The sequence below is a fragment of the Panicum virgatum genome, chromosome 1K (assembly GCF_016808335.1).
Source record: "Panicum virgatum strain AP13 chromosome 1K, P.virgatum_v5, whole genome shotgun sequence".
Taxonomy (NCBI): Eukaryota; Viridiplantae; Streptophyta; class Magnoliopsida; order Poales; family Poaceae; genus Panicum; species Panicum virgatum.
In genome coordinates, this window is record NC_053136.1 from 10464703 (window position 1) to 10604694 (window position 139992).

The 139992-nt window shown below is 45.4% G+C and overlaps 13 protein-coding genes, 1 long non-coding RNA gene and 1 pseudogene across 19 annotated transcripts; 7 read left to right on the forward strand and 8 right to left on the reverse strand.

The window, feature by feature from the left end:
- Positions 1 to 664: 664 nt before the first annotated feature.
- LOC120691664 lies at positions 665 to 19968 on the reverse strand. Its single transcript, XR_005682355.1, has 4 exons — positions 19553 to 19968; positions 18716 to 18923; positions 17656 to 17823; positions 665 to 1200 (listed from the first exon to the last, which is right to left on the reverse strand). It is a non-coding gene; the product is annotated as an uncharacterized LOC120691664 (long non-coding RNA).
- LOC120691595 lies at positions 11903 to 13705 on the reverse strand. Its single transcript, XM_039974742.1, has one exon. The coding sequence runs from the start codon at positions 12590 to 12592 to the stop codon at positions 12131 to 12133; it is 462 nt and encodes a 153-aa protein (XP_039830676.1). The 5' UTR covers positions 12593 to 13705; the 3' UTR covers positions 11903 to 12130.
- Positions 19969 to 22208: 2240 nt separating the features above from the next.
- Positions 22209 to 23084, forward strand: LOC120651276 (zinc finger BED domain-containing protein RICESLEEPER 3-like). The gene is made up of 3 exons (XM_039928736.1): positions 22209 to 22668; positions 22754 to 22932; positions 23028 to 23084. The coding sequence occupies exons 1-3, from the start codon at positions 22308 to 22310 to the stop codon at positions 23046 to 23048; spliced, it is 561 nt and encodes a 186-aa protein (XP_039784670.1). The 5' UTR covers positions 22209 to 22307; the 3' UTR covers positions 23049 to 23084.
- Positions 23085 to 35200: 12116 nt separating this feature from the next.
- Positions 35201 to 42774, forward strand: LOC120691712 (plasma membrane ATPase 2-like). 4 transcript variants are annotated; one of them, XR_005682384.1, is made up of 12 exons: positions 35339 to 36004; positions 39610 to 39669; positions 39756 to 39813; positions 39890 to 40028; positions 40182 to 40286; positions 40412 to 40556; positions 40774 to 40938; positions 41020 to 41075; positions 41166 to 41275; positions 41470 to 41662; positions 41744 to 42042; positions 42364 to 42774. XR_005682384.1 is itself a non-coding variant. In XM_039974913.1 (9 exons), exons 1-5 carry the CDS (start codon positions 35579 to 35581, stop codon positions 41067 to 41069), a joined length of 891 nt encoding a protein of 296 aa, XP_039830847.1. In that variant the 5' UTR covers positions 35201 to 35578; the 3' UTR covers positions 41070 to 41075; positions 41166 to 41275; positions 41470 to 41662; positions 41744 to 42042; positions 42364 to 42774. The 4 variants fall into 4 exon arrangements, 1 of the variants encoding a protein (XP_039830847.1); XR_005682392.1 differs by having other exon boundaries at positions 35340 to 36004; positions 39636 to 39669; XR_005682380.1 differs by lacking the exon at positions 35339 to 36004 and having other exon boundaries at positions 39384 to 39669.
- Positions 42775 to 64505: 21731 nt separating this feature from the next.
- Positions 64506 to 65612, reverse strand: LOC120651278. Its single transcript, XM_039928740.1, has 2 exons — positions 64932 to 65612; positions 64506 to 64785 (listed from the first exon to the last, which is right to left on the reverse strand). The coding sequence occupies exons 1-2, from the start codon at positions 65354 to 65356 to the stop codon at positions 64728 to 64730; spliced, it is 483 nt and encodes a 160-aa protein (XP_039784674.1). The 5' UTR covers positions 65357 to 65612; the 3' UTR covers positions 64506 to 64727.
- Positions 65613 to 67783: 2171 nt separating this feature from the next.
- Positions 67784 to 68472, reverse strand: LOC120692068. The gene has a single exon (XM_039975315.1). The coding sequence runs from the start codon at positions 68368 to 68370 to the stop codon at positions 67918 to 67920; it is 453 nt and encodes a 150-aa protein (XP_039831249.1). The 5' UTR covers positions 68371 to 68472; the 3' UTR covers positions 67784 to 67917.
- A 1418-nt stretch (positions 68473 to 69890) lies between these two features.
- Positions 69891 to 75875, forward strand: LOC120691892 (protein CLP1 homolog). Its single transcript, XM_039975124.1, has 10 exons — positions 69891 to 70203; positions 70345 to 70413; positions 70515 to 70616; positions 72946 to 73187; positions 73301 to 73439; positions 73537 to 73593; positions 74403 to 74537; positions 74794 to 75029; positions 75526 to 75570; positions 75640 to 75875. Exons 1-10 carry the CDS (start codon positions 70003 to 70005, stop codon positions 75725 to 75727), a joined length of 1314 nt encoding a protein of 437 aa, XP_039831058.1. The 5' UTR covers positions 69891 to 70002; the 3' UTR covers positions 75728 to 75875.
- Positions 75876 to 76161: 286 nt separating this feature from the next.
- LOC120691980 (serine/threonine-protein phosphatase PP2A-1 catalytic subunit-like) lies at positions 76162 to 80935 on the reverse strand. The gene is made up of 6 exons (XM_039975220.1): positions 80461 to 80935; positions 79629 to 79743; positions 78963 to 79071; positions 78794 to 78871; positions 77160 to 77351; positions 76162 to 76748 (listed from the first exon to the last, which is right to left on the reverse strand). The coding sequence occupies exons 1-6, from the start codon at positions 80711 to 80713 to the stop codon at positions 76575 to 76577; spliced, it is 921 nt and encodes a 306-aa protein (XP_039831154.1). The 5' UTR covers positions 80714 to 80935; the 3' UTR covers positions 76162 to 76574.
- A 2319-nt stretch (positions 80936 to 83254) lies between these two features.
- LOC120692150 (25S rRNA (cytosine-C(5))-methyltransferase NSUN5-like) lies at positions 83255 to 88664 on the forward strand. Its single transcript, XM_039975423.1, has 13 exons — positions 83255 to 83556; positions 84117 to 84175; positions 84352 to 84402; positions 84674 to 84806; positions 85407 to 85492; positions 85651 to 85749; positions 85842 to 85895; positions 86435 to 86579; positions 87085 to 87146; positions 87280 to 87367; positions 87720 to 87803; positions 87895 to 88056; positions 88136 to 88664. The coding sequence occupies exons 1-13, from the start codon at positions 83289 to 83291 to the stop codon at positions 88393 to 88395; spliced, it is 1551 nt and encodes a 516-aa protein (XP_039831357.1). The 5' UTR covers positions 83255 to 83288; the 3' UTR covers positions 88396 to 88664.
- On the reverse strand, positions 88561 to 89435 carry LOC120692226 (19.0 kDa class II heat shock protein-like). The gene has a single exon (XM_039975510.1). It carries the CDS (start codon positions 89333 to 89335, stop codon positions 88772 to 88774), a length of 564 nt encoding a protein of 187 aa, XP_039831444.1. The 5' UTR covers positions 89336 to 89435; the 3' UTR covers positions 88561 to 88771.
- Positions 89436 to 92377: 2942 nt separating this feature from the next.
- On the forward strand, positions 92378 to 96567 carry LOC120652468. Its single transcript, XM_039930313.1, has 4 exons — positions 92378 to 92887; positions 92961 to 93032; positions 93179 to 93334; positions 96225 to 96567. The coding sequence occupies exons 1-4, from the start codon at positions 92378 to 92380 to the stop codon at positions 96480 to 96482; spliced, it is 996 nt and encodes a 331-aa protein (XP_039786247.1). The 3' UTR covers positions 96483 to 96567.
- LOC120692313 lies at positions 94975 to 96192 on the reverse strand (annotated as a pseudogene).
- Positions 96568 to 104506: 7939 nt separating the features above from the next.
- On the forward strand, positions 104507 to 114367 carry LOC120692396 (aminopeptidase M1-A). 2 transcript variants are annotated; one of them, XM_039975706.1, is made up of 20 exons: positions 104507 to 104776; positions 106383 to 106723; positions 107920 to 108065; positions 108158 to 108260; positions 108679 to 108865; positions 108956 to 109049; positions 109837 to 109990; positions 110314 to 110418; positions 110500 to 110616; positions 111039 to 111152; positions 111973 to 112155; positions 112288 to 112567; positions 112647 to 112768; positions 112854 to 112951; positions 113028 to 113205; positions 113291 to 113405; positions 113485 to 113552; positions 113709 to 113786; positions 113881 to 113955; positions 114044 to 114367. In XM_039975706.1, exons 1-20 carry the CDS (start codon positions 104569 to 104571, stop codon positions 114221 to 114223), a joined length of 2946 nt encoding a protein of 981 aa, XP_039831640.1. In that variant the 5' UTR covers positions 104507 to 104568; the 3' UTR covers positions 114224 to 114367. The 2 variants fall into 2 exon arrangements, with proteins under 2 accessions (XP_039831640.1, XP_039831709.1); XM_039975775.1 differs by lacking the exon at positions 106383 to 106723 and having other exon boundaries at positions 104726 to 104776.
- Positions 114368 to 116814: 2447 nt separating this feature from the next.
- On the reverse strand, positions 116815 to 121474 carry LOC120692595 (U-box domain-containing protein 52-like). 2 transcript variants are annotated; one of them, XM_039976053.1, is made up of 8 exons: positions 120994 to 121474; positions 120318 to 120397; positions 119942 to 120063; positions 119668 to 119847; positions 119133 to 119451; positions 118880 to 118978; positions 118350 to 118778; positions 116815 to 118008 (listed from the first exon to the last, which is right to left on the reverse strand). In XM_039976053.1, the coding sequence occupies exons 1-8, from the start codon at positions 121169 to 121171 to the stop codon at positions 117244 to 117246; spliced, it is 2172 nt and encodes a 723-aa protein (XP_039831987.1). In that variant the 5' UTR covers positions 121172 to 121474; the 3' UTR covers positions 116815 to 117243. The 2 variants fall into 2 exon arrangements, with proteins under 2 accessions (XP_039831987.1, XP_039831928.1); XM_039975994.1 differs by having other exon boundaries at positions 118880 to 118981.
- Positions 121475 to 123403: 1929 nt separating this feature from the next.
- Positions 123404 to 134384, forward strand: LOC120692517 (U-box domain-containing protein 34-like). The gene is made up of 8 exons (XM_039975875.1): positions 123404 to 123581; positions 123692 to 124037; positions 131569 to 131690; positions 131795 to 132084; positions 132185 to 132286; positions 132408 to 132836; positions 132963 to 133721; positions 133833 to 134384. Exons 1-8 carry the CDS (start codon positions 123404 to 123406, stop codon positions 134058 to 134060), a joined length of 2454 nt encoding a protein of 817 aa, XP_039831809.1. The 3' UTR covers positions 134061 to 134384.
- The last annotated feature ends 5608 nt before the right edge of the window (positions 134385 to 139992 follow it).

A 139992-nucleotide genomic window follows, 5' to 3' on the forward strand; every position in this document is an offset into this window, starting at 1 on the left:
TACTCTACTAAATGGTCCAGGCTCCTAAAATCTTCTAGGTTCGCCATTGTCTGTAACGATTGGATCATCACAGCATGGACCTAATTCTTTTTACTTATTAGAAATTGAAGTGTGGAAACCCTCTGAGACACCAGAAGTGGTAATAAACACCTAAAAATATCTCCCAAATTCTTTGGAAATGGGAACAGCATGCATGTAAGAATTTTGGCTGCACGCCCCTCCACCCGTTGTTTCCTTGCTACTTCTTGATTACAAATTATAACTTATTTAACTTTTTTAACTCTAAGTTTGACCAGTCGTCTTATTTAAAAATTTATGCAAAATATTATTCTTTTTGTTATGGCTTGTTTTATTATTAGTGAACTCTTGACTATGTTTGTTTGCCGGTGAATAAGAGTTCTTAAAAAATGACTTAAATCTAACTATATTTGCATAACTTTTTTGAATAATATAAATGATCAAATTTGAGATAAAAAAATCAAATGAATTATAATGTGGAATGGAGGGAGTAGTAATAATGAATGTAACTCTCATGCGTTTGTTGATTGATTACAAAGTGGGGGAAGAAACTAACTGAAGCCGTATCTGGTCAAATTGCAGAAATAAAATGATGTCAACATGTGGAAGATATATAGGATGATCACACCAAAAACAGTCGATGGTATTATATATAAGGTAATAATGATAGGATCGCTGAAGAAACACGTGAAGGAAATCAGTATTTGTGCAATTGTATGTGCTTACAGCACTTATTACATAAGGAACTGCCTACTACATGCAACTATATAATCTCACAGTTCGCTCATACTCGTACAGTTTTTATTATATATTATTAAAAATACAACCAAACACGACATGATGCAGGATAAATACAAAGCGTATGTGGATATGTACTACCTTCCAGCAACAAGCCTTTTTACTCCATTTCTCATTTTATATACGAACAGTATCATGCATTTTGTTTATTTGCGTGTGGCTTCTTAAATAGTTATTTAGCATATAGCATCTGTCGTGCAGTGGTTTATCAAAGAAATATAGCATAAATGAAAAGAAAATAGTGATTTGATTGTGCACTAGGGGTCTTTGCTTAGGTTTCATTTTATTATGCCGCCCTTACCGATAACATAAGTTACACGATGCAACAAATTACAAGCGTGCAAATGGCGCACACGGAGCTGAGGCACGCCGCGACACATCACCCTGCAAAAGGCAACAATGTAATGTTATCTCCCTAGTGTATATATAAATGTTAACTGCGTTAACAACATGTGTATCGGGCTCAGGAAGCGAAACAAATTAAATTCAATAAGGCAGCGGTCCAAAGAGGGCGGGTCTAAGATTTGAGGTTTGGGTATTCAAAATTTGCAAAGGATGAATTTTTTTTGGTAGTCTAATAAAGTATATATTCATAGCACATAATCAGGTTGGTCTCTATCTTAATGTATTCCAAGTGGTTTTTATTAGAAACAAATGAGTTGTTTTCTTAAAACAAAGATGTTATCCTACAGAACATCTATAAGGAACAAAGCTATATGAGTTCGAGTATTGGTCATAGTCTATGAAAAGTGGGCGATCTCTAGAAATTCATGGTCTGAAGTATAACTTATAAGCTCCAAACAGCGGGGATGCTTAAAACAGCCTAGTATCAGCAAGGGGTTTGGGTCAAGCTTTGCACGAAACTGCCAATTTAAGGCATAGTGCATTGGTCATTTGTTAATGAGTGTAACCTTTGCCTCACGTGGATGTTCAACTTAACAGTCTCCGTCGTAACGCTGATATATCAAAACATATATCGTTGCTTGTATATCAAAATAGCAGTAGAACAGAGATCATTTCTTGTGCAGCTTGAAATTCTTGGTGGGGATTGCTGGAATATTTGGGCTATGACCATTTATTCAATAATAGAGGATTAAAGTTCTGTCACACCCTGAAATTTTTGGATTTCAGGATGTGATTAAAATTAAAAACAAAACAACAATTTTCCCATAATTCTAAAATTTTTCCAACATTTATTTTTCATTACAGGGAATTTAGTGTAAAATAAAATATATGTTGGTTGTTTTCCAAATTAAATAAGGTTGTTCTTTTGTGTTGCATTCATGCCACCTTTGCATTATTTTATTGCTTGTTGTTCAATCTAAATTTAAATTTGTATGAGTTTGAATTTAAAATGGAATGTGTTTGAATCCTTTTCTTTACCTCCTTCCTCTTTTCAGCCCAGCCGGCCCATCTCTCCTTTCTCCCTCTCCCTTTTTCTTTTCCTTTCCCTGCAGCCCAAAACCTTCTCGCCGGCCCGTTCTTTTCCTCTCCTGGCCCAACCCGGCGGCCCGTTTTCTGTCTCTGCAGCCCAAATCGGCGCCACCCCTTCCCCCTCTCCTCTCTCTGCCGTGCGGGGCCCGCCCGTCGGGGGCTTCTCCTTCCTCCCGTCCAAGCGGGACTCCAACTCAAGGAGTCCGACCCGAACACGCGCCGCCGCCCCGCGGCTTGGCCCGCACGCCAAGGCACCGCCTTCCGCCTCTATTTAAGCGCCGCGACCCCTCTTAGCCCTCGAACTCGCAGCCGCCACCTCGCAAACCCCAGCCCTAAATCGCCGCCGCCATTAGAGCTCCGTTCGAGCTCGGGTCGATGCAGACCTGCCGCTCCGTCGTCGCTCCTCGAAGACCGCGCCTCCCCGGAGCTTTGCGTGGTGGTGAGCTTGTTCGCCAGTCCTTTTCCCCTCTTCCTTCCCCTCTGCGCCGTGCGTTCATGCCCACCGTCGCCGGTGCCCCGCTGCTCGCCGTGGCGCGCCCCGTCCCGGCCCTGCGTGACTGTGCCGACGTCGCCATCGCGTTCGCCACGGTCCCCTCGTCCTTCCAGACCCAAACCCGGTCCGAATCCCAGCCCGGATGGCCGAGACCGGCCAACGCCGGCAAGTCGCCGCCGTCCCAACTCGTCGCCGGCGCCTTGCGCCGCCGGCTGCCGCCCCAAATCTCCCCGCCCGTCCGATCCTGATCCAATGGATCAGATTAGATCCAAACCCTTTAAATCTAGAGCCGTCAGATCTAAAACCAACGGTTCAGATTGGTTTTGACCAAAGTCAAAAGCTAGGGTACCGGTCAACCCGAGGTAGTTTTGCAGAAGAGCCCTTAGGTTTTCTAGTAATCAACCCGCGGTCCACGTTAGTTCAAAAATAATTATGTACAAGCACTTTTCTTTTCAGTTTAGCCCCTGCCTTTTTGTAAAATAGAACCCGACGTCCTTGAGCTGGAGTTTTGCACGCTAACCCCCAAGTTTAGGGTTTAATTATGTTTAGGTCCCTGGTTTCTTCAGATCTAGCCCCTGAAAGCTCTGTTTCTTCACAAATAAGCCTTTGGAACTCTGTTTTAGTCATAACTTCTCTGTTTTAGCCCTGTTTTCATTGATTCTTGCGCTCACGTGATCCATGTGACGTGTGCAATAGCTTTATCACCTTGTTATCCATTGTGAGCACACTTTATTGTGCCTTGCAAATCCTTTTTTGCGAGCCTTTCACATCTATAGTTAATTGCGATTAGATCCTTGACTCACCATTTATCCCATAGAATCATCGTTTTAGCTCCATTTTCTGCATTTCTTGCGCCCTCGTAACCGTAGCAGTGAGCTCTATCCTTTAGTACACTCTTTTAAAGCTTTTTTTTGTTTTGGTGTATTGTTCTTAGATGTATCTTTTTGTTTGCTTTGTATATTTGCCCGATGATTGCTCCGAGTAGAAGGATCGCTGTTCAAAGTTTGAAGATCAAGTTTTCCAAGTGAGCAAGAGCAGTAAGAGTAGCTTTTCGTTGGAGAAAGGCAAGTGACCCTAACCATCCTTCTATCTATGCTTATTATGAGAGTATTATGATTTAATTGGAACATAGAGAACCGCCCAAGAAAACAGTACAACCACAATACTACATGGCTCTAGTCTTGGCTGATTAATTAGAGACTCTAGCTTGTGACAATCTTACCGAAAGGGCAAGAGGGGATGCATCGATGGGGTATAGCTCAGTCCTCTTGGGGCAATTGGTATTGTTTAATGGTCCTTTGGCAAGGTACCATCTCATTAGGACAGTGTTATGACCACTTTGACTTGAAACCTTAGCAGATTGTTATAGGTTAGGGAATCATTGTAAAGGCCTCGTAGCGTCCCTATGCAATCACACCTCGGAAGTGTGGTATTGTGCCTAATCAGCACATATGCGTGGTTGGGTTCAAAGTTCTTCGAAACTTTTACGCGAATTGTGGAGAAAGTGTACAACCTCTGCAGAGTGTAAAACTGATATATCAGCCGTGCTCATGGTCATGAGCGGTTTGGACCCTCACATGATTAATTTAACTTAAAGATGGATTTAAATCATTTTCTGGTTATTTCTTGTGGCCTTGCTGAGTACCAACCATAAGTGTACTCACCCTTGCTTACTGCTACTCAGAAGGAAAGGAATATGAAGTCTGTTGAAGATGTTGCTGAGTTCTAGGCGTATGCAACCCCCAGTCGATTTCCTGTGAAGTTTGAAGCCCTCGTTTCCAGGATAAGCTGTATAACTCTGATAGTCTTTTATTTGTTTTAGTTCTCTTTTTCGTGATACTATTACTGATTATTCACTTATAATGTCTCTATATATATGAAACTTGATCCTATCATACATATAGTTATGCATTCGGTTTTCCTCTTAAAATCGGGTGTGACAAGTTCAGAAATGAATGTTAGGGAATTTAAAAGTGATCGAGTCGAGTCGAGACGTGATGTGATATATGTAATGTGCGCTGCAGTCAAATGTGATGTGCTGCGTGGAGTAGACAACTTTTACACCAAAGAGTAATAGCCGGGCTATTAGTGGTGTTTTTATGGCTGGTGCTTTAAGGGGTTTAAATGGCATGGAGGTTACTAGTAACCTATATGTTTCGATGGCCATTGCTCACCTTGAAAACCGTCCAACTGCGTCCCCTCTCGCTGGCTCACTCATCTATATAAGAGACACCTCACCTCTCCTCACAACACACCTCTCAAACTCTCAAAGGCATTCTTGCTTAGGAAGCCTCTCTCTTCTCCCTCACTGTTCATCTGCTCTCGCTACCTTAGCATTCCCAACGCAAACTGCTAGGCGCACAGAGTTTGCGTGAACAGGCCTCCGAACCTTGCTGCTTTGAGATCCTGCTCGGGATAGACAGGCGATAAGGTTTTTAGGGAGTGTATGTACATCTATGTGACTGCTCTCTGTGAACAACTACTTCCTGGTGACCTTCATCCTCAAGCCGTACAACTACCTCCTAGTAGTCCTCCTCCTCATATGTACGACTACTTCAATGTGGATGTAGTTGTGTTCCCCAAGTGAATATGAAGATCGTCCTGACTACTTCCTGACGGCCATCTGCACTACATCAACCTAGTTCGGCTACATCGAACAGCTCGGACCGACACAATGTCTAGTCTTGGGAACGACGCACCCAGTGCCCCCATCACCGGTCCCACCTCGGGTACTATTTATACCTTCAATACTATCTAAATCTTCCATGGTTTATCTTTCTGTTCATGTTATTTAATGGGATTAACATGAACACAAGCACATATCATGTTGTCACAAGATCACTACTTTTGTCATGATATTAATTATCAGAATTAAAATGTATTGTAAAATACCTATACCTAGTTTTCTAACAGTTATGACATTGTCAAATACTCCAATTTTTGTTTGCGCTTGAGTGAACATGAACATGCACACGCTTATTTACTTGTATATAGGCTATACATGTAAGCCATAATTATGTGTAGTATCCTAAGAAGTGAATAAGGATATTGCTGATGGTCCTTAAGCATCAATTTCAATCGATAACCTCTTCATCAATCAATGCTAAATAACCACTAAACTTAGAGATAGAGATTTAACTCTAACTATTTCCATAAGTTTTAGTCAATTATGATATGCAGACACCCATGAGCAAATACTGAGCAAAAACACACAGAACGTAGAAGACTGAAGACATGCACAGAAGATCACATAATGTGTCACATATAGATATAGAAGAGCTAACCTGGCAGAGCAACTCGACCTAACTCAGCATGAATCACAGAGGATCAGGACAAGGGCCCACCTGCTAGCCACCCAGAGGAAGGCGGTACCAGGGAGAGGAAGGCGGTACCGGGGAGGCACTACTTGGGGTCGGCCAAACCTGGACAGGCTTTGGCACCGCCCAACTTTGGCGGGAAGCTCTCGTGCACTCTCCCGATGGCGGTTATCAATGTTTCCATGTGAAGACCCTCTAGGAACCACCCTCCAACACCTACATTAGGAGAACCCCTCTAACAACACACCAACATGCACAACCAAGGTACAAGAGAAGAGAGGACTCCACACTAGAGCTATCTTGGTAGCATAGGATAGGTAGTGAGTGAAGATGTAGTCTCAAGGAGTGCTAGATTTGTCAGCAACCTGCTTCAGCTTGTACCTCATCAAATACTTGAGTAAGTATCCAAGTTTGTCTATGGTGTCGAGTTCTCTAATAAGGTTATATGCTTTCGTTATTAGTTGCTTGTGGGTTCATCATGTGCTCTCATAGCGTATATTCTAGTAGAGGGCTTTTGATAAAGGTAGATAACCCTACCTGACGCTAGAGTAGTAATCGATAGTGTAGATGTGGTGTCTGGGCTATAGGTTACCTTTATTTGCCTCGTTCCCACGAACTGAGAGGTAGGTGGCAGGTTGTGATAGACATGTTTGTCCTTCGTAATCCTTCACGTTCAGGTTCAGTGTAGAGCTAAATGCCGGAGTCGCCTGGTTGACCAGGTGTGAGATGGTACCCGAAGCAAGCACTTAGTAACCAAGCTTGGCCTATCCTAGAATCTCTATCCATAGACAGCCTGGCCTATCCTAGAATCTCTATCCATAGACAGCCTCACTACCTAGGAAAGTTGACTTTTGTCTTCTTGGGAGGAAGTCTACATACCACCCCCACCCAACTATTGGGATCGGAGCACTTCACTTAACCAGCTCTAGTGGTTTTTCTTAGTGGTTTTGCCACACTAGACGTTGACATGGCCCCCTGACATGTGGGACTAGCTTGTGAGTGGGACATAGGGCCTTCCTCTGTGAATCTCCCATCCGCCGGACCCGCTCCACCTCCACAGGGCCGCCAACAACGGACCCGCTCCCTACCTTCGCCGCGTACTAGCGACTTGGGCACAAGCAACGTGGACGCCGGCAATCGCTGGCCGGGGACGGCGGCGGGAATGGGCAGCAGAAGAGCCATTACCGTAGCCACCACTTCCATTGCCACCACTAGCCGTCATTGATTCGTCACCTCCGGTGAGCCTCTCCTCAATTCCTCGTGCCCATAGCTCCTCCTCCCTCTATTCAACTCGTTTGGGCCCTAACCCCTCCTTTCTTGTGCCGCGCAGGCCCCTGGCGACGCGTCCACCCGCCACTGTTGCCGTCAGTTAAAACAACCTCTCTGTCGCTGCTCCACACCTGTCATAGCCACAGGTGAGCTCGCCACCTTGCCGCCACTAGCGGTTCTCGCCCCACCCCGGGCTGGGGCTGACGGTGACGGAGTACGAGCAATTGCGGTCAACAGTGGAATCGCACCTCCGCTACACCCGGGGGGGCAATGCTCCTTCCTACTAGCGCAGCGCATCCACGCACAGCTCAGCCCACCGCTGACTTGCTGACGCTGGTCAAGCGCGAGACCTCCATCGCTGCCAGGGGGCAGATCGAACGACTGTGATTCGCCCCTGGATTGGGTAGAGAGGCGGCGGCGCTACATCGTCACCCGCCCATTGGTGGCAGCTCAGGGGAGGTGGAGCGGGTCCATTGTCGGCGGCGCCAGGGAGGTGGAGCTTGTCCGGCGGACGAGAGAAGAATAGTGTAGAGGATAAAAGTAACCGATGTCATTAGGACACCCGCTGAGGCCTTAACCGCTGGGTTAAGAATGGGACCGATGGCTAAATGATGACTTGGCAGTCGTGGATGGCCCGACCCCCGCGGGGGCTCTTCCTCGCATGACCCCCGCGGCGTCCACCTCGTTCGACCCCTACGAAGGAGGTCCACCTCGCCCGACCCCCGTGGGGGTTCCGCCTCGCCCGACCCCGCGGGAAATATCCCGACGCCACATGGTAACAACAAAACCCCCAGAAAGGGGGGACATGACTGATCTGGGGACGTCAATGCACATAGCCCCGGAAGACAAGGACATGACCGCCCCACGCCTCCGTACGAGTCAAAGAAGCACAGTGACATGTGCCATGACAGATGCAACAGGCCGCCCATGCCCTACAGCAGAAGATGTCAGCAGGGCAGCACGAATCCCTCGTGTCTGACTACCACAATCACCACAGCGCCATGGATGGGGGTGGACATCCCCCGGTCGCCATCAATCAGCTAGGCGGGACCCGCCGTACTCCTCAAATAATTGACGGGGGGTCGGGAGGCGCCCGACCCCCACGCCCAACTACTTCTTCTCCTTGTTGTAAAGCCAAGCCTTCCTTGAACTATAAAAGGAACAGGGCACGCCCCACGCAAGGGGACTTCGATCCACGACCAAACCGAACCAGAGACTTGGAAGCCCCGTTCCCTCTCTCGTCCGTTTGTAACCCCTACTACAAGCATTTGAGTGCAAGAGCGCAAGAGCTCGAACTGAACGTAGGGACGTTCTGCCCGAACCAGTATAAATCTTTGTGTCTAATCCTTGCACAACCATCCAAGCCCGTGACGCGCACACAAATTTACTAGCCGGTGATTCGGAACACCGACAGTTAGCGCACCAGGTAGGTGATCTTGTGCGTCACACGACTCCACCAGGTTTCGGATGGCCAACAATGACGCAACCTGGGCCCTCAAAACGCTTGTGCGTTTCGGGAGCCTGGATGTCATCATCACCATCGACGGGCGACTAGAGCGGATCCAGACCCCCCCCCCCCCACGCAATTCGGCGGCGCCAGCACCGTCGTCAACACGCTGCAGGGCCTGCACCTCCGCCGTCGGGAGCAAGGCGTCCCCGCAGCTCCCCTGCGCTGTAGCTTCGACAGCGTACGCCTAGAGAGACAGCTTCAGGCTTTTCGGGGTCCTCATACAACCCAGGACGATCTTCGCTGCACCATCTACTCGCTGGCCAACGTGGGTGCGCAGCTAGTGGGAGGCAACCCAATCTCGCCGAGCGTCATGGCAGGTTACGCCACGACGGCGTTCCCGCTTGGCATGGGGAATGCGGCATGACACGTGCACCAAAATATGGTGCAACATGCCACTGCGCATCCCGGCGACGACGAACTCGTCGGAATGGTGGAGCTCGTCTCCGAGTCGGACGACGACCCCTCGCGACGGATTCCTCACTGGAGTCCGATTCAGATTCTAGCAGCGGGAGTCACCATCCATCGCACGAGTGTTTCATGGCGGAAACCCCTGGGGGCTATCTGACCTTGGGGTCCGTTCTCCTCGAGCTTGGGGGCTGGCCCACCTCAGGGTCCGCTCGTCTTGGCCTCGGGAGCTGATTCCTGATCAGCTATGTCCGACCTCGCCGAGCACTATGCCGTCACGAAGGTGCTCCGACCCGGCACGTACAAGCTTCACACCATCGATGGCAAGATCGTCACCAATGCCTGGAACATCAAGAAGCTAAGTTGTTTCTACCCTTAGTCTTTCCAAGTCTCGAATGCGCTTGTAATGGCTAATAACGATTTCGATTAAAAATGCAAAATGCTTCCTGATCGCTCCACTATTCGCTCTTTGGTGGCCCTCGATCCAGCGACGGCTCGGGGTCGAGCCTCACCCGGGGGCTGCTTAGAGCGCGCAACTCGAAAAAATCTCTTTTGTATCCGACCCTTTTTCTCGTGTTGGGGTCGTAAAGCGACGATTATGGGAGGAACAATTCTGAGTAAAGCTAGTCGACTGCAAAAGACATACGCCACCGCAGCTATGGCGCCTTTTGCTCACTTGCGTGATCAGAGCTCTTTTCGTCTGTAATCTGAGCTCTACGACCCCGGTGCTTGGAAGGGTCGGATCTCGTAGTACGCATGCTCAAGGCAAAGGCTTTTCTTTATACGTACGACTCCCCTGCGCTACGATGTGCAAATTTTCTCTGAGTATCACAAACCCGATTCACCTATCGAGATAATCTAATTAATCTTTCGACGGGAGGATATTCTTTATCCTTCGTTTTTTGCAGCTGAGGCATGCACGAAGACAGAACCAGGACTCGCGACCCCAACCACGACAGCTTGCAAGGGAACACGCGGCGCTGCGAAACGACGAAATTACACCCAGGTAAGAAAATGGGCCCAACGGCGGCCCAAATGGCCTCGACAGGTTCGAAAGCTGACCCGCCGATGGGTTCGACAGCTGCCCTGGGACAACATTGAGCGAGGGGGGGAAGGGTGCGCCCGCCAGCAGCTTTACCAAGGCGCCCGAGCGCCAAGGACATCCCGATCCACGTTCGAGTCTCGGCGATGATCCGGATCATGGTTTACCACAGACGGTAGGCAGCGAGCCCTCGAATCTAGTCGAACGGACCCAGAAACTATATGAACTGGCCGTTGGGTATCTGGAGTCGGCCATTAGTTGGTCCATCGGAACCCTACGGATGGGAACTGGGCTCTACTCGAACCGAGAATTGGCTCGCCCGCTAGCAGCTCACCGAGCTCCACATATTCAGCTAGCGAGGCAAATTGTGGCATGGCTCAGCCCCTCCTTTTTGCGGAGAAATGTGCGAGGGGTGCGATTAAAAGTCGAAACGGCATACTAATCAGACCGCTGCAACGAGTAGAGACTCAGGGGCCGGCATCGCAAAAAGACCGATCACGCAGCCGCATGCCAGACGGTCGGGCTCTGCGGAAGGGACGGGCTTAAACAGAGCCTGCGTAGCCTCATCGCCAAGGGGCACGACGTGTCACAAGGGAAATGAAGAAAACCCCCGAACGGAGCATCGCGACACAACAAGGCGCACGCTAAACCTTATGAGCGAATCTCTGATTCACACAGAGGCTGGGGGCTACACCCACTGGGACCTGAGAGAGAAACAAAATTATGTTTATGCCCTTCCACCTCATGAAAACTTACATCAGAAATTCTGAGACAGAAACAAAATTATTTTTATGCCCTTTCACCTCTTCTGATACGGAGGGATGCGCCGCGGATACGAGGAGCGCGCATATATACACGCGCGGAGGCTCTTTTTCCGAACTTGGCATAAATGGCAATTTGGGATGGAGAACTGTTGGAGAAGGTTTTTTTTGTTTTTGTCAAAAAAAAAATAAGAATGGCAACCTGGGATGGAGAACTCTTGGAGATGCTCTAAGAAATATCAACACATGCTTCTTTTGAATGGAAATATAAGTTGCTAGGCTTAGAGCATTAACTCAGTCTTAACTAGCAATCTCTAGTGAAATATAATATTTAAAAAAACAGCTACATGGTATGAAATTATCTTTTCAGTGGTAATTGTACTAGAATCAATCTCATGTTATCAATTTTTATAGGTAAGTTGTTGATGGTCAAAGGTCAAAAGGTTTGATGAGCAGAAATCATGAAAAGACTTGGATTTCCGATCAAATTAAGTATCATACGTGAGTTTCAAGGTTACTTTACCATCATTATAAGTTAATAATTATATTAGATTATCAAGCACATCATCACAGTTTTAAAACCACGTATTTCTAGTTTTATAGTGAATAGAAGATATGAGATTCAAAGACACAAACATTACTAGGCGATGTTCGGAAGGGATTCACCTAAAACAACTTTTCTAGTGAAACCAAAACCACTAGCGATGCTAAAAAAATGATTTCATCGAACTTTTAGTTCATTTCAGTTTGAGCTTACAAAATAGCTTTACGCTGCATACCTCGATTTGCGCAGAATAGGTGAAGTCGAAGCTCGGAAAAAGCTCTAGTACTAAAGTCAAGATGCTACTGACGATCGAGCCAGAAGAAACAAACTGAATTGATATTCAACTTTTGACCATCAGTACACGGCTGGTGACACGAATTTTGTTTGTGGTAGCAGCCTCATCACGTGTGAGGCAGAAAAACAGAGACCACTGATCGATCATACATGGAACACGCTGCAGCACACTGATGCATGGAAGGAACGGAGGACGGCAACAAGACAGCTGAATCGTCGGGCTCGGACGTACAGACGTACCTTAGTCAGTTCTTTTCATTGTACAAGAAGAAGGCGACGAAGCCTCCAGCAACAGTGGCAAAGGCCATCAGCCAGACCCCCACGGCAACCGGCGGTGGCATTACGGCCGCAACTTTGTACGAGAAGGCCATGGTCAGCATCGTCGTCAAAACCCAGATAGCTATTTTGAGCCACCATCTGGTCGATGAGCCGGCAGGTGCACGCTCGTACGTCCTGAGGCAGGCGAAGAGCAGCACAAGATCGCCATAGGAGAAGCAGACGAAGAGGATCGCCGTCGCGTCGCCCAGGGATCGATAGATGGCCATACCCGAGTTGAAGGTGAGGAACAGGAACCCCAGGAGCGTCAGCCAGGGGAAGCTGATCCCTCCTCCCGCATTGTCCACCTGGAGGCCATTGCGGCGGTTCGCCTCGCGATCCTCGGCGTCCTCGAGCAGCCTGGGAAATCCAGCTTGGGTTGCACCGGCCATCGCGATCTTGGAACGGGAAGGTAGACTTAAGCCGGCGTTGCTGGCTTTCACTGGAAAAACTAAAACTGGAGCTGCGCCTGAAGCAATGCAGCGGGCTTGTCCTGCTTCTGGACCTCGCTGGTTTATAGCCAGCTTTCTTATAAGCTGCAGCACGCAGCCGGAGCTGCCGAGTTCCGAGCTCTCTGCATGCAGCTTCCGCGAAGCTTGCAGGCGATCACAGCGATGCTGCGTGGTGGACCTAATAAAACGAAAACGAAGCTTCCGCGAAATTTCCCCGTTCCACGAGTCATCACCTTCGTGTTGGTGTCCGTGCTTTTCAAGGGCCCGCGTTGTCTTGTCGCTGTCGCTATCGCTATCGTTGCTTACAAAGTCGCAAAACGCGGTAAAGAAAACTCCCCGCGTGGAAGCCAAGCGATGCTGCCCGCCTTGCGTGGGGCCGGCAGAGGAGGTCCAAGTCGATTCGGTGGTGCTTCTTCCACTACTGCCTGTGTGGCTGTGTTGCAACTCATACAGCGGCGACAGGTTGATCACAAATAAGAGCTTCTTTGCTAATTCACTTGTAGCAGCATAGAATAGCTTCGCCCGCGGAGGTTATCGTGAACAATCATCATTCAGCTCCTCATCATCGTGAACAATCATCACAAATAAGAGCTTCTTTGCTAATTCACTTGTAGCAGCATAGAATAGCTTCGCCCGCGGAGGTTATCGTGAACAATCATCATTCAGCTGTGTGATAGACTTCCCCGCAGAGAACAGAGGTGGATTATTCAATAGTCTTGTGTGTGGGTCGCAGGATGACACAAAATGCATCCAAATTCACCTTAGATGGCGGAACCGACGACCATGCGCTCACGTCGCAAACACCACTAGTCGAGTCTGCTAATCCAGGCTTTCAGACAGACACTACTGTCAAGAGTGGAGACCAGAACGTCCAGTGGTACCGTCCAGTTCAAAAGCATGACGAGAAGCACGTCAGGAGATGTGGGTCCGCGACAGCGCATAACCCCAACTAGTAACCGAAGACCACTGAAACAACTGATTCTGGGAGAACCAGCGGTAATCATCCCGAATTCCAGAATAGTGGTTCAGTGCTCTTCTTGTCGACCGTCTGCAGTGCTAGAACCAAAGAGTTGGTGACCATTGACCCCGCAGTTCCATCCAACATGGAAATATTCCGCAATGTTGAAAGTCCAAATTGAGCCTTAAAGCAAGCACATACATATGGCAACACCCGAATGTATGAAAACTTACTTCCAAGAGCCATTTGTCATGCTTGGCCTCCTCTTGTTCTGGCCCACACACCCTCCGTCACAAATAACTAGTACCAATTTGGAGGTACCCAGTCAAAGGTTATAAACTTCAGCACTAAATAACTTTTAATGTATTATATTTAGTTAGGAAACATGAAACTCGCCTGACAGATTGTCTTGGACAATGCTTACAAAATCTCATAAATTTGTTGGACTTCATAAACATACTGTAATAGAAAAATATTAGTCAAAGACAAATATTGAAGACTATTTCATGCTCAAAATGTCAACTATGTTAGGAAGTAAAGAACGATCAATAGCATTGGAGAGCTTCAATATAAACACATGATGTGTCAGAAATTCAACGTAATAAGAATGACACCAGAATGCACTTCGCAATAAGGAAATTGCAACACTACAATCAATCAAGTGCCTTGTCCTAAAAAAGTATTAACTTTTAAGATTATTAAAGATATCATATTATTAGGGTTTCTACCCAACTAATATGTCCTTTGGGGTTTTCAATTTTCATACTGAAACTGCAGACCCTACAAATTTCCTTGTTGCCTTACATCCAAACACAAATGAATCAAGTACCAGCGATTGATTTCTTAAGTTGATTAGGTCTATGTGAAAGGAACATGGCCCCATTTAGGCCATTGTTTGTGATTTTGGTGATTGAGTAACAACATAATTAATGGGACAAATGAATTTGTGAAATTACACTTGTAGAAGTTATTAGGTCCCATGGATACAATTCAACACGTCTAATTCATCGTCAAGACGCAATGTCCAATCTATCGTCGAGACGCCATGTCCAATCCACCATCAAGATGTCAAGTCTAATCCGTCGCAGAGATGTCAAAGCATAGTAAAAATCCAGAGATAGAATATATTTCAAGCATCCAAATGATCCCCGCGACAAATTGGACGAAGCAGTGCAGAATTAGCTGCACCGGTTTAACCGACGCCATACCATCAGTGCATCCGATGGTTGCCGGATACACCGACGCCCCATGCATCGGTGCAATTGGATGTGCTTACTGAGCCAAGTGAGGAATACTCAGTAGCACCGGTTTAATCGACGGTCCACTCAGAGGCATCGGTGCAATCGATGTACTATTATCCAGAGACGATGTCAAGCGTGCAGCAGCCAAGCCTTCAACACCAGAAAAACTGATGCCCATCGGAGCAATGCATCGGTCCAATGACGTCAGCAAGGTGCAATGGCTACAAGATCCTATATCACCGGAAGAACCGACGCCCTAGCATCGGTTTAACCGATGGTCCCAGAAAGTTGCTGCAGCCGTGTCAGAGAAGCCAACGGCTACTTCAGAGTGCAGTGTGACCGGAAGAACCGATGCCCCTGCACCGGAAGTTCCGATGCCTACGCAAAAAAGTGTCCAACGGCTCTAAACGGCTAGTTCAAGTTGGAGGCCTATATATATATGTGTTCCCTCGGCCATATGAAGCTTGTTGGAGTCCCAAGACATCACACACACATCGAATAATACCTCCAAGCCATCCAAGAGCATAGAAATCAAATCCTTAGTCCTTAGCACAAGCTTTGTGAGTATTAGTATTAGGTTAGCTCTTGAGTGAGTGATCAAGCAATGTTTAGATCCTTGTGCTGTGGTTCTAGAGTGAACCAACATTGTATCTTGGTGCGCCGACCATCCTTGGAGCTTTGGTAGCTCGCCGACAGGTCAACGACCCTCCGGCTTGGTGTGGAGCGGCGTCGACAACTTTGTGCGGGGGACGGAGACCCCTCCTTCGTGGGCAATCTCCCTTAGTGAAGATCGGGATCAAGGTTACCGTGATTGTGTTCACGGGAGAAACTTAATTGCCAGGAAGCGATACTCTTCGTGAGTGCTTCAACAACGTAGACGTAGGAGCGCCTTTGTGGCAATTCGAACCACAGGATAAATCCTCGTGTCGAGAGTTCGCTTCCTCTCATCCCTCTCTTTAAGCTTCGCATTTCATATTGCAACTTGTGTGCATTTACTTTTTTAGTGTAGTATCTTGCTAGGATTGGCTATAGGTTGCAAAACTCTTTTGGGATGAGGGTTTCACACTAAGGTGAACCGTAGTTGCACATCTAGATAGTTTGATTTAGTTTAAGTTTTTGTACAAACTAATTGGAGCCATAGGTTAAGGTTTTAAAGTGCCTAATTAACTCCCTCCCCCTCTTAGGCTAGAGCACCCGATCGCTTTCACTATGTAGTTAGCCATCAAGCTACCCTCGTCCTAACTGGGCCTTGTGTATTAATTAGAGATGCGCTAGGGAAACCTCAACCAGCAACAAAAGCAAGTTGTGCTAACAGAAACACAAAGTCCCACCAGATTCAGAAGTTCTTTTCTCACCTAAAACAGCATAGACAAGTATGTGCAAATTTCCCAATGACAGTCAAGGGTCAGGAATAATGCAAGGCTATGCCAATTCTGTCACCAACATTTTAACTAAATTTTGGCAGGAAACTGAAATACAGTGTCAGCGAAAAAAACAAAACCCTACCAAAATTTTAGCAACAAGTCAAACACTTAGCTACCAAATTTTGGTAAAACAAAACAAGGTTAGAAAGAAATGCCTAAACTTTATGGAGGACAGCGCAGGTTATTCTAGCAAATGGATACTTATGATGCAATAAATTGCTCTTTATGCCATGGCTCAATACATACTGCACTTAAGTTGTTGAAGTAGTTCCACCATTGTACTTATGCTGTATAGTAGTACTATTACCTTATTTGTTTTTAGTAGGAATATTAAGATTTGTTAAAGTCTTTCCATCAATTTCTCTTAGAATATATCGAACAGTTGCTACAAAAGTTCAAAACCAATATCACATTAAAAGTTATTTGAAAATGTATCTGTTCATATAGCTTCCATATACACTAAGCAAGCATATAGTTTCTAACTGTTAGTCACAATTTGTGAAGGTTGACTATTTAAAATCCTACTACGCATACTTACAACTGACAGCGAAGGGAGTATAGTTTAACTATTGATGGACAACAGCTTTTTAAAAATGGAACTTTTTAGTGAATAAAGAAACACCAGTGTACTTTCTAGATTCATTTTTTTCTCTTCAAAGTTCAAAGAGACACAAATTTTTCTTAAAACATACCGAATAAATAGCTTCTTCACTTTGTAAACTCAAAAACAGATGTAAAAATTGATATGTTATTGTCTCCATAACTGTAAGCATTAATGAAATGATGGAGAAAGATGTGCTAAGTTGAGTTTCTTATTTCACCTTCTCGGAAGGTTTGCAAGATATATGAAATGAGGGTTGCTACTTGTAACCAAATGCTACTGTGGACAAGCAATTTTGTTGTTTGTGGCTATTGTCGAGGCCTCTAGGGCCTCAATAGTGGCACTCAACAGGAATGGAGCCATTCCATCCTACCCCGCTCTCCAACCAAATGCTACCTAGGTTCCTCACCTCGTCTCGCCAGAGCCAGTGAGTAATGATGGTGAAGAGCATCGGTAGAGACAGAGGGGATAAAAGATTGAACCTTAATTGCCTTTATTCTTCAAATTTCGCCTCCCATATACAGGGATGGCTGGCCGTTCAACAAATAAACTAATAAATCCTTAACAAACCAAACTCTGATCCTAACAAATTAAGCATCAGTCCTTATCACCTAATAAGGTGCTGCTGCAGCAAGCAAGAGATTACTATTTGGAGGGAGGAGTAGAGCAGGATGGATAGATCACAACCCACAAGATAAGCTTTTAGATAGATGAAGTTGGAGCATTACGAGCATATAGAAATGATAGAGGATATTGAATAGAATATGTGTTTAGCATACCTACAAAGAGGTTGTTTGCTTTGAATTCAGCTTTCTCCCATCCTTTGGTAAAATATTTTTTCAGTGAGAGATCCCAGATTAAAGCTTTAATCTGCATAATCTTCCTTCTGGAATTGATAAACTTTGTTTCCACATACGCTGCAAGCTTCCATCACTTGCCTAGCATTCCTGTAAAATCCATGAGTTCGCTCTATCAGCTGCAAGTTCAAGAATATTTTTGGACTTCTCTGGAATACAAATTCATCAGTTGCCTAACTGTCCTGCCAATTCCAATTGTCACTTAACCTCTGCTATCCCCGGTACTAATCATCAGTTGCCTAAGATTCCCGCAAAATCACATGACAGAAAATAAAGTCATGTTTGCACAACTAAAAACAGGAAATGTCTTTCTTAAGAAAGTAACTTATGTAGACTCCTGCATTTCAAAAGTTAACTTATCATGACAATTTTGCATCAGACTTACTACATTGTTTTATAGCACCAGACTTGTACTACTAATAATTTTAAATGGAGACCACACAAAGATGTGTACCATAACTCCTCAAATCAAATTATAAATGGAAATGAGATTTTTTTTTCGAGCATGCACCTTAGAGCAGAATATCAATATATGTAACTAGATGGAATACTCAGCATGTAGTTACAAAAAATAGCTTAAGCACAGTTCCAGGTTGTTAATTAAACATAAAATGCCCCTGTATGGCTGTATGCATACTAACAAACATAGTGAAATAAAAATATATAAATATATTCCAGTGATTTGCAAGTACAGGCAACCAAACATATTTCATACAACACCCAGTAAAGATCAAACAAAAAATATTCGGTGTATTTGTTGCATGCTGTCAGTGTCCAAAATTCTAGAGTATCGATGCATTTGTGCAATCAGGTGGCGACATCAGAGTAAGGATTTGGACCAACACTAAAAAATCTTCATATTCTTAGAAGGGAATGTGCAGCTAAAAACTGGTTGTCCAAGAATTGTTTATGATTTTTTTTCTTTTGCTAAGGGAAAGGAACAATTAGAAGTTAAGTTGGCTTCTCGCAAGAAAGGGGTTACCTAACATTACTCAACAGTCAACCCTTATCGAGGATGCACGAGTTGGAATTCAGACTTCTACATGAAGTCATTAGGTACTGTCGAAGTACTGGTGCTTTGCTCCAAAACTTCAAATGTACGATCCAAGGACTGTCAACTTTCAGGCATCTGTGTACTAGAATATCATTATCTTCCTTGAAAATTGGTCCAGTAGGTGAGATCCAACCTTCTGCAGAAGATGGGTGAAAGTGGATCACCAAACACTCATGTACATAAATATCGGCCTTCTGAAAATAATGAAACAGAGAGTCCAGACTCTGATATGTTCTGAGGTCTGAACGTATGGAACGAGAGGGAAAAAGAGACGTGATCATAGCAGTGATGATATGAAGCCTGAACATTCTTCTTTCTATTGTATAAAAGGCCATCAAAGATGTGGCGCTCGGAATACTAATAAAGAGGCACGGCGCAGGTTTTGAGCGGCACGCCGTCAGCGCCTGCAGCCGCTGGTAGCTGTGAACCTGGGAGCAGGGTGGACGGCAAACTAGGCGAGAACTGAGAAGGGCGAAAGGATGGGTGGCGAGAGCACCTGATGATTCTGAGTTAACCGCCTACACCATGAATCATGGCGATTCTGAGTTAATCCATTTCAGATCATGGATCAGCCCAAAAGGTTAGGACTGGATCAAACCCCGTTTTCTCCCTCGGGATCCCTAAACAAGTCTGGATCTGGAGCTGAATGCTCTCTCTTGGCTTGGTTTACCCAGTGATTCGATAATCTATCAACATAATCCTCTTACTACTTTTAGAAGGAGAAAAGGGGGTGGATCTCGATAGGTTGGATAGACCTGCCTGTACCTCCGTGGGGCGGATCGGAACCGCGCCGCGCGCACGGTAGAAATCGCTGGACGCAGCGAGCACAAAGTGCATGCGGAATCCCCTGCAGGTCGGTGCCCCCGAGGGCAACGCCACCGGCGCGCCGCCCCGCCGGCATCTCTGCGGCGGCGGAGGCGCTGCTTCCGCTGACCTTCCTCCATTCATTCATGTCCTTTCCCGAGAAAAGGCGGGCACGCGCCTTATGCCTACGGGCTACGGGTACAGGAGATGTGTTTGTGTTGGCCAAATTGGGCTCGGTCACCGGATACGGTTACCCGGCCGCGGACGCAGGAAGCTTCGACGAAGCTGACGCGACGCGGTGGAGGCAGGTTCCTGGAAGGTGCGGCGAGGAAGCTTCGCCGTGGGATGGTGAAGCGACGACGGGGAGCGCGCGGGGGGCAGACCGTTTTGGACTTTTGGTCGGCGAGGCCGGTGGCGCTGGGGCGGGGCGGTTACTCCGTCCGTTATCCATCCATCCCCGCGACCGCCTCGTCGAGTCGTCGTCAGCGCACGCGCACGGGTGCATGAGGAGACGCCACCGGTCAGAGGATCCTTTAAGCCATGAGCAATTCTACCAATGGGGCTGATTGGATTGCAATCATAACTCGTCGCGCCGTGATACGGCGGCTAGTGGCGAATCTATCTCATACATATGTAGAGAGAGCTCATCATCTCTTTCTTTTTCTTTCCCTTTTTTTCTTATCCCCCTTCTCTTTATTCTTTCAACCCAAAAATGGAAAGAGAGTTTAGGGCAGTTCCAATCCAAACTCTACCATGAAGTCTAAGTCTCATATTTATTGTGTTTTGCTGATGTTGCAGTATATTTATGGAAGAGAGAGGGAGAGAAATCAAGACTCCAAGTCTTATTTAGACTCTAAGTATTCACGCAAATCAAAAATGAATGTGAGAGAGACAAGTGGGCCATATAAACGAAAGTAACATATTTTGTATTGGGAAGTATAGTTTCTTGTGATGGAGTCTTTGAGGCTTACTCTATGAGTGGAGTCTGCATTGGGACTGCCCTTAGGAGGATATCCATTAATCTTAGGAAAGTAGCCCCCCTGCCCCCTCTTTCGATCCAGATCGAGGCCGTCACTGAGTTGTTTGCTTACCCGCCGAGCGCGCATATCACCTCTCCCGGTCCTTTCCTTCTCCGCCGCGACACCCTATCCATCTTGCCCACCTCCGTAGTCAGGAATTGGGATTTTCAAGGCAAAAAAATGGCTGCTTTATTGCGATTTTTGCTGCAATAATGTTAGAAGGTTCGATGTGGAATGAGCCAAATGTGTGAGAGTTGGTGAGATGTTAGATGATGCACAGGCTTGTGGGGCTGGCTGCACATCGGGGCTAGGCAAAAAAAACCCGAGAACCGATACCGAAAGAACCGGAACCGAGGAAGTTCGGTTCCTGTTCAGTTTCATGATCTAAGGAACCGAAGTTTCTCGGGATATTCGGTACTTGGGCTCGGTTCTCCCGAATAACCGAAATTCAGCCCATTAGGCCCAATGTAAGTTCGGCCCAACTAAAAACCCTAATATCATCCGTTCCCCCCAGTTCCCAACCCTAACATCACGCACGCGACTCATCCCAGCTCCCAGCTCCTCCTAGGCGCAGCGCAGGCGGCCAGGCGTACACCCCCGACGGCGGCGCCCCACCTGACCTCCCCCCCCCAACCCGGCAACCCCCGTCCGGCGTCCGCGGTCGGCCACGGGCCACCCACCGCGACGGGCCGGACCGAGACCCTGCGCTGCGCCTGGGAGGCTGCGAATCACCAGATCGGCGCGCAGTGCCCCGGCGACTCCGCAGACCCGCACGCCGCCGCACGGGAGGACAGATCGGCGCTCCGCAGGTGCGTCTCCTTTCACGAAACAGGGAAGCCACCAGATGTAGCGCCGGAGGCCGTCCCGGGCGCGGTGGATGTCGGGGTCGCCGTAGTACCGGTAGGTGGTGATGCAGTTGTTGCAGTCCTGCGCGACGAGCCGGACCTGGTTCGTCCAGGCGCGGACCTGCTCGTCGTGCTCGCCGCTGGGAGGCGCCGTCCTGCCTGATGAACTGCACGTTGCCCCGGACACCGCTCAGCAGCAGCGTCTCGTCGCGGATGAGGCCCAGCAGCGTTGTCACGGCGCCGGATGTGAGCTCCGCCAATGCTACCCGGCCGGCGGCCCTTGCTCACCAACTTTCTCGCTCGTCTACCTAGCTAGCTTGGGCAGTTCTGGCAGAGGCTAGCAAGAGTGCCAATTAGTCTTGTTAGCCTGCCCGCTTGTATACAAATGATGATTAGTCTTGGCATCTTTTTTTTTATTTTTTGAGGGATGTCTGCCTAGCGAAACCATGGCCAAAGTTCATCGACGGGTGCTGACACTGGTCGCTGTTTTTGGGTAGTAATTTTGGGTACTTTGTTAAGTGGTCGTGGGGTGGAGAAACCTTTACCAGTTTACTTCATTAACTTCCGTTTGTTCCTTCTCCAGCAGACTCTGTGCCTGTAATACCGCCGGTCGGCAACCCACCGCGACGCCAAGGCCGCAAGACCGCCAGCGCCCGCCCCAGTGCCCCGGCGAGGCCAGCTCCTGCTTGAAGTCCACAACGGCTTCAAGTGAAGTGTTTGCATGAACTTTTTGAAGAATATAGGAACAATAATTCTTCTTCAAGTAAAGTGCAGTCCCAACCAAGTGATTCGCCCCCATCTAAGCAAGGTGGAGAGAGTGCTAGAAAGTTGAGGACTAGAATTGCTAAGAAGATGAAGCTAGCTAGTGGAACAGCAGGGACATGCAGCAGGGGCAGCAGGACTGAACTTGATAGATACTTGGCTGAAGAATGTGAAGAAGATACAAAAAAGTTTGATATTCTTGCTTGGTGGAAGGGACAGTCTACTAGATTTCCCATATTGTCCACAATGGCTCGTGATGTGCTCGCCATACCAATTTCCACAGTTGCTAGTGAATCTGCCTTTAGCACATCTGGGAGGATTCTAGATGATTTTAGGACTTCACTAACTCCATTTATGGTTGAAGCTCTTGTTTGCACTCAAGATTGGCTTAGAAGAGCAACTCCTATCAATATTGAAGAAAATACAGAAGAGTTGGCCAAACTAGAAGAAGGTAGCTCTATTTTACCATTTGTTTTCTGTTTTCAATTTTCAACAATTATTTAATGTATCCTTTGTTTGTTGTTTTCTATTTGTAGAAATTATTCAAGAATTCAAGGACAAGGCCATTGTTGATGCACATGCTGCGCCGTCACAAATCCAAGGCAGCAAAAAAAAAAGATGGTTACATCCACCAACATCAGCTCACAGCCAAGCAAAAGCTCACAGCCAAGCAAAAACTACAAGAACAAGAGCTTATCTAAAGATAAATGACCATGTGAGTTAAATAAATGTATATCATTTCTTCGATTCATATACTCATCATCAATTCTATTTTTTCTTACTTGTTTCAGTTTGCAAATAATATTTCAGCTTGTGATTGTGAAGGACTGAACTACTGAAGTCTGAAGGTGCTGGTGCTTGGTGCTTCCTGTTGTCTGTTGGTCTTGGTGCTGACTGCTGAGCTACTGAGTTGGAGACTTGAATTCTATGTAATGCTTGATTGCTTGCTACTGAGTTGGTCATTTGAATTTGAGACAATAAAAACATCTATGTGTTGTACTGTAATGCTTGCTGCTACTATAATGCTACCGTTGCTTTTGCTTGTTTGAATTGATGTAATGCTGCTACTATAATGCTACTTTTGATTGTTTGAATTGATGTTTGGATTGGTGCTAAAATTAGAGGAGTTGCTGTCAAAATTTGCTATTGAATGAGCTGTTTTTATGCATCTTGAAACTTCGGTTCCTTCGGTAAGTACCGGAACCGAACCGAACTACCCGAAACCGAAGTTATTCGGTTCCTGCCTCTAAAAAGAACCGATCGGTACCTATTATCTAGGAACCGAAGTTCTGTAGAAACCGAGGAACCGAACCGATCGTTCGGTTCCTCCCGAATGCCCAGCCCGAGCGGCACACCGTGTCCCGCGGCGCCGCCATGCCAGGGGGGCGCCATCCACCGGCCCTTCTCATTTTTCTTGGCTCCATCATCCATATGCGCTGGTCATGTCAGAGAGAGTAAGAAATCATTGTGCTCCTCAACATTCACCATGGCCTTATCTGCATCCCTCTGAAAGCGATGAACACATTCAACATGGCTTTGCGGAATAAGAAGAGCTCCATAGCAGGCCCTTGCTGTTCTCCTACGGGCATTGCATACGTTCTGTTGGTCTGTTGGTCGAAATTCTTCCATGCAAATAGTTAATCATTCAGTATTTTATTTTTTCTGGGCTTTATTGGAGATTACTTGACCGATTGGTGGTGTACAATAAGAGTACCTTTTGTTCAGACTAATGAAGTGAAAGCTTTTCACTTGCTGATTGTTCTTGTGATAGGCTGATGGCTATTAGCAACTAAGTATTCCAGTTAGATTATATTTATCGAAATCCAGCAGCAAATGTTGGATATAGTAAATTCAGTACCAGAGAGTTGCTGAATAGAGATCCAGTAGGAAACTCATTTTTTACTGATTCAGTATGTGATTTTAATCCTGCAGATTTACAGCAGTATAACCTAAGGATTAGTGAAATAATAGTGGTTAGACATATAGCAGCGAGTGCATATGGACACCAATTACAACAAATGTCCAGACCATTTTGGCGTTACTGCTTTCTCAGCCAATATAGCTAATCTGAGTTATAGTATAGATGACTGTAGACTTGTAGTATATTTGCTATCAAATGCATATAGTTATGGGATATCAGCCTTTATCTCGGGGCAATATACTCTTAAGCTGGCATTTCAAACATCAGATATCTGCTTCTTTGCAATCTGTCTTCCATCAAACGAAGTTGAGAAGAAGTTAGTGATGAATTCCCTTTTCTTTTCTGAAGTTTAAGTTATGACTTTCAGCGAGAAGGTATATTATTGTAACCTAATAACCTAATAGAGCTTTTTTTTTTCAGGATTGATGCAGTTGAGTTTTCGATTTGGGAAGGAGGAGGCATCACATACCAAGGTGAGGCAGCATCTCTGCTTTCTTGTTTGATTTCTATTGAAATCTGAAAGCCGATCCTTCACATCAGTTTCAGTGCCTTTTAATCCTAGAGAATGTAATAGTGTTTCACATGTTGTAGCAGCGTTTGGATGTAAGTGTCCTCACGGTACCAATCTGGCTTGGTAGGCTACGCCAGTTGCCATTTAGGACCTTGTGATTAGTGATATCACTTAGTCTCTTGTTTAAGGGAGTGGAAGTTCCTTTAGAAAAAAGTATAATTAAAAGGTTTGGAGATTATTTTGGCAAACACTAGAATTGCTATTTATTAGAAGATTTGGATATTATGCTGGAATCGCAAACTTGACTGAGCTGTCCTATTTGGTTTTGCATATGAATTGTAAAATTTTGTATTATTTTGTTGTATTATGATCTCTTTGTACTCAACTTTTCTAATTCTCTAATCTAACTTTTTTTTTGACAGGGCGACTTGCTGGTCTGCAACCATTGCTTGAGTAGGGACAAAAAAACATCTACATTGTCTATTATTGTTATGCTAATCTAATAACGTTAGACCAAGTATTATCAATAAATAGAAAATTTAGAATCAGTAAATGTTGGTGTGCATATTTACATAAATATAAAATTATTATTTTATTATAAAGTTTTATTAAGGATTATTTCAAACACATGTGTGTCGCATGTGCATTTTACTAGTATTATTAAAGATCGTGCCAATTTGACCACGTCTTACCTCACGGAGTAGTACTTCATTCAACCACGATATATCATCCTATTAGGGATGTAAATGGTACGGATATTTTCCGACCATATTCGAATTCGATTCGGTTTGGAAGGATTTTTATCCGTCCGTATCCGATTCCGGATATTCAATATTCATAACCGATTCGTATCCGGATACTAAAAAGTTACATTTTTATGATGTCGATATCCATTACAATCTTATCGGTAAAAACTAACACTATCCATATCTGACTCCGTATTCAAATAAAAATATGAAAACAAATATAATATCAGTAATATCCATTCAATCCATGTACATCCCTGCATCCTATTACCCGCGCCGGCACCTTCCGTCGCTGTTGGAGGAGGATGAAGGAAATGCTAGAGCAAGAGTACAATATTTTTTCCCCTCTTTATTCTATCGAGCTCATGTGCCAAAGTATACTGCTGCTACGGGTTCGAGCATCTCCAACAGAGTAGGTAAATTGAGTTGGTTCTGTAAAAATAGAAAAACCAAGCTTAAATTCAAATCCAACAGTCTCTTCAAACTTGTCAGCTCTGTATCTGGGTAGCAATCCAGCCCTCTTTATTATCTTTCTTCGGCGAAGCAGCTCGGTTCGGCATCGTCCCATTCGTCCCCTCCGCCCCGTCAGTCCCCGTGGCCCCCTCCCGCCAGCGCGCCGTCCCTTCTGCCGCGCTCCCGCCGGTGCACCGCCCCTTTCGCCGCACCGCCCCTCCTGCCATGTCACGCGCTCCCGCCGGCGTGCTGCCCCCTCCTACCATGCCACGCGGCTCCCGCTAGCGTGCCGTGGAGCCCGTGCGGTTGTCACGCCCCCTCCCGCCGGCGTGCCCCCCCCCCCCCCCTCGCCGCCCCCGCCGCCAGTGCTGCTCTTGCTGACTGAGGAAGAAGATGATCGTGATTTGGGGCTCAGTGGTGGATTAAACTCGGGAAGAGCTCAAATGGATTTGTGGTGATCTTATGATTGGGTGTATGTGAGGAATCGAGCAGAGGACAAACAACTGCGACGAATTTCAGTGGCAAAGGGAACTCGGCTCGGAGGGGATGAACTCGTGAACAGACGTCGGCAAAGGCAATATGGCAATCTGACGACAATTTGGATAGTCTGTTGGATTACCTAACCATTTAGCTAGCTTTTTATATTTTACCTAGTATTTTACCTTATCATTTAGCTAGAACTTTTAGCTAATCTTTTGGAGATGCCCTTACAGGTAAGGCTCCTGACAGTACAACGGATAACGAGGAACCAGCAACAACAGATTTGGTAGAGGTGGGCATATGAACTACTCCCTCCATCCAAAAAAATGCAACTTTTGTTTTCCTAAAAATCAAACAATTTTGAATCTAACTAAATTTACATAAAAAAATTATTAACATTTCTATCTCCACATAGATTTAGTATGAAAATATATTACATGACTAATCTAACGATATTTATTTTATAACATAAATATTAATATTTTTATAAATTTGGTCAAATTTGAAACTCATTGAATTTTTGGAAAGCTATAATTGCATTCTTTTGTAGACGGAAGGAGTATGATTGAAAATGGAATTGAATTATCCAAGGATCCAACAGAATTACCTTAAACTGAGACAATTGATTATATATTCGGTCTTCAGCTCTTACTAGCTGAAATAATATCTGTTTATTCAATTCGAGATCTTGGATAACCGATATACCAAAAATAATATAGAGATATATATAAAAAATAAACAGTGACCAGCCGAGTTTAGCCCAACAGCCATCTCTAACCTTAAAGCATCTCCAAGAGTGTCCAATAAGTCCCTCTAATAATCAGTTTTGGGCAAAAAACTGAAAAACAAAGGTCCAATAGTGCCCAATATTTGTTCCCAATTTTCTCGTGTGGTCAATAATAGAGCTATTCTGATTCAAATTTGACTTTCTTGCACTCCCAATCCCTCGTGAGAAAAATAAAAAGACCGCGTGGAGGGGTGAGGGGGTGCCGTGCCCTTTTTCGCGAGAAAATAAAGTGTTGGCTTGGCTTAACGTTACATTTTTTTGGTTTGGCAAATATTTAAGGCATGCACTGTTGGAGATGTGGGTATTTTCTATGCCCGAAATGCTTTTAGCAAGATCTCAATACAGATTTATTGGAATTAAAAAATTAGACATTCTTGAAGATGCTCTTACGTGTATAACCAGTCTTCAATTCCTATCTGGCTCCCTCCCAATCCTCTACTCCTATTCGTAACCGCACCTCTCACAGCCCCTCTACCTCAAGCGGTCGGGGTAGGCGATTGCGCGACACCAAGCACCCACGCATGTGGACGGCGGCCACGATGACATTGCGGTGGTGGAGCATAGGCGCCGGCAACAACGAGATGGCGACAGGGTAGGCACGCAGGCTTGCGCGCAGGTGATGGAGCGCGTTAGCCTTCAAGCACTGGAACGCCGACGAATTTTGTGATGATATGTGTCGATTTGTGCCCCCACAATTATTTGGGTTGATATGTGGTTCTTATATCTTTGAATCATGTATAAAGGTTTGACATGGTTCTTCGATTTTCCATATCTCGGTGCTTCAGATTCTACTTCTTTGATCTTGTGATTGGTCAGGTCGGTCATGACAAAAAATGAAACTGAAGTTGTCGGTCTTGAAAATTTTTGTTGACTGATCAGTCTCAATTTCGAATAAACTGAAATTTTAAAAAGACCGAAGAACCGATCGGTTCAGTTTGGTCTAACCGAATGTCCGGCCATAGGTCTTGGTACATCAACAACGAGATTTTTTTTTCCTCTCCTTTCATCAACGATTTGATCGCTGCCAAACGGTTCCTGGAGTCAGATTGCTCTGCGCTTCTGCAGTCATCTAGTACCTTGTGGAGAGGCTAAGAAGGGCTCGTTTGGATCCAAGAGGTTAAAAATAGGTCTAGAGAATCTTACTATTTAGCAGTATTTAATAAAATTTATATATAAAACTACTTGCAAATTAAACTTTTCGACTATTTCGTAATACGAATCTAACGAGATATATTAATTAATTCATGATTAGAGGATGATAACCGTAGCATTGTTGTAACAAATTATGAATTAGTTAAGTTCATTAGATTCGTCTCGCAAAATAGACTAGGAGTTATGGAATAAATTTTATCAGTAGTTTAAGAGTCAATCCTCGTGTCCCCAAGAGCTACGCCCCCGGCTGACGCCAACCGCTGCGTCGTGACGATGCTGCTGCTCGTTCGCGCGGGTTCACCAATGCTTTCCAAGGGCCGAGACCAACTCCCAGTCAGCGGTTGCTCTGTCACGTGGTCTCAATTTCCTTAAGTCTTGTTTAGATCTAAAATTTTTTGGCCAAAAATATCATATCAAATATTTGAACACATGTATGAAGCATTAAATGTAGATAAAAAAAATCAATTGCACAGTTTGTATATAAATTGCGAGATGAATTTTTTGAACCTAATTGCGTCGTGATTTGACAATATGGTGCTACAGTAAATATTTACTATTGATGGATTAATTAGGTTTAATAAATTCGTCTTGCAGTTTACAGACGAGATCTGTAATTTGTTTTGTTATTAGTCTATATTTAATACTTTAAATGTATGTTTGTGTACTTTAAACATTTTACACCAAATGAAATAAAACTACTCTGTCCTGAGTCCTGACAAAGTGTTCTTGTGACAAACTTGGTAGGAGCCCGTTCTTCAGCTCAGATAGTGGTAACCCCACATACACTGTCACAAGGCCCATCTTCTAGATAAGAAATTCGGCCCAACAGTTAAATCTCCTTTTGGGGGTCTTCTTTTTTTCATGCGGAATTTCCCTAATATTGAGCACGTTAATGGATCTATTTTCTCATTTGGTTAGGTGTGCAGGTGCCCGTCAATGCAAACTCCACGGATCCCATGTTTGATACTCAACAGAAAGTATTTGCATGCTGATGTAACCCATACAGGATACAAGACCTCAAAAAGTTCCAAGAAAATACCTTGCCTTTGGGTCCAGGGGCCATTGCGGATAAGTCCTTGGCAGGAATTTGTTTCAAAAGCATTTAAAAATTCTCTAGCCCTTGGGTAGGGACAAACAAATGTACAGAGGACTCACAGGCCATGAGAGAAATATTTAGATTAAACTTCCGACAAAAATCTGGGAAGATAAGTCAGTTCAGCTGTGTTGGGATCTAGAGCTCGATCTCCAAACAGAGAGGGCGAAAATAAGCTTCGGACAAAGCGAGGAACTCAAGGGAACAAGTTGCACAATCGTGATTGCACTATCATTCTTCAAGTGTCCGACCCCGTACAATATTGGGTGAAAGGGGGTATTTATATCCCCGACTTTATTACTACATTCCAAGAATGCCACTCCAATTCCTCCGGAGGTCAATAGATTACAACAGGGGTATTCAGTAATTTTACAAGGTAAGACAGTCCGACGTGGACACTCCTACCCGGATCACATGTTTCATGACACTCGGTGATGACCTTTGCTGGGCTTTGCGGGCCTTCGCCTTCGTCGTTCATCACCTCCGCGTCGCCCACCGCGTCCCGAAGGTTCTGGACGTCACCATCTAGACCTTCGGTGATGACCTTCGCTAGGCTTCGCGGAGCTTCGCCTTCGTCGTTCATCAACTCCACGTTGCTGCCTGCTCCGAAGGTTCTAGACGTCACCTTCGGGCATCGGGCATCGACGAGTTCCGTGGGCCTCCGACATCTGGGATTGATCATCATCCCTGCTTTTTCACAAAATGAATGGGGAGAAATGACCCTTAATGGTTAGTGAGTGTCACGACCTTCGGCGGACCTTCGGGTCTCGCCACCTTCGCGAGGGGGCGATCCCCAACAAGCTGTTCAACCGATAATGTTGTAATGATGCTGCTTGCTTCATGTAAAGTAAAACCAAAAAACCTTTTTCCAATTGTGGCATTGTACAAGATGGATGCGCCACGCCCACAGGGTTTAAGAGCAGGTACATTGCTACATGTCAGCAGTTTCATAGGTCGTCTCATGTAATGCCACGTAGGATTTTTGATGATGTAGAGGTGAGAGAAAGAGGTGGTTGCCTCGCGAAACAACTACCTCATAGGCTAAAATTTAGGAGCACGAGACTACTTTCAATCATTGTACGAGTTGTAAAAATTGTCTAGTAGGTCGACTTAAAGATTACGTGTCGCTGCATGAGACCGCCTTTAAGACGACACCAATGTACTTGCCCTATGTTAACATGAGATCCTATGCCACTAGACAAGTATTTAGATATAGGAATATAAAGTAGTAGCATATAGAAATGTAAGAGGATATTGAATAGATGTACATGTTAAGCATGCCTGTAAGACGTTTTTCGTGGAATTCAGTTTCCTCGCTTTCTTGAGTAGTGAGTACAAGCTTTTCGCGAAAGACCCCTACGATCCACAAAAATACAAAATCTTCCTTCTGGAATGATAAAAACTCCGCTTCCACGTTCCACCATAGGGTGCAAACTTCCATCAGTTGCCTTTTATCAACTGCAAGTTCCAGAATAGTTTTGGACATCTCTGGAGCAAATTCACCATTTGCCTAAGATAGTAAGGCCGTGTTTAGTTGTTTACGTGTAAAAATTTTGCAAAGGAATCTTGCTAATTTGAAGTATTAAATGAAGTTTATTTACAATTTTTTTGCACAGATGGGTTGTAAATCGCGAGACGAATCTAATAATGCTAATTAATCCATGATTAATCCATAATTAGTGGATGATTACTGTAGCATCACTGTTGCAAATCATGGATTAAGTAGGCTCATTAGATTGGTCTCGCGATTTACAGCCAATCCATATAAAAAATTTTGTAAATAGACTTCATTTAGTACTCCATCTATGTGTCAAAACATTCGATGTGACGTTTTTTTTATTTACGGGTTTACAGATAAAAGATCTAAACAGGCCTAAGATTCCTGCCAAATCCATGTCCAACATCAGCTGCAAGCTGCAGAATATTTATGGCGGAACCAATCAATAGTTGTCTAACGTTCCTGACAAATTACGACTTACTAGGGTTTTTTTTCGGGTGACTTACTGGGTTAGAATTGCTGCCAAAGGAAGACAGAATATATTTGGGGCAATTGTGTTCTTACTCTTGTTTTGAATTTTAATTGTGATTTTAACCTCACTTTCTTTCACTTTACATTTTTACCCCTACTGTTTGAAAACAAAGCATCATTTTACCCCTACTCCGTGAATAGCACATAACAGTGTTAAAGAAGACAATTTTACCCTTTCGAATATACTCGTATTTTTTAGAACTTTGTGAATATACCCTTATTTGCTATTATATTTCAGCAGCATTTCATTAAAAATATGAACAAAAATTTGACAGAATTTGAATAGCATCATGACACACAAAAATAAGTCAGACCAATTGTAACTAAATTAGTGCAATTGAAGTAACAAGATTCAAACTCATCTGATACAAATCTGAGCAATTGAAACTAAATTAATACAATTGTCTAAATCTCAGGGTTAATTCATCCCCAATTAGTCAATACGCAATTAGAGATCGAAATTTGGTAACTGGGCACACACTCCACGGCTCTGGAATCCGGCTCCACGGCGATGAGAGTGTCTGGTCGTTGTTTGCTTGCCTCTGGAATCCACGCCCCTGCCTCCACGAGCCACGGTCTCTACACGCGCGGCTGCCTCCACGCGCGCGCCCCTGTCTCCGCACGACCCCTGCCTCCACACGTCCACGCGCCCCTGCAGCAGCCGCCGCGACGCACGGCCCTTGCGCGCGAGCACTGGACGCAGCCGCCGCACGGCCCTGGCGCGTACGCGCTGGCCACAGCCGCCGCGCCGGGCACACGCTGCCCGGCCCTGGCGCGCACAGCCACGCGCCGCCTAAAGATGGCAACGGTTACATACCCGACGGTTATTGACCACCCATATCTGTATCTGTTAGAATTAAGTTTTACCTGTCGGGTTACCCGTACCCGTACACTGGTAGGAAAATGATTCCGTATCCGTACCCAGCGGGTAATTTATACCCGACGGATAACCCGTACCCAAAAACATACCCGAGAATTACATATAAATATCACATATTCATATGAAAAATAATTCATTTCAAACTAAAATTAGAGTGAGTGTGGAGTAGGATTTCAAGTAGAGTCCAACAATATATATACTAGGAGGGATTAATTGGATTTGAGCAAAATTCATGGGCCATATGGGTTTTTGTGTGGGTATGTCTTACCCGCGGGTAGGCGGGTATGGGTAGTATACATCCGCACCCGTACCTGCCATACCCGACGGGTATAAGATTTTGCCCAATAATACACCCACGGGTAGAAAACTCATTCCATACCCATCTTCTTATCGGGTAAACCCGTTGGGTACTCGAGTTTCGGGCGCCCATTGCCATCTTGAGCACCGCCGCAGCTGGTGACCGCCCCTGCTCGGGCTACCTAGGTTAGCACGGGATGGGGAAAGAACGTCGGGGAGAGAAGCAAGGGAACACGGCTGAAGAGATAAGAGGATAAGGAGTATTTTTTTCTTTTCACTATATACACAGGTTTTTTTCTTTTTAAATTATTTTAAATTCTTTATGTAGCTAACGGAGTCAATTCTAGAGTAAACGGAGGCTTACCAGTGAAATAGTAGGAGTAAAAATGTAAAGTGAAAAACAGTGAGTGTAAAATCACATTTAAAGTTCAGAACAAGGGCAAAAACACAATAATCCCAATACATTTTTTAGATAAAGAAAATTCTGGTCTTGAACATTAATATATGAATGTCTACAACTAAATATTACAAGAGTTTTTAGACTCTAAATCTAATAAACAAAGAAAGAAATTAAGGAGACTAAGTTTTGATCCTTCTCTCGTTAACGTTCCATCCTTATAAAATCTTTACGCAATACTAAACCATCACAGCAATTATCTTTTTAGAAACTCGATGTATAACTATGTCAAATGGAAGGATCTCCAAGATGACGCTCTAAGAAGAAAACAACATCAAAGACGCGGTCACCGCCTCATCCAACAAGCCAAAATTAGATTTTCTCCTAGAGATCCATCAAAATTTCTGTAGATAGGGCATCAGCAATGCCTTCAAGAAGAAAATCGGCGCAAAAGTGTCATCATTGCTAGCCGGCGTGAAGCCGGACTGAGGCTGTGTTTAGATGGTGAAAAAATTTGGCTTTGGTAATGTAGCACATTTCGTTGTTATTTGACAATTAATATTTAATTATGAATTAATTATTGTTATTAGATTCATCTCGTATGAAATAGTTATGTCGTGTAATTAGTTTTTTTCAACTGTATTTAATGCTCCGTACATGTGTTCGAACATTTGATACGATGAGTACCGTCCAAACTGGCTCTAACTTTTCTCCTTGCGCTCTGTGAAGCCACCTCCGTACGTCTGCACCCACTGGGAGCAACATTCGGCGTCCGGCCAGTCTCCCAGGACAACTCTCCACTAGTAGGCTGTAGATGCCATCCCGTCACCGTGTCGCCCCGGCCGTGGTCGAGCCACTCCCGAATGGAATTTTTTATATATTTACCATTATAATGAATATCACTAGCTCGTTTAGTATTTTTAAAATAGCTCCTACATATTTAGCACTTCTATAGCTACAGCTCCTACATTTTTACCACTTTGGCTGATGTGGTACGCCACTGAGACATGACACGTTGGCGCACAGTCAGCAGGGCCACGCGAAATGTCTTTTCTACCGCTGACCAGCTCCTCTCTTCTCTCTCCGACAGATGGGTCCCAAAGATCCTCTCACTATCAGGTGAGGTCCATTTGTCAGTTTCATCTCCTACCTCCGGTTCCTGCCCCCTTCCCTGCACCGGCGGGCGTCAGGTTGATTGGAGGGGCTACCACACCACACCGCAGCGCGCTCGCCGTCCGCCGCTCGCCTTGCCTCTCCTGCTCCACGACGCCCCGTCCCGACACGACGCGGCGCCGCCCGCCAGCGGCGGGCGTGCATTGCAGCCGGCTCAGCGCGTCGCTCCGCGATTGCGCTGCCGCTGGGGCTGGCCGGAGCCGAGCGCCAGGCACCGTTCCCCCTTCCTCTTCCTAATCGTGCCGCGCGCATGGTTAGTTGGCTGATGCTAGTAGGAGAATTCGGTGGGTGGTGCTCCTCCCGAGCCCCCAAAAGCCAAATTACATTCCCCTATGGAATCGGCATGATGGCATAAAGCTCCCAGCTTTTCCTCCCCATGCCTCTTTTTTACCTCCTGTGCCGAGGCGGAGGCCCTGGTAGGCGCGGGCGGCGGCGGCCGGGCCCGCGGCGGAGTCGAGGAAGAGACCCTGGTAGGCACGGTGCAAGGAAGGGGGCAGGAATCGGAGGTAGACCCCACCTGGTAGTGAGAGGATCTGTGGGACCCAGCTATTGGAGAGAGAAGAGAGGAGCTAGTCAGGGGTAGAAAAGACATTTCGCGTGGCCCTGCTGACTGTGCGCTAATGTGTCATGCCTCTGTGGTGTGCCACGTCAGCCAAAATTGTAAAAATGTAGGGCTACAGCTACATGAGTGCTAAATATGTAGGAGCCATTATAAAAGTGTTAAAGAGCGAGTGACATCCGTTATCTAATACATATAATCCACCAAAAAAACTTTGTTAAGTACACCCAACACCCTGCTTACTACAGTCATTGTTTCTCCTCAACTCTCCTAAGTACACCCACAATAGTACACCCAAAACTAACAAATCATTCAAATGAACAGTCCAGATTAGTTCAAAGATATATTTTCTCTTACTCACCCAGATCCAACGGTCCTGGATGCCTGGATCAAACCTCCTCAGTCATCCCTCCCCTCCCGCGAGACCCACAGACCGACTCCTCGCCTCCCCGCGTCGAATCGAATCAAAATTGAAAAAAAAAACACCACAGAGGAGAACCCAGTCGGACCGGCCGCGGCTCACGCGAACTCGGCCCCGCCCCGCGGTGGCGCGACCAGACGCCCGCGGCCAGCAGCGGCTCTCGCGGACTCGGCCCGGCGGCGGCCCTCGCGGACTCGGCTCGGCGGCGGCGCCAGCGGACGCCGACAGCCCCGCAAGGCGCCAGCGGAGACCCGCCCTGCGCCGGGGGCCGGAGTGCCGCGCGCCTCCCCTCCAGCGGCCTGCGGGCTCGGACGCCGCCGCCGGGAGGCGCCACCTGTGGGCTCGGCCGCCGCCTCCGGGACGCCTGCCGCCTGCGGGCTCCGGATCCTCCCTCTCCCTCGCCGGATCTGCAGCTCCCTTGGCCGGATCTGCTTCAGCGTAGCGTTCCTTCGCCTGGGCGACATGGACGCACTGGCCGGCCACGCCGCAGGCCGGCGTTGCCTCTGTGCCGCGCTCGTGCTCGCGCACGTGGAGGCGCTGGCCGGTGACGCGGCAGGCCGGCCTTGCCTCTGTGCTGCGCTCGCGCGCGGAGGCCCTGGACGACCGGCCGTGGCCACGGTGGCCGGCGCCTGCCCGGGGGGCGCCTCTCTGCTGCTAGATTACTTCCCCTCTTCCGGTTGCTCCAGCTTGCTTCTCTCACTTTCCCGCTTCTTTTTTCTCCATTCTATTTCAGATCCGGGATGGCGTAAAGGGACGAGCGTTCTGGCGGCGGTTGGTCCGGCGAGGGAGCTCTGCGGCAAGCCACACGGAGTGGCGGCCCCGACATGCTCACACATGCGTGGACAGAAGAATCTGACCACAAATTGCTGCAGAAACACAACGCTCATGGTAAAATATAGAAATCCCTGTATCTTTTGTGTGTGCCGATGAAGGCTCTGATTCTGCTGAGTAACCAGGCATGGAAGTTTTTTTCACATATATGGAACTTGCACTATTGAAGCACATTCTAACTGGTTACATATAAAATGCTAAAATATTTTGCGCTTCCTATTGAATTATAGATAGATTTTTCTAGTTATATGTAAACAAATATACAACAACAACATAGTCTTTTTTTCCCAAGCAAATTGCGGTAGGCTAAAGATGAAACCCGAAAGAAATAAGTTCAAGGTTCAGGCACATTGATAGCTAGTCTCCAAGCGCTCCTATCCAAAGCTATCTCTTTAGAGATATTCCAATCCTTGGTCTCTCTTAACCGACTCATCCCACGTCAGTTTAGGTCTACCTCTACCCCTCTTTACATTATCGACCCGCTCAAGAACCCCATTACGCACCGGCGCCTCAGGAGGCCTTCGTTGGACATGTCCAAACCATCTCAGCCGATGCTGGGTAAGTTTCTCCTCAATTGGTGCCACCCCGACCTTATCCCGAATAACTTCGTTCCGGACTCTATCCCTCCTTGTGTGCCAGCAAAACCACCGCAACATCCGCATCTCTGCTACACTCAGTTGCTGGACATGTCGCCTTTTTGTAGTCCAACATTCAGCACCATATAACATCGTCGGACGAATTGCTGTCATATAGAATTTGTCTTTTAGCTTTTGTGGCACCCTCTTGTCACAAAGGATGCCAGAAGCTTGCCGCCATTTCAACCAGCCAGCTAAAATTCTATGCCTAACATCTTCATCAATGTCGTCATCTTTTTATAGCACCGATCCTAAATACCGAAAAGTATACTTCTGGACCATCACTTGCCCATCTAGACTAACGTCTCCCCCCTCATGCTTAGTCGCGCTGAAATCGCACATCATGTATTCGGTCTTGGTCCTACTAAGTCTGAACCTTTTCGCCTCTAACGTGCGCCTCCACAACTCTAACTTCCTATTAACCCCTGCTCTACTCTCGTCAACTAGCACCACATCATCAGCAAAGAGCATACACCAAAGGATCTCACCTTGTAGATCCCTTGTGACCTCATCCATCACTAAATCAAATAAATAAGGGCTCAATGCTGACCCCTGGTGTAGGCCTATGTTAATAGAAAAGTCAGTAGTGTTGCCATCACATGTCCGGACAAACGTCGTTGCATCCTTATACATATCCTTAATGAGGGTAATGTACTTAGTTGGGACTTTGTGTTTCTCCAAGGCCCACCACATGACATTTCTCGGTACTTTGTCATATGCCTTCTTAAGGTCAATGAAGATCATGTGCAAGTCCTTCTTCTGCTCCCTATATCTCTCCATCAATTGTCGTATTAAGAAAATCGCCTCCATGGTTGACCTTCCAGGCATGAACCCAAATTGGTTTTGGGTCACACTTGTCACTCTTCTTAGGCGATGCTCGATAACCCTCTCCCAAAGCTTCATCGTATGGCTCATCAGCCTAATCCCACGGTAGTTAGTACAACTTTGAACATCGCCCTTGTTTTTTAAGATATGTACTAATATACTTCTCCTTCATTCTTCCGCCATCTTGTTTGACCGAAAAATGAGATTAAAAAGTTTAGTTAACCATACTATTGCTCTATCTCCTAGGCATCTCCACACCTCAATGGGGATACCATCAGGGCCCATCGCTTTACCTCCCTTCAGCCTCTTCAAAGCCTCTCCGATCTCTAGCTCCTGAATTCTCCTCACAAAACGTCTGTTGATATTGTCAAAAGAGTCATCTAACTCAAGGGTAGGGCCCTCACTCTCCTCATTAAACAACTTGTCGAAATACTCTCTCCATCTATTCATGATGTGCTCATCCTTCACTAGCAGTCGATCTGTCCCATCCTTAATGTATTTGATTTGGTTGATGTCCCTTGTCTTCTGCTCGCGGATCCTAGCCATCCTATAAATGTCATTCTCCCCTTCTTTCGTGCCTAGCCGCTGATACAGGTCATCATACGCCTTACCCTTTGCTACACTCAGCTCGCTTTGCAACCCTCTTCGCTAATTTATAGCCCTCGATGTTGGCTGCACTCTTTTCAAGGTGGAGGCGCTTGAAACACTCCTCCTTCTCCTTAATAGCCCTTTGCACCTCGTCATTCCACCACCAGGTGTCTTTTCCCTTCCTGTTTGCCTCCCCTACTCACGCCAAACAACTCTGAGGCCACCTTTCGAACACATGTTGCCATCATTAGCCACATATTGTCTGCATCTTCTCCTTCTTCCCAAGGACCCTCACCTAGCATCCTCTCCTTAAACGTTTGCGCTGCTTCCCCTCTAAGCTTCCACCACTTCATTCTCGCAAACTTGGCACGTTTGTCCCGGTGGACACGTACCCGAAAATGAAAGTCCGCTACCGCAAGCTTATGTTGAGGGACAACATACTCCCTAGGTATCACCTTACTATCTAAGCAATCCCGTCTATACTCCCTCCTAGCAAGGATAAAGTCGATCTGGCTCGAGTGTTGTCCACTACGAAAGGTCACAAGATGGGATTCTCTCTTCCTAAAAAGGGTATTCGCTATCAACAAATCGTAGGCCAATGCGAAGTTCAAAACATCCTCCCCCTCTTGACTCCTGCTACCATTCCCAGAACCCCCGTGCACTCGCTCGAACCCTACATTAGTCGCACCCACATGGACGTTGAGATCTCCTCCAATGAGGAGTTTCTCGTTGATAGGCACGGTACCGACCATACTATCCAAATCTTTCCAGAACTGCTTCTTGGTGCTCTCACTAAGATCTACCTGAGGGGCATAGGCACTGATCACATTCACAACCGAAACTCCAACTACCAACCGGACCAGGATAATCCGATTGCCTCGCCTTCTAACCTCTACGACTCCATCCTTAAGGCTCCTATCGATCAAGATACCGACACCATTCCTATCTGATGTTGCCCCCGTGTACCAAAGCTTGAAGCCAGTATCCTCAACCTCCTTCGCCTTCTGGCCCTTACATTTAGTCTCCTGAACGCATAGAATATTTACACGCCTCCTAATTGCTGCATCAACTAGCTCTCGCAACTTACCCGTTAGGGACCCTACGTTCCAGCTACCTATACGAATCCTAGTTGGCTCGGCTAGCTTCCTTACCCTTCGCACCCGTCGAGGGAAGTGCGAAGACCCTTGCTCATTTTTCACTACACCCGGGCGTAGATGTAGCGCGCCATTCAGGTGACGACCCGACCCTTGCTCACTTATCATCGTACCCAGGTCACGATACGACGCGCCCTTGGGGGGATGGCGACCCGGCCCTTGCCCATTTATCACCACACCCGGGTTCCGATGTAGCGCGTCGCTAAGAGGGTTACGCCCCAACGAGTTTTTTGTGGGTTTCAAATCCATTAGAGTGGCTATTTTTTATGCTGGTTTGCCAAAAGCTAACGCAACCCTCATCCTTTACCCGGGCTTGGGACCGGCTATGCTGAGACGACTCAGGAGAGAGTCTTCCAGTCAGTATATGCGGAGTTATATGTAAACAAATATATTTTTCTTATTTTCTGTTTAATTTATATAATCTACTAATCGAGCTTCATCCGGCAACGATCCCGGCGAGGCGCGGACTTCCCATCCGTGCTGCAGGTGCGGGCCCAGTCACCGCTTGAGCCGTGCACAGGTGAGGATCTCTTCGATCTTAGGGTTAGGGTTTGGGAGATTTGGTGCGGTCCCAGTTGCCGCTTGAGCCGTGGATGTTCTTTGCAGTGATAAAACTGGAACATTGACCCTGAACAAGCTTACTGTGGACAAGAACCTTGTTAAAGTAAGACAAGAACAACCATTTACATTATCTTAGCTATCTCTTGTGTGGTTTAAATAACTTTAAGTTTGTAATCCAGGTTTTTGAAAGAGGCATTGCTCAGGATCAAGTGATTCTTCACACGTGCTGGTATCCAAGAAGTTCACTTCCTGCCATTCAATCCTACTGACAAAAGAACAGCATTGACATACATCGACAGTGATGGCAAAATGTTCCGTGTTAGTAAGGGTGCACCTGAACAGGCACCACATGAATCAAGCATTAATTAATTATGCCTTGATATCTCAGCATTTCTTTATGAAAGAATTTCATTCAGATCTATATATCATTGCATACAACATCATGCTATATACTCAATGAATGAATTGCAGATAATCCATCTGGCTCACAATAAGTCAGAGATAGAGAGGAGGGTTCATGCTGTGATTGCTAAATTTGCAGAGCGTGGACTTAAATCACTTGCTGTCGCACATCAGGTGAGAATACAATGCAGCTTATATCTTGGCTTGCTATCCACTTTGCATATCTTGGATGTAGATTATAGATTTACCAGTTTTATAAATATGTTGTCTTAGTGGTGAGCTGTTCTGTTCTTACGTAGGAAGTACCTGAGGGGAGGAAAGAAAGTCCTGGTGGCCCATGGCACTTCGTTGGTCTCATGCCACTTTTTGACCCTCCAAGACATGACAGCGCTAAAACAATTCGAAGGGCACCCAACCTTGGAGTTAATGTCAAGATGATCACAGGTATACAACCAGCTGAACAGTATCAAAGAAATCGTTCACTTTCTATTTATACAACTTCATATTTCTGAGTGAATGTGCTTTTGATGTAATCCTACTCATCAACAGAACATATTTTGATAGAAGTACATTATAGCCTGGTGGGGGCTTCATCACACTGACATGACTGTTCTAGGTTTCTCTTGATCTCCAATTTTTTTATTTGTTTTCTAATTTTCAGGTGTTCAGCTGGCAGTTGGAAAGGAAACAGGTCGTCGCCTTGGAATGGGTACAAATATGTATCCTTCTTCTGCTTTGTTAGGACAGAACAAGGATGAGTCTATTGCTGCTTTACCAGTTGATGATCTCATCGAGAAAGCTGATGGTTTTGCTGGTGTATTCCCTGGTACGGTGTTTAAGGAATAAATTGTTGGGAGGAGGCATAAATATTTGATTCTGGATTAATTGAGTAACTGTTTATCTCCAGAACACAAGTATGAGATTGTGAAACGTCTGCAAGCATGGAAGCAATTCTAAATGATGGTACTTTCCTCCCTATCTGTGTTTGAAAGAAATTGAAGTAGAAACGAGGAAAAGTTCTAATGCTGTTTGACCATTTGGTGTGATGAATAGGTACCATAATGACTATATCAAAGGATCGTGTAAAACCATCCCCACTACCTGACAGCTGCTGGAAGCTCGCTGAAATTTTCACTACTGGAGTTTTCCTTGGTGGATATCAGGTAACGATGACTGTTATCTTCTTTTGGGCTGCATACAAGACAGACTTTTCCCCATTAAGGATTTTGGTAATGAGTTAACTGCATTTGGATTTCTGTGAATCTATCATTTTTCTAAAACATTAGGATTGGCTAGAGAACTTCTATACTTTTCAGGGCCTTTACTTATTTTTTCTTACTTCTATTAAATATTTCAGAGAATATTTCATGTTGAAAGCCTTGAGAAGACTGCTCAAGATGATTTCCAGAAGCTTGCCTCTGCTGTTTACCTGCAAGTCAGCACCATAAGCCAAGCTATCATCTTCGTGACGAGGTCCTGGAGCTGGTCATTTCTCATTTGTTGAGCGACCAGGGTTTCTACTGGTCTTTGCGTTCTTGGTTGTGCAGCTGGTGAGCTCTTACTCCCTTTCCTTTTGAAGTACATCGGGAGTTATAAGTTGCATCGAGCTAAAATCTCACGCTTGATTGCAGATTGCTACGCTGATTGCTGCGTACGCCGACTGGGCATTCACTTCAATCAAAGGCATTGGGTGGGGCTGGGCTGGAATTGTGTGGCTTTACAACATCATCTTCTACTTTCAATTGCAAAGAACAAAAGATGCAGGAAGGTGACATCTGCACTTTCAATGTTGTCGAAGCCAAGCTTTGGCATGTTGTTATCACACAACAACAACAACAACAACAACAACATAGCCTTTTTTCCCAAGCAAGTTGGGGTAGGCCATGTTGTTATCACACGCTGTGAGGAAAAGATAGATCAGTTATGCATTGTGAGTTAAATACTTTAGCAGTTGTACCTTTTTCCCCATAAGGTATCAGCATTAACTTATACTGTAAAGCAACATGAAAGCACTAAAACCAAGAAGGATATGCTATAAAAAGTCCATATACTGAACTGATTACTTTGAAATAGTGTCAGTTCTTATATAACTATTTTTCATGTACACACAGTTCAATAATATGTTATAAAAAATCACATTGGCTGGAATTTAGATATAGCATTCCTTATCTATCCAATGTGATATGTAGATCATCGATGATCATATTCAGAAATAAATTGTCTGACCAATGTGATTGTGATTTTTTTTCAGTCTTTACCACTGTCCTGTAAGGCACTTGGACTCCGAGAACCTTGCACAATCACACTCAAGACTCCAACTAGCAGCACCGCAGAGAAGAGGGAAGAGGCGGCACCACAGTCGACGTTGCCTTGTGGGGCAACAGCACCCAGGAAGCTTTGTACTGGGTGCCGCACTGTGGGGCTGTTACAACAGCAATTTCATATTCAGTTCCGATCAAGGGATCAATACTTCTTCCAAGCAACTCAGTTCCTGAATTATGAGCACTGCTGGACTCTGGTGTGCTATTGTAGTGTCTTCTATTCTCTTAATATTTAGAATGTGCCTCGGCAACTTATGGCAGTGCTACTTCTTTGATTTTATATTTCTTATAGGAGTAAGTTGTCACTCCATGTTTATATTAAGTCATTGCAGAAGTTACAATGTTGCTGTACACAACTGAAGGGGGTAACTGATGTTATTAACTTCTTTTCAGGTTGCAAAGACGAGAGAGAAGTTGCTGAATTACATGCTGTTCCTTAGAGTCACTCCAACACTACCGAATACTTTCATCAATTTTGCTGTTCCTGATCGGGCTTTTGGAACCTATGTTTGTTTTGTAATATGCAATTTATACGTGGTGTTAGCACGGTCACCTTACTAGTAATGGTAAATATGTAAAAAAAAAACCGAATGGGGGCCAGCAGGTCACGCGGCAACCCCAGTAGGGATGAGAGGAGATACGGCAGGGGCCTAGCGACTAGCGAGCGCCCGCCCGCGGTGCGGCGAGACTTGCGGTGCCGCCACACACCCCTGACGCCGACAACCAGCAGCATGAGAAGAGGGGGAGTGCGGGCGCTCCACCAGTGAGCCCCCGGCCGAAGATGCCCCTCTGCTGCCATCCTCGCGATCACACAGGCTCGACGGCCCGCTCAGCCGGCGGCGAGCGCGAGCGGAGGTAGGATTGGGCCGTCACCCACGAGATCTCGATCTAGAACTAGAAGAAGGGACCCGCTCAGATCTGATTGATTCAGCCCCGAGATGGCGATTTGGCCCCGCCGTCGTCCTCACTGCCGCACGGACTTCTGGCAGGCAGCTCCGACGGCGGCGAGACGGGATGGAGCCATGGAGGGGAGGAAGGGGTGGCGGCGCTCAGAGGTCACGCAAAACGTCAGCCTTCTCACAAACCGTGAAGACAGAATATATAGGTCATGTTTCACAATTAAAAATAGGACTTCTTTCTTGAGAAAGTAACTCGTGCAGCACTCTTATGGGGTCGAGGTTAATTTCTCTTGACAAAAATAATTGCATCAGAATGTGCTACTACCTTCACTACCAAATTAGCCGGAACTCGTGTGTTTGTTCTGTAAAGATTCTTTACCCCTTTCTTTCTTTTTATATAAAAAATGGCAGGCAAGGGAAAGAGTGGATAAAGCAAACACCTCGGCATAATTGGGGAGAGTGTGAAGTGAATTGGTCATCTTTTTTCCATCAGTTTAATTTTTTGGGTTGAATTGGTCGATGCATGCAACGCAATAGTGCCAAATGAATATCTTTCTTTATAATCCAAATTCATCCTTCTAATTATAACAAATAAGATTTTCCTACTCCCGGACAATATGTAGCCTAACCATGAATACTACAGTGTGTTAAGAGAAAACACTTGAAATCTACTCGTTTTAGCATGAAGTTAATCTCCTGGTCACAATATTGATGTGTTCGCGCATAAAAATAGATTATGGCCGTAGGACCTAGTATCGTGAAGATAAATGTATTAGCATAACGTTCCCAGACATAAGTTCTCACTGTTGCAAGGCCAGAATCCCACACACAAAAGGTCTCTGCAGAACTGAGTATGCAGGAACCAATTTACAGAGCTTGAAATTATACAATCTAGGATCTAGCCAATGATTGGCATACAACTGAAGCAAAGAAACTACATGCATACTGCCTTCTCCTACATCATACAAGCAGATGATTTCTTTGCAATACATGGATAAGGATAGGAAGAACCACGTTACAGGCAAGCAAACGCATTTCTGAGGAAGACACGAAACATCAAGCTATCATGAATTTTTCTAACCTTCCCTCCAGGTGTTCGAGCTCTCATCATCTGACAGCTTGTTGGAATGTCTCATGGGCCGGACCCAGGGCCCGGTGACCCGACCCTGGGCACCGGCCGGGCTCCATCGCCAAACCTGCAAGAGTCTATCCGTTGTATGACATTTTGTCCATTTGAAAAAAAAGTATTACATTTTGTCTTTCTTTAACTATTAATTTGCCAATAAGACGAAAGAAGTTAACATCTTCCCATAAGTCTTTGTCGTTGTAGCCTTGCATCCAGATTAACTGTAGCAGCAAAGTTTCGTGGAAGGGTACGTGGTATTTATTTTATAAACTCTGTAATTTTACCAGATTTTCAAATCCTTTTGCTAGTCAAGAAATTACCAAACGCAATGATGTGACGTTCGGTTAAGAAGTTTGTTTAAGCGGGGACGCTAGTGGGCGATCGTTCGCCGGGAGGACGTTGCAGTGAACGGTACTACTCCTCTTTCTCCTTCTTTCTTCTGTTTATCTTCGTCCTCCCACTTCTTCTTCCGACAACCACCTCGCCGGAGCTCGCCCCCGCCGCCCTGCCCGTCTCCGGCGGCTCACGCCACCGGATCCGCCGCTGCCGTCTCGACCTCCCCCACCCTAACTCGTCGCCGGAGCTCACCCCCGCCGCCGGCGCTGAGACGCCGGATCCGCCGCCGCCGTCTCGACCTCTCCCACCCTAACTCGTCGCCGGAGCTCGCCCCCGCCGCCGGTGCTGCCCTACCCGTCTCCGGCGGCTCACGCCGCCCGATCCGCCGCCATCGTCCTGACCTCCCCCACCCTAACTCGTCGCCGGAGCTCACCCCCGCCGCCGGCACTGCCCTACCCGTCTCCGGCGGCTCACGCTGCCAGATCCGCCGCCATCGTCCTGACCTCCCCCACCCTAACTCGTCGCCCGAGCTCGCCCCCGCAGCCGGCGCTACCCTACCCGTCTCTGGCGGCTCACGCCGCCGCCGTCTCGACCTCCCCCACCCTAACTCGCAGCCGGATCCTCGTCGCTGCCGCTCGCCCCCGCCCCGACCCTGCCCAGCCGCCGTCCCCCACCGCCCGGCCGGCGGCGCCCCCGCCGCCGCGCCTCGCCGTCACCGCGCCCGCCACCTCCGCCGGTCCGGCCTGCCACCCCGGCCTCCCTCTATAGCCGGGGAACTCCGGCGAACCCCAACAACCCCAAAACAATAAGGCCGCCGGCCTCCCACCGCCGCCCACGGCCGGTGGCGGCCTCGCCGCCGACCGCCCCGCCCACCTCCCGCCCGGGTCGCTTCATCCGCTCTCCACTTCGCCTGTGGCTCGAGGTTGAAGACGATGGTCGGAGGTTGAAGATGACGGCCGATGGCCAGAGGTTGAAGACGATGGCCCGTTCGCTGCTATCGTTAGCAGCGCACGAGCGCCCAATAAGAAATCTGCTGTTTAAGGCTCCATATATCATCCTTTTTCTTTTTTTGGGAAAATACCATATTTTATTCCATACTCGCTTGGGCTCTAAATATATGTTTAAAATAGCCATGCTCAAACTGTCACAATTCTACAAATATTAGTTCAAGTTGCCGACAACTTAGGTGCACCTTTTACCTCTTTTTTTCGCTTGCATATAAAAACAATATTTATACATGCCAGTTCATGGAAAAGCATACATACCAAATTCATGTTAGAAGTTTCCTAATGCCTTAATATTAAGCATGCCCAATTTAATATTTATATTTTCTCAATAATCACGGTGTTGACAGCCAAATTTGGCATTGCACCTAGGCCGACCGGTCTGACCGGTCCGAGTCTGTAATCCGAGTAGATTTAGATTTTGAGATAAGATTCCTTTTGTAAATCAACTCGTGAAGGGGTACGTCTTCCCCGGCTTATATATATGAAGGCTAAGGCCGATTGAGGTTAATCTCAATCGATTCACACAATTACCTTTACCTTTTATCATCAAACCCTAACTTTTCCAACCCCATCTTCTGTTCTTCGCTCATCTCTACGACGTTCGATGACGTTCTGAGTGGTCTGCCGACCTCATAGCAACCCTAGCTCCATTGGCTCCGATGGGTCCCTCCCGAGCTCTTGGTTCTAGGTTTTTTGCCGTCTCCCTGGAGCACCGGTCTGACCGGTCCGCACAACCGGTCTGACCGGTTTGCACAGAGAGGCTGCTGGTGTTGATCGTTTTGACGATCTTGCTGCGCGTTCTAGCGTGTTCGAGTGTGTGACCAGATTTTGCGTCAACACACTTTTTGGCGACTCCGATGGGGAATGATTAATCTGGTTATTCAAAACCGATCTAATCTACCATAGAAAAGATGGGCGTCATCACCGACCTCGACGAAGGCAACATCTCCGCATCTATCGAGGAACTCAGCGAGGAGGAACGCCAAGAGTACTTGGTGGTCAGGGAGCACTTCAAAGCATAATTCTTGAAGGGATTCAAGAAAGATGAAAAAGGCCAGGTCACGAGGATTCAAGACTTCGTGATACCCTCCTTCACGCTTAAAAACAAGCAAGTTGAGGTAATAAGCGATGTAAGCACTTCATCTTCCAACTTGCTTAGTCAATTGTCATCTGTTGTGGAGCAAAAGATTGTTACCCACAAATGATTTGCTTAGTAACACAAGGGGTCAATTAGATATCTTGAAAAAAAAGGCAAATTTGTAGATGGTAATTATTCTTTTCAAACTGCTAAACCTAGTTTATCAGCTGTGCCAGCATCTGCTCAGCAACCACTATATGGCATGCCGATGAACTATTTTGCGGGGCAAACGCCACCTCCTTCATCGGTCCACATAGGACCAGTTAGACTGATCCAGGTGACCGGTCAGATCAGTCAGATGACTGACCCGACCGGTGCTTTGGTGGTTAGTCTGCCGATCGAGTCAATTCCTTGTTCGGCAGCTCCTAGCCGAACAAATGGGTTGACAAATTTTGTCCCGCCTTTGCCTTCACATGAATCTGGTTTTCTTCACGAACCGATTTCTGATAATGTATATGAAAATCCTTTGAGGCGTGTACCAATGAGTTTGGTTCAGACGATGGCACAAATTGATCCTATAGAACATCGTCTTGCTTGTGCAGCACAAGCGTCTACGAGTGGTAGATGTGAGGCCGATTTTGCTAAGATAAAAGAAGATATGGTTTTGTCAGATTTGACATCGGTTAAACAAGGCCGAGATGAGTCTGTTTTGGATTATTTCCAGAGATTTAAAGTTATAAAAAACCGATGCTTTAATTTGACAATTTCTGAAAAAGATTTGGCGAATTTAGCTTATAGTGGTTTGCATTCTTACTTAAAAGAAAAACTTAAAGGCTTTGAGTTTCTCACAGTTAATCATTTGCAAATGAGAGCAGTTGGTTTAGAATTTAAGTTTAAGAATGCAAAAGATATTTTCGAGACACATCAGTCCATACATGTTGATTGTAAATCTGATTCAGACGATGAGAAAAAGTAAGTCGCTGAATTCATATGGCCATCAGAAGCTAAGCCATACTCATGTTCATCGCTTAAGCCGATTTCGAAGAATCAGCAAGAACAAGTTCGTTTTACATTTGATGTTTCTAAGTGTGATCGCATATTTGATGAATTACTTAAAAATGGAAACATCAAGTGTTCTCATGCCATACCGCCGCTAGAGGAGCTAAATCAGCATGCATATTGCAAGTGGTATAATACTTTTTCTCATGCAACTAATGATTGCAATATTTTTTGTCGAAAGATCCAATCGGCCGTTAATGAAGGACGATTGGCAATGCATGGGATGCAAGTTGACAAGGCAACCTTCCTTGCTCATACCATTGACCTGGATAATGTCAAGGTGCTTATTCGGCCAGAACAAACCGAAGGAGCTAAAGGAAAAAATATTACCATTGCTGAGCCAAGGCCGAAGAATGTCAATGACAAGATTCTGGCCAGAGAAGTAACATTGGAGAATACTCCTGATGGTAAGGAGTCATTAAAAATTACTATCAAAGCTTCAAGACCCGGGGGCAAGTAAGTTCCTCACAAGATATGAGTCGGCCTACCACTAAGGTACGACCGGTCAGACCAGTCCATTCAACCGGTCAAACCGGTCCGGCACGGAGCCGACCCAAGATGTTTAAGTCCAAACACCGGAAGTGGGTAGTTGGAAGATTAAAGAATCAAAATTGCAGGAAAAAGTTGCAAAGTAGAAGCTTATCTTTGATCAGCTGCTGAATAAGTACACAAAGGCCGTTCCAAAAGATCGGCCACTAAAAAAAGAACAAGTTCACCTCTGCGTCAAGGCAAGCGTTCTTCTCTCAGGGGAGAATCCAACAAGCGTAGGGGTGACAACATTACACTGTTCCCTCCTTAGAAGGTGTATGCTACTACTTGGTGGGCGTCATCGGCATCGGGTTTTTCTTATCTTGCATGGGAGCATGAAGGAATTTGGATGTATTGTTATCCGATGCTATACTCACCATCTCACCGTAGGGAGGAGGATCCCAGAAGACCTGTGTTCGACAGGTTGACACGACCAGTGCACGACCGATTGGGACTCCACCAATCAGGTCAGAGGCGGGAGCCTGCACGGGTTAGATCGGTCCTTGCTGACCGGTCAGACCGGTCTCATCAGAGGCCGGACAAGGCTCTTTTCCCAAGACAGGAGTACCGTGTCAATCAAAAGAAAGAAGTGCAGTCTACTGTTAATCCAGAGAAGGCTAAAGCCGATGCTGTTGTTCAGATCGGTAATATTGAAGTGATTGTTGACAACGTGGGCAAAAAACCAATGGTGTTTGGTAAATCAGTTAACTCTCCTGTTCAAAGGCCCATCATGGCTAATGATCACAAGGCTAGCAGCAGTAAGGCCAGCAGCAGTAGTTCAATGTCGAAGTACTTTCAACCAAGGTGGTGTCCTCAAGGGTTGACTCGTACTCAAAAGAGGAAGCTGCAACGCTTACGCTCTCAAGAAAAGAAGGAGCAGCAGATCGGGAAACTGAGGAACAAACATTCAACCAGTACAGACCCATGGTCCCTCAGGATAAGGTATGGAGGGTCAAAGCAGTTGACCAGCCAGCACAACCGGTCAAACCGCCTCAGGCGACTGGTCTGACCGGTGCAGCTGACCGGTCTGACCGTCCAGAGCAACCGGTCAGACCGGTTGAGACTGCAATAGAGCAGAAAGCCGAATTGGCGAGGCCTGTTTCGGTTCCTTGCGATAGAGAAACACCGCTGGCATTCTCAGTATAAAGCGTTGAGGACCTAGTGGGTCATGAGGTTGTAACAAAAACGCGGCAATATGAAGCTCAACGACATTTAAGTGCTGGGGGGGGGGGCAAAATATTGGTAGGTTATAATTTACCTCATGAGATTTTTATTCAGTAGATCAGTTTGCAAAGGGTGTTCAAGGCTTTGACTATGTTTTGTTTCGAGATCTTGAGCTGGTCGGAAGATTTAACATTAGCAAAATTAAAAGCCGAATTATAAGTTTTTAATTCAGGCTAGAAAATTGGCAAACTGTTAGTAATGAGGTATGTTGAGGCTTCTACTTGCAAGGAAGATTTGCAAAAAGTTTCTAGGCAAGGTGAATTTCTTGAAAAAATTTATATCTAACTTATTTGGAAAGATTGATGCTTTTACACCTATTCTTCGGTTAAAGAATGAAGCCGAATTTACTTGGGGGCAAAACAGTAATAAGCATTTGAAAAGATCAAGTAATATTTGTCTTCATCTCCGGTACTCAAGGCGTCTAGCAGAGAGTTTCCTTTCAGGCTTTATGTGGAGGCAGAAGACAAGGTCATTGGGGCTGTTTTGGCTCAAGAAATCGAAGGCAAGGAGTATATCATCACTCATGTAAGCAGACAACTTATTGATGCACAGACAAGGTATATTTTTATTGAGAAGTTATGTTTGTCTCTATATTATACATGTACCACATTGAGATGTTATCTACTATCTAATACTTGCATAGTAGTATGATAAATCGATGTAATCAAATATATGTTGCACAAAGCCGATTTGAGTGGTACGATTGGCAAGTGAGATTATGCTTTGTTTGAATATGATTTGGCTTGTTGTAACGTCCTGCCTCCCCGAGGCTGGGCCCGCTTACATCTGGCAGCTTTTTAGGACATAGACTACCATCACAGACCAACACCAGTCTTTTGAAATTGCTCCAGGCCAAGCACACTTAATCTTAGAGTTCTTTCGAGACCGGCTTCCGGAAAAGAAGTTGCAACTTATTGGTATGAGTATTCTATCAATCCTATTAAGCCCTGTGCCGAAATGTCACATACTCACCCCCTTAAGAGACCGACGTCCTCGTCGGTCAATCCCAAGACAGGAACATCCACTCTTGGCCACGTCCGTGCGTCCAGTGCTAATGGCGCATATGCCACGTCCGTGCGTCCAGTGCCAACGGCGCATCCCAGATGCCAGTGCACTGACCCGACACGCGCCTGTAAAACCGTGAGAGTCGGCTCTGATACCATTCTGTAACGTCCCGCCTCTCCGAGGCTGAGCCCACTTACATCTGGCAGCTTTTTAGGACATAGACTACCAACACCAGTCTTTTCTGCACATTTTGTCCTCACTCGTGTGCACTCGGAAAGGATATTCCGGGTCGGTCACCCATCTCGAAATTGCTCTAGGCCAAGCATGCTTAACCTTAGAGTTCTTTCGAGACCGACTTTCGGAAAAGAAGTTGCAACTTGTTGATATGAGTATTCTATCAATCCAATTAAGTCCTGAGATGGGATTTCACACTTATGAACCTTTAAAATCTATAAAAGATCAAATTGTAGCGGACTTTATTGTTGAGCATCGGATTAATGATGAGCATGATACAGAAGTCGGTTATATTATTTGCACACCATGAAAGCTATATTTTGATGAATCGGTTTGCGATGATGGAAGAGGAATTGGTGCTGTTTTTGTTTCTCTAAGTGGTACTGTTTTGTGAGTTCTCAAACCGATTAGAAGAATATTGCACAAATAACCAAGTTAAGTGTGAAGCCCTTCTATTTCGCTTCTCGTTGTGCAGCAAGTATCTAAAGTATGCCAATGTTATAATATTTCACTAAATGCATATCATGATAAGTGCCTCAATATTATTTTTTCTTTTGATGAATTTGTTATAAAACATTTACCAAGAGAGGAAAATGGACGGGCTAACGCTCTGGCTCAACAAGCATCTGATTATAAAGTTGAAAAGAAAATTTTCAATATTAGGTTCTGGACGAACCGGTCCGACCGGTCGAATCAACCGGTCTGACCGGTCTGGCAGAAAGCGCTGCTTCGGCTGTAAGAGAAGCTGAAGATCAAGATTGGAGGGCTTCTAGAATCTCCTATCTCAAAGATCCTAGTAGTGGTGCAGAAAGGAATATTCGGCGTGCAGCATTCAAATATATCTTAATTGATGATGAGCTTTATCGCCGAACCGCCGAAGATTTACTTCTCAAGTGTTTGGACTCGGATTGGCCAGAATCGCTATGGGTAAAGTTCATGAAGTCATTTGTGATACTCATCAATCGGCTCCTAAAATAAAGTGGTTGCATAGGAGGGCTGGTTTTTATTGGCCTTCAATGATTTCGGATTGCTTTAGATATTATAAAGGGTGTGAAAAATGTCAGCGGTTTGGTGATTTGCAATTGGTACCAGTTGCATTAATGCATCCTATTATTAAACCATGGCCGTTCCGAGGTTGGGGGTTGGATATCATTGGGCAAATTAATCCTCCATCTTCAAAAGAGCATTGCTTTGTGTTGGTTGCTACTGATTATTACACTAAGTGGTTCTAAGCGGTTTCTTTGAAGAATATGACACATAGAGAGGTGATTGAGTTCATTACAGAGCATATTATTCATAGATTCGGTACTCCTCAAACTTTAACGACAGATCAATGTTCTTCATTTATTTCAAAGGAGGTGCGTGCATTTACCGAATTAGACAAGATAAAGTTGCTCAATTCATCTCCATATTATGCTCAGGCCAATGGTCAGGTCGAATCAAGTAACAAAGTTTTGATCAAACTTATCAAGAAGATAGAGGAAAATCCTAAGAGATGGCATGAAGTATTATCCAAAGTATTGTGGGCTCATCGTATATCTCGTCATAGTGCTACTAAAGTTACTCCCTTTGAGCTTGTGTATGGTCAAGATGCCGTTTTGCCCGTTGAGGTGAATCTGGACGTTTATAGATTAGCTAAACAAAATGATCTTTCAGCTGTTGATTATTATGATTTGATGATGGACAATATCGATGAGGTGACCGACAAGCGGTTGAAGGCTTTGGGGGAGATTGAGAAGGACAAACTTCGGGTTGCTAGAGCTTACAACAAGAAGGTGAAAGATAAATTTTTTCAAGTTGGAGATCTGGTTTGGAAAACAATATTACCTCTTGAGATGAAAAGTAATAAATTTGGTAAATGATCGCCAAGTTGGGAGGGTCAGTATAAGATTGTTAAAGTTATCTTCGAAAATTCTTATATGATGGAGACGCTGCAAGGAGATCGTCTACCCCGGGCTATTAATGGAAGGTACTTGAAGAAATATTACCCCAGCGTATAGCAAGATGCATGAAGATAAGATGGCTGATTTATGAGATCGCTATATAGCAAGATGCATGAAGATAAGATGGCCGATTTATGAGATCGCCTTTAGCAGTATTTTTAGGCCCATGTATTGCATAGTATTATTCTGTTATTTGCTTTTTAGCTTGTAAACCCACTGAAAAGCAGGGGAGCATATGTTGACATCCAAATTTAGCATTGCACCTAGGCTGACCGGTCTGACCAGACTTGTTTGAGTCTGTAATCCGAGTAGATTTAGATTTAGAGATAAATAAAGATTCCTTTTGTAAATAAACTCATGAATGGGTACGTCTTCCCCGGCCTATATATATGAAGGCTAAGGCCAATTTAGGTTAATTCCAATCGATTCACACGATTACTTTTACCTTTTATCATCCAAATCTTAACTTTTTCAACCCCATCTTCTGTTCTTCGCTCGTCTCTACGACGTTCGATGACGTTCTGAGTGGCCTGCCGATCTCATAGCAACCCTATAGCTCAACTCCGTTAATTAACTCCGACGAGATCCCTCCCGAGCTCTTGGTTCTAGTTTTTTCGTCGTCTTTCTGGAGCACCGGTCTGACCGGTCCACACAATCGGTCTGACCGGCCTGCTCAGAGAGGCTGCTGGTATTGATCGTTTTGACGATCTTGCTGCACGTTCTAGCGTGTTTAAGTGTGTGATCAGATTTTACGTCAACACACGGTGGGAAACGGGGTCATTCTACTATTCCTGTTGCACAAGAACGCGCAATGCATTTACATCTAAGCTTGAACGGAGTGTTAGGGCAGCCGCAACGGGACCTATAAGCTCTCTACAAAACTTTCAAGGAAAGAGAAATGAGGACAGAGAATCGAGAGTCTCGCGGCACGAAGCGGAACGGACCCCACATGGATGTCAACGAGGCGAGGCGCATGGAGCCTTGGAGGCGAGTTCGGGAGCGCAGGGAAATGAGTGGTTGCAAGGATAAGGAGTCATTAAAAAATAGCTGACATGTAGGGTCCACAAACTTTTTAGAAAATGTGTTACAAGTAAATCTTAGGATGACTCGTGTGTAGCGCTTTCTACAGCCGATGTAGATAAAATATTATAGAGAGTATGCTGTCTACGTCTTTGCCGGTGCCCTTATAGTTCCAACTTGACCGATCTATAAAATCTATTGGTCCCTACTTCTATTTCATACTTCTATTTCTTTGTAACCACCTCAAATTCTTATCACCGTTAGCGATAGTTCCCTTATGTGGACATCTACCCATACATTTATAAGTTACTATTTTCAATCCACTTATTCATACACCCACTCATCCACTTGTAAGTTAATATTTCTAATCCGCTTATTCATGCACCCACTCATGTTAATATTCATTCGTCATGTCACCATGCATTACTCGAACCAGCAACAAAACTACTTCCCACTAACATTATACACCACTACTCAGCAATCAAAAATCATTTTCCACTCACGTTAATATCCAACAATCAAAAGTCATTTTAATGGCGCGGCATCATTGTTCAAAATATCATTTGACTTTTTTGACACCAAGTTTGACCACTCGTTGTATTAAAAATTTTGTGCAAAATATCACTTTTTTTGTCGTGACTTGCTTTATCAATACAAGTTCTTCAAGAATGATTTAAATTTAACTATATTTGCACAATTTTTTTTAATAAGACGAGAGGTCAAACTTAGTGTCAAAAAAGTCTAATGACCTATAATTGGAACGGGGGAGTAGTAAATATGCCACTTGCACACCCCCAGAAACAATACATTTCTGTTCACTGTCAGAAAAAATGAAGCAGTGCATCCAGCTCGGCCCGACAAGTATGACGAGCTCCTCCAGGCCGGCTATGACTTCGCGGATCTGGTGGTGGCGCACGACAGCTCCATGGAGCTGGTGGAGATCGCAGCACCGAAGGGCGACCATGAGTTGCCCCTCCTGGAAGCCGTTCACCAAGATCTTTATTATTATAACCATCTAATCAACTTTGTGCATGTCTTATATTCATAAAATGCATGTCTTATTCATTTCTTTTTTCTCTAACCAAAGAATAATTCAAAAGTCTATTATTTTTCATGCAAGAGATTTCTCTAACCAAAAAATAACCCAAAATCTGTTATTTTTCATCCAAGAGATTTCTCGTATGGCTTTCAACATAATCTCTACAAATACACCATTAATATGAGCTTTTCTTTATTAAAAAAATCTATCATTTTTTGTTTTTTAGCAAACTCGATCTAAGTATTTATTTGTCTTACTACATGCTCTCCATAGCATTTTATTTAAAAAATTATTATATTTTTTTTATCATAGTTTATAAAAAAATCTCTCAAATCCCACGACAACGCGCAGGGAATCACCTAGTAATAATTAATTTCCCCATCTAAACATGCATTTAGCTTTCATGCGGAACGCAAACAAAACGATCCAGATTGACCTTAAGGAACTTCCTGCCTCCAACTACACGCGCTGTCTCCCGGTGTAAGGAACTACTCCAACTTTTTTGGCTTAGGCATCAGTACATTCCCGATAAGACAAGAAACGTTAACATCGTCTTCCCAAAAGTCATCTTGCTCTCTGCTTAAGCTAGCGAAGTTTCGTGGAAGCTGATGAGAGTAGCTAGTATTCATCAACTCTAATTTTGACCAGATTTTCCCGTCCCATTGGTCGTCCAAAAATCAACTAACCCAATGATGAGAGCGGGCGGAGCGGAGGGCCTGGCCGCCGGGGTGACGGCGCGCAGCGGACTGAGGGGCTGCAGGTCTGGTCGACGGCGGCACGGAGCACGGGGGTGGAGGCTGGAGGCGGCGGGTCTGGGCGACGGCGTACGGTGGACCGGGGCGGAGGGTGTAGGACATAGTGTTACCACCCGGGTACTGGAGGCTCCAAAGTCCGAACCCTGCGGTCCACTGATCCACTCCAAAATACGAACTAAAGAGATTGAAGTTAATAAAATAAATTGAGAGTCTATAGAAACACCTTAACATTCGAGGAGCTTTGGTTTTTAGAACCTAACTTTCAGATATATGGCAACATTTCAAGTGCTTCAAACTCTTCTTTTGCTACCATCCATGGCCGGCCAGACGAAGTCAACCACGTATGTGTTGTCATAGGTGTCAAGTCTCAGATACAGAATGGACCTTCTCGGAATTTACTTGAACTAAAATCTGCTCAAATGAAGATATAGCAAGAGATGGAACATGGACCTTTTAATTTCCAGTTTCATGAGGCTTTAATTTACACGGTAAAACATCATTTCTTCTCTATTTCTCCCTACAGGCCTACAGCAGCGATTCGCCAAGATTCTGCGGCCCAGAAGTAGTACTGCTGCTCTCAGGGTGCGCCAGCAAGGCGTGGTAGATACTACCTGTTATAGTAACGAACGCCATCGCCCAGACGAGCGCCGCCATCGGAAGTGGCATCCATACCATGGCGGTCACTCTGTAGCAGAAGGCGGCGACGAGCAGCGTGGTCAGGATCCCCACCGCTGCCTTCAGCCGCTGCCTTGTGGAGCTCCGCGCCGCCGCTCGCTCGTACGACCCCAGGCAGACGATGAGCAGGATGAGGTCCAGGTACGAGAAGACCGCGACGGCGACGGACTGGACGTCGCCTTGCGGATGGTAGATGGTCATGCCGGAGTTGAAGGTGAAGAGGAACCCCAACGGGATGAGCCCCCGTGGAAGACGGCCTCCGGGATCCTCTGCCGCTGGGGGGTCGTCCATCACCGGTGAGGATGGGGGGAGATATAGGAGGCGGGCTGAGAAAATGAAATAGCCCAGGGAGGCAAGGCACAGTAGGCAGGCACACGATGTCACGGTGAGTTCATATAGCGTCTAGGAGACCCTACATCATCTAATCTATATACCTTATATAAGTGCAACCCACTAAGAGTCATTAATAGCTATTTCTCTCACTTGTGGTGAAGCCACATCATCATTTTATTTCAACCATTAGATCTGAATGAAAGCTCATATCTTGGCCTTCCGCAACCCACTAAGATTTCTTACCTTTTTACTTGGTTTTTATATTGCCATATGAACAATTTTTATGACAGAATTAGCAACAAAATGTTAAAAAAATAATGTAAGTGCTGACATCCTCATGCATTTTTGTCACACCCATTCCTAACATCCTATTATACTACAGTAATACAGATCACGATGGTGGAGAATCCATAACCAATTCAAAATATCTACATTGGTCCAATGAAACATAGGTACTAATAAAACTATTAAACAAAATATATTCTTTCCGATTATCAACATTTCACACAATTGTGTTGCTCACACTTAATTTTTTTAAAAAAATTACAAAAACTTCAGTTATCCAAGAGAGTCAATACAAAGTCCAATCTCTTGCTTCACAAAATGATGCAGATATTTACATTTCCACCCGGAATAAAATTTACTTATCCTTATCATAACTATTATGGTTCCTCTTTTTATCGGTTTATGCAACTAGAACTTCTTATATGTACATCGACTTCCATATTTAAGCATTTCTTATATACAAACATGACATATATCTGCAATGCTAAAATTGACTGCAACTTCATAACTCTATCTTTTCAACACACTCAACTTCAATATTTTTGCCCTAAAATCCCGCAGCAACGCGCGGGGTATTCAACTAGTATTAGATACGACATCCTCCTACCAGCTCGTAGTCCTCCCTCCCGTGAAGCCGCCACGATCTAATCCAGAACGGAAAAAGAAGATACCAAACAAACAGGCGCATTAATCCGGTGCAGTCATAGTAGGGATTGCAACAAGACTGTATACAAATGTTATTTCACATAAAGCTATCATCACAAGTAAACATTCATATAATAGGCTGGTTATATGAAAGAATCAAATATTTAATGATTGTATTTATGCACACATATTAGCGGCGGCTAGGGTTCGCTGTGCAGACACTCACGCGACGGCGTTAGCGAAGGAGAGGGAGGTGGTAGTACGGCGCACGGGACCCGACAAACCTTGGGGGTGATGTTGTAGACGTTGGCAAGGCATGCGCCGATGAGGCGGTGGAGGCGCTTGACCTCCGCCGCCACATCCATCGTCGTCATCAGCGTCTTCACCATCCTGTCTCGCCGCCGCCGCCGCTATCTTCCTTCGGTTCCTCGATCTCCCTCCCTCCCGGGGATTTCCTCTCTCTCTGCCACCTCGCGAGCTCTCCGGGTCGTACTAGGGGTCACATATGTGACTGCGATATATTTCATCGCAGAAGTGGATTCACGCCCCACCAATTCTTGTTGGGCCGATTTCGCGGGACGGGAAGCTTCTTGGGCCAACCTTTCTCAGTCATGTCACCTAGTACGCTTCTTCTTGTTTTTTGCACTTAATTTTTTAAGGTCCCAGTTGATTCGATAGTTTCGACTGAAATTCTAGATTTGTTCGTTCAACTTTTTCAGACTGGTGAAACTAAACAAAAATGTTTTCTTAAAAAAAAGAACAAAACTGAACTTAAATTTCCTTTTCTAACATATGGCATTTGAAATTTAATAAAATTTGAAGTTCAAGATATACTCCTAAAATGTTAATTTTATATGAGTAACAACAATACAGACCATACAAATTGCTTCGTAAAAAGTTTTAGAAACAATTATAATAAGATTAAACTTGATATAACCTTAAAATAACTGAACAAGACACTACGAACATCTTGTACAACAGATAGACCTATAGAATAGTTTGCATAGGGAGTTGTACTATTTTTGACTTCCACTGCAAAGATCTTCTGAAGTTGTTCAGAAATTCTGAATATCTCACATTCTTTTCGTTGATCAAACATTCTGTTGAAAAAAATAAAAATATTAAATGAAGTTATGATCAAGTGCACAGCTACAAAATGAAAATTGTAAAATTAGAATTAATTTTATCTGACATATTGTTTGTCTTGAATGGAAGTTTTTAAGGAATATATGCCTCCAAAATTCTGTAAAAGATACAATTTAAAAAATTGTTACTTTCTGTATGATGAATGCAGAATTGAAGTTGAGTTGAAAAGATTAAACTTACTTGTTTGTTTTTAAAAGTTCACAATAGTTTTAATGAAACATTGTTTTGAAGAAAATGTTTGAGTAGGACAAAATGAGTATGGAACAAAAAATTAAGGGGAACCAAAAAAGGTGATGATTTAGTATTTTGTCCTAGCACACCATTTTATTAATACTTGTGGAACATAAAGTTTATTCACGAGGAACAAATAAAACTCGAGACTGAGGAATTTGATAATTTATTCCATTAGAACAAATAATATATGAAACAAATATAACAATTAAATAACCATAATTGTTTTAATAAAATATTGTTCTACTGGGACAATGTTTTGAAGAAAATTGTTGGAGTAGAACAAACTAAGTCAAAAATACCTCAAATTTCAAGGGAAAATTTTAAAAGTGATGTTGTAGCAATTTTGTTCCATTACAACAAATAATAAATGTTGTTAGTAAATAATTGGAACACATAATTATTTCAGTAAAACAAAGTTGGGAAGAAAGTGTTGGCATATATATAACAAAATGAGCAAAATAGAACATTATATGCCTTTGAACATTAACTTTAATTAAATTGTTCCATTAGAGCAAATAACAAATATTCAAAGAAAACAAAATGGAGAGCATAATTGTTTTAATGTCGTTCTGTTAATTAACAGACCAATGGGTTTATTAATTTGTCCCGTTATAGCAAATAATAAATGTTGTGAGTAAACATTTGCAACACATAATTGTTGTAATGAAACTATGTTTTGAAGAAAAATTGTTGGAGTGGAACAAACCAAATAAAATTAGCACTTTTTTAAGCAAAATTTATAAACTATTGATTTAGCAATTTTGTTTTAGTAGAACAATTAAGCAATGCCTTTGGAACATAAAATTGAATTAGCGCGGAACAAATAAATGTCAAGTCCAAGGGGTGAGTTAATTTGGCCAATTACAAAAACTAATAAATGATGTATGTAAACAATTGGAACACATACTTGTTCTACTAAAACAATTTTCTAAATAAAAATGTAGGATATTCTCCCAAAAAAAGAAAAATGTAGGATAATAACAAAATGAATAAAATAGAATATTAGTAACCAACGGCAATTCACAAGCAACACTCAATAGTGCAATTTTATTAGTACCAGCTCGAAGGTTAGCAATGCCGTTATATTTAATTTTTCAATCTTACATGGTACCATATGCAGAACCTACATAAGTAAAAGTAAAATCATTTTATTGACAAACTATGTTTCGTGACACAAATGTTCAAAAACAGGTGATTTTTCTCAGTAGATACCATGAAGTTGTCCTTCGATCAAGGCATGCAAGGTGTGACCAGCAGACTGCACAACGAGAGACAGAGGGTTGCCGCCTTGAATAAGGTTTTCAGATGGGCTTATCTGAACTGTAGACAATAATTAGAGCTTTTCAGATATTAAAAAATATTCATATTGAGATGAAGAACAAAAGCACAGAAAACAGTCCCTAGCTTCCTTAACCTAGAAATCCAAATAAATTCACTACTGGCGATGTACAAATAGATACATGTGAGACATGGATACATCATTACCTGGTGATGTACCACAGATAATCACTGCTGTCTCTCGTGACATTAATCTGCTCAAGCAAACCAGTTGTCATGAGCAGTGGATTAGCTGCTAGAGAATCAACCTCCTCATCTTACCTCTCCCACAACATTGACGAGGTCCCATCTACACACATTTGCATTTGAGATGTGTCTTAACACCAATCTGCAGAGAAACAATTTTAATCATATAAGCCAGGTATCTTATAGTTGTTATTGAATAAAAGGGGAAAATGCAAGAAAAGGACAATGTACCATACTGAAACAAAAATATAAGCGAAACTTACTGTTGCACTATTAATACTACATTCTTGCAATCAGGAAGGATGCTGAATGACCAAGGCGGAAGGATGTAAATGCTCATTGTTGAACACAACTTTTGCATCAGAATTAGAATTGTAGTTTGTAAGGAAAGCAGCATAGCTAGATGGAGATCAGAAGACATGGGCCTAAAGTATGGATGATATATATAAGTGACACAACAACCCATACGTGGGTTCACCACAGAGAAAGGCCGACTAAGACATACCTCTGGCATGGTTCCAAGCGTAGTAATTGATGGATCAACAGAAAACAATGCTTGCTTACATAATTTAACAGCTCTGTGGAGTTCTTTCAGATCAATGTGCTTTGGTTCTCTAACAAGTCCTGGACATAACAAAGCAAGTATGAGTACCAGTAAACACACTTATGAAAGATATATGTTCTACAGAATGCAGTTACAGTCTTGATGGCTACCAATATATTAGAATGCATGGATGCAACTTGTTTAAAAAAATCATATTTATACATTTTATAGAGATAAAACCGGCAATGGCGCACATCTGAAATAATCTACTGAATTTCTTCCTAGTAAACTTATCATATTCATCAACGAGCAGTAATGCCGCGGGTGGAGATACAAAGATCAGTACATACCAAGTACAAATCAACGAGCAATACAGACTGAAACGAGATCCAGAGATGATGGAATTCTCCTAGAGAAATCCTTGAAAAATGAAACCCTAACCCATGCCGAGAAAATTGGGCAAAACCTTCCCTAACATGAGAAAGCCCCCACGTCGGAGAAGCCTTGGAATCGCCGGCGAATCCTCCTCGCCGGTGTAGCCCTAGAGTCGCTATAGAGAAGAACCGGCCGCCGACCATTAGAATCACCAGCAAATCCTCCTCGCCGGTGAAGCACTGGAGGCGCTGCAGGAGAAGAACCAGCCGCCGACCGTTGGAGTTGCCGGCGAATCCTTAAGGGCATTGCAGAAAAGATCTGACCTGCCGACGCCACGAAACTCTATCCTCGAAGAACTAGAACGACAGGGGAAATGAAAGCGGGAGCTGGGCCGGAAATTGGGCCGGCGAATAAAATAAAGGAAGCGAGCGGGCCGAGTTGCGAAAAAATGCTTATGCGACAAAATGAATCCCAGTAGCGCGTGACCTGTAATATTTGCGAGCTCTCCTCTGCTCGACTCGGGTGGGCCTCGGCTCCGCTTGCGTGCGTGCGGCCGCCCACCTGCTTACTGGGCTGCTGGAGCGGTGAAGAAGGCCTCAGCTGGGATGAGGTGGGTCGGCCCGCGAAGCGTTACCACGCAGGGCTTGTTTAACTATTGACCTGGGCCGAGTAAGGCTTGTTTTCATTATTACGCATACAGTTCCAACAACACAATGATTCAGTTCTGATTAAAAAAAGGCGCACCATTCAGTTGACTTGGCACCCTAAAATGGAATATTAGGCCCACTTGCACTTTCACATAATCTCTACTTTTTTCACACCATCGTATGCTTTTACTGGTTGATGATCATGTTCCTATTGTATATCTACTAGCATAGTACACATACATTGCTACGGATAATGTAATAGACCTATGTAGTACCATCAAATTTTTGCTCATTCACTTTATGTACAGGCTATACCGTTGTGCAGGACATTATATTGATTGTCCGATCTGATTGGGATTCCGATTGATTTGTCCAGATTCCAATTTAGATTTCGATTGATCTATCCGGATTCTGATTAAGGTTTCGATTGACGGACCAAAGAAACATTGCTTACTTTAAAAATATAGTAGAGATAGAAATAAGGTATATATCTGTGAGCATTTCCTCAACATCTACTATTCCTTGTTTCTTTTCTTTTGACGGAATAAACAACTAGTACCTTGTTCGATATTCAAATTTCATCCTTGATAGATCTTCACGGTGTGTACGAACCTGAGGAGATTAGATTACCGATTCTGTTAAATTATCTTCTAACTTTGTGAATTAACTACATATTACTACTGGAAATCAGTTAGGCCAATGCACAGTGCAGCAGAAGTCAAATAAATTTGGGGAAATGGATTTTGAGCTCAAGCATATAAGATGAATGGAACTGAACCTGATCAGCTGCAACTTCAAGTTCACATGACATCCTAAACTTGCACTCCTAGTAGGACTCTGAGTTGCAACACTCAGATACAAATACAAAGGCTCAGCTTTCGATTTTTAAAGTGTTCCTATGTAGGAAAAGAAAAGGGGATCAAACTCTCCAACATTTTTGGTGTAAATTTGAGAATAGATCCTTCACTTCCGGTCAATATAGCATTTCAATCTTTATATTAGTTTCATTATGACTATTGTACAAATTAGGCAATTTGAATTTTTCTTTTTATGATTAATATGTTTTAAATTAGATTTGTCCAACAATTGCTAGTATGAAATGCGGAAATATAAAGAGGGGATGAGAGGAAGCAAACTCTCGATACGAGGATTTATCCCGTGGTTCGGTTAGCCATGACGGTACACCTACGTCCACGTTATTGAAGCACTCACGAACAGTATTGCTTCCGGCAACCAAGTCTATTTCGTGAACACAATCACGGTCAACTTGATCCCACTTTCCACTAAGGAGCTTGCTCACGAAGGAAAGGGGTCTCCATGTCCCCCACACAAAGTTGTCGACGCCACTCCACACCAAGCCAGAGGGTCGTTGACGTGCCAGCGAGCCACCAATGCTCCAAGGGGCCGCACCGAGATACACTTTTTGGTTCACTCTAGAACCACTCACAAGGCAGCAACACCTTGCTCTCTCACTCACTTAGGAGCTAACCTACCACCAACATTCTCAAAATGTGCTATGGACTAAATATGTGATCACTAAGCTCTTGGGTGGCTTGGAGGTGTTCTTGGGTGTGGGTGTGATGTCTTGGAACTCCAGCAAGATTCAAATGGCCGGGATGAAGCATATATATAGCCCTCCAACTCAAAAGAGCCATTACTAGCCGTTAACAACTTTTTTGTGTAGGCATCAGTTAAACCGGTGAGGGACCGTCAGTTCAACCGGTCACACACGGCTTGCAACTAGTTGTCCTTCCTGACTCGCTCTCTTGCTGACGTGGACGCACTGATGGGTGTCGGTTTAACAGGTGCTGAACGCTTGGTCACTGATGGGTATCATATATAGGTGACTGGTCAGACTTGCATGTCAACACATTGCAAGAAGCTTGTGCTACCTTCACTGCTTCAAACTTAATTCCTTTGGCTTATTGTCTGTCAATTGACAAGTTTAGTCTGTCAATTGACAAGTTTAGTCTGTCAATTGACCAATTTAGTTTGTCAACACATAACATTTATCAATGTTCTTCGTTTCTTTTCATATTTGATGATTTGAATGGCTTCTATTACTTTCTTGGAACCCAAAAATTCTACAAATATGATCTCACAAACTTGTTAGTCCCATTGATTGCGCTGTTATATGATCACCAAATCACTCGAAATGGCCTAAATAGGGCATGTTCGTTACAAGTGGACTGCTATAAGAATGTTTTAGGTTGTGTTTTTTAATACATTTCGACATTTGTTTACGAGATTGAAAAGTGAAGAAATTGTTGAACTGATCTAGAGGGATATATATAATTCCCAACCGTATTCATGTCCTATTTTGGTACTCAATTTTGGCATCGGTGATTCTGATTATTCCTGTTCTTACATTTTTCTTTTCTCACAGGTGCTTTGATACAGGGACAGCTAGATTAAAATGCGTACATATGAAGGAGGAGATATTTAAAAAATCATTTTACGGTACAAACCATTTAACAGCACACTACTGTTATAGCTAGTAGCATCAGGGATCGGCCCCCTTTAGATTTTTGGCTTATGTATATATCGGGAGTATTACAGTGAGAGTTCAGCCCATCTCCTCAGAAAAAGTACAATCATGCATACACTTCACTCGAGATATTCATATTATCCAATCAACTGCTTGACTCTTGCATAAGAGGCAGGATCATTTTCTGGTGCTCCTGCTTAGACCTGCAAATCAATAATAATTATTAGCAGCCGTCACAACTTTGTCTGGTTACAGAAAGATTTTTTTTCGCAACGATCTTAATTAGCTCAAGCTGCAGCACACATGCCGTTGCTGCAGGATAATTAAAGGATTGGTCTTGGAAAATTACCCGCTACGCCGGTGGAGCAAATACGAGCAGAGGCCTCCGAGCGCCGCCGTGGCAGCGGCCGCCACGAGCAGCGCCGTCGATGTGGAGGGTGCTGCTGTTCGCGCGAGCCTGGACGCTAGAAAGACCCCGAGCGACAGGGAGAGCAAGATGATGAACACGTAGAGCCAGCTGATCAAGCTGCTTCCTCCGCGGTGGGTTCCCGCATCCCACCAACCGAAGCGCCTGACGAACACGGGGACGAGGAGCACATAGGTCACCCCGACGGACGCCACGCACGCCACGTCGCCCCACAAGAGGTATGCCGCGAGGCCGGAGTTGAAGGTGAGCACCATGAACGCCACGGCGCCCCCCTTTTGGAGCTCTTCCGCTCGGTGGTGCTCGCCTGTGGAAGGCTGCTTTGCCGAGGGAGGGGAGTGAAGAGCCATAATTGCTATCTGTTGGAAGAAGGAGAAGAAGAAAGAGCTTTTGTGCCCGTGGTTGGCTGCTTTACGGAGGGAAGGGGAGTTGCGACGTGCCCTTGCTATACGTGAGGAGTTGGAAGGAGGAGGAGGAGGGGGAGAGGGAGGAGAAGACGAGGAGGAGGAGGAGGGGCCGGGGAGGAGCTGAAGACAAGATGATAGAGCAGGCGGCAGCGCACCAGGAGGTAGTAGAGCACCTAAAGGATGTAAGCCGCTCGGAGATTCGTATAAAGCTAAAATGGAGAAGTTGGCGTTTTTAAAAAATAAAAAAGGTCGGTATATTTGGCAGCAGCATGGTTTACAGAAGTGTAGCTCTGCACGAATTGACGATTCGGGAAGCAGGTACCTATCAGTAGTATGACGTTTAATTTTGTCCATTCGATTTTTTTTTTTGCATTTTTTACTTCCTTTGCCAATAAGTCAAAAGAAGTTCAAATCTTTCCAAAAGTCTTTGTTGTTGTAGTCTTGCATTCAGATCGATTAATCGTAGTAGCGAAAATTTCGTGGAAGGGTACGACGTAGTATTTTTTTATAAACTCTCTATATAATTTTACCAGATTTTCAAATCCTTTGGCTAGTCAAGAAATTACCAAACACAATGATGTGACGTTCGGTTGATAAGAGGTCTGTTTTAGGCTCCATATATAATCCCTCTGTTCCAAATTATAGGTCGTTTGACTTTTTTGACATCAAATTTGACCACTTGTCGTATTCAAAAAATTTGTGCAAACATAATCGAATTTAAATCATTCTTGAAGAACTTGTATTGATGAAGCAAGCCAACAAAAGAATTTGTATTTTGCATAATTTTTTGAATAAGACGAGTGGTCAAATTTGAGGTGAAAAAGGTCAAACGACATATAATTTGGAACGGAGGGAGTATATATATATATAAGCAAGCAAAAAAGAGTCAATCTCCAATAGTTCCCCAGCTTTACTCAAAAAAAAAAGTTGTGGCTCCACAAGGATAGTTTCGCGGGAAACGCCGTGGGGGAGGGGCGATCGGGAGGGGAGAAGCAGTGCGTATTTTTACGCACAAGGGATGCCAATTTGCCAATTGTTACGATATGGAGAACTAGGATGGGGAACTATTAGAGAGTGATTTTTTTATTTTTTTAAAAAAAACAAGGACGAGGAAGAGAGATTGGAACTGTTGGAGATGTTCTTAAATCAGTCTCAATAGGAGTGTTTATCGGCATAGTTATCAATACTGTGAACTAGGTAATCGAGTCGGAGGAGTGTCATAGTGATCACACTCCTCTGACATCTATGCTTACGACTTCGCTGAACTGTCAGGTGCATAAATTAGATGAGAGTAGTCACAGCGTCACATCATTCGCGTTAGGTAATTTCTGGGCAACCAATAGGACAGGGAAATCCGGTCAAAATTAGAGTTGATAGATACCGCGTACTCTCTTCGATCAACTTCCACGACCTTCGCTAGCTTAAGCAGAAAGGAAGACGACTTTTGGGAGGCGATGTTAGAAGAAGTATCCTTTCATTTAATTATATTCCCGACAAGACAAGAAATGTTAACATCGTCTCCGAAAAGTCGCCTTCATATTATATACTAGTTCATTTTAATTAAGCATCTAATTTAATATTAATAGTTTGACAATCACAATATGGAAAAAGCATACAAGGCTCCATCTCGCTCTGACTCTGATCGAAGATGTGTTTGGCGGAGCTCCCGGCTCCGGCTCTGCGGCAGCTGTAGATCTAGCTAGGAGCCGGAACCGGAGCCGGACCCGAAGCCAGTGGAGTAAAGAAAACTTCTTCTCCCTTCCTGTGGTTTATTTTTTTCTTATTTTTTAATAGGGCTTTGCTACATTCACAATTCTACAAATACAAGCCTGTCTACAACTTAATTAGATGCATCTCTTATGCCTTTTTAGCTTGTTGAAAAACCAATATTTCGAAACATGCTAGTTCTGAAAGTAAGCATACCTAAGCCATCATGTTTGGAGTATATATGGTAGTTCATTTAAGTGAGCATGTCTAATTCAATATTAATGCTTCGAAAATAATCACAATGGGAAATGGAATCATTCTACCTTTTGAAGAGACAAAGTAATTCAATATATAGATTCAAAAATGTCAAATACGAGATAAGTTAATAACCTAATAAATTGAGGGAGTAGTCTATAGAACCTTAGCATTTGAGGAGCCGCCAAAGGTTGTTATTTAGCATCTAACTTTTAGAACTACGGCAAAAATTTGAAGAAGCGAGCTGCCACATTTCAAGCACTTCAAACTCTTCTTTTCCCGTAGTACCATCCGATGGCCGGCCAGACGAGCAGTCAACCACGTATGTATTGCCATAGGTGTAAAATCTTTGATACAGAATGAACCGTACGTGGAATTTACTTGAACTATCATTTGCACAAATGAAGATAGCAAGAGATGGAACTTTATGGTATAGCACATACGGAATTCACAGCTCACAGGGCTGCTTTACACGGTAAAACATTGCGACTAAAACATTCTGCAAACGACTTTCCAAAAAAAAAAGTCGAACCCAATATTCCCTACACCGCCGAATCGGCAGTATTCTGCGGCTCAGAAGTAGTACTGGGCTTGCTCTCGTGCACGAAGAAGGCATAGAACCCACCTACTACAGTAGCGGCAGCCATCGCCCAGACGAGCACCGCCACGACCGGCGGCATGACTTCGGCCACCTTGTAGGAGAAGGCAAGGGTGAGCAGCGTGGTCAACACCCAGACAGCGGCCTTGACCCGCCACTTCCTTCTCGACCCATAACCCGCTGGCTCTCGCTCATACGATCGCAGGCAGAAGAAGAGCAGGACGAGGTCCACGTACGAGAAGGTCACAAGGGCGACGGACTGGGGGTCGCCTTGGGAACGATAGACGGCCATGGCCGAGTTGAAGGTGAGGAAGGCGAATCCCAACATGGTAAGCAACGGCGGCGGAAGGCCTCCGCGACCGGGATCCTCGGCCGCTGGGGGGCGGGGGGGATCCATCACCGGATCCGCAGGAGCAACGAGCTCGAGACAACGCGGTGACCGGTGAGGTGCGTCGAGGCCGTAGCGACCCGCACGGAGACCCGCGGCTGGTGGCGTGGGGTGGGGTGGGGAGCGAGAGAGCGTGCGCTCTGCAGACGGGAGATATAGGAATCGGAAATGCTACGCACTCGAACATAACACAGCAGGCGTCGCCATCGGACGTCGAATCCACCGTCCAATACAGTTTCCTCATCCAACGGACGAAACGACCCATGCACCTCCATAACACTCCGGAAATGCAGAACCACATGCACCTCCATAACACTGGATGGGATTCGTTCTTCAGCAAAAAGAAATTGGCCTTATATTGACGCCGATTTAGGGTCAACACACGAACGCACTCGAACATACGGCAAGCAGCGGCACACCTTGCAGCGCCGCTAAACCAACCGGTCAGACCGATATGTTGGACCGGTCAGATCGGTCTCGCCGGGATAGCCCGACAAGGATCCAACGAGTGCTCGCCGGGAGAAACTCGTAAGAACAATAAATACTTTCTATGAACAATTAAATATATACATGTTATATACATTTACATGTATAAACATGAGTCAATAAATAGTAAATAATTTTCTAAGTTAACTTCAACTTAGAATAAATTTAATAGTATAAGTAAAATAATTTATTATTAAGTATATTATAAAACATAAGTTTTTATTTCAAATGATTATCCATTGGTATTCACGGGTAAAAAAACAAATCTGATAGGTTTCAGGGTCCCAAACCGTGAGTGAGAAATTACCCCCGAGCTCAAAATTATTAGACCCGAAACCGAACCATTGCCATTCTTAGTCTCATGGGCGTCTTTTGCATCGCCAGAGCGGCCTGGCTCAAGGCTGATGCGAAAACCAATCACCCCGCTAATAATTACCAATTGTAATGGTTTTCTAGTTTTGACCTAGTCTTAGATCATGTATCGATCCAAGTGGTAAGGGGTGAAGTTGCTAAATTTTAACATTAGTTCATCCAAACAGAAGCGCTAATGGGATGAGTTAAACTTTAGTCAAAACTGAAAAATTTTAGCATGAGCGGGAGCGCTAATACGTGCTAAAGTTTATCACTTAACTTTAACTCAACCAAATAGAACCTTACTGATCATATTTTTGTTTAACTAGGACAAAATTAAATAACCTGCAGTTGAAATGTACTCCCTCCGTTTCAAATTATAAGTCATTTTAAAAATCTTGAAGAGTCAAACCATTTCAAAGTTTGACCAAAATTATATAGAGAAATATAAAAATTTATGACATCAAATAGGTGCACTATAAAAATATAACTAACAAAGAATTTGATGATATTTATTTGGTATCATAAATGTTATTATCTTGTCATATAAATTTGGTCAAACTTAAAAAAATTTGACACTCTAAGATTTTTGGAATGACTTATAATTCGGAACGGAGGGAGTACGACCAAAGAATGCTTTTTTAAAAAAGTGTTTCGTATCAAAATCACAAAATTGTTAACGTGTAATTTCTGCCCCCCACAGCGACCCTTTCGTTCTCCGCTCGCGCTGGTCTCGGACTCTCGGCCACGCACAAACCCTCGCCGACTCGCCGTCGACTCTTCTAAACCCTTCTGGCTTTCCCCATGGCGACCACGGCAACCGCGGGGGGCGCCGCCGCACCGCCGCCGCGGCAGTGCAAGCTGGACCCGAAGAGCGAGCTGCGCGTGGAGGTGCCCCCCGACGCGCCCCTCCGCGTGCGCCTCGTCGCCGGCACGGCGGAGATCTTCGGCACCGAGCTGCCCCCCGAGGGCTGGGTCCCTATTCCTCCCCGCTCCAAGATCGCCGTAAGCTCCACGCCGCCCCCCTTTTCAAGCCTCCATCCCCCTTCCCCAGCAAAAGGGACCCGCCTGGCCCGCGCTGCTGGCTTCTGCCGCCATTGCTCGGCGCCGCTTGACTTGATTCGCCGTTCCTGTTCTGCCGATTAGATTTTTACTTGGCACGGCGCGACGCTGGAGCTGGACGGGGTCACCGAGAGCGAGTATCCTTCCGAGGAGGTGCGCCGTGGGGCTCGATTTCTACCCCCTGGTCCTAATTTCTGTGTAAATTTGGGGTAACGAGGCTCCTGGTCAGACGATTCTGTTGCTGTGTGCTGCAGACGCCAATGGTGGTTTACGTCAACACACACGCTATTCTTGACGCTCGGAGGGCAAGGGCAAGGGCTGCTGCAGCACAGGGGGGTGATTTGGAGGCCTCGCAGGTGAGTGCTCCTGTTTCAGTTAATCTGGTATCTATTCATCGTACAATTGTTGGGAGTGTTGCATTGCTGAGGATCTGTACGAGATGCAGAGTATTATCTTATAAAAAAGAACTACAGTCAGAAAGCTTGCCAGCTTGCAGATTTTGTTGCATTGCGTGGATTCTGTATTGTGGATTTCACACCCTTAGAGATGGACAGTGTAAAAGTACTTGAAACTTAACATACCACCACCTTCAGTAGTTCTGTATTGTTCAAAAGCATATGTCATATATTGTCTTGTGTGTTCCTGACATGATGTTGAAAGGACAGACCACAATGTATAATGGAAAAAGTCCATTTTTGGCCATCCAACTCTTGCCTCGGTTTGGTTTTGGCCATTGAACTCCAAAACCGGGTATCCTTAACCATCTAACTCTCAAAACCGTTTACATTTGGCCATCCTGGTAGTTTTGGGTGTGGTTTTGCTGACGTGGCTGCCACATGTTGGTGGGACCCACATGTCATTTTTTTCTCTCTCCTATTTCTCTCTTTCCTCCCCTCTCTCTCCTATTTCTCTCTCTAGCGCGTGCGGCGCTGACGGCGAGGCGCGCGCTCGGCCGGGAGCGGCCCCCTGCGCGGTGCTGGCGGCGAGGCAAGCCGCGGGGCCACACCGCCCCCTCCCTTGCTCCCTCGGCCGGTGGCCTGCGTGGCGTGGGCGCGGAGGCCGACGCGGGCGGGCGGCGCGGCCACAGCCGAGCGCGGCCTTCCACGCCGGCTCTGTGGCGGCGGCGGCGGCCCGCGCGGATGATGAGCTTCTCGAGCTCCCTGATTTCGTCGTCGGGGACGTGCTCCACGGCCGAGAACTCGGTGGCGTTGAGCACGCCGAGGCCCCGGCACAGCTCGAAGTAGGACGACAGCTGCGCGCTCTGCTCCGCGGCTTTCCTCAGCACCCGCATCCCCTGCACTCCCCTCCGCCGCCTCGCTACCGCCAGCGTCTCACCCGGCCGCCGCAGTCCATGGCCTCCAGGATGAGGCCCTGCCCCATGCCGTCCCCATACGGCCGGATTTGCATGAGCAGGTCCAGCAGGTGCTGCTGCTTGGTCAAGCAGTCGAGCCGTGCGTCCTCGTCGTCGGCTTCGCCGGTGTCGAGCTCCTGGGCAGTGAAGAGGGAGTGGGTGTCGAGGAAGCGGAAGTAGGCGCGCACGAACGCAGAGTACCCCGCTCCCCTGGATCTCGCAGCCGCGTCGCTGCTACCGCCGCCGCGCACCCTGGAGCTCGTCGTCGCGCATCCTCGCCGCCGCCCTTGGAGCTCACGGTGGTGGGCTTCCTCCTCCCGGGCGGTCTTACTCCTCCCACGCCGGCCTTCCTCCTCCTGGAAGAGGACGTCGCGGCGGCGCGTGGCCATGGCGCGGAGCTCGAGCGCGGCGGATCCGGCGGCCATGGCCCCTGCTCCGGCGGTCGCAGCGGTGGCGGGCGTGTGCGCGGTCGAGCCGGCGCGTTGCAGCAGCGGCGGCGGTGGGCGCGCACGCGCCGTCTTCTTCCTCCGGCCTCGAGCTGGATCTGCGCGCGGCTCGGCGGCCTGTGCGAGCCACGGCCCCCTCCTCTCCATTGGGCGGCGCGAGCTCGGCCGCCATGCCGAGCTGCCATGGTGCGGGGGCGGGGCCGGGCGAGGTGCGCGAGCATGAGCGCCTTGAGCGCCACCGCCCAGCACCGCGTCCGCCCCGCCCGGCTGCAGCTCCATCCTCCTTCCTCCGGCGAGGCCCAAGGCAGCGGTGGCGGCCTGCGCGGAGGCCAGCTACGGCGGCGGCTCCGTCCCCGGCCGGCTTCCAGCAGCACGTCAGCAAAAAAAAAGATGACATGTGGGTCCCACCGACATGTGGCAGCCACGTCAGCAAAACCACACCCAAAACCACCAGGATGGCCAAATGTGAACGGTTTTGAGAGTTAGATGGTCAAGGATACCCGGTTTTGGAGTTCAATGGCCAAAACCAAACCGAGGCAAGAGTTCAATGGCCAAATCCATGTATAATCATACACTATTCTGTGTGACAATGAAAAAACAGGTTGCAATGTGGTCCTATATAATTCTCTTGGAACAAATTGTATTAAATCCTAACAGGGTGATGACTGCCCTAAAATATTAGCATAGATTGAATGTGAACATGACTACATGAGCATAATGTACAGGTTGAACGTGAACCTGAGCATAATGATTGAACATGAAAATGAGCACAATATGGTTTACATAAACATAACAAACTTTTGTTCTTGACATGGGATCTTTTTACTTGTATATATCATTATTTCCCTGGACTAAATCACTGAAATTGTCTTGCCCTATGTGGCTTAGGGACCTAGAGTGATTGTTGCGGGACCAACAGATTCTGGAAAAAGTACCCTCTGCAAAATGCTCCTTAGCTGGGCTGCCAAACTGGGCTGGAAGCCTACATATGTGGATTTAGATATCGGCCAGGGGTCTATAACGATCCCTGGATGTATTTCTGCTACCCCAATTGAGAAACCTATCGATATTGTTGATGGGATTCCCTTGGAGATGCCACTGGTTTACTTCTATGGCCACCCAACTCCGAGGTAACTTGCCAATATATTCTTTAGCAATTCTTACCACTGAGTGCTTTCTGTATATAAGATTTTTGTTTCTTCTACTGCTTTGCCACCTCATCTATTGCTTGTGTCACAAATAGTATCAATCCGGATGTTTACAAAGTTCTTATGAAGGAGCTAGCTAAAACATTGGAGAGGCAGTTCTCTGGGAATGCTGAATCTAGGGCAGCAGGAATGGTTATCAATACCATGGGGTGGGTTGAAGGCCTTGGGTACGAGGTAAGTACTTGGTTTCAAATGAGTAGCAATTTTCAGTTTGCTTGCTGGTGGCTAATATAAATGCTACATGTGGTGATTCCTTATTTTTGCTCTGCAGTTACTTCTAAATGCAATTGAAACTTACAAGGCCAATGTGTTGTTGGTACTGGGACAGGCAAGTGACACATTGCTTTGTTCATGCGAACGGCGAACACAAAGTGTTTTTCCAACATGGGCAGTACTGTTGATCATCCTTGTTTCATTTTGCGTTCGCTGACAACCGTACTATCATAATATTCAATTTGATGATAGTATTAATTATTCAATTTCTAGCTAGGTATAATGTTGGTAAGCGGGCAAACAATTTTCTTGTTGTACTGTGCTATTATCAAGGTATCATGTTAGTTATTCTAAAAGAAAATGAGTTATTTAAAATGTTTTTAAAATGAAGATCCCTTTGAGTAACAAGATGATAAATGTGTGCATTAGATCTGGTTGATCTCAAGTTGAAACAAAACATAGTCTGCGAGCAGTACTCCCTGGTAGCATGCTTTCTTATAAACAGATCATCCACACTAGTATTCTCCAGTTATGCATCTACTGCATCTAATGAAGTCAGGTGATTTGACTGATTTCTAGTGACATTTCTAATAATTCTAGATAAGGCATTCAAAAGGATGTTCAGTATGTACCAACCGCCATTCAGAAAGATTTGAAGAAATATGCATACAAGCACAGAACGCCAATTATGCGGAATCGCATGTCACTAACAATTGAAACTATTATTATTTTAGCCTGTGAGTTTTCTTGTGTTCTCATACAGTAGTGATATTGCATTACATTGTGATTTGATCTTGTCAAAAATAGTGCTCTACAGAGCTATACCTGTTCGTTGTTATATCTTGAATGTTGAGTCATGGATAAATGTGGAATCATACATGAAGCAACTTGTCGGAATCATCTGATCTATCTCATGGCTTGCAGGAGAAACTCTGGAAGATGTTAAAGGATGCAGTTCAAAGCAAGCCCAACATTGATGTTGTAAAACTTCAGAAATCAGAGGGTGTTGTCCTCAGAAATTCAAAATATCGCCAAAAGACTAGAAGCTTCCGAATCAAGGTTATCTTTAATTTCTTGAATAGAATTTGCCCAACAATACCATCAACTTTGGTTGGTATCTTATGTTAAAGTTATTGATGAAAACCCGAAATATAGCTGCATTATTGTACACTTCCACTCTCTTTGGCTCTTTCTTTCTTTCTTTTTTTGAATAATTTACATGTAACCCTTGCAACCTTTGTGGGGTGATTATTCGCTGCCTCAACCTTATGTTATGCTCTGAATTGTTAAAGCTAATCCTAATCGGCTCTTGCAGGAATACTTTTATGGGATTGCAAATGATCTGGCGCCACATTCAAACATTGTCAATTTCAGTGATGTCTCGGTATACAGAATTGGTGGTGGTCATCAAGCTCCTCGCTCAGCATTGCCTATTGGTGCAGAGCCTGTGGCAGATCCTACTCGGCTTGTTGCTGTCAACATCAGCACGGATATGATTCATACAGTGCTGGCTATTTCTTATGCTAAGGAACCTGATGAAATAATTTCCAGGTAATAATATCATACTCATTGCTTATATTACCGGCTATAGGGCCAGTAAGTAAGGTTTAATGCAAAAGAGACTGAGACTAGAGATATATCACGGAAGCTATGTTATTTATGCAGCATAGTTGTACAACAGCCTTAGGAAAAAGAAAATACATGGTGTAAGTAATTGAGCCTTTAGAGTTACTTACAGTTAGTTATTCTGTGACATTTTTAGGTACTCAGTTTATTTTCCTTTTCTTCAGACTGATCTGCACTATTAGCTTTTGTGAGCTACGTCTATTGTTCCTAGTTAATGTGATCTGCACTATTATCTTTTGTGATCTGCACTATTATCTTTTGCGCCAAGCTATTCCTAGTTAATTACGGCCCTAACCTAACCTTATGTTCCTGGTGACTGTAAAATGTAGATGTCAAGATCTGCAGAACAAGAACTTTGTTTTTACTCATGACAAATTTGCATATACCCAGTTGCTAACATCTACAACATGATTTGTTGCAGCAATGTCGCTGGATTCATTCATGTCACAGATGTGGACATCCAAAGGTATGCATGGGAAAAGTGTTGGGATGTGATTTACATGTGTTCACCTGGTATTAACGTTCTTCATTCCAGGAAGAAGCTGACATACATTGCACCTTGCCCGGGGGACTTGCCGAGTAGGCTGCTGATTGCGAGCTCGCTTACATGGTATGAAGCCTGATCAGTTCATGACTGAAGATTGTAGCATAGATGGCAGTATGCCCAGGTAGCGGCATGTTGTAAAGCCAGGACATGTTGTAACGCTGGAACTGACTGTACTGTACTGTGTTGCACTGCTAACCTACAGAAACGATGAGGGGAAACATTTTTGTTTAGGCCTATGTTTTGCTGTGTTGTGTTAGATGCGCTGGTTGTTATGTTCACACCGTGGATTTTTATGCCTGCGAAATGTTACCATGCCCGATGTTCACCACCCATCTCTAATACCGCAAGCCAGATCAAACGTGAAACGAAACCGATTTTGGAAAGCTGGCATACAATTGTCATTTGCACATACTTGATAATCTGTAGATATATCCATGAGCCAAAAAAATACCAAGAAAACCATATTTGCCATCACCTAGGGAATGCCAAACTTTACAAAACACCAACGAATAATATACAGGACACATCAGACATTCAGACGGGGATGCTGTGAACCCAAACCAAAAGCACCTCCCATCCGAACAGAAATTTATTCAGCAAGGTTGACGATATGGTGATTCTTACCACATGTTTTAGATGAAAATAAAAAAACAATCGAGGGGCGATCCTACTGCAACTTCCCTTCACTGTCTACAAATAATACAAAGTCTGAAGTACAAGAAAAAAAAGAAAAATCCACTGGCATTTAACTTTTAACATCTTGTATAAAGATTGAGAAGCAGCAACAAAATCTCCAAACAAAAGAATTGGGAGACATACAGCTCGGGCTCACGGAACCCGTATCTAAGGACATAAGATCTACAGACCCTGACACGGTGGAAGAGAGGAGCATCAACACCCGTACGTTAAAAAGGTCACCACAATTACAAAAAGTAGTCTGGGGTCTTGCGAGTTGTGTCCGGCTCAATTTGCCGAGGCGCAGGGTCGAATTGGAGGAAGTTCTGGTCCATATTTTCACCGATTTCAAGAATTGCAGCCATGTTACCACAGCGGTAGCAATAGTTTGGCGCACTGAAGACGGTTACAACATTCTTATCCTGCATTAATTATAAAAGTAACTATTCAAGCTTCCAGTAGGATACAGGAGAAAACATCCAAAGGGCAGCACACTAAAGATACATAATCAGCAATTTGTAACCATGAATGTAACACCAATAACCACAAGGGTGCCTACAGCCATGCTTACAACAAAGCAACTCACTAAATCAGTTTTACAACAGATTAAACAAAAGTGTACTTAGTTGCGTGTTTATCTTTGCGAGGGATAGGTTGTATAAGAAAGGAATCCAGCACGAGTGCATGACTATATTGTAAATGCAAGTTGTATGAGAAAGGAATTGCAGAGACTATATTCAATCTAATATACTTTTGGGGGAAGTCAATACAATTTCATTAACAGCGAGCAGATAAACAAACTGAAAATGAAATACTGCATTCTGAAGACCCACCTGGCACCAATTGAACCCTTCCATTACAAGTTGATGGGCCCTTGAAATGAGAGAGAGACCATTTGTATGGTTGAATTGCTGTGCAATGTCTTGCCCAAATGTGTAACCTGCTCCTCTTGGTGAAATTCCCCAACCACATCGGTCATCCGGGTCAGACCACAAAAGATCACACATTGGTCCTTCATGAGGAACCTGCATGCATTTTTTAGAATCTGTTATATTAGCTGAGGATAAAATATATAAGATGTATGGCACAATTAATCTACACCATGTAAAAGTTAGAAAGTTATCAATTAAAAAGCCATCACCATCAGGCATCATTTCCTAGTAAAGGCAAGGGACGCTAGTCGCTCAACTTTTGTTTGTTATATGCATAATGATCCACAACAAATATAGTGACCTAAAGAAAGAAATAGGTAACGAAAAAACATCCTGTAGTAAAAGTACTGGAACTTAAGTGTATCTTCTTAAAATAGCGCACTACTACCAGATGAAGTTGTCCTGAAAAATAACCTACAATTGTTCACTTTACTAATAGGTATGAGCTCAAGCTCAATAGTAGCATCCACATAGTAAAGATATTAACCCTGCCCCTGAAACACCCAAAAAAAAACTTGAAGAACCTGAACTAATACTGGACTAAGCAACATGAGAATACTGATAGGACATCGAAGGAGAACAGAGGAATAGCCCAATGATTAGAATTTTTACAACATAGTAGTAAAGCCATACCACTTGTCTATTCAAAACATCTAACTCTTCACTAGTCAGACAATATTATCAATATTATTGTTTTCGATCAGACGAAGCATATCTATAGTTCACCAGTAATGTAGGATAATGAGAACGCAGATCTCAGTCACTGGATCAACAATATATGGTACAGAGTATAGATCAAGGTAGACCCCTTGTAATAGCCAACCAAAAAGCGCAAAGTGAGTAAGTAACAGGATTCAAGGTTTCTAAGTGTTGGAGAATATTGGCTTTTCAATACGAGCTTTTAGGATTCAAGCAAATGCCTAAATTTGCTGCTTTTTAGTTGTACTGTAGTTATCCTTAGATAAGCCCACTTCATCAAAAGATTAACGGATGCTAAATGGCCCTCTAAAATCAAAAGTCGTTCTAAAATGTATCAACATGACCTTAAATAGTTCAATACCACACAAAGGTTTTCTGCGCATCTATCTAGATAAATAAATAACTGGATATTATGGTTATGGCACCATATTTGTACCTAAATGATATTAGGCTCTACACCTGTACATAAAAATACCAAAACAGTATGACAACATAGCTGATCTACTATGTGTGCATAGCCAACAATACATAAATATACTATTCTCCAAATATCACACTTTTCTAAAGCATACTTACATCTGTAAATCAGAATATGATACTTGGACATGAAAAGAAAAAAACCTAGTTCATAGTGAAAGCGGTGTACTGTTTTTTTTTCTCGAACGCGCAGGAGAACTGCACATCAATATATTAAGAAGAATAAAAAGGGGGGTAAAGAGCCCCCAAAACAAAACTGTTACAGGATTGAAGGGTCTGTAACACACCCTAAGAATACACTCTAAGCTGTCTTTCTAGTGAAAAAAGGCAGGACCAGAAAGCGTTGTACTGTTGCCTACCTCTTGTATGCGATCAAGAGAACGAATGTTATCCAATGTATCCAATGATGGAGAGAGGCCACCATGAAGACAGAAGACCTGCAGTATATATGTTTTTCATATTTCAGGCATATATTAGCAAGCCCATAACACTATAATAGCATCAACCATAACACTTTGAGATGCATACCTGATTCTCTATAAGAGCTGTGAGAGGCAAATAATCAAACAGGTCAGTAAAGTACTTCCACACATTTGCATTTCCATATTTTCTTAAGCATTCATCATAGAAGCCATACCTGTAACAAAATAGTCATGGTCAAGAACTATGCGGTTCGAATACAATGCATAACTAAGAAGTTCACAGAATAGCATGTAGAAGAAACAGTGTACAGGTCCAGCATGTGCATGTGTCATGCAATAATGATTGGCATGTGCAAGTGAAGTTCATTTTCAATGACCAATAATAACAGCAGTAAGATCCATAGGTGACTATCGAAAAACACAATGAGGGCACTAAGTACAGCAGTGTGGTTACTAGGGCACAACATTGAACACATTTTTACTACCATAGTCCAGCATAAGATATCTTATCGAACAAGTGTTGGTAAAGCCCTGTCCACAAAAACGTTGATCTTTATGTGGAATAATCCAGTTCAAAATTAAAAAAAAAATTACTATTTTAGACATGTTACTTGAGGAATCAGATGGCAAAACAGTATCAAATATTCTGGAAAAAATAGGATACATCTCAAACACTCGTAGCCACTGCATATGCACTCAATAATGAAAGCAGGATGCAGCAACTAAGAGTTGCAATACAAAATCCAAATACTACTGGAAGATGTAAACTCACACTTGAGTGATTTGTCTGCTCTCATGATTTCCTCTAAGTATCGTAATCCTATCTCTGTACCGGACTTTCAAAGCCACTAGCAGAGAAACCGTTTCCACTGAATAGTAGCCACGATCTGCAGTAAAGAACCACATAATCAAATTAACAAACACGACACATATGCTAGATAAACTATATATGGAAATGAAAGCAGTTACTAAATTATCCATTCCCTCAACTCAAAGAAGACATAAAATTTCCTTTCAAGCAGTCAAATAAACGACATTACGTATGGCATCAGCATATCTAAATTGCCAAGAGAATCAGGCGACAGTTTTTATGTCTTAGTTAATAAAGATCAGCCTGGAAAGAACGGACTAACAGTAGAGCACATCACATATAGATTATGAAACTGCTGGAGCAGGAGTCCAAATGCCAACAGATGTGAACTATTGTCTTCTCAATAGCCAACGGAGCTAAAAGGCAAGGGCGCCGACAAGATTCTAGCCATGCTAGACCAAAAAGTGACACATAAGCAGCTCAGGGCATTGGCCTCAACAAGTCGAAACACAAAGAACTCCAATAGCCTACGTAAGCAGTAGAGACGTTCCCTAATTTCCTAAGAGCCAAATTCTTGCAACAATCTGGCCGACCGGCCGCACAAGGACCAATAAACAGTACAGGTTTTCCGCGTGATCTAAAAATTCCCAACTTCCGCCTCACCAATCACGACAGATGACAGATCGGCTGAATCAGGGGCCGCCAGGTCTGAGCGCGTGGGCAAGAACAGCAGAGGGGGAAGCAGGGGTAGCCGCGCGCGAAGAGGCCAGGGTGGGGACGCGTAGCCACGCACCGACGTAGTCGCCCATGAAGAGGTAGTTGGTGTCGGGCGCGTCGCCGCCGATGCGGAAGAGCTCGATGAGGTCGTAGAACTGGCCGTGGATGTCGCCGCAGACGGTGACGGGGCAGCGGACCGGCTGCACGTTCCACTCCTCCATGAGGATGGCCTTGGCCTGCTCGCAGAGCGCCTTGACCTCCGCCTCGGGCAGGAACTTGCAGTCGCGCAGCTGCGCGATCTGCCGGTCCAGATCCCCGTGCGACGGCATGGGGCCCGCCGCCCGCGCCCCACGCCCGCGGCGGCAGAGGTGGGGGTGTGGGGGTGGGGGGGCGACTCCCTCTCCGGCCGGCGAGCCCGCCGGCGGTCAGGTCGGGGCTAGGGTTTGCGGGGAATTGGCGGGGGACGGGGAGGAGGCGGAGCTCATGCCTCCATTTTTTTTCGGCCGCTGCTTTGTTTTATGCGAATGCGAGATTTTTCCTCGACTCTTCTCGCTCCGGGTGTGCAGAGCGAGCAGGCTGGGGTGGGGGGTTGGGGTGGGGTTTGGTGATTTTGGAAGGGTGGAAGTGTAATTAATAGGGGGGCTAGTGAGCTGGTCAAGGGAGACTTTGCGTAGGTGGGCTATGTCATGCTCTTGCCAGCTTTTTAAGAGGGCCAGCATGAGCTAATCCATGCCCTCTTGGGTTTTTCTTATCGATAATTTGTAAAGGTATTGTTTTGGACGGATTGTCGGTGGGGTCTAATTTATTTAAAAGAATTTATGTGATCTTAAATTTAATGGTGACTTTATAGATTTTGTTATAAATTTTCATATCATGGTTTGTTTCATATCAAAAAGTAAGATGGGTAACAATGATCCTACGCAAAAGGAGACTCAACAATTCCACTAGAAAAGTTTCAATTTCGTCCACAACTTTCAAATTAGCCAATCTAGTATTGCAACTTTTATTTTTGGGGAAAACTCAACCTTATTATGCTAATGTAGTGCTTCATACCCGCATGATGCTAACCTGAAAAGTTCTTATTACTCTTACTGGGCTTCTCAATTTCCACCAATGCGACATTGTTTCATTTGGTCCTGTCATTTCTAACATCATCACATCGATGTGAAGTTTGGACTTTGATCTTCATTACTACAGAAAATTGCGAACGGACGGGCGGCCTGGTTGGCTAGCCTGGTCAAGTAGTGTCGCCGCCCACAAGGTCGTGAGTTCCAATCCTGGCTGGGACGAATTTTCACTTGTGGATAAAAAAATCTCCCTCGCTGTGCTCGCCGCAAGGCTTTGGCCCTCACGGGCATAGCTCAGGGTTCGGGGGGTTTTTCCGCGGCCGGGAGAAGCCGGCTTCCTCTTAATGAAAAACGGCGGTCGCGTTTTTTTATTACTACAGAAAATTAGGCAATAAGAACATCGGTGTCGAAGTAAATTTATAAATATGGAGAAAATTAAGGAGGGGAAAGGACCCAAGAGAAAATATAACTTCTCGTATTATTCACATATTGTCTTGAGTGCCACATCAACCTAAGGATGAGTTTAACCTAAAAATAAAAGTTGAGAGACTAAATTGACTGATACGAGAGTTGGGAAATAAACTTGACCCTTGGGGAAAAAAATTGAAGGACCAAAATGCTTTTCTTGCCAATAAATATTAGCAGTTGAACGAAGCAATACTAAATATATAGGATGCTTAATTTAGTAGGATTTTTCTTTTTTTTAATGAAGCAATTTATGCTAAATTTTCAATCTTTACATCGGAATCAGATAGTTATCTCAAATAGTTAGGTCATATATTGTTCGAGTTAATATGTTACAATTTACACCACTTAGACAAATTAATAATTGTTTTTAAGCTACTGGATTCACGTAATCACTTTATAAAAGCATTTTTAATTTATGTACTCCCTCTATTCTAAAATAAGTACATCTACATAAAATTTCAGAGACAAAATTAATATAGAGAAGAAAATATGTGGTTGCTCTTCATTAAAGCATCACTGTCTTATTGGCTGTTGATTTAAGGGGACAAGGTATTAATCAGTTCTTTAAGGATAATATTTTTTGCTGCATGTGCAAATATTTCGAGATAGATGGACTAATTGAAAAATAACTAGCGTATTGAAAAAATACATACGAACTAAGTATTAATAACTTTTCAAGAATTTCGGGAAAATGCTTTTATATGATTAGATATAAATTTTTGTTTTGGGATTGCAAACTACACTGTGTCCGTAATCCTTAGTTAATGGCTATAGTATTTGACTCTTCCCATTCTTTATCATGGATTGATCGGTAGTTTTGGTGAGAAGACATTAATGGACTCGATTTTATAGAGAGAAAAAATGGTTTAAGCTTTGTTTAACTGCTTGGAGAGCTTGGCTTCTCCACTAGCAATAGCAACCAGCCGCGTCAGTTAAAAAAAAACACATCCGCGACAGCGTAGCGCTAAAAACCCTTCAGCTGGCCTTGTTTGGATAAAACCATGAAATTTTTTGCACAAAAAGACAAATGCATGCATGAAGTACTAAACGAAGTTTATTTGCAAAACCTTTTTAGGAATGAGTGTAATTTTTCGAGACGAATCTAATGAGCCAAGTTTCATCATGATTGGCTACAGTGATGCTACAGTAATCGCGTTCAATCATCCTCTAATCGTACAGTCAAATGCCTCACTACCTAGAGCAACTGCTACAGTACCACAGTTGTGGAGGTAATTTTATAATTAGACTTTATTTAATACCACTAATTAATGGTCAAAGCTTCATTCCTCTCTCATCAAAACTTTTCCACCCTCTAACCAAACATGGCCTAGAAGTGAGCTATTTCGGAGACGGGCTGGTGTCATCAGCCATGGCGCCGCCGCCGCAACATCCTAAGAATCGGAGCCGCGGTCCAGCGGCGACCGGAGGGAACGGGCGCCCCCCGCGCCGGATGGCGAGCCGGGACGCGGCGGAGCGCGCCGCGTTCTTCGCTCGGCGCGAGGCCGCGGCGGTGCTCCGGCGCGTGCTCCGCGGGGACGCCACCAGGCGCGCCGCGGGCTCCATCAAGTCCCTCGTCTACTCCCCCACCGTCCGCAACAAGCGCGCCACCTTCGCGCTCGTCTGCCAGACCCTCAAGTGTAAGTAAGCGCATCCCCGTCTTCCCTCTGGCTGCAGGCGCGAGCTCGCGGGCAAGGTGTTCGACGGAATGCCGACCCAGATATCTGGTGCCCAGTCCCACGCAGGTGTCTGATTGGATGCCTTGTCTGCCCGGCTCTTCTTGTGTCGGGGTGGTTGGGTGGGTTGTTGTCTGCAGTGTGGAGTTGTAGCCATAATCATAATTCATAGCAAGCAAAACGACATGTATTGTAGTTGTTAGTGCACCGTATGTGCAGTCATGCAGTATCATATATAGGTGACAGGTTAACATTGCAAGAAGCTTGTGCTAACTTCACTGCTTGACACTTAATTCCTTTGGCTTATGTCATTGTCTTTGAAACAAGTCAGATTTGACAATACAGCCACACACCAGAGTTACTTGGTGTAATTTGGATATTGTCATGTTAGTCCATCTTTGTGTGGCTGAGATTTTGTGCTATTTCAGCTGAGCAAATGGGTTCTGTTGTACTTTGAGGCTTAATTTCCTGTTTTCTTGTGTTAACTGCTCCCACATGTTTCTTTTTTTTCCCCCTCTTATCAGATCTTCCTATTCTTAAGGAGGTTTTAGGATCGAGTGGAGTACTAAACAGCAAATGGAAGGTCAGCCAACTTAATCAAATGTTCTGATGGAATTATATTCCTTGCCGTATTTGTTGTACCAGTTCTAATGCAGCTTAGTATGCTGACTCTAAAGTTGAGGATGCCTCACTTAGAGATGTGTAACGTCTTCTGGAAGCAAGGCACAAGTTCACCAAGTTTTCTACTTTTACTTGCAGAAGCAGGAGGAATTAGTCATTGTGACTGCCTATGACATCCTCTTTGGTCAGGTTTGTCACCTTCCTACACCTTTGAACTGATCGAATTGGTTCAACAGTTTGTGCGTGTGTACTTATCTTATCCTTATAAATTGTAAGTTCAAATATAGTTGCTATAAAATGTTTATACTTTGGGTTGTGGATTGGATCAAGTACTTCTCTTACCAAGTATAATCATTTGTCTTACCTGTTCAATTTCAACATGTCAGTCCAACTTCATCATTTATGCTCTTTCTCCTCTTCTTCCTAATGAAGAAATTCTGACATCAAATGACATTTCTAGGGAATTGCAGTTTCTGGATCAGCTGAGCAGTTAATTCTGACACACAAAGACACTCTTAGCAGTGCTCTTGATAGAATTTGTGCCAAAAAGAAAGTCAGCAGTGTTGAAGACTTGCTAGGCAATAAAACACCAGGTACCCTTCCCTCTTATCTGCTCCTCTTGTAGCTTATCATTAGTTACTCCTGTGATATGTGTATTTCTGAATTATGATTTGGGATTTTGAGCCATTTGATGTTGAGTTGTTGACCATCTAGGATCAAATGTGGTTTGATTGCTCAAATTTTTTGATTCAGGGAAAATACTAGATTGCAAGAACTATTTATTTACATTGCACAACTAGATTGTTACTATTGCGAATATAAAATGTCGCATATGCCGAGGATTTCCTGAGCAGAGTTCACACTATCTTTTTTATATTTAGTGGTTTCTAAGTTCATTTGCATAGCTGCGTGCACATTCTCTTATAATGATAATTGACAAATCCTGGTTAGCTGTTGCCAAATTGTAGATTATGTTACTGAGACCCCCCCCCCCCCAAAAAAAAATGATAATAACTAATTGTTCATACTTGCCAAACCAAATGGATGTTTGAGGAAAGGGCGTATATATCACATCTGTTTGAGCACATTGCTTAATTTCTATCTACTTAATTGTGTGTAATCCTCAGTAAACATACGCCATATTTTACTAAATTACTCCTAACCTTGATGTTCATTGTTCTATCTCTCTCCAGTCAAACCAAAGCCCAGGTTTCTTCGTGTCAACACACTCAAGACCACTACCGAGTCTGTGGTAGAAGAATTGAGCAAAATACACAAGGTACCAAATCTATCCTTTAACATTTAGCAAGATTATTGATCTAAGTAGCGTGGCTCTTGTTCGATGTTTCTTTATGAAGCTGTTTTTGCAACTGCAGCCTTACTTTTGAGCTCTACTATTCTTAGTGCGACTTGACTAAGTCACTCTGTATTTAATAGGTTGCTAAAGATGATATGGTTCCAAATATGTTGCTTCTCCCGCCTGGAACTGATTTGCACAGCCATCCATTGGTCACAAATGGAAAAGTGTTTTTACAGGTGACTTTGTCATTCTTAACTCTTTAAGTGTTTGCTTTTTTGGAAGGGCATGTGCTTAATGGTAATTTTTTCCTTCATTTGGACCTTCACAGGGCAAAGCTAGTTGTATGGTAGCGGTCGCACTGTGCCCTAAGCCAGGTTGGAAGGTCAGTATATCTGTTGGAATAATTTTTACTGATATGTTTACTCTTTGGCCATCTTCAGCTGAGATAAAAAAAATATTTTATTTATGTTACCATCTGACTTGTTAATTTACAAGTTTACATAATGATACTTTCTGGATTATAATGCGGCATATGTTAGTACTTAGTATACACAACTTTGCAAAAGGTTTCCCATGAGTGTGTTTTTTTTTTGTGCTATTCTGTTCATATCAGAAGAAACTACAAAATCTATGCATATTCCTGAAACAAAAAATTTGTCGCCATTCACTATTCAGGTAGTAATAACTAATAAGATATAATATTACTCCTATATTTTTCCTTACAATTTTAAATTATTTTTTATTTTGCAAATGAAATATCTAGGCTTATTTGCTGGTATCGTTCATTTATCTTATTATGTCTATTGTAAAGAATCATGTGTTATATACTAGATGAAAAACGTTTCACTCAGGCTGACTGGCTGTATCACCTTTTAGCTATATATTGTGAAATTATTAATTTCCAATTGAACATAAACTTAGGTTATTGATGCGTGCGCGGCTCCAGGGAACAAAACAGTCCACCTTGCTGCCCTCATGAATGGACAGGGGGGCATTATAGCTTGTGAACTTAACAAAGAGAGGGCCAAGACATTGCAAAATACTATCAGAAGATCTGGAGCAAATAGTATCCTTTGTTTATTACATTTTAGGTATATCGAGCTTGCACCTATATTTTCCTTTTGTATAGTTTTTTACAAGCAAACCATCCTTGTCTCCTTGATAAAATACCTATCTATCATTTGGACCTTTAAGATGCCCAGATCTATCTTTGAAATTGTGCATAATTGCTGCAAGTAAATATCTGTTGTTGGACCTATAAATGTTTGGTACAACTTGTCCTCACAGACTTAATTAGAACTTCTGCTAAAGCTGGTCATCTACTGTTTGTCTCTCTTAGTCTTTCCTTGTAATTTCTTCGTGAAAAACATAAAAGAATATAAATCTATCTTCAGTGGATCTAAATTGTCAGGTGTTGACTAGTTATTTGCTCATCATTTGATGATATGTGTTCCTTACTCCTGTTTCTCAAGCATGGCTAATATAATTCTACTTGTTTGTCATACATTATCCACTCTTACAATATTTATGTCATTTGATACATGAACAACTTTCTTAACTTATTTTTATAGATATTCAAACAGTGAATGGTGATTTTCTGGATATAGATAGCAACGATCCATCATATGCCGAGGTTCTTAAACCCCTTTCACTTCTATTGATGACTTACAAACCTCACTGGACACATGCTCTATAGAATTTCCTTCGTTTCAGAGAATGATTATCCATAATGTTGTGGTGTGTTGATGGAATGGTGTTTGTTGCAGGTCCGTGCTATTCTGTTGGACCCCTCTTGCTCTGGTTCTGGAATATCAACAGAGAGACTAGACTACTTGCTTCCTTCACATTCTAGAGGTAAGTTGTAACGAAAGGCCTTTGTGGCAGCAGTCCTTCAACATACATATGCTTATAAATTTCAAAACTTGAATTCTAAGCTTGTCAGATCTGTTTTGCATCATTGTGTTATACTGTTATCAGTTGTGCCGAACTTTAATTGTGGACTTTTGGGCTGGACAAGCCTTCTATAGCTAGCACAAGATGTGTACTTTCTTTGTCAAATTTGACCTGAAACTGTGAAACACATCACTGGGTTGTCAAGAATGATTTGTATTGTCAGCAGGAACTACCTAGTTTTAAGGAGGGGGCATATTTAGGGGTCCTCCATTTTATTCGAATATTTAGCACTGAAATAAACCATGTTCTGCAGATGATCAGGATGATGCGAGTACAAGCTCAAGGGTCCTAAAGCTCTCTGCTTTCCAGAAGAAAGCTCTCTCACATGCTCTATCATGTAAGCCCCTCAGTCAGTTTGTGTGCTGAATAGTCAAATATCAGTGCATAACCGTTGCACTAGCTGAAGTTCCCCTCCACCTTGTTTGCAGTTCCCTCAGTGGAGAGGGTGGTCTACAGCACCTGCTCGATCCACCAGGCAGAGAACGAGGATGTCGTGAATGCCGTCCTACCCTTAGCCACATCACTTGGTTTCGAGCTTGCTACTCCATTTCCCCAATGGCACCGTCGTGGCCTTCCCGTCTTTGAAGGATGTATGTGCTCTACATCCCAACAGTTTAACGCCACTGCCAGTGAAAATTTCTGAACTGGCGTCCTGCATTTGCTTTGCAGCTGAACATTTGCTTCGAACGGACCCTGAGGATGGCCTGGAAGGCTTCTTCATTTCATTGTTTGTCAGAAAAGCAGCTGGTGGTGATGCAGAAGAACCTAATGAAGATGTTACCGTGGAAGCACGGAGGAAAGAACCCAATGAAGACGTTGCCGTGGTAGCGCGAAGAAAACAAACGCGTAGAAGGCGAAGCGGGGCCAGGTCGTTCAGTTCCTTGAGGCTGTCCAGGATGATCCTCTGCTCCAACGGGGATTTCTGGTAAAGAGAAGGTGTTTCCTGATCTTGCTTGTTTGGTAGTCCATTTGGAAGCAGTAGTTAGTTTCGAACTTTTTTTGGACAATTGGATTCATTTTTTGATATGGCAAAGAAAAACCAATGATCCAGGCCATGTTCATGTTGCATGGTCGTGCCATATCATGCATGTATCAAGCAAAGCATCCATCCCATTCAGTCCCAGAGAACAGAGATACAAGAAGAAACACTGAAGTAGTCGAGTACATGGCTACATGCATGTACTAGGACTTACTTTTATTCGATGGCACACTAATACACCAAGCGGAGCACAGGCTCCACGGCATCACACCCTCGCATTATTCTCTCAGCATCCCGCTGATCTGCTGACGCGTACGTCGTCTCCTTCACTTACCCTGGTGGTCGCCGCCGTCGGTGATCTGGACGACGCGTGGCTTCTTGGGCTCCGGCGGGGGCTTCTTGTCGACGGTGACGGTGAGCACGCCGTCCTTGTACTCGGCCCTGATGCTGTCCAGGTCGGCGCTCTCTGGCAGCGGGAACCGCCGCATGAACTTGCCCATCCGCCGCTCCATCCGCAGGTACCTCACCCCCTGCTTCTCGCCGGCGCCTCCGTCGGCGCCCTGCTGCTGCTGCTGCTGCTTGTCGGCCTCGGCGCCGACGGCGTCCTCGGGCGGGCGCTTGCGCTCGCCGCTGATGGTGAGCACGTTGCCGTCCTCGACCTGGACCCTGACGTCGGCGAGGCTGACCCCGGGCATGTCGACGGCGAGCACGAGCGCGCCGGAGGGGAGCTCCTTGACGTCCATGGGCGTGTTGGCCATGGCGCGGCGGTCGCGCACGTAGGCGCGCGTCGGCGCGTTCAGCTGCCGCTCCAGCTCGTCGGGGAGGTCCATCAGCTGCTGCAGCGCCACCGACAGCACCGGGTCGCCGAAGCCGCCGAACGAGAACTCCATTGCTCCTGGCCTAAGCTTGCCTTGCTGATCAACAGCAATAATGGCTGGATGGCTGGTGATCTGAGCTCGTGTGATCTGTCTCGTTGAGTCGTTGGGCTTCAGGTTGGGTTGGGGGCATGGGGCGGGGGAGGGTTAATATAGGGAGGGGAGGGAAGAGTGTGGAAAGTGATCGGGTGTTCGCGGGCGAGACGGAGAAGGTTCAGGTGACCTCCGGAGGTGGGTAGCTTACTCTTTTCCTTTCTTGCGCGCCTTCTCTCTCTGTTTCTCTCTGCACTTTCCTGGCTTTGCTGAGCTCCTGGGGCAGCTATAAACAGTAACCCACGGAATCTTTTATGTATGGAGGCTTAAACAAAGTCTATTTGCAAAACTTTTTCGTAGATGGGTGCAACTTTGCACAACGAATCTAATGCGCCAAAAAAATCCGTGATTGGCTACAGTAATGCTACAATAACTATTCTCTAATCGTACGGTTAAAGATTTCATTATATTCGTCTTATGGAGTTAGTTTTGCAAACTGTCTTCATTTAATATCCTTAATTGTTGGTCAAAGTTTGTGCTAGGTGTGCTACAGACCCAACCAAAATAGGGCATGGACTCCTGGTGGATCTTGGTTGTTCCTGTATTATTTGTATTATTGTGACGTCACATGGCCCAGGCAAAGTAGCCTACAAGTTCTGGTATTAAGTGGGCCAAATGTGGAAAGTCACCTGAACTTAGTAGGCCGAATCTTTATATCCTCTAAGCTCTGATGATCCTCCAAGTTCCATCTCAACCCATCATCCCCAGGCCCCAGCAGCATACTAAGCCTCGTTAGCTGAGAGTTGTAGCATGGCCCAAGTTGAACAATTGTAGTCACGGAGAAAAGGGAAATGCAACTAGCCACGCCGGCTGCGAAAGGGTTTTGCCTAGCTGGTACAAAGGCGCCTTCAAGATTTAACAGCATTGTGCTTTTAGTTGTAGACAATATTTCCGTTGACAGCGAGACACATATAGTGACTTCGTTAATCTCGAGAATTTGACAGCTCAGTCTTCAAAGATGCTCATAGAAGTATAGTTTGTGTACATGTGTTCATAGAGGTGAGTGTGTGTGCGTTGTGAGTGTCTGAGTTGTACTGTGTAATAAAAAAACTAGCCATGCGGGCTGCACCTGCACCCCCAACCCCCTGATTATTTTTACTGCTAGATTTTTTTTATTGGAAGCTGCTAGCGTTCGGACGTGTGATGAGAAGTTTTTTTTATCAGACGTTCCGTCGCAATATGGGAAGTTTTTCATCGAACATGCGATGAGAAGTTTTTTTATCGGACGTTCCATCTCAATATTAAAAATTAACTACTGAAGTACTGCCTGCAACATTACAGAATATATAAATGTAAGTCTATCATCACAGAAAATTCCTGCTGCAACATGTAGAAATAGAGTTATGTAACATCGACATATACATTTTGCAGTATTTAAAATTTATATTTTTACTACAATTGCAACATTCCAAAACAACAAAAATAATAATAAAGCAAATAGAAATACACGATTAGATTAGAAAGGTGCAATATGAAAATCAATTACTGAAATATTTAAAATAAATTTATGCAACTGTTGTTGGACCTATAAATGTTTGATACAGGTTGTCCAACTAAAGCTGGTTATCCACTGTTTGTCTCTCTTAGTCTTTTCTTGTAATTTCTTAGTGAAAAAACTAAAAGAATATAAAATTGTCTTCAGCGGATGTAAATTGTCAGGTGTTGATTGGTTATTTGCTGATCATTTGATGATATATGTTTCTTGCTCTTGTTTCTCAAGCATGGCTAATATAATTTTACTAGCCTATCAACCCGCACGAACTAATTAGCTAGAATTAATATAAAAATTAAACTTATAGCTAATAATTAAAACTATCTATCTCACATCCTCTTTCATCTTATTCTAAAATACATATTTATTATTATTCAGTTACAATAGATTTTATTTGCATCACACTTTTATATATATTTAATTAAACTATTTATTTATGAATTTATATTCTTATCTATTCTATCTAATTGAATCATTTATTTATGAATTGATATTTTTATCTATTCCATCGTACAAGAATAAATGTATCACCATATACCGTAGGTAATTTTTATATAAATAATAACATAAATAGTATATTAATAATAGTATAAATATTAATTTAAAATTATAGTACGCACTTAAATATTTATTATGATTATATAATTTTAATTTAAATTTAAAGGTTAGTTTATTTTTTAAATAATATAATTGGATCATTTATATGCAAATTTAAAGATTATTTGCATTATTTTATAATGATATAGGTCGGTAATTAACATGAGCTTAAGGGCTAATTTTCTTTGCAATGGTAGAGGTAGGTAATCTATTTAAATAGTTACTTTAGTATACTTTTATAATAGACTAGAGTGATAATAAATTAATGACTATTATGATTAGAGTAATGATTATTATGATTAGAGTGGGCATTGATAACAAGATATTTCTAATTTTTATATAATTTCTAGAATGTCTCCTATTAATGAAATATTCACCTGAATTTTATAAAATTTTGTAGAATTTCTTCTATTTTTAAGTATTCACCTAGAATTATAAATTGCTTCACTGGAAAACCTAGATGGCTAATTTGTTTCACTTGGAAAACCTAGATGGCCTCACTTGGAAGGTTTAAAAGGAGCCTAGAAAATCGATAACCATGGCCATGTTACATACGCACGTCAAATCCCAGAGAAAGCAAGCAGAAATACTCAGGTAGTCTAGTACATGCTTGCAAGTACCAACTATATATTACATACTCTTATTCGATGACACACTTGATACTCTAGTAGTGTACTACCAAGCAGAACGTCACAGCCTCACAGGCTCACACTGTCACACACACACACACCCTCTTCTTATCAAGGTTTTCCCTACCGGCTCCGAAATTCCGAAATTTCCGAAATTTCGCGTATACCGGTGGGGTCCGGTATTTTGTTACTACCGCCTAAAATTTTCAGTGTTTTGAATCTGTTGGCGCTAAAATTTGGGCCCAAATGTGGTGCAGCCCACCAAGCAATAGGAGCCCACTAAAAACCCCCGTTCCTAACCCTAAAATCTCATTTCATTCGCTCCTCACAACCCGCCGCCGCCGCCAGCCCCGCTCGGCGCGCCGCGCCAGGCGCCGCCTCCGCACCCGCGCTGGGCGAAGAGCCGCGCGCGGCGCCGGTGCCGCGCGCGCAGACGCGAGTCTGCTCTCCGCGGCCCCACCGGAGCCGGTGCGCGCGGCGAGCGCGTCCACGGCCTCCGCCATCCGCCGCCGCCCGAGGGCCACGTTGGTCACCTCGCGCGTGCCGCCGACTCGCCAGCAGCCTCTGCGTGCGCCAGGCTCGCCGCGCCAGGCCCTGCCTCCGCACCCGCGCCAGGCGCCGCGCCGCGCCAGGCGCCGGAGCCGTGCGCTCTACTCTGCGGCCTCCGCACCCGCGCCAGGCGCCGGAGCCGTGCGCTCTGCTCTGCGTGCGCCAGGCTCAAGGTTTGGGCCCCGTACTCCTCCGTCCATCCTCAAGGTTTGGCACATCCTTAAGCTCAATTCATTTGGTTTAGCTCCTGATTACTGAAGGAGGTAGGGATCCTTTGTAGGTTTTTAGTGGGCTGCTGAGATCCGAGAGTGAGCTGCTCTGCTATTGTTCATTCTTGCCTCCTCGTCTGCAGGTGCGTGATTTTTAGTTTAAATTAATTATTCATAGAGAGGTAGTGAATCTTTATATATTCTTGCTTGCTGGTAAAATTTGAGATTCTTGCTTGCTCGTAAATTTGAGATATTCTTGACTTCTTGTGTTCTATGGCTATGCTACTAGTTACCACAATGGCTGGTGCCAAAGGCAAGAGTATTGACATGGCCTCAGGCAGTGGCATCGGGGTTGACTTGGTTGATGGCACTAGTAGCAAAGGCAGCACTGCTGGCCGTAGGAGCACGGCAACGACAGACAACCCTGAGGTGGTTTGTGAAGATGGTATATATTTGCTGTCCCATCTTAGCTGAAATCTAAAACATAGCTGATATATATTTGCTGTCCCATCCTAGCTGAAATCTAAAACATAGTTGATATATATTTGCTGTCCCATCTTAGCTGAATTCTAAAAACATAAGTGATATATATCTGCTTTCCCATCATTTCTTTTCTAGCTGATTGGTGGGATCAATATGGCGGAGACTACCCAGATTTACAATACTTTGCAAAGCGTATTGTTGGTCAATGCATGTCTTCTAGTGGGTGTGAACGGAATTGGAGCACTTTTGCTCTTGTCCATACCAAATTGAGGAATCGATTAAGTTATGACAAGCTTCACAAGTTAGTTTCTGTGCACTATAATTTGAAGTTGCGCATCCAACAATATGAAGATGACATCCATAGCCTTCAAGATATGCAAATTCAACATGAAATGGATTCTGATCCTTATAGCATGCTAATGGATGCTGCTGTGTTTGATGACCGCAACCCAATCATGGATTGGTTGGTCAACTCAAGGAGTGAGTCTACTACTATTCTTGATGAAAATGTTGATGGTGAGAGTGAATTCCCTAGTAGATCTCTCATAGACGAGTTTGGATTGAGTGATGAAGATGTGGCTATACTCAAGGAAATATATGGTCCCAAACAAAATATTAGTAAAAAAAAGGAGGATACAATTTGATGAAGAAGAAAGCGCCGATGATATTGAATCAGATTCTGCTCAAGGTAGCCCAATATATGCTGAATCAGGGGACAGTGCCTCCCATGAGAGCGAAGGTGAAATTACCTATCTTGTTTGTTACATTCTTGGTTTGCTGTTTTCTTTTCTGCTCAATAATTGGTTAATTTTTTTGCTCTCATGAGAAGGTGATGATGGTGCTGATACCACAAATGCACAACCAGCCACCTCCCCTCTTCGTCCAAGATCTAAAAGGGTGAGGAAAGTCCCTGTTAAGAACTTGTACTAGTCAAGACCCGTCTATGAAGAAGAGGTTAGGTGCCTATCTTTCCCTTTTATTATGAAATTGACTAACTATGCTAGCTGAAATATGTCTACTTGGCCTTTTCTGGTGTGTGAATTCTTACATATTGCTTGCTAAAATTGTAGTGGCGCTTGTGACCAGATTATGGCATTATGGTGCTGCTTGTTGTATTTTGGTGCTGCTTGTTGTATTTTGGCATTATGGTGCTGCTTTTTGTATTTTGGATTGTGCACTGATATTATGAAATATTTGGCACTATGGTGACTTTGTAATATTTAGGACTGGAGTATTCTATTTCGATGTATGTTTGGAACTGTGGATTGATTCTATCTATGTAGTGGCTGATGTTGGAACATTGAACTAGTTTTATGTAATGATATTTAGAACTATGGATGGACTGTAATATTTGGGACTTTAATTATGTTTGTGTAATATTTATTTGGGATTGCATCTGTATTATTTGAAATTGTGTGTCCTGAAGGCACTATTCATACAAATATCATTGAATCGGTAGTTTATAGTGTGTACATTTGCTTTTTTTTTATCTAAAATGATAAAGAACTGATGTACATGATTTTCTGAACAAAAAGCATATTTTTTGTAAATTTTGTCCGAAAGTTTTTTTGTATTGCCAAAAGTTTCCCGATATATCCGATATTCCCGTTTACCGCGACCACCGAGATTTTAAAAATAACCCTGCTTCTTATTCGGTCGTCATCCAGCTGATCTGATGACGAGGACCCATCACACGCATGCGTCGCCTCCTTCACTTGCCCTGGTGCTCGCCGACCGTGACCTGGACGACGCGCGGCTTCTTGGGCTCTGGCGGCGGCTTCTTGTCGACGGTGACGGTGAGCACGCCGTCCTTGTGCTCGGCCCTGATGCTGTCCAGGTCGGCGCCCTCCGGCAGCGGGAACCACCTCATGAACTTGCCCATCCGCCGCTCCATCCGCAGGTACTTCACCCTCGGCTTATCGCTGGCGCCTTCGTTGGCGGCCTGCTGCTGCTTCTGCTTCTGGTGCTGCTGCTGCTGCCGGCGTCCTCGTCGGCGGCGAGGACGCCGGTGGCGGGGCGCTTGCGCTCGCCGCTGATGGGGAGCACGTTGCCGTCCTCGACCTGGACCAGGCATGTCGACGGCGAGCACGAGCGTGCCGGAGGGGAGCTCCTTGACGTCCATGGGCGTGTTGGCCATGGCGCGGCGGTCGCGCACGTAGGCACGCGTCGGCGCGTTCAGCTGCCGCTCCAGCTCGTCGGGGAGGTCCATCAACTGCTGCAGCGCTGCCGACAGCACCGGGTGGCCCAATCCGCTGAACGAGAACTCCATTTGCTCCTCCTAACCTAAGCTTGCCCTTCGCTGATCAACAATGGATGAATATAATGGCTGGTGATCTGAGCTCGTTGTGCTTGAGATCGATTGGGTTAATATAGGGAAGCGGGGAAGAGTGTGGAGGGTGATGGAAGCGCGGGGGTTGCCAGTTGCCTGCCCGGGCGGGGCTGCATGCACGAGACGTGTACCTCGGGGAGGGAGATGAGCGGTGGTGGCTGGTGGGGATGAGGATGATGGGAAGATGAGCGGTGGGGTTGGATGAGGATGGGAAACAGATGAGCACCGGAGGTGGCAGCTGTAATCACTCCCGAGTCCTGATGATCATGGGTGAAAAGGTAATTTCTCAATTCAGTAGCCGCTGGAAGCTGCCCCTCTCCAGCTTCCATGATTTCAAGAATCTGAAAGTCTAGCTTTTAAAATCTCTAGTAGAATCAGATCTGTTTGGAAGTTTAATGGATTCCAGCTTCCAGATTCTCAAAATATAGTGGTTTCCAAAAGGCCCCTAGATTAGATGGGGGAGCTAGCTGATGGAGTTCTGCCTTTTTTTTTTGAAGCTGATGATGGAGTTCTGCCTTGGCAGGGGAGATGGAGGCTTCAGGCGGTCTCCGAGGGCGCGGCACCGCCGCAGAGAATCTTGATCCCTGTGGGACGCAGTGTTCCTGGCTTCCTGCCTTGTTGGGCTCCTCTGGTCCTGGCGCGACGGGACTGTCCTGCCCATATTGTGACGTCACATGGCCCAAGCAAGTTGCCTACAAGTTTCGGTGTTCAGGGGGCCGAACGTGGAAAGTCACCTAAACTTATCTGGGCCGAATCTCACTCCTATGCCCCTCATCACTAGGGCGTACCTAGGATTTCAAAAAAGTATGCCACGACAATTTTACCACTTGCAATTCGGTATTTCCCTCAAAAAAAAACTTGCAATTCGGTATATCCATATACAATCTGATAAAAAATAAATTTCACCGAGAAATTCAGTTACCAAGAATAAAAATTACATTTAAAGTCTTAAATTCAATAGTTAAATACCGATGTTGCATAATTATAATACAAACAGTTCAGATACACTAGTTGGAATGAATAACATAAGCTACTTCGTCTGGTCTACGATTTCTAATGTCCACATACATTCATGAATCCATAATTCCTATAAGCTACAGAACTATAGTTAGGGTTCCACTTCCACAAATATATCATACCAAAAATCCAGAATGTGTGTGGAGGCAGTGGAGCTGCCAAGTGGAGGGCTGAGGCGCCGAGGTCGCGGCTGCAGAAAAGGGCGGAAGCGGCGCAGCAGCACAGCAGGCAGAAACAACGTCGATGTTGAGAGGCTTATGTGGAGGGAAGCCTGGTGCGCAGACGATGCGGCGCATGCAGGGGTGAATCGGCGTCCGTCACCGTTGCCCAGTCCCGTTCGGCGCACAGTAGTACGCGGAGCCACGAGACGGTGAGAGGCACGAGCGCCGCCAGAGGCCCCGTGCGGGGCAGCGGGGCCGACCGTGCATCCTTTTTGTCTTCCATCCGTGACCGCGAGAGGCTGAGAGCCCTAAGCAGCCAGGCTGAGTTATGCTGCTGGACCTTGGACTGGGCTAAAATTTCTTTTTACTCGGTGAGCTGGAATTTTAGGTATGTCATGGTATACGTGGCCCACCTATTGGGTCCGCCCCTAGGCTTCGTTAGCTGAGAAAATAGCTTGGCCCAAGTTTAACAGTTGCGGTCACGGAGAAAAGGGGAATGTGTCAACTCGCCACGCCGGCTACCTCTTGGTTTTTTTCTTTTTACGGTTAGAATATTTTTTCTTTTCTTAGAACGACTTCTTCTATTGCAGGGACATGTCCCAATGGTGAGAAAAATATTTTACCAAACATTCAACCAGTGGAATATGCTGTAGCGACCAGGCCAAAGTTCTTTCGCCACTTTGTGAGTGTGACAGCGCCTGACAAAAAAAGACTAGAGAGGTAAACAACTCAGTGGATCCGATCCCACGTTAGTGCCATCATTAGTGAGTGCATGCACACTTGCTCCACACGCATGCTGAGTAGAGTTGTCCAGCATCCGATCCCGCCATCACAAAGTAAAGCTTATTTCAGCGCCGACGGTTGTTACTTTTGACACATGGCTGCATCAGAGCATGTTTTTTTAATCTACTCTACAATCCGTGGAGAAATGTTTCGTCGATAGGAGAAAGGGATTGGAGGGGCGTCGTGCCGTGTCGCTCGTCCTGGAGTAGTTGTGGGAGAGCACGGTTGTATGGACTCCAGATTCTTCATGTCGCTCGCCAGGATTTGTTCACCTCATCCTCTATTTTTTCTTCTTCCCCTCCTCTTTTCTTCTTCATTATCTCTCTCGTTTTCTTCCTCTTCTTGATTCATGTTAAAATTTTGCTGAGGGGATTGAGGGATCTATTGGCATTAGGCTGGTAGGGGGGCTACAGCCCTCTCTCCCCAACCCACCCCCCAACCCCCCGTCCCACTAGTGCCCCTCTGACTTTTTTTTAATTACACAGTACAACTCAGACATTCACAACGCACGTACAATCACACACCTATGAACACACGTACGCGAATCCTACTCTTAGTGCCCCTGACCTGCCCTTGATATTTATACTACTATAAAATCTATTGAGACTCTGTTTAGTTCCCAAAAAGTTTTTCACAGTACTCATCACATCGAATCTTTGGACACATACATGGAGCATTAAATACAGTTGAAAAAAATAACTAATTACACAATATAACTGTTTCATACGAGATGAATCTTTTAAACCTAATTAGTCCATAATTGAACATTAATTATCAAATAATAATGAAATGTGCTACAACACCAAAACCCAACTTTTTCGCGACTAAACAGTCACTGAATTTTTCCCCTCTCTTATATCAAATGAATGCTGAAAGGGGAAGACGACGGTGGAGCTAGAAATCGTGGCTCCTCTGGCTGACTCCTACCAACCACGGGCGGATAGCCCTGCTAATGGGTTGAAACCCGCACCATTCCCAACTCCAACCAAAGTAATATACTTATGTACCCAACCCAACCCCACCCAATTTGTTAATTTCTCAACTATAACCAACCCGCCCCATTATAAGTGGGTAACCCGTAAAAATCCATGGGTTCTACTATATATAGAAATTTAATGTCTATGCTCTTGAAGTGGGACCCACATGTACATCTAGCCACACTGCTTTGTATAGAGTAGCTGTCACTCATGCTGAGTCATTTCTAAAAATTTCAGTCAATTTGGATAAAATTTTATAGTGTGAACGCAATGTTTTATTTTCAGAGTCCGGCTCTTGACGTGGGGCCCATCTGTAGTTCTAGCCACCCAGCTTTGCACAGAGTAGCTGCTAGTCATACTGAGTCATCTCCAACAATTTTGTGTCACTTTTGATAAAACTTTATAGTATGAACGCGATGTTTTATTTTCAGGATCCGACTCCTAACGTGGGGTCCACATGTAGTTCTAGCTATAGTTGTCCATTCGGGCCGCCCGGCCCGACCCGACCACGGGCCCGCCCTAGCCCGGTCATCTGCGGGCTGTGCCTGGCCCGGCCCGACTCTCTAGCGGGTCGTGCCGTGCTAGCCCACGGGGTGCACTAACGGCCCAAGCACGAGCCCACGGGCCGATCTCGTGCCGGGCCAGCCCGTTTAGCACGGCCAAAAATAGCGTGCTCGGGCCGGCCCACGACCTGTTTCACAATCTACAACTTCATTAACTCCAAATTTCATTTTACATTTGAAATCAAACAAAACCATTCACAAATCACAATCAAAGTTCATAACCGGCAGAAAAGAGAAAACAAGCACAAAAAATTCCAAAAGCAGTATTGGCTGCCTCATTAAAAACCTTCCTAGGTAAAATTCACCTTTGTGAGAAACCCTAGAAAGGAAAAAAGAGTACAACCCAGATCTATAATTTAAGTTCAACTGTTCATTATATTACATTACATGACATCAAGTGTTTATGACAAGAATGATCGACAGAGACACACTCTCTCACAGATGCTATAATGCAATGCAATCTACCAAAAGCCCAAAATGCCATGTCTTCATGCCTTCACTTGTTCACACAGACGGCATAGACCCAGTCGTAGAGACGGTCCTACCAAGCAAACAAATTTGCATAAGTAATAGTAATCAACATGAAGTTATCTGATCAAACAAACATGATCAAGCAAATATTTTGGAGTGGCTTACTGATTTTCAGTCGGTTGCCCTTCTTCTTCTAGCTGGACCTTGTGCAATGCTTCATCCAGATCTTGCAACCCCTTCTCAACCTCATGCTGTGCTCTAGCATCACCCAACTCCCAGTCTTTGACACAGGTCAACATCTCCACCGTATGAGGCAGCAAACATCGTCTCCGCTCCTCGATCACCCTGCCAGTTAGACTAAAGCAAGACTCCGAAGAAACAGTAGAGACTGGAACCGACATTATATCTCTAGCAAGTATGGACATAATGGGATATGTAAGTTTGCGCTCATGCCACCAGTTTAGAATGTTGAAACCATAATCAAAACATGTGACAGTGTCACTGTCCAAGTAAGAAGACAGCTCAGAAACAGATGCAATAGCAGGAGCAGATGCAGATGCAGGGGGAGTTGAAGAATCAGAAGCAGGACCTCCATATATTTTACCCCATGCTGTTCTTTTCTTATCAGCAGATCCTGCTGCTTGAGAGGGCCTTTGCAACCGAACTGCACCAAACTTGGTTTCATATTTGTTAAACAGTTTGTATAATTCAATTCTTACCTCTCCGAAGTAATTGGTATAATTAGTACCAATAGTCTGAGAAAGAAGCTGGAGAACATTATGAAAACCTCTCATTTTGGCTCTAGGATCTAAAATGAATGCAAAGGAATACAAAAGAGGTATGTTGTGCCAGTACTTGAGGAACTTTAGTTTCATTGGAGTAACAATGTTCATAAGCAAGGGATCAGTGAGACTGGAATGTAATTGACCAGCAATGTCAAGAATATGATGCAGCATTAAAGGACTGGTAGGATAGTAAACACCAGATAAAGCAACAGTGGAATCATAAAACAATTCAAGAAACTCCATAATCTTTTCAGCAACAACCCAATGACCATCACTGAGTAGTGGCTCACCATTAATCAAACCATAGTTAGCACCAATGAAGACAGAGAAGGTGGATTTGTATGGTATAAGGTGCTTGAGCATGATATAAGTAGAATTCCACCTCACATCCATATCCAAACCAAACTTACGAGGCTTAACCCCCTTAGCAAGGCAAAAGTTATGAAATTCAGCAATACTTTGGTTGGAAGAGTTCAAATAAGAAATTGCAGTCCTAAAAGCCTCAAGATAAGACTTGATCCTCTTCAAACCAGACTTGACAATGAGGTTTATAATGTGACAAGCACAGCGCTGGTGCAAGAGACCACGCAATGTTCTCTCATTGCCATGTGTTTGAGGGTCAGGACCAAGGTAACCAAGAAATTTGGGAATAAGCCTTGTCATAGCAGAAGCATTTGAAGAAGCATTATCAAATGTGATAGAAAACGCCTTATCCTTCAAACCAAACTCAGTAACAATAGATTCAATACGTTCAGCAATGTTAACACTAGAATGGGAGACATCAATAAGCCTGAGACCAATCACCCTCTTCTCTAACTCCCAATCAGCAGAAACATAATGGATAACAACAATAAGATAGTCTTCCTTAGCATTACCAGACCAAATATCAGATGTAAGGCACACAGAAGAAAACAGACTTCAAGAATTCAATTAGAGAATAACGGCGATCAAGGAAATACTTCTCTAGATCTCTAGAAGTGGTTTGCCTAGAAACTCTAGCAAAACGAGGATTGTGAGCACGCTGAATGTATTCTTCAAATGCATCCTCATAACCAAAACTTAGAGCCAAATTAAGTCTAGCAATTAAACGGCACAACTCTTTACAAACAACATCAGGCTTATACTCCCAGGTATGGACAGAACCATCAGGATTGAATTGCAGACGAGACTGAACTAGAGCAGCATGCTTAACTTTTGCAAGACATACCTTCTGGTGACGGAGCAAATGCCCAGTACCAGCAGAAGACCCCCCCAGAAAGAACAGAAGAGCAATGACAGCACTTCGCAGCAACTCTCACCTTCTTGCCATTCGGCAAAGTTTCGAAGATCTCCTCAAAGTCATTCCAGACACCAGATCTAGCACGCTTGAAGCTTGAGCTAGTGCCAGTATTGACAGATGGTGTCGAGGATGGCATCACGAGAGGGGTCGCAGCACCTGCACCTCTAGCATCATCACCGCCATCAACATTGATCGGAGCACCAGAGGTGTCGAACAATGCCTCGCCGCCAGACACGAGCTCGTCCTCATCGTCGCCAGGGAGCCCACATGCCCTGAGGTCGTCGTTGATGGTGTACTCTTCTATGTCGTCCATCACGACGACCTCGTGCTGCAGGATGCAGCACGACACCTCGGCTACGTTCCTCAACAATGCGCGGCCCCACGCCGTGCCGCAACGGCCACCGGCACAAGACCTGCACCCATGAAGACAGATTCAAGATCAAGATCCAAGAAGACAAGTTTCAGAATCGACAAGTCGAGATCTAGATCTAAGCAGTAAGCAATAAGGTTAGGGATAGGGATACGGGATACCTGCGTAGCCGGAGCCCGGAGCCGAAGAAAGACGAGAGGGGGACGGCCGACGGCGGCGAGATACGTGCATATGGAGGAGAGGTCGAGATGACAGGGGAGAGGGTCGAGGTCGAGCCAGGCGACGAGAGGAGCCTCGAGCCACGAGGGCTCGAGACGGCGAGCGGGCGAGGAGGCGAGGACTTGGATCTACATCTACTCACCGTCACCGGAGACGAGGGAGGCGAGACGGCAAGTGGCGGCGCGGCGGAGGAGGCGAGGAGCGAGAGGCGAAGAGGCGCGGCTGCGGCTGTGACTGCGAGTGGGGGGCGTGGGGTTAGGGTTAGGGTGGCTGCGGGTGGCGCGGCACGGGCATTATATATGCCGCGGCCTGCGGGCCTTCCCCCTGCTCCCCGACCGTTGGGGGGGGCAGTGTGCCATAATCGGGCCGGCCTGCTCACCCCGTGCCGGGCCGGGCCGACCGGCGTGCTGGGGTGGCGGCCCAAACCCGGCACGCGCTACCGGGGCGTGCTGGCCCGGGCCCGAGTTAGCACGGGCCGGGCCGGGCTTGGGTCGGACCAAAAAATCGGGCTACTGGGCGGGATTGCGGGCTGCGGGCCAAATGGAAATCTATAGTTCTAGCTTCCCAGCTTTACACCGAGTAGCTGCTAGTTATACTGAGTCATCTCCAACAAATTTCAGTCAATTTGGATAAAATTTTATAGTGTGAATGCGAGGTTTTATTTCCAGGGTCCGACTCTTGACGTGGGGCCCACATGTAGTTCTATCCACCCAGCTTTGCACAGAGTAGCTGCCAGTCATACTGAGTCATTTCCAATAAATTTCAATCAATTTTGATAAAATTTTATAATGTGAACGCAAGCTTTTATTTTTAGAGTCCGGCTCTTGGCGTGGACCCACATATACTTCTAACCACACTGCTTTACATATAGTAGCTGCCAGTCATACTGAGTCATTTTCAACAAATTTCAGTCAATTTCAATAAAATTTTATGATATGAATGCGTGATTTTTAATTTCAGGGTCCGACTCTCAATGTGAGACCCACATTTATATACAACTATACTGCTTTGCACAGAATATCCGTTTCAACTCACCCCAACCCGCACCAACTCACATTTATATAGAACTCACCCCGCCCCGCACCGCCCCATTAACTAATACAACCTATCTTAACACATCCAAACACACCCCATAAAATCTATTTCAACTCAACCCATTAGCAGAGCTACGGGCGGAACCTCATGAAGGGCAAACTGTGTGCTAGCCCTTCCTTCTCATAAAAAATACTTTCGGATTTGCTCATGATTCTTATTTATATAGGAACATATCTAGTGCAAACCATAATTTCGTGAAAACCCGTACAAATAACAGCAAAAAAAATCATCTTCTCACAAACGAAGTCGAGTTTAGACAAGATATTTTACAAAGTTGTGTATCATCATATCATCTACACGTGTGTTTTTTTTGGTGAATTTAGACGACTTTTTTGTCGTGGTTTGTACGGATTTTTTGTTATTTTTATATCTCACAGATGAAATCGAGTTTAGACAAAATATTTTACAAGGTTATGTATCATCATATCATCTACATGTGTGATTTTTTTGGTGAATTTAGACGACTTTGTTGCCGTGGTTTGCACAAGTTTTCATAAAATTATGGTTTGCACTAGATATATTCCCAACTTATATACCTCATTTCTTTTACTTTTAGAGTACTTTATGTACAACGGTTGCTGATTGGCCCTCTTTTAATATATATATTTATGTTCCGCCCACTGCTACAACTATAATAGCGCTACGGTGTGGACGCGGAAGCTGGCCGGAGCTGCACGAACGCGCTCCCACACCTTGTTTACGGATCTATATCATTCAAAAAATGCATGTTTTCATAAACGGTTTGTGAAAAAGGTGTTTGCACGCAAAGCAAGCAAGAAGAATTTTAATTTACTAGAAGATTTAAAAAGATCAAAAGTTCAATGTTCTCGCATTTATTACTACTGCATAGTGGTGCTTATACTTTTACAAAAGAGCCTTTGTCTTCAGCTCACTATATATTCCGAACTGGCAGGCGAAGCAAAGCTAACCAGCATCTACCTATAAGGAAACAAAAGCTGCTTGTACGTTCAGTTCAACGAGTATTCCGAACTGGCAGGCGAAGCAAAGGTAACCGTCCTGCACTACCAGATTGCCTCCCACACGGCCTCTATATAAGGCCACATTACACGCACAGTCTATGTTAGCTAGAACACATCTACCATCAAAGCAACAAGCATATATCTATCGTCTTTGTTAGCTAGAAGCGATGTCGACATTGAGCTCCAGCTCCTACACCCTCCTGAGCCGGGCGGCGCCGCTGCCGGGAAAATTCTCTCCCGCAGCATTGCAGCGGCGCAAGCAACCGGCGGCGGCGTCCGTGGCTCTCCCTTGGGTTCCTTGCAGTTGCAGGCGGTCTCGGGCTCCTCTCTTCGTGTGCCATGCTCAAAAGAACACCTACAGCATCCATCCAGGCCGTAAGCAAAGCAAACTTTAATTTGACCATTAATTAATTTCGGGATTCGATCGACAATAATGATAGAATTCAAGCAACATGCACTTTTTAAGCAATATAGAGAGTAAATTCTCTCAGCACCATATAAATTATGATGACTTCCTTCACTGTCATAAACTTTTGAGAAGTTTTCACTGCCATTGAAAGTTTTGATACCCCTCGATGCCATTCCATCCACATTTCCATCCATGTGCTGTCAAGTGTGGTTTGAAAAGACAATTTTGCCCTTGGTGTCTAACTCATCTCTCTCGTACGTTCAAATCCCCCACTGCTTCTCCCACCTCCCCAGCGCGGGCAAGCGGCGGCTCGGGCACGAGCGGTACGGTCGAGCGGCGGCGCCCGGTGCGAGCGCGTGGTCGAGCAGCGGCTGCGGGTGCGTGGTCCGCGCGAGCGCACGAGCGAGCGGGCTCACAGTCATCGGCAGGTGAGCGGCGTGGCCAGCGGCACGGGCGGGCGAGCAGGGCCACGGTGCTGGCCGGTGCGGGCCAACGGCGAGCATGGCCGCGACGAGCGGCGGGGCCGTTGCGCGCTGGTGGCAAACTCACGATGTCAGCAGCCAGCAGAGCAGGCGAGCGGTGCCGCGGTGGTGGCCAGCGCGGGCGAGCCCATGGCATTGGTCCGGGGAGGAGCAGTCAGGGAGGTGGGAAGAGCAGTGGGGAGTTGAGAGAGAGAGAGAGGAGTTAGGCACTAACATGTGGGACTAGAGATAAAATTGTGTTTTCAAACCACACTTAACAATATATGGATGGAAATGTAAACGGAATTGCACTGAGGGGATAGATCAAAACTTCAATGGCAGTGAAGGAACTTCTCAAACTTTTATGGCACCGAAGCAAGTCATCAAAATTTCTTTGGCACCGAGGGAACTTATATATATATATATACTCCCTTCATCCTATAAAGACGGTTTGTTTAGTCTTCAAATTGTATGGCTCAAAGACTGTTCATTTAGATTGTAGTAAAATCCATATAACTAAAGCAATATCAAATACTAAAAAATAATTGTATAGAAAAATATTTGAAGCTAATTAAATGCTTAAATAGATGTTATTTTTCTAGTCACAATCCATTTGCATTTATTAAGGATCTAGAGAATCAAATAAACATCACGATTTTCAATTACAATTGCTATAGTTAATTAAAAGGTAATATGATTATTTTCCACCACTAGTAATATGTTTAAAATTTTCTATACGAACAGTTTTTGAGAAATAGAGGGAGTACACACTGATTCAAATGGGGTTGTTCGGCTGATCCAATGAATAGTATTCGACTGGTAGAATGAATAGTATTATGTGAGAAGAGATAAACCGAAACAAGCCGAGACAAATCGAGATTAGATCAGCCGAACAGCCTCTTATCTCCTCCTCCCAAAATCCATCCCAATCCATCCACAGAATAATCTTGTGCTGCGCACGCGTGCCGTGCCGTGCCCGCGTGCAACTCTCGGCGACCGTTACCGGCGGCGGCGTGGGCCACCCACCCCCCGCGAGATCCCCGCCGGAGGAACCGGCCGTGTCCCGAATCGCAAAGCGCTTAACCCCTTCCTCCTCCCCCTTCTTCTTCAGTTCTCTCGCCAAGGCTATCGAGAGCTCCCTCCCCTCTCCGAGGTTTCGCAAACTCTTCCTCCTCCGCCGCCGCGCGCATCCACCCATCCGGTCCGGTCCGGTCGATGGCGGCGGAGCAGCAGAGCGCTGAGCAGTTCAGGGGCCAGGCGCGGCTCCCCGGCTTCGCGGCGCCGCGGCGCTACGACCTGCGCCTCGCGCCCGATCTCGCCGCCTGCGCCTTCGCGGGCTCCGTGGCGGTCGACCTCCGCGTCGCCGCGCCCACGCGATTCCTCGTGCTGAACGCCGCCGAGCTCGACGTCGCGCCCGGGGGCGTCGGCTTCGCGCCGCGGGGGTCCGCCCAGGTAACTATTAAATCACTGATTGCTTGTGGCGGGGCGTCTCTTTGGGGTGGGGGGAAGGGAGCGCTTGATCTGCTCTGCTCCTGTCGGGTTTCGGGGTTTAGAGGGTTAGGCGCTAGGGGAATGTGGGATTCGTCGCCGGCAGCTGTCGGGTAGGGTTATGAGAGGGCACCTGCTTTCATACCAGTCACTTAAACTTTCTTCTAGTCCAGTATTGTACTATTGTGCACCCGTCGAGGGAACCAGATCCCAGTGGCGGACCTAGGATTGAAATTTAGGGTATGCCATGTCAAAATTTCAATGTACAATTCGGTACTTAGTACAATCTAAACTTAGGGAGAACAAATTTAGTTTTAATTTGGCTCTATGCTTTTAAAAGTTTTGACATGGATTGTATGTTTTTTCCTTAACTAATACCCACTAACCCACATATGCAGCAACCATGACTCCTTTTGCCCTGAGTTTGGAGGAATTGTTGCTAGGATTAAAGAGGGGAAGACGCACCTCCGATTTGGCCGGCTCTAGTGGCGGGACGGTGGATCCCCTGCGGGGTCGGGCCAATGGCAGGCGGCAGGTGGATCCCCCGTTGGGGCGGGGCTGGTGACAGGCACCAGGCGGAGATGGCTGGGCGGCAGGCGTGGACGGCGGACGGCGGCAGAGGCGGCTGGGTAGCGAGCGTAGTTTTGGCGGACAGGCGCGGCGTGTTGGATCCGGCCGGCGGGCGCAGTCCGGCGAGCGGCACCGTGGCACGACGTCTGTGGCCTGTGGGCGGGCGACACTCGCGCCGTCGAGTGAGGGGAGCAGCCAGCGGCCAGCAGGGTCGCGGGTCGGGACTCGGGAGGTCAGAGGCATCAGGTGACGAGGTGACCATGCGTGGGGGAGAGTTGAGAGCCGAGCAGGCCGGGCCGAAGATCCATTTTTGGGCTGGGTGGGTCAAATCTTAGGGTATGCCATGGCCCACCCGGACCACCCCTGGGTCCGCCCCTGCCAGATCCATGTATTGGAAAGCTTACAAGTTTAATCCCACACACGGATAGTTTTGTGATCCAAGCTTACTATGGCTGTAACCCCTCATTCTGCTGCACTTGATGATTCCGTAAAGCTGTTTGGATTTGTTCAGGATTCTGTTTCCTGCAATGCCCTAGCACTTAGCTTTGTAGCCGCTCTGAATCATGTATTTGTGATATCACCTGCATCAGGTGCTGCAACCCGTGGAGGTCACCAACGTGCCGGAAGATGAGATCCTCATCATTTGCTTCAGTGAGGTGCTTCCTCTTGGTGAGGGAACTCTCACGATTGCATTCCAGGGAACTCTGAATGATAAGATGCATGGATTCTACAGAAGGTAATCATCTTTTTTTTTGTAGTCTTAAGTTCATTTGTATAAATGAAGCAGCATATTCACAGCACATCTTTTTTTTTTCTTTTTGTTTATAGTGTGTATGAGCTCAATGGGGAGAAGAAGAACATGGCTGTAACACAGTTTGAACCTGCCGATGCACGGCGCTGCTTCCCATGTTGGGATGAGCCCGCTTTCAAGGTGATCTTTTACTTGCATTGCATGATGGAATAGGAACTTACATAATGCTTGCTTTTGCTTCTGTTGCATGGGGGAAGATGTGTATATAGCCTTGATCGAAATATATGAACAAGCTCAATGCATCATAGTGGTAAGGATAATAAAAGGATAAAACAAATTCTATTCTCCACATGGACATGTATGTGCTCATGCAGATTGGTAGTCCTTGTAGTTGTCCTTTTGTGGAGTCTAGATTTGATGTTTAGGAATATTGTATGATCTCAATCTCACCCGTGGTATCCTGATTTCATGGTTAGGATTTAACTTCATCTGTTCAACTAGTGTTTACAAATGCGTAACTGGCGCAGAAGGAATGGTCGTGGATTTACACTGCATGGCAAACTTTATTTTATGTTTAACCATTCCTTCCTCTCTGCAGGCTGTATTCAAAATTACTCTTGAAGTTCCTTCTGAGACTGTTGCTTTGTCAAATATGCCAGTCATTGAAGAGAAGGTCAATGGTCCCACCAAAACAGTCTACTTCCAAGAATCTCCAATAATGTCAACGTACCTAGTGGCTGTTATTGTTGGCATTTTTGACTACGTGGAAGATTTCACCACAGATGGTACTGTAACTTCTTCTCCACATTAACATCCATCTCTTTATTATGGTGGTTTATGCTTTAAAACTTGAATTATTCTCCATTCTTTTGCAGGTACTAGGGTCCGTGTTTACACACAAGTTGGTAAGAGCGCCCAGGGAAAGTTTGCTTTAGAAGTTGCCCTGAAGACATTGGTCCTCTTCAAGGAGTAATTTTCTCATGATCCTTGTTATTTGTTGGAAACATCACCTACATTTTTTGTTGCAGTGTTCATTGTTAGCAAGGTAATCAGGGCTATATTAGTCAGAGTACATGGGCCTTGGGCGTATGGTCGCACCTGCCTTTGGCAGGGCGCCTCCCCCTTCCTTTAGTTAAACAAGGATCCTGAGATTGGTTCTGTTTCTATAAGCCAATATGCCAGGGTTCCTTGCCTATATATGTGTAGAAGAGGTCTCTCTACACAATCATCTTCCTGGCGATACCTGCTTTCATTTATGAGATGCATATTTTCTTTAATCAAATAGTGTTATTTTGGAATTTTGATCCTGACCAATCTTTAATAATTAAGTTCTATATAGGTTGATTGATTTTATTATATTCTGGGTGTATGTGAAATTGTGAATGCATTCCATTGTAGGCTTTATTTCTTGATATCATGTATAGTTACATTATGAGCTCGGAGCTCACTTCCGGATGTTATGCATTTTAGAGCGGGCATTTGCATGTTCCAATATTGATGATGCAATGTTGCAGTATTATTGGCCTTCCCAAAATGGCACCCATGGCCTAAAGCCTTCACAAATTTGTGAAAGATGTTTAGTGCTTTGATCATTAGTTGACATTACGTCCCTTTCAAAACCATTTGAAGCACAGCAGACTCTTGTAAATTTGATGATCGCTTGAGGCACCCATGTCTCACCTCTTCTTGGTTTACTGTCACACAACTAAAGCTCTCTTTGTGGTTTTATCTGATGATGAATTTTTTACGTTGGCAGGTATTTTGCTGTGCCATACCCTCTCCCCAAAATGGACATGATTGCCATTCCTGATTTTGCATCTGGAGCAATGGAGAACTATGGCTTGGTTACATACCGTGAAACAGCATTGCTATTTGATGAGAAACACTCTGCAGCTGCCAATAAGCAACGGGTTGGCCACTATGAATTCTGAATTGTTTTTTTGTTTCAATTATTTTCACTTAGCTGGTTATATGATTCACCATCGTAATTAGGTATTTTCCCATGACACATCAAACAATTTGAATCGGCCACAGTGTGCAATGCTGAACTTGATTACGCAACTAATTCTTTTTACCAACCAATTTAATACTTAGAAATTAGTGCAGAAGGCTGTTATAATATTTTGTAGTGGTTTGATTCAGACATGCAGTAGCTGTTTGATTGTCATGTTCTGTCATCCCTACCTTTGATTTTTTTTTATAGCTTATTTCATTTTGTCTATTCTCTCTCCAGGTTGCAGTTGTTGTAGCACATGAATTAGCTCATCAATGGTTTGGAAATCTTGTGACAATGGAGTGGTGGACACACCTGTGGCTTAATGAGGGTTTTGCTACTTGGGTAAAAAATTAGAGCAAAAAAGCTAGTTGAAAAGCTCCATATTTGTATGTTGCTCAATGCTTTTTTTTCCCCTCGTTACAGGTGTCTTACTTAGCTGCAGATCAGTTCTTTCCCGAATGGAATGTTTGGACTCAATTTCTAGAGGAATCTACAACAGGTTTCAAGTTGGATGCTCTTGCAGGATCACATCCGATTGAGGTAACAAAAAAAATTTATCATTCCTTGTGTGCAATGCTATGACTGTATCTGTCGGAATTTACAGATATATAAATTGCATTGTAAGTGTATTTGAAGGTCTAGTACATGGATGTGAGGGTTGATTGCTTGTCTAATTCGAACAGTCTAGAAAATTAATACAATTGGCTTTATATTACTACACCTTTACTTAATGGGAAAACATTGGTGGATGACTATGGGACTGAAGTTGGGATACACCCATTGGAGTTTATGTTACATGAAATATGAATGTTCTGAAATATGTTTAACCTGGTACCTTCTAGTCTCTAGCATAACTCTAAGTCTAATTTTGGTTGTTATATTAGCAACATTAGTAATTAGAATACCATGCTTGCCTTTTATATCTTGCACATATCATGTATCTTATAATCTATTTTTTTCAGGTGGACATAAACCATGTTGATGAAATAGATGAGATTTTTGATGCTATAAGCTATAGGAAAGGAGCTTCTGTCATTCGGATGCTGCAAAGCTATCTTGGGGCTGAGGTCTTTCAGGTTTGATTCTTATTCATATTACTCTCTTCATTGTTTTTTTTTCAAATAAAAAAATTGCACAGTTTGAAGCGATAATGGAGTAATTAATATGTGGTTGCAATATAGTTAGTTTACTATTGAAATATCATATTCTTGGCCTTTTTTAGATAATTGAGGCAATCTTCAGCCTTAGCAGAGATGCGGATGTTGCGGTGGTTTTGCGGGCACACAAGGAGGGATAGAGTCCGGAACGAAGTTATTCGTGATAGGGTCGGGGTGGCACCAATTGAGGAGAAACTTACTCAGCATCGGCTGAGATGGTTTGGACATGTCCAACGAAGGCCTCCTGAGGCGCCGGTGCGTAATGGGGTTCTTGAGCGGGTCGATAATGTAAAGAGGGGTAGAGGTAGACCTAAACTGACGTGGGATGAGTTGGTTAAGAGAGACCTTAAGGATTGGAATATCTCTAAAGAGATAGCTTTGGATAGGAGCGCTTGGAGACTAGCTATCAATGTGCCTGAACCTTGAACTTATTTCTTTCGGGTTTCATCTCTAGCCTACCCCAACTTGCTTGGGAAAAAAGGCTATGTTGTTTGTTTGTTTGTTTGTTTGAGGCAATCTTCAGCCTCTGCTCATAAGCTGCTGTTAGTACTTTTTATGTTTTCTCTTCCTTAATATACTTTGGCAAGTGGGCAACATGCTAGACATAATCTTAATTGCATTATATTATTCTTTGAGAACACATTATCGCATAATACACACCAATTTATAGTCTGTCATTTGTTAATGAAAACATGTTTTTAGTGGTAACCAGAAGCTATCCTTTTGTTCCTTTTGCTAGAAATCTTTGGCTGCATACATCAAAAAATTTGCGTATTCAAATGCAAAGACTGAGGATTTGTGGGCTGCCCTTGAAGAGGGGTCTGGTGAACCAGTTAGAACATTGATGCATTCATGGACAAAACAGCAAGGTTATCCGGTTGTAAGTGTGAAACTCAAGGATGGAAAGCTACAGCTGGAGCAGGTATGTTGTTAATTTTTGTGGAGACATGTTTGCAAAATCCTGTAAACTTTGCATGCACTCTTCAGTTTACAAGATCAAATTTAGTTTATGCTTAGAGGCTTTCTGAAAACCTTTTTGCCTCATTTCTTGCAGACACAGTTTCTTTCAAGTGGCTCCACAGGAGTTGGGCAATGGGTGGTTCCTATCACACTATGTTGCTGTTCGTACTCACGCCAAGAGAAGTTCCTTTTCCAAGGGAAACAAGAAGATTTTGATTTGTCAGGTCTCATGGAATGCCAAAAGAAAGACAACTTCTGGATTAAACTTAATGTCAACCAGACCAGCTTCTATAGAGTGAGCTATGATGAGGAACTTGCATCTCGACTTCGGTATGCAATTGAAACCAACAAATTGAGTGCAGCAGACAGATATGGTAAATTCTCCCAATATCTTCACTCAAGTGTATTTGTCTTACCTTATCCAACTTTTGTTACATTGTTATTGTTTAACAGGTGTACTTGATGATACTTATGCCCTCTGTATGGCTGGCAAACAAAAGTTAGTCTCCTTGCTGCATTTGATTGCTGCGTATAAGGATGAGACTGAGTATACTGTGCTTGCACATGTAATCACGGTAATGTTCTTTCTACTTGAAAAGTCCTTCGTTGTGTACTTGGAATTTTCCCCCCCTAAGCTATTTAAACTATTTTGCTCTACAGACAAGTCTGAACATTGCTGAGATGATGGCTGTTGCTGCTCCAGAGGAATTGGGCAATCTGAAGAAGTTCCTAATTGACTTCCTTGAGCCGTTTGCGCAGTAAGTATATTTCTATATTATTCGAAGAACGTTTTATACTTGAGATCTTACCTAACATTTGTGAAATCGTTTGCAGGAAACTTGGCTGGGATGCTAAGAGTGGTGAGGGCCACTTGAACGCTTTGTTAAGAGGTACACTCTTAACTGCTCTAGCGGAACTCGGTCATGAGGCTACCATAAATGAAGCTGTTCGTAGATTTAATGTCTTTCTGGAAGACAGAGAGACACCACTCCTCCCTCCAGATGTTCGAAAGGTTAGCATCTTAACAGAATTCAAGTTGTATTTATAGCAAACTACGAAAAGGTCCACCTACTTATTGATCCTGCTTTGTCTTGTAGGCTGCATATGTTGCTTTAATGCAGACAGTGAACAAATCAAATAAGACTGGCTATGAATCACTATTGAAGATATACAGAGAAACTGATCTAAGCCAGGAGAAAGTCCGTGTGTTAGGTGGGTTTTCCTATACCATTTGAAGGTTAGTTTGTTTTCTTTCTGGACCTCATTAAATTTCTGGCCCTCTTGCTTGTAGGTTCTTTGGCATCGTGCCCTGACCCTGTTGTTGTTCGTGAAGCATTGGACTTCATACTATCACCTGAGGTAATAAACAAGTGATAATTCTTCATTTTTTTCGCCGTTTATGCCAAGTGTCATTGGTGTACTATCGCATGAGTCAGTGACCCTGCGTGTTCCACATGATACGGCTAAACTTGGTTTCATCTTACTGGAATAACTCATGGTGTGTTGCACATGCAGGTAAGGAATCAGGACGCTATATTTTTGCTTAGAGGAGTGTGTTCAGCGGCACACGAGGTGGCATGGCAATGGCTGAAGGTACTCACCGATGCCCTTATTCTTCCTCGGTTAGTTTTGCAACTTCTGTTTTTCTTAGGAGTACATGCTAACTCCATGACGGCTACGATTTCAGGAAAACTGGGACTACATACTAGGAGCCTATTCTGGAACTCTGCTCACCTACTTCGTCAACATAACTGTCTCACCGGTAAGCAGCATAGCCCACCTGCATCTCATGTCTCTTGTAATCCCACATTCATTATAGTTTTCTTACACGCCGTGAAACATGGTTTCAGCTGGTCACTGACGAGAAGGGTGATGAGGCGGAGGAGTTCTTCAAGAGCAGAACTAAGGCGAGCATTGCCAGGACCGTGAAGCAGAGCATCGAGAGAGTGAGGATCAACGCCCAATGGGTCAAGAGTATCAAGGGCGAGGCCGACCTCGGTAATGTTATTAGGGCGCTCGCTCACAAGTAGTGAAACGAGATGGGCACTTTCTTTTCTATGCCCTTGTAGTGCCGATGGATGAAGAGGTGGATTAATAGAGTGGATTAATAAAGGGTTACTGGTTGATTAATAGAGTGGATTAATAAAGGGTTACTGGTGCGACTTTATGCTTCTTGTCCGCCTTGTGCGTTGATTGCTTTCCTTAGCAAAATGATTTTGATTTCAAATAGCCTTCACAGCAGCTGCATTTCAGTTGTGTATAGATATAGAATTTCGATCTTGATTTCAAAATGAAACCCTATCATGTAGGAGAGTACACATTACTCCCTCCGTTTACGTGAGTAGACTTTACGCGAATTTTCCCTTCATCCGGAAAGCGTCTATAAATAAATAAATACTAAATCTAACTGTACAATATATAAATATATGGAAAAATGTACTCCCTCGCTGGTAAACAATGTGCGTGAATCTTTCATAAACACGCACTCCATCTATAATCGTAACGATGGCTCATCATTTATGATTGTCTTTTTAATTTTCATTATTCAAATGATGAAGCTACTAGTGCTCGAATGTCGGACGGGAAGTTTTTCATTGGACCCGCTCCGCCACAATATTGGAAATTAACTACTGTAGCGCTTAAAATCACTACTTGCACCATTACAAAAATATATATGAAATTGACTCTGTCATCCAATTCTATGATAAAAAAACTCTTTTTTTGCGACCGTGTCTGATCACGTTTTTCATTAAGAGAAGAGCAAAGTACAACAAGTGACTTGGTTATAGAAAGAAGGAACCAACCCGGCACACACAAACCCCCTAAGTTGTTACATGGTTAAAAATGTGGCGACCCGACGACCTACCTAGCGCCTGAACAACCGGCTCTAGTTTAATAAATCCCGCCAAAAACCAAGCAATGATCTCATCGACCACCCTTATTATCACCTCTTATAAAGTTGCAATGCTACTGTCAAAGATTCTATTGTTTCTTTCCTTCCATAATATCCAGCATATTAAAATTACCATCGAGTCAAAGCACTGCGCAACACGACACTATGTTTCATGCAACATCAAATGAGAATGACAATATGTAAAATAGAGTTTTGTAACATCAACACTTAGCTTTTCCAACATTTAAAAATTATAATTTTATACTACACTTGCAACATTCAAAAGAATTATTTATTTTAAAAAATAATGAAATAAATAGAGTTAGCCGATTAGATTAAAAAGGTACAACATGAAAAAGCGATGATTAAAACATCTAAAATAAACTTATGTGACTTTCTAAAATAGTTCTTGCAACATCACCTCATATCTCAAACATAGTGAAAATGACCGCAGCAACATCACTCATTTAAATAATCTTATGAAAATATCAATAATCAACTAAAACTCCCACTACACCATTAATAATCAACTTAAACTCCTCCTGCAGCATCATCATACGTTTATCACAACAAAATGTTATGCTAGAAGTCCATCATAACAATATCCTTTACCAAGGTTGGAGTACCTTTTCCGCTGCAACATCAACTGTAATAAAATTTGCAAAGAATCCCCACCGCAGCCCTGACGCTACCGTTACTCTTATTCAAATTACCGAAGGACGCGGAAGATTTGTCAGCCTCGGGGTCAATTGAAGCGTCGGGCCGCTGCGGAGCAAAGTAGTGGATCCATAAAAAAAAAGGAAGTAGTGGGTCCCATGCCTCTGGCTATGGGGCCCGCATGTCAGTGGAAGAGTCCATCTGCAAAAGACTCACCCGAGCAAGCGACCATCACCCGCCGCCGGCCAACTCCCACGCGCCGGCGCGCGGCTTTGAGGACGACCACTGACCACATGCCAGTGCGGAGGGCCCAATGAGCGGCCTGAGCTCGGGCGCGTACGACCCCGACGGCGGAGCATTCAGCCGCGCCCACGGAGAAGCCAGCCGGGCGGTGAACCTTTGCGCCGCCTCGTCGACGTCGGGCCCAACTGTCGCCAGGCTTCCCTCCATCCGCTCCGCTGCCCCCCCACGGGCGCGTCGTCGTCGTGTAAGCCATCCCCTCCCGCCGCTCGCTTCCTTCCCTTCCCCGGGTACGCACACCAATGCCGCAAACGGTTCCAAACCAAAATCCCCAATGCGAGAGGAGGTCGGTGTTGGATTGGGGGTGATTGCAGAAGGAATTGGTGCGGGATATCGGAGATCAGTTTCTCTTTCGTTTCGTTTTCTCATCAGCGACAGGATTTATAGGAATATAGAGATGCAAGTATTGCGTTTGTTTGATGCTCCACTTTAGGTAGTTGATTCGATTATCAGTAACTGTCATAGCATGCGCCTGCTTGACGATGACAAGGAGGCATTACTTGCATGCCATAGTTTGTTTTTTTTTGTGTTTTTTTTCTGGTATTTTGTTGAGTTATTGAGATGAGTTGTGAATCTCGTATCTGTCGAACATAGCATTGCGCACTGCAAAACAAAATTTGGGGAGGGTGAGGGTGTCCAGCTTTTGCTAGTTTGGCTAGTGGTTACTTAAGAGTGGAAATGCTCCTCTTACTGTTATCATGCAGCTGAGATAGAGGTAAAAGCATGCCAGAAAAATTCTCAGGAATCATGTGTGTTGGGGGGAAAAAAGAATTGAGTTGCATGCATTGACCAATTCAAACCCAAAAGCTTAAGCTGATAGGCAGAGATGGCAATTCACTTATATTCCAACAAAAAAGGAGGCAAACCATAGTTGAAAACTTGTGGCTGATGTTACAGTAAAATGAAATTTGCAATTACCATTTTACATTCACACACACCTTAAGTTTCCTTTGTATGCTCCCCCTTTATCTACGCGCTAACAATCTCTTCTGGTTGACCGAAACTATGTTTGGTCCCATCATCAGATGCTGCTGCCCTTGATCATCTCATCTGAGTTAGGATCTGTACAGGCAAAGACAGCAGCGGATTTTCCAGACCAGGCCCAAAGGCAACCCTTGTGTCTGTCTATACTCTATACAGTTAAGTATGCTCGATTTGCAGCACCGTGTGCCTTAGTTGGATGCTAGCTTCTTCCAGAATTTATATGTCATCGTTATTGAAACTGTATGGTGCGGAGCTTGAACAGTTTGTGCTCGCGCTGCTGACCTGGGAAGCCTCATACTCATGCCCAAGATTACGCAGTCTGTTGAGCTCTGGCAAGATTTCCTTCCCGAGATCCGGCCTATCTTTCTTCCGCAGCTCTGCACACCGCAATGCCAGCTTTGCGAATTCCAGAGCCTCTTCCACCGGCCAGTCTGTCACCGTCGGGTCAAGTATCTCCTGGAAGGTCCCTCTCTCTATGGAATTTTCAACATGATGCGTGAGTCCCATGGGTGATCTTGCCGTGATGATCTGGAGCAGCATGATGCCAAGCGAGTATATGTCAGACTTTGTGGTGAGCATGCCAGTCTGCTGGTACTCGGGGTCAATGTAGCAGAATGTGCCGGCTGTGGATGTCATCCTGTACTGTGTGACATCAGCTGCGGACTGTGGCACCAGCCTTGCAAGTCCAACATCGCTGATCTTGCTGACAAAGTTGTGGTCGAGGAGGATGTTGGCAGGTTTTAGGTCTCGGTGGACAAGTGGTTCTGGCTTCGCCTGGTGGAGGAAGAGAAGTCCAGTTGCAATGTCGGCGGCGATCCTGAAGCGGATGCTCCATGGAATAGGCAATGTTTTACCTCGTCTGCAGAGCCGGTCCTCTAGGCTTCCATAGTCCATGTATTCGTACACTAGGCAGCCATACTCTGGGCAAGCTCCAAGCAAGAGGACCATATTTGGATGCCGCATGCAGCTTAGTACTTCAATCTGCAATGTCATGAGCATGCGATTTAAAAGGTAATTCCTTCTTAGATATGATAATTCTGTTGTCATGGATATTAATAGGTTAATCATTGACAAGCTACTATGAGTATTGGATGAAATGAATGCGTAGTACTAGGAAGGTTGGGGTGTCCTGAAGAGGAATAAGATCCGCTTCCTGAGTGTGAACAAATTGTTGCAAATAAAAGGAAGGTATTGGTACTTGATGGGGGTACTAGTAATATCTATCTAGATAATAAATTCTACAAATACATATGTACCAATGAATTACTTGTCCGTTAAAATTTCAAGGCTAGAACAGTTTATTATTGCTGTATCGTAGTTACCTCTTGCTGAAATTGTTTCCTTCCTTGTGATGCGTCTGGTCTTAGAATTTTAATAGCGACATTAGTATGATCCAATACTGCTTTATATACTGGTCCATATCCACCTTCTCCTATCTTGAGCGCCTTGTCAAACTTATGAGTTGCAGCTTCTATGTCATCAATGGAATATCTCCTGTACCGGAGGTCATTTTTGTTCAGTGCATCAGTTGCTTTCTTTCTATCCTCGGCCTCCCGCTTTGCCTTCCATTCTGCTCTCAATCTCTTCTGTGCCTCGAGCTCTGCAATTTTTTGTGCTGCTTCTGCTGCTTCCAGGGCAGCTCTGCACTTTGCTTTCTCCATTTGAACAAGTGCAAGAGCTTCCTCTTCAGCATTCCTTAGTTCTTGGAACTTTTTGGACTCCTCCATCTTCATCTGGTGCATCTGTGCTGCCTGCAATAACATCATTGTTTATTATAGCAGGATTTTTTTGGTTAGTCCAGGAATTACATGGCATTTATACTCAAGGTTAGCAATGCAGCATCAAAACACACCTTCTGTTTAGCATCAATAGCCTCCTTACATGCAGAGTTATACATCTCCATTGTCTGTTTCAGTTCTAGTCTCAGCCGTCTCATTTCAGCTTCGACATCCTTCTGGTTCCATGAGAAAAATTATAAGAGTTTGTGCCATGATATAGTCCCATACTGGGAGGTGAAGCATTTAATGTGGAAGTGTCTTGTTAATTGCAGTAACTTGATGTCGACACTGGCCCAAAAAAAAACATGATGTCATAATGGAACTTACCCCGGCAGAACTTAAGCTTTCCATGGACATTGCTGAGGAGAGCTCCATGGATTCAGCAAAGTCTATGGATGGTAACTCCATGCTCATTGCCAAATCAATATCGTCAGAAAAGGAGCTACGGGTCACTGAGGGCCTTGGTGGTGCTATAAAATCAATGTAATCGTCAAAATCCTTCTGGGGTGCTGTCCTAGCTCCAGTAAGTGGCCTATCCCTTGATGGTGCCTTTGCATAGGCAGATAGTCGGTCCACTGAATTTCTACTTGCCATCGGAGATGATGTATGAGAATGAGAAGTTTTCTTCCAGTCCCCTCTTGAAGGTCTATTCACAAATCAAAATGGTTCTTTTAGTTGATATTAACAAGCCTTTTTTCTTGAAACATGGATGTTTACAAGTTTTGAAGGCAAAGAATAACCTGACTAAGAAAGTCTATGCTATTTCACAATTTTAATGAAAGTATTCATATTACTGCGAATCATATTTCTTTCATGTCTGCACAATGTAACAAGCAAAGTGCATTTATCCTCATAGACTTACCTTGTGACATCGGACTCTATGATTGGTTGGGAGTATTGCTTTGGAGGGAGAGTGGGAAAGGGTGCCGGAGCTTTGGCTGCCTTCACCTGGATGGCTTTCGCCTTGTGTATGACATGCACCGTGCAATAATCGGGTGCCATCTTCATCAAGCATGTTGGGACATCAGGATTTCTAAATCTTCTGCATTGTATAATGATCATGGCTGTTATCAGTATAGGCATTAATGGGATGCAAAGGTGTGCAACCATGGAAGTGGAGTAAGCATGTAATGTACCTGATGAATGTGTTCTTAGTTGATGCCCCAACGACAATGTCTGTGATGGCGTTGCTAGTGGCATATTCAATTATTGCTTTGGAGATGTCACTGTTATCCAAGATGACCTCCTTCAGATGCATCTGTGATTTACAGATGGCATTAAAGTAAGTATTTTCTTTACAGTAATTCCATTCCATTTGGATATTTTCTCTCTTCCAGAATTGAATAACTCTTATTCTAACATTAGAACTTCTGATGCCAAAATTCCACTTTAGGTATTTTCAGTTAACTATAGTTAGGGTGATGTTTATGTTCCAGATAAAATATTCTTCAGTTATAAAATTGGTCTAGCATTTACCACATCTATAAAAGGTAGTTTTCAATTGGCACTTACACCTTTACGAGCACAATAACCTCTGTACGAGATAAAGAGCTGTGTTATCTCTGCGTCTCCCTCATCTTTGCCTCCTTCAGCTGCAGCATGGTCATGAAACAAGGAAAGTGTTGATAAATCAAAGTTTGCTCTTTTTTTCTTCTAGAATATGAAGTGGATTGTTGAACATGAGAATACGTTTAAATTTGCCTCGTTACAAATGAGAAGAGTTCCTGAAATTGGTTTCGTGTAACAATGAATGCTTATAAATTAGCTTGGGAAATATAAGTGGAGGCTAGTGGATATTGAATGTTCATAAGTGTTGCAAGTACAGCAGATTGAATCAACAATGCAACACACTTACACACATCATCCTACCAAGGAATATGCATAAATTCTTTTGAAATTTTCATCGGTGCATTGAATTCAGACAAAAAGGTAGCCATATTGTTAAGAAAAGCAACTAATAATACAAAGTTTTTAGGTTAGGTTGCCATCATTTGCAGGCTAGCCACTTAATCCTAAAACCAGCTAGTACGAAATTGATGGTTTTTCATTCTGCACCTTATGATCATACATTATCCTAGTTTAGAGACTGTTTGATGAAGAAAGGCAATCGACTCTTACTCTCATATGTTGATTCAAGGAACTCATACATTTCACATTGAGTGGCTGACAATTCTGAAAAGGTGCCTACCCCTGACATGGACGAGCGTGAGCGTGCTGCCCCTGGACAGGAGCTTATCCACGGCCCATTTCGCCGCCTGCTGGCTGTTCTTGTCCCGGTCGACGGCCACGATGATGGAGCTGTCCCTTGCACTCGCCTCTTGCTCGGCGCTATACGAAGACGACACAGCGAACGCCGAGGCGAACATCTTAAATGGTGAGCACCACTCTCTTTCTTCCTCAATCCAACAATCAGCTTGTAACCCAAGCGAGAACCGACGAACCCCAACAACAGATAGCAAAGAAAGGAGGTTGCAAGAGGCGAAACAGAGGGGAGAGAGAGAGACAAGGGGGGATTTTGTCTCTCCTCCTCTCTCGTCGCCTTGTTTTGTCCTGCTTCTCCCTAACCTCTCTCCTCCGTTTTTCTGTTGCCATGGAGCCACCCAAAACTGTAAATGCGTTTTCAGGAGGTTTTGCCGTTTCGCCAAATTTGGATCATGAGCTTTCGCCTATTTTTGTGTGGCTAAGCTGTTGCGAGGACTTTGCAGCTCATGTTTTGTTGTGTCCATTCATCTATTTTACGCAAGCATGTGTCTTTCTCATGACCCATGACCATCACTGTCAGTACTGCTACTGTATGGAGTTCGTGCCTGCCTGTCATCGCTTCATAAACAGAACTCCTGTTGTATTTTTGTCAACACATGTTAATTTTTCCAACTAATATCAGAGTGGGTGCATTCTTTTAACGGAGAGAACAGTGCTGCTTCTGTGACATGCATGTATCTGAATTCCTTCTATGGAGTTTATATCAGGCCATTGGTTATTTAATTTTCCGACATCATTTATATCATTGTTGGGCCCACAGGTCATCCAATGGAAGTGGATGGGACACCACATGCCATTTCCACTAGTGAATTAGTCACGAAGGTTGAAGGGCCGAGAGTCTAGCGGCTAAATTCACTTTGTTCGGTTGGTTATGGTTAGTGGCCGGTGCTAATTTGATGTGAGAGAAAAGTACTGCTAGTGGTCGGTGGCCGGTGCTGATTTAGTGTGAGAGAAAAAGTACTGGTTGCCAGCAGAATAGAGTGAAATTGTCTAGTTGGAGCCTTGAGGGCAGATCTTTAAATCTATGTGCGATGGGGAGAGAGGGAGATGGCCTGTTTAGGACCTGTTTGTTACAATTTAGTTTTGTTTCTTGCTAGAAAACAGAAAAAATCCTACCAAAAAATAAAGGATTTTAGAGACAAAGCTAGAAAATGTGTCTCTGTTCTTCAATAATCCGAAAACAAGAAAAAACGGGTTTTGTAGTTTCTTTATCAATGTTTTTTTCAAGAACTTGAATCCTTGCCAAAACCGGACCTTAGATCCTAAATTTGCGTGACAAACACAAACCAAATTTTCTTTTTTTTTTCTTCAAAATTTAGGTTTTGGTAAGCAAGACTTATAGAATTTGACACCCTAACTCACAGGCGGCCATTGACCTTTAGGATTTGACACCCCGACCTGCATGAAATTGACTCCGAGCGACCCAACGGGATATGAGTTTATTTCAAAACTTAAAAGGCTCATGATCGATATGGTTTCCTACTTTACAATAAGGAATCCGCAAAATTGAAAGTTTCATATAGAAGACGCGATTAGTCTTTGTCAACGCTCTAGCGTTTTTGAAAACTAAAAGGCTCATGATTTCGGACGCAAGTTCTCTATCAGATAAAGGCCGTGTTTAAATCCCAAAAGGCAAAACGCAAAATTTTTATAAATCGCTTGCATGGTGTACTAAATGTAGTTAAAAAATAAATCGCATTAAATGTAGTCAAAAAAAATAAATCGCATTACACAAATGGACTGTAAATCGCGAGACGAATCTAATGAGCCTAATTAGGGCGTGATCAGACACTAAATTGCTACAGTAATGTTACAGTAAACATGCTATAATGATTCTCTAATTAGGCTTATTAGATTCGTCTCGTAGTTTATAGACAAGATCTGTAATTAGTTTTGTGATTAGTCTACATTTAATACTTCAAATATTGAAAATTCCATTGCAAAAATGCAAAAACACAAAATGCAAAGTGAACTAAACACACTCAAACTCGGCATTGAACAGCCCAAGAAAAGTTTTCGACCCTAAAATTTGCACGAGACACAAACCTTGCATTCAATTCAACGAACCCAAGAACTGTCTGCCATAACAACATGCACGCGGCCATCTGTTCCACTGAGGCGCTGACACTGGCCCCCACCACAGCCCCCATTTCCCAAGCGAGCAGGCAGAGCCGAACCAGAGAGGATTCCCGCGCGGCGCGCGCTCTCAAACGCACTGCGCCTCGCTCGCCGCCCCGAGCGGAGCGGAGCGGCGCGACCGGCCCGCCGCCGCATCCTCCCCTCCTCGCGGTGGCGCGGCCATTCGGGGCTCCGCAGACCGCCGGAACGCGCCGCGCATGGCCTCGGGCGGCGGCCCGCCGCCGGCCGTGGCCGTGGCCGTGGCCGTGCGCCCCGGCGGCCGCGGCAGCCGCCTCGCCGCGCGGTGGGTCGCCGCGGGGCTCCCAGACGACGGCCGCGCCGCCGCCGTCGCCGTCGTCCACGTCATCCCCCCGCTCTCCTACGTGCCCTCCCCCAGTACGCATCCTTCCATCTCGGTCGGTTAGTACTTCGTCCGTTCTCCATTCCGAATTGGCCGCGAGCTGATCGACGCGCGTCTTGTTGCGGCGGCGGCGGCGGCGGCGCAGCGGGGGAGAGGGTGCCGGTGGCGCTGGTCGGGCGGGAGCCGGCGGAGGCGTACGCCCGGGACCGGCGCGCGCGCGCGGAGGAGGCGCTCCTCCCGTTCCGCCACCTCGGCTGCGGCCGCGCCAACGTCACGGTGAGTGCTCGCGCACGCCGGCCGGCTTCGAATCCACAATCCACTAACAAGAAGAAGAAAAGCCGGCAATTTCAGCGCCGCCGTGATGTGGTTGCGCAGGTGGAGACGGTGGTGGTGGAAGGCGACGGCGTGGCGGCGGCGCTGCTGCGGTACGCGCGCGACTCCGGCGTACGGAGCCTCGTGCTCGGCTCGGGGTCCTTCCGCTGGTTCCGGAGGTGACTTTTTTCCCCCTTCTTTTTTGAATTTTTTCAAGAAAACGAAATGGTCTAGTGTTTACTTGTCCTTTCTAGCTGCTGGCATTGAATAGATGGATGGATTATGGCTGTGGTAGGAGCGGTGCAATAACACTGTGCAGTCTTGATTATTGTGATTAGATTAAAGGCGATCAACAAAAGAAGTGTACGGAGCAATTGCTATAAATTTTCCTTTTTGGTTGGGGTTGGATTTTAAAGCTGCACGGAGCAATGGCACAGCTAAAGTGTACTTTTTTTGTGAGAATCGTGAGATCAGTAGATGTCAAGTCAATCAGGTCTGACTGTTAGGCCTTCCACTGTGGTGGGTGCGACACCCTAGCCACATGGAATCTTGAAAGTAAAGAAAAATTACCGTTGTTCATTGACTTCATGCATGCAAACTGTATAAAAAATAAACAATTCATTAGGCTCCTCACCTGCCCTCTCACAGTGAGTGAGTTGCGCTGGCACTGTAGAAAATCATATTTAATTCCCATGCCTCGAACCAAAAATAAGCTTCGGTTCTTCTCTCTCATCCAGAGAGTGCGCTCTCTCCAGTTGTTGCTTTGATTCTTGTTAGTGCCACATAGGTCTAGGGTGCGGCCGAAGGCTTTAGGCTCTCCGCACTCGTCACTCTCTAAATTCACTCTCCAAAAAAAAATATTTTTATCTCGTCATCAAGATTCTCCTTTCTATATTCAGTTTCTCCGTGTTCATTCGCTCTCTAAATTTCTACTCTATACCAACTACCACGAGTGGAGCCCACGTGTCATAATTATTTTTTCTTTTTTTACCCCCTCCCTCCCTCCCCCCCACACTCTCTCTCCCACCACCGCGGCCCCTCTCTCTCCCTCCCTCCCTTCGTCAGCGCGCCAGCCACGGCGGGGCGGAGCGGCCGATGGCCGGCGGCCGCGGCGGGCGGCCTCGGCGGGCGGCCTCGGCGTGCCCCTCCTCCCTCCCTTCCCCTGCTGCGCCAGCGCAGGGGCAGCGGGGCGCGCGAGGCACGGCGGCGTGCCGCAGGGCGGACGCGGCGTGGCTGTGCTGCCGCGGCGGCATGACGTCATGGCGGCGGGCCGGCGAGACGGCACCGGCCTTGCTCGTAGCCGCCCATGGAGTCGAGGCCCCGGAGCTGGCGGCCCCCGAGCTCGCCGCCCCGTCCCCCCCGGCGGCGGCCTCGCGGCGGCGCAGATGAACGCCCGTGGCGCGGGCGGGCTCGGCGTGGCGGAGCGGCCAGGGCGGGCCGCAGCCAGACGGAGACCGCGACGCCGTCGCCCCCACGCGCGATGAAGCAGGGGCGGAGGAGGCGAGCGGGGGCTGCGCGCGCCGGGCTCCCTCGCGGCGGCGGCGGGCGGGATGCGCCTCCTCCTCGCAGCCGAGCTCCCCCCTGCTCCCACCGCTCGGCCCCTCTGCTCCGGCCCTGCTCGCCGCCACCCCCAGACCTCGGCGTGGCTCGCCGGCCCCGGAGATCTGGGCTGCCCCTGCTGCGCGACCTCGCCACGCCCCCGCGCCGGCGGCGCCTTCCTCCTCCGCGTGGGGCCATGGCGGGCGGGTGGGCGAGCGCCGTCGCGGCGTTGGGCTCGAGGCCCTCCCTCCTCCCGCCCCCTCCCATGGCGCGTGGGCTCCGAGCTCCGGCTGCGTGGCCATGGCGCCGAGCTCGGGCGAGAGGACGGCGTGCGGTTGGGGACGACTGCGGGAAGGACGAGAGGGCCCGCGCGCGTCAGTTCCCAGAGTCGTCCGTACCGCGCCACGGATGCCGCGCGGGAGCTCGAACTCCATTTTCCAGAGCCGCTTAGCACACTCCGCTGCAGCAAAAAAAACGCTAAAGGCGCTCTGTAAACGGGGTAGCGTGCGGCTTACAGAGCCCGCTGCGGAGAGCCTTAGGCTCTCCGCAGTGGGCTCTCCACCCGCTCTGTATCCCCCACTCTAGTACAACTTTTACAGAGAAAATGTCCCGCAGCGGCACTCTGTAAGACCATCTGTATCATCCAGAGCGAGCTCCCGCACGGCACATACAGCGCGGTACGGCTCAACTCGGTATCCTGACGGAGGTGGGGCCCGTCGTCCTTCCCGCGTCGTCTCCAACCGCCGGCAGCTACGCGAGGAGGCCAACGCCATGGAGCTCGTGCGAGCCGCTGGGCCGGCCAGATCCACGGCGGAGAGGGAGGGAGGGGAGAGGAGAGCTCAGCTCGAGGTCCGCCGCCGGCCAGCGCGAGCGCCGGGGGCACGGGCTTCGCTGCGTGGCCGAGACAGCCCTGCGCCCCCGCGGCGCCGTCCCGCCCGCCCGCGGCCACCGCGGGTCGACCGCCCGAAGCAGGGAGGCTCCGGCGGCGCGAGCTCCAGAGGAGGAGCGCGTCAAGGAGGCGTCGACGAGGCCAGAGGAGGAGCGCGTCAAGGAGGGAGGGCAGCCTCCGCGGAGCGTGCGCGCCGCCGCGCCGAGCGTCCACCGGCGTGGACGGAGGGCCTTCTCCGGGTGCGCCCTGCTCCCCTCGCCCCCGCCGCCGCTGGCGCCGGCGCCCACGGGCTGGCCAGCCCGCGCGGGCAGGGGGCGCGGCGAGGCCCCGCGCGGATCCGGCCGGCGCGGTGCCGCCGCGCCACGGCCGCCGGCCTGGATCTCGCCACGCGCCGGTCCCCCACTGTGGAGCACGCAGGCCGTTCCATCGTGGACGCGGCCGCCGGTGTCAGGGAGGAGGGCCGCGCGCACCTCGCCGAGCCGAGGAGCGTCGAATCGAGGGACGGGGAGGGAGCTCCACGCCATGGCCGCCGCTCGCCAGGGAGGGAGGGGGAGGGGGAGGGGGAGGGAGCTCCACGCCATGGTCGCCGCCGCTCGCCCGGTCCGCCGCCGCCGCCGTGCTGGTGGGGAGGGCTGCCGGCGGGGAGGAGGGCGCGCCACGGGGAGGGCCGCCGGCGGGGAGGAGGGGTCTCGGCGCGGGCAGGGCCGCCGCTGGGGATGAGCAGGAGAGCCGGCGAGAGAGAGAGATAGGGGAGGGAGGGCGCCGGGGGAGTAAAGAAAAGAAAAAAAACTGACGTGTGGATCCCATGATGTGGTTGTTGGTATAGAGAGTAGATATAGAGAGTGGATGGGTGTGGAGAAACTGAATATATAGCAGAGAATCTCGATGACCAGGACAGAATATTCTCTTTAGAAAGTGGATTTGGAGTATGACGAGTGCGGATAGCCTTAGCCCGGCTCTAGCGATGCCGATGATTTCTTCGGATGATGTGGGGCTGGAAAATAGTAAAAAAAAGAGGAAAACGGATTCCCACCCTTCTTGATATACACGCTGCCACACTCAACGTCTAGGAAAATGCACCATGAGCTAGCGGCAAACTTCTCGCTATAAGGATTTTCATCGTTCCTCTCTCTGCCACCTCAGCCTAAGCCAGCGACTTCGACAGCTGTTGGACAAGGCCTTATCTATGTACTTAGTGGTGGTAATGGGTCATGACTCTAGTGCTTTTTTACAGCCCAATAAAACTCTTAAATTATTTAGCTCAAAATTGTATAAGATTAGAATCTGACCCTTTTAAAATCCGGCTCTTAGAATTTCTAGTTTAAAATCTTGGACACTTTACCATCCTAATGTACTGCACCATCTACCATGTCATCGAGGTTTTCCATTTCCGTGAGGTGTGCTGTACGGCGTCAATGACGATGATCATGTTTGAGATCACTGAATTCCATTTCTATCTAAAATTTTACTCCACTATGGCCGTGTTTAGTTCTTCACATGTAAAAATTTTGCGTTGGAATCTTGCTAATTTGAAGTACTAAATGAAGTCTATTTACAAATTTTTTTGCATAGATAGATTGTAAATCGCGAGACGAATCTAATGATGCTAATTAATCTATGATTAATCTATAATTAGCGGATGGTTACTGTAGCATCACTGTTGCAAATCATAGATTAAGTAGGCTCATTAGATTCGTCTCGCGATTTACAGCCCATCCATACAAAAAAAAATTGTAAATAGACTTCATTTAGTACTCCATGCATGCGTCCTAACATTCGATGTGACGTTTTTTTGCGTTTACGGGGTTTACGGGTAAGGATCTAAACAGAGCCTATATGGTGCTAAAGTTCTAACCTCTCAGTCAGCAGTCAAATCTTGTTTAGGTGGAAATGTACAGTGGAGTGTGGAGTTCATGCCCTTGTTGTGCAGTTTACTTTTAGGTGTGCAGCAGTGTAGTACTTTACCTTTGGTGCTGGCTTCCATCAATTTGACTTTATTGCCCTTGTTGATTCAAACATTTTCCTCTGTTGTCAATATCATAATTGCTAGCCGACGGGTGCGAAGGGTAAGGAAGCTAGCCGAGCCAACTAGGATTCGTATAGGTAGCTGGAACGTAGGGTCCCTAACGGGTAAGTTGCGAGAGCTAGTTGATGTAGCAATTAGGAGACGTGTAAATATTCTATGCGTTTAGGAGACTAAATGGAAGGGCCAGAAGACGAAGGAGGTTGAGGATACTGGCTTCAAGCTTTGGTACACGTGAGCAACTCCGGGTAGGAATGGTATAGGCATCTTGATTGATAGGAGCCTTAAGGATGGAGTCGTAGAGGTTAGAAGGCAAGGCGACCGGATTATCCTAATCCGGTTGGTAGTTGGAGATTCGGTTTTGAATGTGATAAGTGCCTATGCCCCTCAGGTAGGCCTTAGTAAGAGCACCAAGATGCAGTTCTGGAAAGATCTAGATAGTATGGTTAGTAACGTACCTACCAGCGAGAAACTCTTCATAGGAGGACATCTCAACGGCCATGTGGGTGCGACTAATGTAGGGTTCGAGCGAGTGCACGGGGGTTTTGGGTATGGTAGCAGGAGTCAAGAGGGGGAGGATGTGTTGAACTTCGCGTTAGCCTACGACTTGTTGATAGCGAATACCGTGTTTAAGAAGAGGGAATCCCATCTTGTGACGTTTCGTAGTGGACAACACTCGAGCCAGATCGACTTTATCCTTACTAGGAGGGAGGATAGACGTGATTGCTTAGATTGTAAGGTGATACCTGGGGAGTGTGTTGTCCCTCAACACAAGCTTGTGGTGGCGGACTTTCGTCTTCGGGTACGTGTCCACCGGGACAAATGTGCCAAGATTGCGAGAACAAAGTCGTGGAAGCTTAGAGGGGAAGCGGCACAAGCGTTTAAGTAAAGGATGCTAGGTGAGGGGCCTTGGGAAGAAGGAGAAGACACAGATGACATGTGGCTAAAGATGGCAACATGTGTTCGGAAGGTGGCCTCAGAGGTGTTTGGCGTGAGTAGGGGAGGCAAACAGGAGGGGAAAGACACCTGGTGGTGGAACGACGAGGTGCAAAGGGCTATTAAGGAGAAGAAGGAGTGTTTCAAGCGCCTCCACCTTGACAAGAGTGCAGCCAACATCGAGGGCTATAATTTAGCGAAGAGGGTTGCAAAGCGAGCTGTGAGTGTAGCAAAGGGTAAGGCGTATGATGACCTGTATCAGCGGCTAGGCACGAAAGAAGGGGAGAAGGACATTTATAGGATGGCTAGGATCCGCGAGCGGAAGACAAGGGACATCAACCAAATCAAATGCATTAAGGATGGGACAGATCGATTGCTAGTGAAGGATGAGGAGATCATGGATAGATGGAGAGAGTACTTCGACAAGTTGTTTAATGGGGAGAGTGAGAGCCCTACCCTTGAGTTAGATGACTCTTTTGACGATACCAACAGACGTTTTGTGAGGAGAATTCAGGAGGTAGAGATTGTGGAGGCTTTGAAGAGAATGAAGAGAGGTAAAGCGCTGAGCCCTGATGGTATTCCCATTGAGGTGTGGAGATGCCTAGGAGATAGAGCAATAGTATGATTAACTAAGCTTTTTAATCTCATTTTTCGGTCAAACAAGATGCCGGAAGAATGGAGGAGAAGTATATTAGTACCTATCTTCAAAAGCAAGGGCGATGTTCAAAGTTGTACTAACTACCGTGGGATTAAGCTGATGAGCCATACGATGAAGCTTTGGGAGAGGGTTATCGAGCATCGCCTAAGAAGAGTGACAAGTGTGACCCAAAACCAATTTGGGTTCATGCCTGGATGGTCAACCATGGAGGCGATTTTCTTAATACGACAATTGATGGAGAGATATAGGGAGCAGAAGAAGGACTTGCACATGGTCTTCATTGACCTTGAGAATGCATATGACAAAGTACCGAGAAATGTCATGTGGTGGGCTTTGGAGAAACACAAAGTCCCAACTAAGTACATTATCCTCATTAAAGATATGTACAAGGATGCGACGATGTTTGTCCAGACATGTGATGGCAACACCACTGACTTTTCTATTAACATAGGCCTACACCAGGGGTCAGCATTGAGCCCTTATTTATTTGCTTTAGTGATGGATGAGGTCACAAGGGATATATAAGGTGAGATCCCTTGGTGTATGCTCTTTGCTGATGATGTGGTGCTAGTTGACGAGAGTAGGGCAGGGGTTAATAGGAAGTTAGAGCTGTGGAGACGCACGTTAGAGTCGAAAGGGTTCAGACTTAGTAGGACCAAGACCGAGTACATAATGTGCGATTTCAGCGCGACTAGGCATGAGGGGGGGAGACGTTAGTCTAGATGGGCAAGTGGTGGTCCAGAAGGATACTTTTCGGTATTTAGGATCGGTGCTACAAAAGAATGGCGACATTGATGAAGATGTTAGGCATAGAATTTCAGCTGGCTGGTTGAAATGGAGGCAAGCTTCTGTCATCCTTTGTGACAAGAGGGTGCCACAAAAGGTAAAAGTCAAATTCTATAGGACAACAATTCGTCCGGCGATGTTATACGGTGCTGAATGTTGGCCTACAAAAAGGCGACATGTGCAGCAACTGAGTGTAGCAGAGATGCGAATGTTGCGGTGGTTTTGCGGGCACACAAGGAGGGATAGAGTCCGGAACGAAGTTATTCGGGATAGGGTCGGGGTGGCACCAATTGAGGAGAAACTTACTCAGCATCGGCTGAGATGGTTTGGACATGTCCAACGAAGGCCTCCTGAGGCGCCGGTGCGTAATGGGGTTCTTGAGCGGGTCGATAATGTAAAGAGGGGTAGAGGTAGACCTAAACTGACGTGGGATGAGTTGGTTAAGAGAGACCTTAAGGATTGGAATATCTCTAAAGAGATAGCTTTGGATAGGAGCGCTTGGAGACTAGCTATCAATGTGACTGAACCTTGAACTTATTTCTTTCGGGTTTCATCTCTAGCCTACCACAACTTGCTTGGGAAAAAAGGCTATGTTGTTGTTGTGTCAATATCGTAATTGCATCTATCTATTAACTAATTAAGGGCCTGCATGATGGTTCGGCTTCACTATTTTTTATAGATTTACATTTTTACCAGTGTCAATTACTTTGTCACTGACCTGTGGGGCCACTTGGGTCACTGAAAGTGGGCAAGGATGGCAAAGAGTGTGAAATTCATACCACAACAATGGCAAATCAATCCAATCATATTTATCACCCAGTATATGCACACCTACAAATTGAACAGTCATTAACTGTTGCTCTGTCGTCCATTTTGCAGGGTGTTGAGCATCCCAGATGTCCCCGGCACTGTCATTCAGGCAACGCAGAATTCATGCAATGTATTCGTCGTGTCCAAACGGAGACTCATTATGAAACTCGCAAGATATCCTCAAACCAGCGGTGTGTTCTGAGTCCTCAAATCTTCTGCCTTGTGTGCATGACGCTGTGTTTCCTTTTGTTTGTTTTGATGTGTTTCCTTTGTGTTGGAATATCAAATTTCGCAGAGCCTAACGCAAACCTGAGGATTGAGGCGATCAGTCATGAAACATTTGAACAATCACATAGGAGTCTGCTGTTTGACAACTTTGCTGATGATGAGGCGCATTCTGATGCATTCTCCCATGCCCACAGCTCACATAGTGCTTCTAATCTCGTTCCAAGCTCAGAAAGTTCAGAACAAGTTGCTTCAGAAAGTTCAGTAGCAAACGCCGCAGGAACAGAAGGAAGTAAAAACTACGATTCTCTTAGTTCCTTGGGGGAAGCTCCTTGTGCTACTTCAAACTCAAGCCAAGAGGTCAGATCTATATATTGTTACGCGTAAAAAAAATTTGGATGTAGCTGCTTTATTTCTTCCAGGACACGCTAAACATGTTGTTCTGACCTTACTCCCACAGTGCCAATCTATAGATGAAGTGGCGAAACTAAGGAAGGAGCTGCAGGATACCTTAGTAGTGTATGATAAAGCTTGTGTAGAACTTGTCAATGCTAAGAAAAAGGTAAAGTTCTTCTGAATCCTCTTTCTTCATAACTTGATGGAACTAAATGTATGGCCATGCAATTAGAATATAGAATACATTTTTTTATGTTGCATAATCTTAATCTCCAATGATGTCACAGATTCAGGTGCTTTCTACTGAGTGTTCCGAAGAGGCAAGGAAGGTGGAGCACGCACTGGAATGGGAGGAAGCTTTGAAGCAGACGGTGGCAGACGAGAAGGCGAAACAGCTAGAGGCCCTCGACCAGGTTGAGCGCGCGAGAAGATCATTCACCCGAGAGGCCTATTCGAGGCACAAGGCAGAAATGGCTACAGGCATGATCTCCGAGGACAGGGCGCAGATCGTCGACGCTATTCTGTCCAAGAGCAGAACTTGCAGGAGGTACTCGGAGCAGGATATACAGCTTGCCACTGATAACTTCTCTGAAGCCAGGAAGATTGGTGAGGGAGGCTACGGGAACGTGTATAGGTGCACGCTGGATCACACTGAAGTAGCTGCCAAGGTCATTCAGCAAGATTCCATCGACAGAACTGATGAATTCTTGAAGGAGGTAGGTAACCACCGGTTTATGTCATGATCTAGATCTACACATATGCAGAGACCATTCTGGTACCAATTTCTTCTTCTTCTTATGAGCAAGAAATTCTCTGAAACAACTCAATTGTGGGGTTTGCAGGTTGAGATTCTCAGCCAGCTTCGCCACCCCAACCTGGTTCTGCTGATCGGTTTCTGCCCAGAGATCGGCTGCGTCGTGTACGAATACCTGAAGAATGGGAGCCTAGAAGACCAGCTCTTCAACCACAGCAATGGCCGCCAGCCGCTGCACTGGTTCCTCCGGATCCAGATCATCTTCGAGGTGTCCTGCGGGCTCGCCTTCCTGCACGCAAGAACCCCGGAGCCCATCGTGCACCGCGACCTGAAGCCGGCCAACATCCTGCTGGACAGGAGCTTCGCCGGCAAGATCGGCGACGTCGGCTTCGCCAAGCTCCTCTCCGACCTCGTGCCAGACTGGCAGACGGAGTACAGGGAGACGGTGGTCGCCGGCACCCTGTACTACATGGACCCCGAGTACCAGCAGACCGGGACCCTCCGGCCCAAGTCCGACGTGTTCGCTCTCGGAGTGATCATGCTGCAGCTCCTCACCGGCCGGCGCCCCAACGGGCTCATCGTGAGCGCGGAGAATGCGGTGAGGAACGGGAGGGTTCGTGATATCCGCGACAAATCTCAGAGCGATTGGCCGGGTGAGGGGGCGGAGATGTTTGCCAAGCTCGGGTTGAAATGCACGGCCCTGAAGTGCAGGGACAGGCCTGATCTCGAGTCGGAGGTGCTGCCGGAGCTCGACGAGATCCTGCACAGGGTGACCTCTGCAGCTGCTGTCAGGTTGAGGAGTCCGAAACTGAGTGTGCCGAGCCACTTCATCTGCCCTATAACACAGGTAACTCTATCTTCTGCAGCTTGGCTGCATCGGTTTCAGTTTCAGCTCTCTTTTTCTTCATTCAGTTTATGAGGAATGAGGAATGAGGAATGAATTTTTTCCACTGGTCAGGAGCTGATGGAGGATCCGCATGTCGCTGCCGATGGCCACACCTACGAGCACTACGCGATCAGAGCTTGGCTCAAGAGGCACAAGACATCGCCTGTTACGAGGGGCAAGCTCCCGAACTCGTCCGTCATCCCGAACCATTCGCTGCGTGCCGCCATACAGCAGTGGAAGTCGCAGTTACCAGCTCGGACGAACCCAAGAAGTTGGAGACAGGTTCATTTCTCTCCTTGATTTAACTGTTAATTGTCATTTTAAGTTGTTCAGGATGTGATGCGAAAGGAGTAGCTGTCTGTAAAGCATCCAATCATGGGGAGCGGTTTTGTGATTCAGTTGGAGGTGTTGTTACCATGACAATGGCCATCAATTTTGGCAATGATCAAGCTTAATGGCGTCTTGCTATATATATGTACCCTCTCTGTCTCAAAATCTCCGTTAAGCCCACATAGTGGCGTCAATCCATTTAGTACTATACTGTGGGAGTTACAGTTACTGCTAGCTCAGGCAAAGCCCCAGAGGCATGAAATGGGAATCAGGTTTTCATATCTCTGCATGATTTCATTATCTGTATTCATCTTGTTCTTCAGACCTGAAAATAAGAAAGACAGTTTCTTAACCATGAAAACAGAGATGTTGTCTTTCTCGGCGAATAACATGCTGGCAGGTCTTGAATCCAAGCATGCTAATGCCACCTTGTCGATACTCTGTAGTAGGGATACCCACTCTTACTACAGCAAAGCAGGACCCGCGTAGTTATCCGTAACTACGCGGAAAATACTGAGTAGCCAGGCCCCACGGGTCAAGCTCTTCCCTCACCAGGCCAACGGCCCCGGACCCGTTCCCCGCCTGGGGATGGGTCCGGAGATGCCACGTGTCTCTAAGGAAGCGAAGCTCCATGTCGACAGCCGAGGCCTCGGACCCCCCGTAGGGGTCCGGGACCTCCTACGTCCATCCGGATCTACCGCACTGCGTGGGGTCCGGAGCCGCCACGTGGCCCGGAGGCGCGGGCTCGAGCGTGAGCTTTCCGCTGGAAGACTCGCGCGCCCACTGCATTTAATGTAGTTGGACAAGGCGTGCTCTGCCGACGCGGCGCGCGATACAGTCTTTGTCAGGCCTCACTGTGCACCGCGTATTACCAAGGTGCACAATGCAGCCGCCTGTGCCGCACCCGCGCAGAACCCGTCTGCAGCATTAAATGGATACGACGGCACGGCATTTTTCCATCATGCCGCCTACGCCGCAAGCTACACAGCCCGCGTAGCTACATGACAGGCGACGCCACCGGCTATGTCTGGCATCGTCCCCAACAAGACATCGCCTGGACATGATGGACATGATGAGCGAGGGACTCCAGGAGCAGGCAAAGGAATCTAGGAGAGATATCTCCTTTGCCTGCGACGCCATAATGTATGAGCAGTACGTTATTTTTATACTATATCGTTGGGCCCACCTGTCGGGGACCCAACAGCCATGTACGCGCCCCCCTTTGAGATATAAAAGGGAGGCGCTCGCTGTGCACAACGATCCTCTCCAGACAGACTCAAGCTCTCGCGAACTCTCTCTCTCGAGGGAAGGCAATAAAACACACAGTGGACGTAGGGTATTACGCTCCGGCGGCCCGAACCACTCTAATCTTGCCGTGTTCATCGTGTTCCTGAGTGAGATCGAACTAAGACTAGCTAACCCCCGAGTACACACCCTCTGGGCAAGGGCGGGTGCCTTCCGCCACCCGGCTGTGGTTTGCAGCACCATGACATTTAAATGTCGCGGGATTTCTAGGGTACCCACAGTCGGGTGGCGGAGCGCACCCACCTATTCCCAGTGAGGGAGTACTCGGGGAAGTACTTGGCGGTTAGGCTGATCTAACACTGAGACAAGCACACTAGAACACACGATTTAGAGTGGTTCGGGCCGCCGGAGCGTAATACCCTACATCCACTGGGAAAAGTATTGTTCTTGATTGTGTATGAACCTATCCTCTGTCGGGTCTTGGCTTTCACCCAGCCTGAGTTTTTCTTCTAGCGGGTGCCCCCTTTTATAGACCAAAGGGTGCGGATACATAGGATGTTGGGGCCCCGACAAGTGGGCCCAACGTACTGTGCAGCATACTGCGCAGAGTACTCAAATGGCTACAGTGGTTCGAATCTTTCCTCCGATATGCTTCCATGCCCTGCTGACTCTCTGACGAAAGGAGGTCTTCTCTTGTCCCGTCAGCAAGGTGCCCGTTGGGGGAACGTAGCTTGCGGCGTGACCTGTTGAGGCTATTATGTAGGCGTCATAATGGGTGAAGCCGAGCCGTCGTATCCATCTGTTATGGCAGACTGACAGGCGCGGCGTGGGCGGCGCCAGCAGCTCCACTATGCACCTTAGTAATACGCGATCAATAGTGCCCTCTGGTCAAAGAATCGCCTCGGCTTCTGCTACATCAATGCGGACGTCCACCTACCACAATGAATGCGGTGGTGGGTGAGGCTTAGTATGGAGACCAAGCGACCTTGTATACGTGTCTGTGCTTGTAGACACGTGTCGGGTCCGGACCCCCCCCACCCGGGGAGGGGTGCCGATTCCTTCCCTCGGTGAGGGGTCCGGTTACTATTCAGGGGATCCCGGACCCCTGTGGGGGTCCGGGACTCCGCGGGGGTCCGGACTTCCACGGGAGGTCCGGAACCTCCGGTTGTTCGGGCTGAGCGCCTGCTTCTCCCGGAACACGAGGTGCTCCCGGACCTTTCCCAACCAGGGGACGGGTCCGGGACCGTTGTTGGGCGAACAGAGCTTCTGGTCCGCAGGGGTCCGGCCGCTGGACGTAGTTAAGGATAACTACAAAGCTCTTCTTGCCTAGACACAGCAAAAGGGGTACCCAGTCCTGGGGTACCGACACACTTTATTAAAATAAAGGAGACAACTGAAACTTCGGTGACTCTTTGTTTTGTTGATCAGCAAGTATAACCTCATTTTATGTTCGCTAGTCTTTTAGTCAATTAGTAATCACTAACTCGTAAGGCTCTAGGTCATCAACCCGCATTTGGTGATATCAATCGCCAACTAGCTTTGATGGATCCACAACAATTATTTTGGCGAGGCTCGAGCAAAATGCATGCATGGCTAATAAGTACATATGTAAACTTTTAATGACAAACCCAACTTTGTATTCGGTTCTTTAGTAATTTGAAATTTGTCCAGTTGATCAACAGCTTTAATGATGCTGAGCCGGTTGTATTGATCAATCAAACTCTTGAGTACCAACGAGCAGCACAGAGCATGATTTATACTGATGAACTCGGTGAGCCCTTCACGTCTGACGTTTTTTTTTTAACATTTTTGCGAGGATGTTTTGTAGGTTGAAGATATCACAGGCACGACTAGTGATTAATCTAGAGTAACTGATGTTATACATGACCACCTGCTGCCAGCTAATATAATCCACGAACACCGCATGGGCCTGCAGAAAAACCTATATGTTCATGATAGATGAAGAACATGTCGGATAGTCAGATACATTAATATAAGAGATCTCTAAGAGTTTCCTATCTCACTTCCCTATTTTTGTTTTTTTAAGAGAAAAAAACTCTCTCCAATAGTTTTCTATCCTAATTTCTCATCTTCTAACAATTGTCAAATCATCCTCCATCGTGCGTAAAAATAGGCACCCGTCGCATACCCGATCGCCCCTCCCGATCGCTTCTCCGCGTCTTTTTTTGGTCGCGGACTTCTTCCCCGCGCCGTAGCCGGAGAGCGGGCCGCTCTTGGCGCCGCCACCGATGCCTGGCCACAGTAGAGGAACTGCAGCACGAGCAGGAGCCCTTTGTAGCGGATGGAGCCGACAGGAATGACCAGCTCGCTCGGCCCGGATCCCAGCTGGGGTGGGTGGGTGGGGGGGGGGGGGGGGTTCGGCGGCGGGGGCTTGTGGTTGGGATGAAGGCTGCAGAAGAGGCTGCGCGCGGAAGGACGCAGCGGTGGGGGTGCACGAGGCGGCCCTCTGCCCGAATTGAATAAGGACAACGCTAATGCGCGACGGGTCGCGCGGCTGGCACAGCGCGGACACCATTCCGTCTGCTTTTACACATGCGTAGCGCTGTCCTATTAAATCTGTGTCCAGCTTTTCTGTGATCTATAAAGATATACGGAGTACTACATTAAACTTTTTCATAACACAACTTTCTAAAAAATATTTTATTTTTTTCGTACGAGCTCCGTTTTGAATATCGATTGCACCACTGTGTTCTACGTGATGAGACGATCAAAACAAGATCTCACTTGCATATATTTTGAAGATATTTTGCACGGATAGCAAGTTGTTATATGCTATACACATAAGTTGCCACAAAACAGAATGTTTTATACACATGAGTTGCCACACATATAAGATATAAATTGCCGCACAAACAAGATAAAGTTGTCATAGAAACACCATTTATTATACACATGAGCTGCTCCACATCTATCTATAAAAGGTTATTGCAAATAAAATTGATAGTATGCTCTTACATATAAGTTGATACAAAACAATAGTTGCTATACACATAAGTTGTTACTACAGTCATACGATATAGACATAAGTTGCTACATCAAAGAGAGAAGTCATCACATAAGTTGCTATTAATATAAAACATCGTTAAAACATATGAAAGTGGGGGTCTAGTTTTGTTCGTCTCGTCTTGTAGAATATATTAGTGCAATCGGTTTTTAAAATGGAAGTAATATGGAGTAGATAAAATATTTTTTAAATAATTTCAAATAATCATTTTCTCTCGTGCTTGCTGCGGCATACAAATACGACAATGGGTAGCCACGCTTGGAGTTGCTGAACCAAAATGCAAGCAGTTTTAGAGATTTTTTTATTTTTAAAGTGTGATAAAAAAAAGCACGTGGGCCTTAGCGGCCCACCATCCTCTCGCAGGCCACCAAGGTCGCGACGTTGTGCGGGGGCGCGACCATATGCGCCCTGCTGCAGCAGTCTCCAGCCAACTAGTAATGTTTTTTTTTTTTCATATTATTCTAGTAGTAGTATCTAGTCACCAGCCAACTAATAATATTTTTTTCTCATACCACTCCAACAGCAGTCTCTAGCACCAGCACAGTGAACAAGCCCTTAGAGTTTTCCATTGAACAATGATGGTGATAATTACGGAAGCACAACTAGCTAGGCAAGGCGGCAGCCATTGACCCAAGGAGACAAGCTAGCATGGTGTGGCGGTGTACCCGGCGTTGAGGTAAAGTCAGTTCGAACCGACGAGAGGAATCGCGAAAGCACAATGTTTCCCGCGGAATTAAGCTACAACTTTTTAATTTTGGAGTAAAAATAGAAAACTCTTGGAGATGAATTTTTTTTCTCTCCCATATCTATTTGGGGAGTTTGCAAACAACAAAATTTAGGGAGAAAAAATTAGGAACTCTTAGAGATGCCCTGAGATGGAATAGTCAAATTGGTCCGTAAATTATCGCCCAAATCTCAATTTTATCCATAAACTACGAAAACGGTCGTTCTCACCCTTAAACTTTCGAATCTGGCTCAATTTCGTCCCTGGTCCGACGTTGACGCTATGGTGGCGCGCCTCGTCATCGCCCAGTCATCTAGCCCTGCCCAATCAGCTAGGGGCTGTGAATTTCCATTTTTGTGCACTCTGTCCGTAAGAAAAAAAAATGGTCTCCTTTGCAAACTCGAAGTTCATTGCTCAAGCATCAGAAAGGCACCTGTTGGTAGGAGTGCATCTGTTATAATTGAGACAAGTGCCGGCATAGCTACTGGCTCATGTGCAAAGGCAACCCATCAATGTGTCAGGTGGAACTGGATTTGCAACCATCCGAGCTTCTTCAGCTGGACATGTGAAAGCATTTAGGCCCCTAATTCGAGTTTTGGTAATTAATGACAATAGTTTGTGGATTAACGATTTCATTTGAGATAATGAGTATAGGTTGATCCATGGATGAAAGAGATTTGGTTGTGAACGTATGGAGTTTTGGAGATGATGAGCAAAGCTCGGACTCAAGGCAAAGGTATAAAATAGGACTTTTGCATTTTACCGGTCACAAGGCGTTTAGTGGTTGAAAAGTGACCGGATTTGTTGGATAGATAGTCGTACTATCAAGAGGGGTTGTGTACTCATGCTTGACGGGTCTTTAGTTCCATTTTGCTCAAAATATCTAGGTGCATGCATGAGGGCTAACG

Coding starts and splice junctions, on each gene's coding strand:
- LOC120691595 (XM_039974742.1), bottom strand. CDS start 12,592: ATGGCCGGTGCAACCCAAGCTGGATTTCCCAGGCTGCTCGAGGACGCC.
- LOC120651276 (XM_039928736.1), top strand. CDS start 22,308: ATGAAGCTAGCTAGTGGAACAGCAGGGACATGCAGCAGGGGCAGCAGG. Junction 22,669..22,753: donor GTTGGCCAAACTAGAAGAAG/GTAGCTCTATTT, acceptor TTCTATTTGTAG/AAATTATTCAAGAATTCAAG. Junction 22,933..23,027: donor ATCTAAAGATAAATGACCAT/GTGAGTTAAATA, acceptor ATAATATTTCAG/CTTGTGATTGTGAAGGACTG.
- LOC120691712 (XM_039974913.1), top strand. CDS start 35,579: ATGGACGCACTGGCCGGCCACGCCGCAGGCCGGCGTTGCCTCTGTGCC. Junction 40,287..40,411: donor CACTTGCTGTCGCACATCAG/GTGAGAATACAA, acceptor GTTCTTACGTAG/GAAGTACCTGAGGGGAGGAA. Junction 40,557..40,773: donor TAATGTCAAGATGATCACAG/GTATACAACCAG, acceptor TCTAATTTTCAG/GTGTTCAGCTGGCAGTTGGA.
- LOC120651278 (XM_039928740.1), bottom strand. CDS start 65,356: ATGGCTCTTCACTCCCCTCCCTCGGCAAAGCAGCCTTCCACAGGCGAG. Junction 64,786..64,931: donor TTGCTCCACCGGCGTAGCGG/GTAATTTTCCAA, acceptor ATTGATTTGCAG/GTCTAAGCAGGAGCACCAGA.
- LOC120692068 (XM_039975315.1), bottom strand. CDS start 68,370: ATGGATCCCCCCCGCCCCCCAGCGGCCGAGGATCCCGGTCGCGGAGGC.
- LOC120691892 (XM_039975124.1), top strand. CDS start 70,003: ATGGCGACCACGGCAACCGCGGGGGGCGCCGCCGCACCGCCGCCGCGG. Junction 73,188..73,300: donor TATGGCCACCCAACTCCGAG/GTAACTTGCCAA, acceptor TGTCACAAATAG/TATCAATCCGGATGTTTACA. Junction 73,440..73,536: donor TTGAAGGCCTTGGGTACGAG/GTAAGTACTTGG, acceptor TTTGCTCTGCAG/TTACTTCTAAATGCAATTGA.
- LOC120691980 (XM_039975220.1), bottom strand. CDS start 80,713: ATGCCGTCGCACGGGGATCTGGACCGGCAGATCGCGCAGCTGCGCGAC. Junction 78,872..78,962: donor CAGCTCTTATAGAGAATCAG/GTATGCATCTCA, acceptor TATATACTGCAG/GTCTTCTGTCTTCATGGTGG. Junction 77,352..78,793: donor CTCTTGATCGCATACAAGAG/GTAGGCAACAGT, acceptor AAATGCATGCAG/GTTCCTCATGAAGGACCAAT.
- LOC120692150 (XM_039975423.1), top strand. CDS start 83,289: ATGGCGCCGCCGCCGCAACATCCTAAGAATCGGAGCCGCGGTCCAGCG. Junction 85,750..85,841: donor ATGGAAAAGTGTTTTTACAG/GTGACTTTGTCA, acceptor GGACCTTCACAG/GGCAAAGCTAGTTGTATGGT. Junction 87,804..87,894: donor TCTCTCACATGCTCTATCAT/GTAAGCCCCTCA, acceptor CCTTGTTTGCAG/TTCCCTCAGTGGAGAGGGTG.
- LOC120692226 (XM_039975510.1), bottom strand. CDS start 89,335: ATGGAGTTCTCGTTCGGCGGCTTCGGCGACCCGGTGCTGTCGGTGGCG.
- LOC120652468 (XM_039930313.1), top strand. CDS start 92,378: ATGTGGTGCAGCCCACCAAGCAATAGGAGCCCACTAAAAACCCCCGTT. Junction 93,033..93,178: donor TCTTGCCTCCTCGTCTGCAG/GTGCGTGATTTT, acceptor CTATGCTACTAG/TTACCACAATGGCTGGTGCC. Junction 93,335..96,224: donor TGAGGTGGTTTGTGAAGATG/GTATATATTTGC, acceptor CTGCCTTGGCAG/GGGAGATGGAGGCTTCAGGC.
- LOC120692396 (XM_039975706.1), top strand. CDS start 104,569: ATGTCGACATTGAGCTCCAGCTCCTACACCCTCCTGAGCCGGGCGGCG. Junction 113,553..113,708: donor ACTTCATACTATCACCTGAG/GTAATAAACAAG, acceptor TTGCACATGCAG/GTAAGGAATCAGGACGCTAT. Junction 113,956..114,043: donor TCAACATAACTGTCTCACCG/GTAAGCAGCATA, acceptor ACATGGTTTCAG/CTGGTCACTGACGAGAAGGG.
- LOC120692595 (XM_039975994.1), bottom strand. CDS start 121,171: ATGTTCGCCTCGGCGTTCGCTGTGTCGTCTTCGTATAGCGCCGAGCAA. Junction 120,064..120,317: donor GTTATTGTGCTCGTAAAGGT/GTAAGTGCCAAT, acceptor TGTAAATCACAG/ATGCATCTGAAGGAGGTCAT. Junction 118,779..118,879: donor CTATTGATGCTAAACAGAAG/GTGTGTTTTGAT, acceptor ATGTTATTGCAG/GCAGCACAGATGCACCAGAT.
- LOC120692517 (XM_039975875.1), top strand. CDS start 123,404: ATGGCCTCGGGCGGCGGCCCGCCGCCGGCCGTGGCCGTGGCCGTGGCC. Junction 131,691..131,794: donor AAGATATCCTCAAACCAGCG/GTGTGTTCTGAG, acceptor CAAATTTCGCAG/AGCCTAACGCAAACCTGAGG. Junction 132,085..132,184: donor CTTCAAACTCAAGCCAAGAG/GTCAGATCTATA, acceptor TTACTCCCACAG/TGCCAATCTATAGATGAAGT.